The 144,179-nt window shown below is 38.9% G+C and overlaps 1 protein-coding gene across 1 annotated transcript; it reads right to left on the bottom strand.

Annotated features, from left to right (window-relative positions):
• Positions 1–38,019: 38,019 nt before the first annotated feature.
• LOC140226827 (ral GTPase-activating protein subunit alpha-1-like) lies at positions 38,020–140,695 on the bottom strand. The gene is given in 43 exon segments (XM_072307258.1): positions 38,020–39,333; positions 39,969–40,169; positions 48,642–48,770; positions 51,266–51,384; positions 61,242–61,369; positions 72,460–72,618; positions 74,150–74,299; positions 75,180–75,303; positions 78,298–78,369; positions 79,069–79,176; positions 80,074–80,255; positions 81,074–81,243; positions 81,904–82,042; positions 82,531–82,734; positions 83,256–83,311; positions 83,909–84,119; positions 84,556–84,681; positions 85,792–85,860; positions 86,649–86,759; positions 88,108–88,275; positions 89,301–89,435; positions 93,602–93,730; positions 96,181–96,435; positions 96,864–97,060; positions 97,664–98,248; positions 98,809–98,889; positions 99,789–99,962; positions 101,543–101,852; positions 102,442–102,564; positions 103,228–103,336; positions 103,658–103,824; positions 104,691–104,852; positions 105,902–106,123; positions 107,075–107,146; positions 112,282–112,543; positions 113,284–113,416; positions 114,461–114,599; positions 117,148–117,263; positions 119,517–119,700; positions 123,569–123,612; positions 126,850–126,907; positions 138,269–138,429; positions 140,509–140,695. Coding segments are annotated over 43 exon segments (6,777 nt in total). The 5' UTR covers positions 140,615–140,695; the 3' UTR covers positions 38,020–39,106.
• Positions 140,696–144,179: the final 3,484 nt, after the last annotated feature.

Raw genomic sequence — 144,179 nt, 5'->3', positions numbered from 1 at the left:
CATAAAGCTCACTAACGTTTATTGCATGATGTTGTTGCATTAGCATTACCGTTAATTGTATAGCTAATGCCAATTATACTTAGCATTTCATTAACAAACTAAAAACATATATTTTGTGTGTCGATATTGTTGAAACTGAAAAAGGAAATAATTTAGTGTTACTTAACAGCACACCTTATAAAAGAATGTACATATATATATATATATATATATATATATATATATATATTATATATATATGTATGTATATATATATATGTATATATATATATATATATATATATATATATATATATATATATATATATATATTATAGACTGCGAGAAGGGGTTTCGACCATTTACAGCACCAGTGTAGCTCCTTCATTATTTATATTCAGTGCGAAAAGAAGAGCAATATATATATATATATATATATATATATATATATATATACATACATACATACATGAATTGATATAATTTTCAAGATTCAAGATTCAACTTTATTTTCACTTCCATCAAATAAACAAAGAAATTATATACATTGTATATGTACAGGATATTTGTAATACTTGCAGAACGTAATTTGACAATGTACATGTGAAAATGAGAAGTAGATGCAATTACATCTCTGTTAATATATACATAATAAATATATGACTGCATCGAGGACTGACATGAGGGAATGAAAACAAAAAACAAAAAACAAAACAAACGAACAAACAAACCAAGCCTTATCTCTGGAGCTCCTCGGTCCCCTCCCCCGCAAAGACAAACAAACAAATCACAAAACAAAACAAAACAAAATATTTCCAAAGGCGTATAGTTTCCCCCAAATTGATGAATATATGAATATGCATGCATGCATACTCATGACGACGCCTCTTTTTCCTATATTTGGTGTTGAGAAACCAAACAAGTTCTTCGATTCCACCTTGAAGTCAAAATTAATAAATTCCTGACCCTTAGCATTGCAATGCTATCCCGCTCCTCTATATACCCCATCAGCCCACCGTATTTGCGAATCACTTGAACCGTCTTGAGCTGTCCCTCCCCTGACTACGCCCGGGGACGCGATCAAACAACCTTCGAACCATCCCCTCTGTGCCTAGGTATCTATGACTGCCCTGTAGCAAAATGTTTCGTAGTGGAGAGAGAGAAAAAAATACACACACAGAAAGAAGAAAAAAAAAAGAAGAAGAAAGAATATCAGAGCCTACATTGGGCCAAAGCTGTGCAGAAACAGCTCGCATATTGATTAGATCAAGATGCATCGAGTGCGCTTTTGGTGGGGAAAATTGATATGATATTTATCTAACTTGATATGGTGATACGGGTAGGCAGGGAGGCCGAACGGCGCGCTACCAATAAATCAGTGCAGAGATCATCCCTTATACAACCAACATCGTGCCCTGATGGAAGTACCCTACTAGAATTACCGCGGAGAGGTCGAAATATGACTCGCCTTTCGCCGATTATGCCAGCACGTTTTCTTTTTTTTCCCCTTTTTTTTCAAATCATTTTGAGACAGTTGCAGGAAAAATGTGGGTATGAATCTGAACAGCACAGTGTGTGGTGTGTGTTTTTTTTTCTTGCGCTGTTGTTTGATGAAACTATCACGTCTTGGACAAATGTTTAAACCTTACTTTTGAATCTTTGCCCTTTTTCTTTTTCATCTCTCAATCAATCAATCGAGACGAAGCTCTTCGTGCAATGATCATTACATATGGAGATAATGCACGGTAGTTTAAGCCATCTATTATCCAGTCTGCAATGAACACCATCTTCCGTCCTTCAGAAGTTCTTTCATCACCTTGACGCATCTCCATTTAACTGCAGCGTGTCATCATATCATTTAATATTGGTGCGATAAGAATAATAACTTTGGTTAAAAACAACGACAAAGCTAATTGCGGGATTAAACGTTAAACCTATAAACCCGAGTCGGTAGACAACCTTCCACTATATACTGAACAGACGACCAACCTTCAAACCTCGAAATAGCGCGAAAATCTTCACTCTTCGGGCTGTGCCAGCAGAAAAACTGAAGAGGAAATCGGAGCAGTCTCTCGGGTAAATCTGCTCTTTGTTCACCTCGTTCCTGTAATGAGCTTTGACGTTTAAGTGGTCAGCAGGGCTGTTAACCCGCATCTTGAAATAAAAAGACAGCCTGTGTCAGGTATTGAGTGCCTAGTAATTTCTTAAAAGATCATCCGTCGTCATTTATAATTCATATGCCCACGTGTAACTATATGCCTGCGTGCTCTTCTTTCAACTGCTTTATCTCTTACTATGCTCTCATCCACGCGGTCCTTCTCAAATATCACACTCCCGGCAGATGGTGGTCCCGGCCCTCTGTTGAGAATTTGTGAATTCTTGAGATTTTTCGAATGAGCTAACTCTTATTTCATGCGCATGTAAGTGCGCACAAACCAAACCAAACACAACAAAACAAACCAACACGAAAAACACACTAAAACCACACCCACATACACAATGAAACAAGCACGTTCATATTTTCATAAGTAAAAACAAACAAACAAACATATTCTATGTACATGGCACAATAAAGTGAATGACAAGACAAGAAGACAATAAAGCACGACCACTTAAAGAACTCTGTGCCACTTTTTCTATGGCCGTATAACATTTTCTTTGCATTATCACATCAACAAGAAAAACTGTAGATGAATATACATATATATTTTGATGTAATCAAAATATTTGATTATTTGATAGTTTATGTGGGGGTACAATGTCGCATAGTGCTACTAGTGAATAAGACTCCTGACTTCGAATCCAGCCTAGTGCTTCCGTCTTTGGACAAGATGTTTTCACCAGGTATTGACCTCCCTGTTTTCACCCCAGCAGCATGTACCTCTCAACCCAGAGGTATAAATGAATACCTGGCATTGCTTGGACAATAATAATGGTAGTGTCCACTGGTTAGAACAGTGTCAACACTGAGGGGACTACCCTCGGTAAAAAAAGACCATACATATCATAATATCATTCTATATGGACTATAACCAAACAAAACTGTCAAATACATAACCATGATTGCGACACAAAAGAAATGGCATTAGTTACACACGTGTGAAACGATTGTATTGACGAATTTGCATGTAGCGTTTGCTATAAGATTGATATTTAAATCCCCTTTTGAAATGAAGATTAATTCTGATCACAATTAAACAGAAGCCACAGGAGATCATTCGTATAGGAAAAGAAAATAACCAAGACTACTGACAGTACATCTCTCATTCTTACTAATGCTGTCTTCATTACTACTTCAACCTAGAGGCTATTATGATGTATTTTCCATGTTTCTCTTCCATCATTTAGTCATTCAACATGGCCATTGATATCAGTATATCACTAACATCAACATATGGTTTCCTCGTCACGTCTTTGTCTCTGCTTCCCCCCCCCCCATTTTTTTTTCTGGTTAATTCATGTAAGCCTTGTTCGTTCATTTCTTCTTCAATGGTATCAAACTTCTATGAATTGGGTGATATTGAAGAATGGCGTATACGTTGTCATGGATACCCCCTCAAAGATTGATGACGATCATGAAGGGTCGCTGACGTTCTCCAAGAGGATATTCCTTCCGAACGTTTTGGTATTGATTTCCAACGCAATCTCGAGATGACACGCAAACTCAACAATAACGAAGTGAGAGATCGTCGGCCAATGACCCCCCTCTGTCCGTGCGTGCCCACCCCCCCCCCCCCCCCTCCCCCAGTCCCATCACTCAAGAGCTTCGGCGGCGGGAGCGGATCATGAGACGAGGGATCCACCCCCTTGTAGCCCGCTGACGGACCACCGATCAGTCTCAAGTGAGCCACGTCAGTGTCTATCGTTATTACAACGAGCAATGTCCGATGGAGACGGATCGATTGGGATGAACCCAATGACAAATGAACGGTGCGCCAAGTACCTCGTGACTGATGACCATTCTCAAATTAGTACCTCATTATAGCGGCAGTTTTCATGTTTCCTCGCTCTTCGTTCCACTTCTCGTTGAGCGCACGAAGGGAAGTTAATGGCCATAAATGCAGCACGAGAGACGAAGGGCTCAATGCCGTCGTACGCCTTTACAGATAGTATAATTCTCATCTGAAACCACCCCCCCCAAAAAAAAAAAAAAAAAATCCAGTGGAGAAGAGAGCAGCAAGCCATGCTTGTATATCATCTCATTTGCAACTATACTACACCCGCAGAGGATCTATTTTGTTCAAGTCATAGATTTGAGTTCATTACTGATTTGTACACCCACAGTTTATCAATGATTCTGTTTGTCCATGTGTTTTAAACCACAACGCATACGAAAGTTGATCACTGAGTGCTATGTACCCAGAGTTTTATCGAGCCATGTTGATGTCCCTTACCATGGCCATAGAAATAGCCAGTTAGTCTTTTTCCAAGTAAAAAAAAAACCCAGAGAAAAGCTAAGGCAGCTTTCATAAAAACAATCGATATGAAACACTTTACTGTTGTCGAAATAAGGTTCATGGTCGTCGTTCCTTCGCAATTGGCGATGAAGATTAGAAAGTAAATTTTGTAGATATCCTAATACAGAAGTCTTCTAGGACTTTCTTCCCATCTCTGTTATAATCGAGCCTATCTAACTGCTTGTTTGACTGACCTCCAAACAACCTTGGTAAGTATAATATATTCTCATGAAAGAAGGTATGATACTGTTTGTTTGTTTTTTCTAATCGAAATAAATTATCTCATCAAACGCAGTCCTGTTATAGAAGCATATTTGTTATAATCTCCTATTTCATATAATTCTTTCGTTTATCCTTTTCTTCTTCGATGAGTTTTCTGAAGTTTCTGTCATTCTTTTTGGTCTCCATTCCCTGATTTATGATTCATGTCGACGTCGTTGAACACTCTGTAGGAAGACTCAGCTCATCCAGAACGGTCTCGCTCATCGACATCCCCTCACCACCACCGTAACGATCCTTCCCCCTCCTCCCTCAACTTCTACCAGACATATTTATATTCACCATCTCCGTACTCCTTATAAGCACCACCACCACCAATACCACTACAACCAAAATCATCATCATTACCATTAACGGGCAAATCTTCGCGCTCTCCTTGTTATTAAGGTAATGTCTTCCCCCTCAGCTCATTGGCTCCACCATATCCATTACGATCGCTGTCCTTGCCGGCCCGGGACGGTGTCCCGAGCCACGCCGCTTCGCTGCTCCGATTCCGCACCTAAATCAATCATGCTAACATTCCCCTCCAACATGATGGAATATGCCCTCGTTAATAGTGTATACCGATACTCAATGTCCTATAAAAACCTATCCCGCGTGGCGTATGGGGTCGTCCATGTCGCCGGAGGGGTGAGACTTTGGAGCGTGGTTGGTAGGGATATCTTACATGGACAGAATATTTCGTTTTTCAGAGAAACGGACTTGCGATGCATCTTCCCCCTCTCTCTCTATCTATCTCTCCCTCTCTTTCTCTGTCTCCCGTTTTCAGGTAACTCATTCTTTCGTTATTCGAATTCTACAAATTTAAACGAAGCACGATAAATGTCCAGTTTTGACGCAAATATTTCTTTCTTCAGTCGAATTACAATCGATATTGTCGCCCAACCTTAGCCCCTCCGGTTACAAAATGTCACATCGAAAAACACACAGGGAAAGTGAGGTAAACAAACACCATCTACTAAGAATACGAATCAACTGGGTTGTACAGCGTTTACTTTTTGACTTATTGTTTGACGTTTTTATGGACCGCCGTAACTCTGTAGTTACCAAATATCGACCCAAATCATGTATTCTATGATAATTATGTCATTGTTTAAACTAGCGACAGAATGTTGAGGCGAATGTACAACATATTGTGTGTGTGTGTATGTATCTTTGCGACTAGTATTAGTCATTAATTTATTGTAAACATATATCATGACATTTTATGTGACATTTGATTATGCCCAGTTGAATGAAACTTATTCTATAATGTTTGTATAACTGTGGTGTAGTGTCCTTGTTGAAATCAAAACCAAAGACATTAGAATGGAGTGTCTTTCCTTTCGAATCACCAAGGAGAAATCAGCCATTAGCCCTTGAAAGTTGCCGAACATCATACAGGCTTATGAAGCAACTGATAGGGCTCTCCAAGGCCCTTAGCAGCAGTCATCGTCAAGGTTACATCGTTTAGTGACAAAGCTGCAGACGATATCTAATACATCATTTTGGATACATTGCAAAGTGGAAGGCTAACCTCTCCCTCCTTAGAACCCCCACTACCATCTTTGACACTTTTTTATGTTGTTGAACTACCCTTGAAAATATATACAAATTCGTATATGATAGCGTAGTTATGTCATTTATACTGGCACTGCTATACGAGGTTTCTCTAAGTATTGTTCCTGAGACAACTCTTCCTGCACCCCATAAAATGATAACGAATATAAGGGTAGGACCTATACATCTTCATGCATCGGCATGTTTTATAATAGTATCAAAGAATATTGGGAATATAATCACATCACAGTGAGTAACATTATGGTACAATAATGTTTCATGGCCCAGACGCAGGCATTTCCATTTCATGGAAATAAAAAAGGGCTCGTAATCTCAAAGCATTGTTTTTGTAGTGGTATTCTACTATACTATCATAATAGTGTATATCAACGAAACGGCATTGTAGCTCCGAATACTACTTTTCTCAACATAGGTGCCAAACAAAGTCTGTCTAAAATCAAACTTTGTTTGGCGTTCGTTGTCTTTTTTCCCATTTTTCCTCCTCACTTCTCCCTCTGCCGCGGAGTCTCTCTTCATCACTGAGTGAGCTATCGTGCTATTGTCACGTGGGCGCTAAATGTGCCTCCGCGTAACATGATACGCCGCGTCGTCTGCTTGGGCTGCGCTCCTCCGCTACGAGTTATTAGCGGGACAAGGCGGGCCTCATGGAGGCATGGTTTTATAATCCCCGAGAAATTAATAGTATCAACTCGCCATACTCTCGTTATATCTATTTATTTCTTGGGGATTTCAGCGTCGTAAAATGTCATTAAAGTATTGGTGACTCACCCTATTTTGTGTTGTTTTTACGATCGCTATGAAAATCATTCTCTAATGAAGACACTCTTATCTTATCTGTTTTTCTTCTCTCTGATGTTTATGGCAAAAGATCGGTGTCTTCTCTTTGTGCAAAATGCATGGCGCCAAATATGCCAGTTCCCATGCCATGCCATTTGTCCCGCACGTCAATTGATGTAATAAATGTACCATACATCTTTGCATTGTTCATTTTGTCGTTGAATTCCACGGATCGGTGAAAGTGCTTCGAGTTATTGATGTACCACTTTTGCTTATTTCGGGCTGTGTGTTCGCTACTTCTTGGAAAAAAAATCTGACGCTGATTTTGTGTCTCTTTAAGCAAATTTGCTCGATTAATGACAAATCGTCATTGTGACCAAGCCCAGTTTATTCATCTCCAAACACTGCAAGCAGTTCTGATCTGTAAAAGTAATCATCTGCTATGCCTCGTCTCTGGCACTTTGTTTTAAATGCTATCCTGAGTAAAGAAGTAAGATTATTTTATTGTAACCATGCATCATAAGCTTTACAACAAACACTTTCCAGAAGCTCTGAGAAACACGTCGTAAACTAAAGTGTGCTTTGATTTTTTTTTCTCACCATAATTTTGACAACCTGTCATAAAAATATGCGCTGGTTGCTAGGCTGCCGTTCGGGTTTGAATTTGGCGTGGTTGAGCTTTTTTTTCCCCCGTAATCAGCCTCCATACGTTGTCTTTGTTTGCATAGCTGAGCTATAATTCACACTGAGTGTCGCGGATCGACATTCCAGAGGAATGCGTTCATCTCCCATTTTTTGCCCCCAGGACTGGTCGTATTTTGTCGACAAGATAATGTCATTAACACGTGGTTAATATTCAATCCGAATGGCATGATATCACTATCCAAGCTCCAGTCATAATCCTCGTCATTCAGTCCTCCTCGCGTGAGGGAGTAACACTCAAACGTCATCTTCAATTTTCGCGCGCATGTATCTCAATCCCCATTCATGGCGTTTGTTGCCATCTTGATCAGGCTTGCCTTCATTCTCCGTAGAGTTGGACGTGGCTTACATAGTCCAATCAAATAATGGTGACATTGTTTGTTGTTTGACCCTTTTGATACAAGGTATAGGTATCAGCCTTCAAGTCAATAACCATGCCAGACATCTGCCAAAAGGCCTGACTGCTAAAACAGAAATAAGGCACGAACACTCTTCTTTGATTTTTAATTGTCTTTTCTGTTGTGTATCATATCAGGGATAAAGGACGTCCAGTCACTGCAATTCAAAATCCCATTCAGTTATTTTCATGGTCATGATCATGTCAGCCATGAAAAACCAAACAAAACCCGCATTCGTTTGTCATGAAACTAATGAGGCCGAATGGAATTAAAACCTCTCTAAGAGACTTCACGTGCCGAGAAATTCATTCGACTTACGGTCATCATTATGACTTTCGGCTTTAACATGCGAAGCTACTTCTATATATTTGAACTTTCATGAACTGAGTAAAATCAAACAAACATGAAAGCAGATGCTGTGAGATCGAAAATATCATGACGGAGATTTGGACGTTCATTGTAGACAAATACGTTTTTACTAAACTACCGGTGGTCAAAACGTATGAAAATTGAATTGGGTGATGCTGCCAATGTCTCGAGAATTCCATGTCTGTTGGTGAAAAGAAAAACATTTTAACAACATGGCTTTGACTAATAGTTTAGCAACTTCAACCTCCTTCACAATGCGCAGCATAAACGATTTTCACCAATGAAGGAATCACCAAAACAAACAAACGAACAAACAAACAAGCAATCAAGCAAGCAAGCAAGCAAGCAAACAAGCAAACAAACAAACAAACACAAGGAGAGCATTTTAATCAATGTTCAACAGAAAGACGTTCGTAGTAAGTATAACAATGTCAAACAAAACAATGAATAAGGCAGGGTCATAGTGGTTAACTCCGGTATTGCTAACGAAGAAACCCCCCCCCCCCCCCCCCCACAAAACTGGTATAAAGTTATTCTAAATCAAATGGTCTTAAGTTTCGTGGTGTACAGTCACTTTTTTAAAGTTCATTGACCCTGCTGAGGACGTTGTGATGACGTCATAATAACATTTCATCCATTCATTCACAGGCCTGTCGTGGCGCACATTACTGCGGCCTCCCTCGCTGAAGAACCAAATTGGCAACGCCGCGGAGTTTCTATCCTTTCTTATCACTTTCATTTTCATCTTTCACGTACCCACCTGACAAATTAGTTCAAACGGAAAGACATGCATGTTGAGAAGGGATGTCTTCTGGGTCTCGATGGTCGTAATTGGGGGTCATAAATCGCGGCAGCTTTCGAAAGTGCACCCGGAGTCAATTGCTATGGGACCCCAACTCACTTGGGTGAACGCACTATGCCGCCAGACACCGATCGTGGCGCTGATATCGAAATCAGGCCCAAAATGATGCCATTATTCCCGGTCTCTCTGTGAATATTTTAATACTTGAATACACACACACACACACACACACACACACACGCACACACACTTTCTGTATTTAATATACATGGACATTGTAATAACATCCTAATGGTATAAAATGGTAAAGGTATTTGTGACTTGCTTAATGCTTGTTGTTGTTGTTGAAGAACTTGCTTCAGAAGCTTTCGATCGTAAACTTCTGGTACAGAAACTTCTAGTGTATTCATTCTCCTTTACACACAGTACATACTTACAATCATATAATATATATATATATATATATATATATATATATATATATATATATATATAAATATATATATATATATGTGTGTGTGTGTGTGTGTGTGTATGCATATATATGTAGTTCGAGGATTAGCATAAAGCGATGGTGCAGCTTACCAACACCTTCCAACCCCTCTCTTCGCTCAAAGGATGTCGGTCGCTTTTCGCAGGAAAAGAGAGGTTAATAAAATGTTGAAAATGCTATTAAGCATGTATGTATTTACTTAGTTGCAATCTGCTATCTGCTCTCAACCCCTACCCTTGGTGAGCGACACTTGTATGTTAAAGAGCTTTAAGCCTGGGGGTATAACATCATCTCTCCATGCTAACAGTTCATCTTATATCCTTTTCTCTCATTTAGACACAGAAAGCGAAAAAAGCTACCTCTATTAGTTTAAAGTGAAAAAAAAGCGCTCATGCGCGTAATCTTCTGTTTGTGCCATCGAAGTAAATCTGGTTGAGACTTTCAAGATTCAATGCTGTTTGTGTCCGCATGCTAGTGCATTTTGAGACCAAACTTTGTCTCGTAATAGTGGTGTCAGGAAGTAGATATTGTGTTAAAGGAGATTGTATTGTTTGGAGCCCGAAAGGAACACCCTTTTTGTGGATTTATGGTCGTTCTCCCATAGGCTCAAAATTTTCTAACCTTGTTCTTCCTCTGCTTGTAAATTGACACGTTTATGTGTTATCTTCTATACTTTGAGTCTCTTAACATTCAAAGTTCAAAGTAACATTTATTTCCTTCAATACCAAAACATTGCAATCGAAATGTATATACAACGACAATCTATGTACATTGAAGAAGTCATGGCACCAAAAAGTACAGCTTGTATCAGGCACAATGCGCTATGTAGTGATATGGCAACATATTTACAGATAACATCATCAACAACAGCAACAACAACAACAAAACAGATGCAGAACTATGTTGTTTATTTCCTCTTGCACAGAGCTTGTACCAATAAAAGAAAATGTTGTTGGTATTTTACGCCTAAAAGCGTGAATGTCGATTAAATGGATTATATGCATGCGTGCAGACAGTTCACATCTTACGTAGATATCTAAGCCTGATCAGATCGTACAGTGAAAGTAAAAGTCTACTCCACATTCGAATAACTGTAAAAGTTTTACAGAGAAAATAATAAACATGCTTCCAAATGTACTCTTAAGCTTCATTTCCTTGTAATATAGCAATATCATGGATCATGTCAAATTTGATTTGTTGATAATGTTGACGGCCCTCACGTGTTTCCACAGACCTGAGCAACTAGACCCTTGCTGCGTTTCTCTTTTCCTTTTCCTTGCGAATTCAGGAAAAGTGTATGATTCGCTTTTGATTACTGAAGTGTTAAAATTGATATATAGCGGTGATCATCTTTTACAGTGATGATACTGATGTTGGAATGTTGACGCAAATTTAATTTGCATTGCATTTTCACGTACATACCAATGCCAGAATCATTTTAAGGAGACCCAGACGGAGGAATTTAATTTCTCCAAACAAACTACATGAAAATTATTCGTCGATATTCGTATGTATGGGTCACGGACGATTTCAGCGCAAACATGCTGACATTATGGCACATCCTTTGATAAATGATGTCACATTACCGACATAATTATAAAAAAAAAAAAAAAAATATCACTTGATTAACAAAATTCGATTCATGCTGAATTTGTCGTTCCTCAGTTGCCTTGATTCTACCTGAATCGATATTGTAAAAAATGAAATAACGGTTTGGTTTACCAGAAATTAGGCATCACATGAATTTAAAACAATGATTCCATAAGAGGAGGAAGTTTGTTTTCATACATCGTCACGGACGATTTCAGCGCAAACATGCTGACATTATGGCACATCCTTTGATAAATGATGTCACATTACCGACATAATTATAAAATATAAAAAAATATCACTTGATTAACAAAATTCGATTCATGCTGAATTTGTCGTTCCTCAGTTGCCTTGATTCTACCTGAATCGATATTGTAAAAAATGAAATAACGGTTTGGTTTACCAGAAATTAGACATCACATGAATTTAAAACAATGATTCCATAAGAGGAGGAAGTTTGTTTTCATACGTTATGAGAGATTATTATACATACAAGCCACTCTTTCGATACAATAAAACAATGTATCAATTTTCCTGCAAGGGGTTTGCCTAATGACATGCAATCATTGTTAGCATAATACCTGTCCTATGCATTTTACATTACCCGTATCAATGGAGAAAAAGAGTACAATATTGTTTCCAATATTGCACTCTGCTGTCAATATCGCACTCAAATGTTTCTTTATACGCATGCGCAGTATCGCTTAAACATTCTGAAAGATAAAGACGCGTTGAACACACGAAAGGCAACAAAAAGTGCTCTAGATCTAGATGTTTTTAGAGCATATTTGACAGAGAAGGAATTGCCGTGGACGTTTTAATCACTTTCAATTCATGTCGAATCATATCACTATCAGGCAGTAACGTTAGTCTAGTATTAGTAATATTAATAGTATTGGATAATGGTCAGTGAAACCCTTATCATTTTTTTTTTTTTTGGGGGGGGGGAATTGAATGTTGTGTTGTCGTGGAAAGTGGTTTGTATGTATAATAATAATGATATTGGATTTCTTTCGTGGTATATCAGATATATTGCATTCATCAACATGAATATATCTGATATACCACTCAAGTGCATCCAATATTATATAATGATCCTTGGGTTCATGTCAAGTTGAAAGGACAAACAAAGAGAGGTTTGGGGTGGAGAAATATAAAGGTGAGGAAGAACAACAGACAAGTTCCAAACAAAAAGAGGGAAAAAAAGAGAGAACTCGGCAAGTATGTCGAAACATCCAATAATCTACCTAAATGGCAATTTCTATTCGCCGATTATTGCCCATTCGGCTTTCCTCTGTCTCCCGTACGATCTTGTAAGGATAAAAAAAAAAAAAAAAAAAAAAAAAAAAAAAAAAAAAACTCTCTCGCTTTCTCTCTATCCCTCTCTCTCGTCGGATCAAGCCACTCTCAACTTCCTTTCAAGGAGAGCTCGTATTTTGTCTTCTTTGGGAAAGACTTGTTTGTGTCCCGTTTTTTCCATTGCTCGTGTGATTATCACGCCGACCCGACCAATGAATGCGAGCTGCGATACGCCGGACAGCGTGTGATACATACATACATACAGTACACGTTCCGTGGACTGAAATTATGTTGGCTTTAACACACCATTAACTTTATTACCGTTAATGGAGGCACAGGCGGCCGCGCGCCTAATTGCTTGTCGGTCGTTTTTTTTCCCCTTTCTCGTTTTCTTTTCAGCCATTTTTGCCCATCCGGAATCAATGCAAACAAGAAGCCTTCGAACCAACACTTACCGACCATATGGTGCACATTCCTAGACTAATATCACAATATATGCATGAAGAGAATGATTCTTCGGTGAATTATTCATGGCTGTTTTCTAATTCCTTCACTCACAACAGTCTCGCGCTGCATTATGAATTAAACATTAACCTTTTAGAGTTTGAAGGAGACAAGTTGAGTTCGTAACAAAAGCATTAAAGAAATGCACAAAAATTTAGCGCGCACTCCTGTCTATACAGTTTCACCTTGAAAAAAAAAATGTACCTATGCTAACTTTGCTAATATGCCCTTGTTAATTTCAATATCTATTGCATGGATCATGTACTATAGATTCCTTTTCAAAATTAACTCTTGTCATTACTCTTTACAACCCCGGATCACAGTATTATAAGTCCAGGAATTTTGAAACGCCCTTATCAAAGTTGTAAAGCTAAATCATTGCAAGACATTGAACGCTACTAGTATAGAATTGGACACCGTAACGACCATGATTGGCTTGTTTCTGTTCCTGGCACGATCTTGCTCCCTCTATCGTCAGCAAGTTCAATTGCAGAGTGGTGACCAAACTTTTAGCTTAACTACAGCTCATCAAACATCACGAACACGTAATGATCTCCTGGGCATATATTCATTAACGAGTACTTGAAGGCGCTTCGTCAGCTCGGATTGAAATCTGATGACTTTCGGCTCGGAATTGGAATGTGTCGTGCTGCGGAAATTTAGGACTTGGAGCAACCAGGCACTAAAATGAAACACCAAGGGATAAAAAAAAAGCAGCTAGACTCGTACAAAAAGACCAGAGAGAGAGAGAGAGAGAGAGAGGGGGGGGGGGGGGGGAGGAAGGGAGGAACTTCTATCAAATATGACGGTAGAATCCAGCCAGCGCCAGAGATTCCGTTTAATAATTAACACTTGGCATTTGTTGGTTATGAACAACGGCAAACACAGAGCATGCCATGTACATGATGTACGGCAAGGCTCATCTCTTCAGGGGGGTTTAATACCTTTCTCAATTAATAAAACCTGATACCGGGAAAGAGATGGGGGCGAAATCATGATAGAAAACGCCGGTGGAGCTTTAGTCATATGAATGACAGTTTTGACAGGGTTTCAATATTAAATACCAACGTCTGTTTCGCTGTTTGACGACACCGTATCAGAATTTGTACAGCGAGTTAGCGAGGATTTGGCGCCCATTCTACCGCTATCCTCGAGCCACCGTGTGTAATCAGTGTTCGAACTATATTGCAAAAAAACTTTGGACAAGTAACAAAAGATTGCAGAGATAATGAACCCGATTTATTCGAGAGAAGGAGATTGAGCAAGCCAGGAGGGAGTGAGGATGGAAATTTAAGATACACGGCAAATAAAATGATGAGTCTATTTGCATGGCTTCCCCGCAACTGATACCAAGGCGATACGGGTCCGCCGTATGGCAAGTTATTTTTCCCTTCTTTCCTATAAACGGGGGGAAAATTATACGAAGTGTGCAAATGTTTGCTCCTTCTCAGTGAGAGCAGCGTGAGGATTTAAAGAATGCTGCAAAATGACTGATGTCAAATTAAACGAGAATGCGAACAAATTATGGTCAATATGAGCAATGATGTTGTTGATCAGAAACATGCAGAGTTGGGGGAAAATGATAGACTGTTTTTGAGGGCGGCGAATCAGTTTGGTAGCCAGTGAAGGGGGTAGGGGAGATGCGACGAGGAAGGAATGAAACGGATTTAAAAACAAAGTTCAGATGTTACTACACCTTGTATGACACAGCTTCGGATGGGGTATATAGGGAAGTGAAGCAAGAGAACAAGTAGAGAGAAAGAGAGATGAGCTGTGGCACTGGAGAAATGGGAAGTAAGCTAGATTTCATTAAGAATGATCAAGAGGAGTTAAAAACAGAGTGCCTAAAAGAGAGATCGCAAAAGAAAGGGCTGGCCAATAATGGCCTCCGGTAACTAACCCTTTCGTGATACCAATATCATTTTCTTCCGTTCTAACCTCGATGCTTAACACATCATGCACGCGCGCCAATGCTCGATATACTACTGTATAGCGTGTTGACGGTATTTTTCCCGCCATGATCCTAATTTCTTATTTTTCTGCCACACTATTCACTGCCCTCGCTATAATATCTGAGAAATGAAACATTTGATTTTACCTATCATTCGCTTATTTCTAGTCCATTTATGACTGGTATCTCCCCATTCATGCTCTGGCATAAAAAAACTTCTACAGCCCATGCTTTTAGACTGACATTCAGGAAGGTAATTCCATTGAAAAAAAAAAAACACAACCAAACAACCTTTTAGTCCTCTGAAAGTACGAGGTGGATGACCTATATTTTGATCTCTTTTGCTAGCAGCTAACAACACTAAATAAGGATTTGTTTTTACTTAATGTATATAGCATTATGCACGTCCGTTTGATATAGCATGATTTGTAATTTCAACACTTTTAATACATTTTACAATTAGATATAAATATTAGTGTATAAATGTATAAATTCGCTTATTTCTACGGTTCTGCAGGAATCTTCACTCAAGAAAATGTCAAGCATGAAGCCTTCATTCAATTACTTAGTTGACGACTCTAAAATGCCCTTTTATATCCAGTATTAATGCATTGATGAAATAAAAGGAATGTAAAACTTATATATAAATGCGAGGTTTAAAACTATTTTGAGGCACAAACACTTTCACCCTGCATGAATGGAAATGGTTTATAGAATAAAGTTGCATTGTTTCCATAGGTGATGTTCTATTTGCTTTGTCATTGAAGATTTTCATTGGACAACAAATTGTGAATAAATCAAAATATAGAAATCTATATAAGCTATGGCACACTCGTACAAGACTGAATCGTTGACATATTACTTAAGCGACCTCTGGCCAAGGGTCGGTTGATAAATTAATCTGGCCTTGAGTTGAGCACAGCGTCACATTTCCCTTCATCTTTTCTCCACCCTCTCAAAAAAACAAAAACTGCCAGTATTTCTGTCTTCTGTCAGTCCATGTATCACCCTCTACTCAGCCAGTCGTTTCCCTGAGGAGGTTCATGCCGATGATCAAAGTGAGAAGTTCGGGGACTTTGGCACTGACTTCAGGTAGACCAAGGAGGTACTAGGCTCGCCTAGTACCTCCTTGGGTAGACATGAAAGATGCGGAAGCTGGTACAATCGCAAAGACTACTCAGACCAAGGAGGTACTAGTACCTCCTTGCTCAGACCTATAATTATAGTTCAAAGTTCAGAGTTTCATAAGTGGCGTAACACGCTCTTTGTTCACCACACGACAGCAGGAGGGGGTTTACATTTATGTATAAGTACAGATCCAATATGAGCGTCAATATTATGATTTTTATCGTTTTATGACTGAGAATTAAATGACCATACATCTATAGTAGATTTGAGACAATCTCATCAATTTGAGATTAATCGTAATTATAATCATTAAGTTGAAAACGATATTTTTGATGAACTATCGGACCTTTGCCACCACACCCCATCATTCAGGCTCACCCTTGAGTTTGAATCTGTTTCCAAACCGTTTTTTAAAGTGCAAGTTCACACCATGCTCGTGTTAACTTTCATTAAAGGGACATTCCAGACGATTTTCAAAATTTCACATCATGTAGTACATAAATCAACAACTCCATGTATTGATTTGTTGAATTTATTGTGGTTCTTGATCAGAGAAACAATGCTTTGAAAAACCTTAACCAAATTACACTGAACAAGAATGATGACGTAGGAGGTTCACATATTTCAGAAATGCAGCAGTGTAATTCCATTACAATGCTGCTTGCTTGCGAGTTCACCTGTGGGTAATCTATGCATGCCTTCTTCTTTTGTTCTGCTTCCTTGAGCCCCAACTTATGCATACTTATGGTGACTCTGCCATGTCATCATCCTTGTTCATTGCAATTTGTTCTAAATTTTGAAAATATTCTTATTCTTAATCCCAGTGATCATAAGTTCTGAAACTCTCTTCACAGTATAACTAATTTATAGTTGTTCAAATGCAAACATCTAAAAATCATCCGGAGGTCTCCTTCAATACGTCAAAATTAGACGAGAAAAAAATAATAGAAATTGCATTATATAGAATCCGGAAAATGCAATAAGTAAGTCGTGGAATGCTGAATAAGAGTTTACACTAAATCGAATAATGATATTGATCGCAACTTATAAGATACATTTTAGCTGAGGCAAATCGGTTATCAACTCACAACTTTCCAGGTTCTATGTGTTCGAAATATTTATCATAAAAACAAAGTTCCTGTTGACAATTTTTAGTCGACTGTATAGCTGGAACGTCCTAACTACCTCAAGAGAGCACTGAACCCAAAATGATATTTCATGAGCTTCATCTATTTCTAAGAACAGTCTTTATTTTTATTAGTTCGAATTTCTGCAAAAAAGGGAGTGTGTTACAGGTTTGCTATGAGACTTATTAGGGAGCTTTAGATTTTAGACGCGCGGACGTTCAAAGAGAAAAAAACATGATCTGAGTGTGCGCAGTAACTTGATCCGCGCTACTGCGCACGCTCAGATCATGTTTTTTTTTTTCTCTTTGAACGTCCGCGCGTCTAAAATCTAAAGCTCCCTATCGTCTGAGAACATGACATCATCCAATAATAATATGCATCTGTGCCTGCTGTAGCTGCTATACTTGATGAAACCTCTACCATTCTGTGTGATTGTTTGTTACTACTCGGTTCATCAAACCCATTGTGAACACGGTGTGGAATTGCACTTGAAACGGAGAAGCATGTTCTCTGCTCCGATTCCCTCGTCGTCCTCCTCCTCGTCGGTTATCTTTCCCTCCCTGTACCCTTCCTTCTCCTCATCCCCTCGTCATCGTCGACTACTTCGTTGTCCCATTCATCCAAAATTGTTTGACTAGGTTTGCCACGAAGAGTTTTTGATTGAACGAATAAGACGCCAAGAGAAGAAATAGTCTAATAAACCACCAAGAGGAAGTCGTGAGCTTCACTGTCCTCGCCTGACCAAAGCAATCTTTAACCCCATGGGTGCCATATTGATTTCCTGACCATAAGTATATGTGTAAATTAGTGCGCATTTGACCCCTTATAGCACAAAAAGAGTTAAAGAAGATTTTCCTCAAGAAACCAATTAATGCAAGGCCCGACTAATCAGCAGGTTATCAATCACTGTAGTTCCCGTACCGACAAAATAAAAGGGAAACAGAAAAATCGTTACATCAGATATTTTGGTTTTTTGGTTGCCTGATTTTTGCCACGCTATACTTACCAGCAACTTTCTTTACCCGCAGTTGCTTTGTTGTTTATACAAAGTGATCAAGGTCCAAATGTTCCCCTATTTTACGAATGTGAAAAAGGAATATATTCATATGGTTCATTATATAAGCATCCTGTTACTTTCATATCAGTTTGGTTAGTCTGGGTTTATAAGAGCCAGAATGTATCTATATCTACTGCTGAAGTAGAGTCACCCCTGATAACACTGTGTATAACTCTACGTTACTCATAATGTTGCTAACGATACCATAATTATGGTCATCGTTAAATCTATTAATGTCATCAATAGTAGTTGGATAACAAAACGTATTTTAAGCCGGTCGAAAAGTCCCATCTGCTCTCCTGCCAATTCCATTTGACTGTTCTGCTGCTTGAAAAGCTTGAAACCCAGCAGCATTGCAACACTGCTGGAGTCCACGAATACAGGCGATGTAACAGACTATCATCTGGGTATGCCGAAAGGATTCTAGGCAGCGCAAAGAAGCGCATGCACTTCACCCTCAGTGACTAAAAAGAACAAAACCAAAAAAAAAAAAGAGGAGAGGAGATTTTACTGTCAGCATTTTTTTTCTCTCTTTTTGCTAGCCGCACTTATGCATTCACTCGAGCTTTCACACCCTAAGACCCTAATGAGTTTATTATCATTTGAGTGCTAGCTAGCGAGTGAGATGTCTCAAAGATCGTGTCGCGATTAATCACATGATTGAAGACAAGGCTTTGAGGGGACGAAATGTGCCATACAGTCTCCTCAACCGCACGGCTATACCCGCCTAAATCTAGGTTTACTCAGGTTTGAACTAGATCAAGAAATTTGAGCGCATCGGCTGGCGTGCGAAATGGTCGTCTGCTATCAGTCAGAACATGCGATCATAAACCGTTACACCTTCGGAGAAAACTGGAACTGAAACCAACAAGACATTAGATAAAAGAACAAGCAAACAAAACCTAAAAAAGATCAGGGAGAATGCAGAATAGCGAAGCACCGAGCTTGAATCTAGAGGGATCGTCTCGCCTCCGTCGAATATTTTATTTTTTCGTACAGCTGATGATCACTTCAGCTGAGTGTAATTCGATTAAAACGGCAATGACATAGAATAACAAAGCGTGGATGAATTGTGAGATACCCGAGACGGGAGCGCATTGAGATACAGACGAAGGAATGGTTGAAAAATATGATGTAATTTATATCACCAGAATGAGGAGAAACGGGGGATGGCGTGAATGATGGTTTCTGGCTCTCAACAGATCAACCAATACCTCCCCCTCCCCCACCCCTCCCCCGGTCATTTATGAGTATCACAGGTGTCTGAGATGGCTTGAGAAGCCGTTAAGATGGCCCTCAAACGCAGACAGGAAAAAAAATACAAAGTGATGTCAGAATGAATGATCATGTCCACGCCTGAATGACATATCTGAAGGAAAAGGGGATAAAAAGTGGCGGGCTTGTAACACAAAGAGGTGAGATGGGCCCGGTAAATTAGCGCACATGTCATCGCTCTTTTTTAATCGAAGAAAGGGAGAAATAATGTAACGGCGACGAGTTTCAGCCTGGGAGCTATCCTTTCGCCCTTAGTCCTAATCCGAGCGGTGTCGGGTGTCCGTCTTGCCGGTAAAACCCAGACAAGTGTTTATACAATCTTGCTTTATTCCCTCCACAACATGGAAACAATGAACCGTAGACAGCGCCTCGACACACAATCGAGAAAATGCATCAATTAATACTGTAAAAAAGCCGCGACCAGGCCAAGAAGAAGGGGGGGGGGGGGTGAACCTTCCGCCGCTTGCCAATTTAAGGGTTTTTTTTCCCCTCCCTTATCTTTTCTGGCAACGTGCATAATAGCTCACGCTTGTGGAGTTGAATTCCCCAAGTTCCATTTACTAATTTAGTGGGAAATTTATATGGTGGTGTTTGGTGATTTGATGAAGATTTAGCGTGACAGATGGTTAAGCGACATCGCTGGTTCGCATGAGCGCAGTCGGGAGATCGCTTTCTCGCCCGCTGACTCATGCGAGCGAGGCCATTTAATGGCGAGACCGCTGCTCCGAATGTATTGGCGCGCGACTCGGCCGCTTGTACCGTTTACATTATGCTTACGTGCTGTGTGTGCGTTTGTGTGTTCATCGGAATCACTGTAATGAGAAACGGGATTTTCATACCCACTCGTTTTCTCGCCCCCTCACCTGAGGTAGATCCTGTATCCTTGATCATCACCTTTATATCGAAGACACTTATCATCTGCAAGACAGCGGACAGCGCATTTGGTCTTACCGAATGCGGAAAAGATGAAGCAGAAACAGTATAGGCCTACATAAAACTTGCGAAACTATCTTCTACATTCCACTTCATAAACTCTTCGTCACCTACATAGTCCACTCCATCAGTATTTTCAAACGTAATGTAACTGAAGATGATTTCTTAAACTGAAAGAGCAAAAGATGCGACATCTGAAATTGATTACAACGATGTGCAGACATATCTCGCGTACACAGTTCCGATATAATGCCGACGGCGTTACGGACTCTGTGCAGCGACGGAGCAGCCCAAGCGAGGGATGTTACCAACGTTGTAAGTGATTGTTCAGTAATCTAGCGTAGATTACAACACACCGACCCGCTGCCAGGCGCTCTCAATATCATTACTCCCTCTTCAGTCTGCAATGCGCGGAAGCTTTGTTTGTTAAAAGAATCGACTTAACCGAGTAAATCATTTGCACTCTACGCTTCTCGGGCTAAAGAATATATTATGTCCGTAGGGGCCTGCTATTAAATCAAATGAAATAATTTTCATGAAAATATGTATATGGCTTGTTATTTCACGTCAAGTTCAAATCGGTTAATTTGTGTTTTGCGTGCGGAAACTCGACCGTAGCAAAGCCTAAAGGCAATCTACTTCACGAGAAATCTCTATCCTACGCACGTCCTTGTCTGTCCTGTCCTGTTTTACGTTTTCAGCTACATAAAAAACAACAAACAGCATCAACAACAACCAAAAAAAAAAAAAAAAAATCACAACAACACGTCATGCACATAATGTATGTTATTTCTGTTTTTTTGTGCCTGGAAAGAGAGAAAAAAGAAAGAAAGAAAGATGAAATATCAAGTGCTGTTGAAACATATCGACATAGTATATACGCGCACACGAATCACTAATGTTCACCTGATCAAGAAAGATGTTATCTATTTTATGTATAAACATACTTCATACTTTTATGTAAATGTATATGTACAATTAATATCGCGTAAGATGTTAATTCTGATGATTACTCTTCTTACCATGGCATAATTAATATCATGTTGCTTTCAATAATGTATTCTAACTTTTGTCACAAGCACTGATTGTTTTACTTGTCACCAGGAGTAAAGAGATCCATGGGATGAAACTCTGGACTTTTAAACAGATGATCCTTGAAAGAAAGAGACAAGATTGGTAAAGAAACTGACAGAAAGATGCCCCAAAGTTAGCAATATCAAATGCTGATTTATCCTTTTCCAAGGTTTCTATCTAGCTTAGCGTGTAGCACAATCATCCTTTGTCGTAACATGATCTAATTCCCTACTAGATCATCTAACGTAAAAGAAACAATGAATCTTCTTTTTGGATGGTTATTATTGTCTTGTTTATGTCTTTTTCTAAATGTCGTCACGCAGGACGGATCACGGTCTCATCATTATTCGGTGGCTGTCGTGATCTATAGAGGAGCAAGATAAATCTCTTCATGCCAAACGCGTCGTTACAATGTTGTCACTATCCCCCCCCCCCACCCCAAGTATACAAAATGACAAGGGATTCATCTTTTATGCTCATTTCCCTTCTTGTTTTCACAATCGTCGCGAGCATTAGATCAGCAAATTATTATAAAAGATTAAAAAAAAAAACTGTTACCCAAGCAACAATATCAGTTTTTATCTTCCTGTGCGTCAGCTGACAAAGGCGACCCCTCCCACTTACGGCCTGATACCACTCGAACTTCCATTTCTTGGCGGCTCATTTGCGCGCGCGTTTCATACCATGATAGGCAGAGACGGCACTTATACCGACTATCGTCATAATGAACAGATTATTCGATTTCTTCACGAGAGTGTCAAAATGACTTCACAAACAGGTTCTTTTCAAATCTTTTAAAATCAACAGTTGTCATACGCCAATCAAGATAGAAACTTATAGGATGGAAATGGATTAAATGGTGCAGTTGATACATAGTTACGTCATCGCAACAATAATAAAAAAAACCCTCATCATCTTGAGTATCTACCGTAAATAGACGTCAAATGATTACAGATGATTTTGTCTTTTCCTAACAGTCTTTTTATCTATCATTCTCTACTTGAACGCAAAGAGCTCTCATAGTTTGCGTCATATATTATCCACAGACTATAAAGGTGCGTAGGTGGTAGTTGACAGATTTAGTCAATGAATATTGTTAAACTCTAGATACTTGCATATTTTCTTCATCGAACCATAAAGGAATTACCGATGAGAAATTAATTAGCTGTACAAACGGAGTGGAAAAAAAGATGTAATTTTCTCGAGGAGGCTTGCAACAAGATAAAGAAAAACGCAGCATCATAAGAAATGAATGAAATCAGACGTCGCACCACAGAAAACGAAGGGTAATTTTGTTCTGACATGTGAGCGAAATGACTTTATATTAACCCTTTTTGTGCCAGGGACTTTAGACATTGTGTACATAATTTTTTTGTTGTTGCTCCAATTGTAACTCAAATGACGCAGAGGGTTGACGGACGAGATGGAGATTATGGAGGACGGATATCACGTCAAAGGTGATGTTGGAGACTAGCACACCCAAATATCAACGACGACGTTTTTTTTTAGGGGTGATGAAGGATAGTAAAAATCACTTTGCCTAGTGTTTGTATACGTGCTGTGGATTTGTGTTTGTTTGAAAACCATTTCCCGTTAAGAGTGTGGTTATGAGGAGTCAATTTTCAACAATTTGCGCAGATGATTATAATGAGACAGTTCGGTCTCATTACATCTGATCTTTTTCCTCACAGAATTAATCGTGGTAGTACAAAGTATAATGATTTAGTGACACTGTATGCACTTCTTTATGGGTTAAAAGTTTCTATCTATAGAGTGTTTCTATCAGAAGCAGCTTTGACAATATAAATGACTGCAAACAATCTTCAAGAATCTAATGAAGAGTGCGGATTAAATCGGGTTTGTGCACTAATTTTCAAAGCGCGACGATAATGACCGTAATTTAGCCATGCTGCTTTTATCAAGCGGGGTATACAGCTCCGGCGTGAAAGCAGGTCGGCGGAAGCTATAGCGCGCCGCACTGAGAATTTATAGCACACGACACTCGCTAAACATCTTTCTATTCAAATCGCGCAAGAGCGGAGGAAAAACACAGCCGCCACGAACCATTCAAATAGGCACGCTTAATAGGTTTAATGAGGTCAATATTGTTTTTGAGTGGAGGGATTGTAAAACACTGTTTCCATCCATGACAAGTTGGTTTGTTAGACCTATCCCTAAAGGATTGACTAAATTGTGCACTCTAGGTGACACCAATCGTCATTTTCTACAGAAGAGGAACGAACAAGAGGGTTTGTTCACCTTTGTACCCGAGTCGCTCGACTGTCTCCAAACATGAGAAGGTCTATTACAAGGTCGGATTAAAAGCGTATATACCATGTCTAAATGGCTCATATGAATGTGCATAAAAAGAGTAATCTTGAATGAAGCAAAAACACCCAGTTCATTTGAAAAAAAAATAATCGAATGAAATCGGCAATATGAGACATTACAGCCATATGAATGTCAGTCTTTTATCAGTAACGTGAATGTGTCATCGCTAGTGCAATATTACAGCTGTTTGTTTTACATAAAGTACTATCTTATACTTCATAATTTATTATGTACTTGTTCTTTCCTTTTTAAGAAAGAATCTGAGTCACGGACCAGTATCGATGCCACATTTTTTCACACACATTTTTATTTCAAAAAACAGGGAGTGATTTTTTTCCAGTGTCAAGTTGAGGAAATAAAATCTTTCGTATAATTTCATCAAAAGCAATGAGATTAAAAAAAGTTATATCACTTTTTACAAGGAGACAGCGAGGATATGACGGGTAATATTTAGAGAATCAGTCTAGAACATTATCTTATCTTCTATTCACTTTCGCTCAGATTTATCAGATTCCCTGCGCTTCCATGACGGATTCCAAGCGAAACAACTTTCTCCCTTTGGTAAACTCGCCTTTATAACTTAACTGAGAACGTTTCCTCGGACGCTGATCCGTGCTAGGTTGCACCCAAAATCAATATTTGATGATGACACACAATACTTTTGAAGCCAGGTTTGTGTGTGCACAGAAATATCTATTTTGTTTTCCGATCAGTGCTGCCCCGAGAATGCAACCATGCATCCATCACGCCAGTAAAATACTCGCCCCAACACCATTATTCTCGCCACACGAGCTGCAGTTTGTCTTCCGTGGCCAACAATACACCCTCATTCCGCTTTGCTACAACTCCGAAATTGTAGCTAAGATTAAAAAAAAAAACCAAAAAAAAAAACCAGCCGATTCGTGTGGAGAAATTTCAAGGTCCCTTCGCTGAGGCAGAGAAGGTCGTAAATGTTGAGTGGATACATAGATTTCACCAGGGAGGTGAGACCCACCTCCCTGATTTCACCTATACGAAACCAAAATGGAATTCGATAGAAAGCGAGCACCAAAGAGCTTTTAATCACAATCGAATAAGTCGTGATGCTGGGTCGTGCACACAGCACCCATATGTCTGTACTTCCCACTCAGTTCATACTTCCTATATTTTTTTTATTAAGAGAGAGAGATAGAAAGAGAGAAAGACAGACAGAGACATGAGGAGGGAGGAAGAGTAATTGTATTGTCAGTGGCTTGCTTTCTCGGGTAAGCAGAGGCCGGTTTTTTGTTTTTGTTTTTTTCGACAAGACTCAAGGTCACGGTTGTGGCATAACTAACCATCTTCATTCCTCTGCAAGCTATTCATCCCTGCATCGGAGAAGAGTTAAGTTAAAGGACAAGTTCACCTTTATATACATGTGAATTGAGAGAATGCAGCAATATTAATGGAACACATCAGTGAAAGCTTGAGGAAAATCGGACAATATTTTTTGAAAAGATATGAAGTTTTGAAGTTTCATTTCCACCGTCGCTGGATGAGAAGACTACTGCAGCTTGTGATGTCACATGTGTAGAACCATACAAAGTAAATATAAAGAAAACCCGACATATTTTCACTTTCCTCGCATGATAAAGTACTGCTGGTTATCGATGTATTTTGATAAGGGAGGACACGCTATTTACAACGTTGGAAGATGGTGATATCCGCCAACTCACATGAAAGCGAAGAAAGTGATGAAGATTTCAAGTTAAATGGATCATTGACGCAAAACTGGACAAAGTTAAAAACAAAAGAAGCAAAGGCAATTTGCTTCTGCATGATAAAATACAATGTAATCTAAAATGGCGGTTGTTATTATTTGATGGGAAGAAGTCTTTCAAAATGGGCGCCAGATGAGACGTCTACATGCTTAATCTCACCAGTTTGAGGTTCTGATAAATGCTCAGCACAGTATTGCAGCTAACCAAGAAGAAGAAGGAAATGGAGACAGTGTGGGTATTTTCTTTCTCTTCATCTGTTGCCTGTCTCCATGAAGAAATTAAATCATAACAGATATTTAGCTTTTTACCAGTGTCTCCCTTATTTTTCGGCAAACAGAACACAGACTGAAAAACAAAAACACTAAATTGTTGCCCCCTCTCCCGTATAGAATGACACAGGTATATTAATTTACACAGACTTTCTGGGGGAATTTTATTAATGCAAGCGAGCGCAGGATCGATTTTTCTTTGCCTTGCTTGATCAGCCTCCAGCAATCGCGATGGTATCACGCTGCAACGTCAGACATATTTTCATCCATTCTTTCGGTCACTGTGAAATTATTCAGATCGAATTTCACCACTAAAATGTCGACTCCCTATACCTCTTCTCTTTTTCTTCAGTAAAGTGTCCTGGGGCCAAAAAAAAAAAGTTACATTTTTACTCCGCGAGTTCTGCGTATCGCTTTCCCACGGTGATAAATAGCGCGCGTGGTTACATCGCCCTACAGCCTAATATTTCCTGACTTCCGTTCCGGCAGGAGATGAAGAAAATGTTAGTTCAGGTCTTGGCGTCCCTGTGATGTTATCACCCAAAAGTCACCGGGAGCGTGATGAGATGTTAGTTTTATTCTATTTGTTCGCAAATGTATTCTCCACTTTACCAGTTATCCGCGCTGGAGAAGGCCAAAACGAGGCGAGCACTCAATTAGACTGCGACGGGCGTCCATGGGGCTGGCGCTCGGTGCGTGCTCGCTGTGACAATTCCCGAATTAGGCGCGCCACTCTCCAGTTTGTTCAATTGATAAGAACTTGTCATATACGGCCATTACAGAGGGATATTCGATGCATAATGTTGCGGTGGTAACATCCCCGTGAGGGATGATGTTTACATATTGAGCATGTCACCCCACCTTTCCATCCCTTTAGGTGCCCTGTGCCGAGCGGAGACACAGGCCGAGGCAGGGTAAATTGGCAGTACCACCACTTCGTCACGTCGCTATAAATCGCAGCAATTTGGAGCCGACTTTTAATGGAAAAGGCGGATAATTTGAAGTTACTATACTTCACGCTGTGCGAGTAAAGTAATTCACATTCATCAACTTTGGGGACTTGGTTACTGACACTGGAAGTATGTAGAAAATGTTTGGATTTCAGGAATCTAGGAGAATCTTTAAGACTAGGGAAAAAAAAACAGTTTTTCTTTAAACACGAATTTTCAACAGAGACACTATGATATATTTGATGTCAGTAGCTTGCGTAAATATATTTTTCTACTTTATAAACTTTTTCAGATCTTGAATCATGCCGCATGTACACCCGACAGGATTTTGTAACGGTATTCGTGACACTTGTGTCTACAGTAATACTTACTACACTCACCCAAATGTACATACATGACATATGAATCGTCACAAGTATTGCTTGATAGTTCGTTACATAAAAAAGAGAAGAGTTTTCATGATTATTGTCACCAGTAATAGATCGAGGAAGTAGTAAAATACAACTGATAAAGGAATGCGAAACAACGCCCGCATACATTGTTGGCTCCTCTACAGACACGCGGCATATACTTGGTCCAGTGCTTTACGAACCGGGTTGGTTTCTTCGAAATTAACTGCATTCATATCATAAGGAACACTTAGTTTAAAGGTCCCGGATGGTATAAAAATGCGGGCTAGCTGGAGAAGCAGCGGCAAAGTTCTTAACCACCAACTGTAATGGTATTCTCGCCATCGTTGGCTTTTGCGATAACCCGAACCACGCCCAATAGGCCTATATAGTAAGTGGTGACACAGTTTAGTTATCATCTATTGGCAAAATACTGGGAATCAACTAGGCCTATGAAAATTGAGGGGTCTACATAACAGGCATCCACTTCCTTACATCAGTCTTTATGATATTGTATCTCAAGAAAAAAAAAAAACAAAACCCACAAAAAACATTACTCTGTCAAGAGTCGGCCTTGCACCCACAAGTCAAAGAAAAATTCTTTATTTGAACATGAACATGGTGAAATTGTGATTAACATGTTGTGTAAGTCGATGGTTTTCTTTTGAATTCGACTTAAGGGAGGTTGACTTTGTTCAAGAATGTAAGGGCAAGGTGGAGACCCTGAGTGTAAACCTGATTATGATGCTCACCACCTCTGGAATACAAGGTTCCCCCTCCCCCTCTTCCCACCCCCGCATAGGATCGCAGGACCCATTTGAGCTCCGAGGATCCGGGGTCATGCTGTAAAGGTCCGATGGTCTTCCGAGCTACCTTTAGCCACTGGAGGATGAACGCGTCTTCACTCCCTTGCAACCCGATAATCAACTCGGTCACATGGGTACACAGCTCCCGGACACAGCTTGGAAGCCTTGAATTGTTTCGTCAGGAATCAAATAACATTCAATTCAAGGTATAAACTCCATGAACTTTTTGATCATCTCAACTACCCTGGATGCGAGGCACTATACGGAATGATATCTCGAAATGGCGGCTCTCGAGAGCTGCCATCAAACTTTTCTGCCCCTCATACACTGAAGACTTCCACTGAAAAGTTGTACAACTTTACAACCTATGACGGTCAGATGGTGGGGGCCCTGTGGCGCATATCGGGGGGCATTTCATCAAGCGTTTAATCAGATATTAATCTGTTCTGACACTGTTATAAGTTACTGACTTCCTTGCATCTGACTGGCTGAGAGCAGATAGATTGAACAGTAAAATATCCGACAAATTAAAACTCCTGATGAAATGTCCCCCAGGACATTACAACTGTAATACATAAAAAAAAAGAAAAAAAGAAGAGCATATCATTATCTTCTACTGTCTTGGAACCAGGGTTTCACGGCATTGTGGGCTAAGAATGTTTTAATGCGTGCCCCCCCCCCCGTTTTGTTTTGTTTTGTTTTGTTTTGTTTTGTTTTGTTTTGTTTTGTTTTGTTTTGTTTTGTTTTGTTTGTTTGTTTGTTTGGTTTTTTTTTTTGGGGGGGGGGAAGGGTTCGGAGGGCATGTTCCCTAAATCTTCGATAAAGTGGCACTTTTCGCGCGACGAAATCCGGCCCGAGAATGAGGAAAAAGGGTAATTTGAACTTTCACCCGGAGATTTCTTTTCAAAAAGGATTTTTTGTTTTTTTGGTTCTTCTCTCTCTTTCTCTTTGGACTCCCGAGAAATTTACGAAATACCTTGAAAATTATGCAAAAAATCGATCAGATTTGTCACGAGATTTTCTTTTTTTTCTTCTTTTTTTTTTACTGAGATCCCGTTTTGAACACACACACATACACACACACATACACACACACACACACACACCAACACACACATACACAAATCTTTCCCAAGGTACTGTTCTGACAGCTTACTTGAGATGAGGGGCGGGGTGCGTTCCGGTTTTGTTTTGTTTTTTTGTTTTGTTTTGTTTTGTTTTTCATTTTATTTTGTTTTGGGTGTTTTTGTTTGTTTGTTTGTTTGTTTGTTTGTTTGTTTGTTTTTTTTTTTTTTGGGGGGGGGGGGGGTGTTCCAAGGCAGGAAAGTCGGCGAAAACTCGGCGAAAGGGAGGTTTCAGAAATTTGGGCAGTCCTGAGATAGGGGTTTCTCTCAAGGGAGGGAACGAGCACATGCGTGTCCTAAACACAACGGACGGGGTTGGGCGTCGCCTATAATACCTTGCCATTGGAACTATTGGGACTATTCAATAACTCCATTGACATGCTACATTTTTGTCTTGATTGTCAGACTTTAATAGACTTCATTTAAAACTCCAGCTTAATCTTAAAGTCCCTCAGTTCATGTGTTTGTGCACAACGTAGCATTTAACAACACTAGATATGCTCGAAGGGTATGTATAACCAACCAAGAATTACACCCAGGAGAAAAGTCGCGTTCAACCTGCGAGTTAATATTTGATTTCCTTCTACAGACGAGTTCAGTCCAGCAATGCTGAAGGTGATCAACGTCGTCCACGATCGCAGACACCACTCGGAAGTACCCAGCCCAATGGAGATTGATCGTTCCTACGTTTACGGAAATGCAATCCTTGTCGTAAACTGTTAGCAGTTACTTTTTTGCCCCTTTATCCTCACATACTTCCAGTCTTTCAATATATTTAAGCCTCTCGCTGTCAGACATGGTGGAATCGGCAAGATGAAATTAATTCTTGATCGCTGTTCTGATTGTGTCTGCTATTGAAAGTCTTATAACGACCGCAATGAGTAGACTACATAGGGTTCGCGGAACCACAGGAGACTTATCGTTTATGGTTATATGAAGTTTAACATGGGAAGTTTTAGAATGGAGGGAATGAAAATATTTGTGACATCTTATATCCTAATTAAATGTAATGATTGGCTGAGAGCTATCACGTGACCAGAAGTATTGGTGCCGAAGTCGGATTTTGGCCCGATTTTTTCCCCCTTTTTTTTAATGGTCTTACCCTATTCAGAGGGTGCAGAATCCGAATCTGAATGATGCAACTCTTGCGACCTTGATGGTTTTGAGGTATCCATGATGACCATCGAAATGGCGTCAAAATCTGATATTATTTTGATTTGATTTGATTTGATTTGATTTGATATTTATATCTGCAATTTCATGACAAACGTAATATACAAATACATTTTTCTTTTGTACAAATAATAGGATTTTTTTTTGAAGAACCGATAAATTTGATGAATACAAAATACTGACAATTGTTTAATACAAATTATTTCCTTATATATATACATGTATATGGTGAAAACTGTACTCTGACTTCGGGATTGAACCCGTTGTGTAGCTAAGTAATTGGTATTTCTATTTACATTTGAGTAGAGCAAACTTGTGAAATTAGCCTAAACGGTATCCAAAATGGCCGCCATATTGCTAATCTATACTGTTTGTAGAAGATATCGCAACATATCTCATAGGATGTCTTCATGCGTCCTGAAAAGATTGACATTGACATCCTTTCTAAGAGAAGACAGCTTGACACCTAGAAATACAAAGATATGGTTAATGATTTTATGCCAAAGACATAGAAATGGCTTTCAAAATGGGCGCCCAGATTGCTCCCGATGTGTGGAGTTACACTACTTTTGCAATAGTGTTTATTGTTTAACATAGTAGAAGAAAAGGAGACCAAAATACATGTATTTTTTTTTGTTTGTTTGATAATCAGTACTGACTGGGAAACAGATCTTTGTTCTGAAAAGCCTTCTTACATTATGATTATGTCATCAAAGACGAGTGCCAATATGACCACCATGATTTAGATGTGGAATATTCCAAGGTGTGGAAATTTGCATGAGTTTCTGGGCTCGGTGGAACTACATTGTATCTCGAAAATGAAATGACGTTTCTGCATGCATCAATACAATGTATGTTGTAAAAATATATATACCATCATCTCGAAGGTGTTAAACAGGCGAATTTCACTGAAATTGGTGCACCGCAAAAAAAAAAAAAAAAAAAAAAAAAAAAAAAAAAAAAAAAAAAAATTATTGCGTGAAAATCTTTATTCCAAGCGTACTTTGTGTATAATGTAGGAGCATTGTGCAGAACTATCATAACATTGAAAAGTACGAGAATATTAAGCGACACGTTCACTACCATCCTTTATGCGACTTGCATGGATCGAGGCTTTCTTTCAATTGCTTCTTGATCGTTACTGTTTGGATGATTTGAATAAACAATATACACGTGTAACTGGTCTCAAAAGATGTTTAGTGAAAACAGTTGAAGACCTTTCCTCTTCTACATAACAACATTCAGTGATACTCTCTGATATCTGTAATGAATGAGCAGAATTTACTTAGTTATGAAACTCTTAGGTTCTCATTTCGGCGTTCAGACGTTGCCAGACGACCATGTTTGATTCGGAAGGGAAATATCAGGCAGTCATTTCTGACGGAAGTCGGTCAACTGCCAATGTTCATCAATATACATTATTTCATACGCGACATGTGACTCACGTGTTATGTGAGTCACATAATATCAATGACATTATAATAATATTATTTTATCAAAGTGCCGAATCAAAAAAAAAAAATGTGAATTGATAATCAACTTAAATATGTAATATGACTGAAACATTGATATCGAGCAAGAGAGAGAGAGAGAGAGAGATTATAACTAAGATATGAGACGCAAGTTTGATGCCAAACGTGGCATTTTTTTCGCTCAACAATCGGACTATTCTGGTGGTTAAGTTCTTCTTATTACACTACAAATAACAATGTACATCTGAAATAATGACAACAAAAGCAACTTAGTCTTGTATATTTCTTCAAATATTTATTACTTTTTTTTTCTAGTATTTGATTTCTCATTAGTCACATTAATCATTGACATCATTACATTATACAAGAAGGAGCAAGATAACGCGGTAACTTCGTACAGAACGCCAGAGAGTTCTCAAACAACTTGTGAACGCTCCGTTGTTGCGAGAAAGGTCCGCAACTCCCTCGTTTCTATAGCAACGTTTTACTCTCTTCTACGGACTGATAATAAAATAATACTATACAATATTCGTCACAAATCTGCTCTCCGAGAGAGTTGACTGCAGTGCACTGCGCTCCGTTACATTTATTTCTATCATCCCCAGTCCAAACAACCACTTCGTGTTTGCAAAATTCATCAGGTCTGGGGTTCCAGCGCAGGCTTCGCTTACAGCCAAAGACTCCACTGACAAACTGTCAGTTTGACCCACTATCGGATCGGAGTGTTGTCCTCCTTTATGTGGGCACCATTACAACACCACGCAAAACACTGCCCGGGAACATCGAGTCTACGTCAGAGTCCACACAATATGAGATTCTATCACTGACATATTTTCTTCTTTTTTTTCATTCAAAATAGAAATTGTATACATCTAGCTTTCAAAAATGAAAAGCAAGACAGGAGAACCTCAAAGCATGAGATCGATATTTTCTTTTTTTCAAGCGAGATATACGGATAAATGACGAATACAACAGTTGTATTGAAACATTTTTGTTTAACATCACACTTCCCCCTCCGGGACTAGAGAATACATTGAGAGAACGAATATTACGAAGCTTTCCATCCTCTACTACTATCGCAACTCAATTTTTTGTCTATAATCATTGGTAACAAAACAATACTTGACAGAAACGTGGTGGGTGCAACAGAGATTGACCATCATAATGATACAGAGTCAATACTTGAGATCAATATGCAAATAAATATATATTTCGAGAAAAAAAAAACAACAAACAAACAAATATACGAGTAGATAGTGCGGAGAAATGCTGACACGGACTGCTAGAGCAGGATCTAAAAAGTAAATAGCATCATTTCTGCGTCCCAGAACCTAAGCGAATGCCACCTGTTTTTTTCCCTTCCCTAGGCAATCTCAATGCATCCTAACACCATCGAGTCCAAGGACAGAATATGGAAATTCTAAAGGGAGAATTCGAAATTCCTTCGCGGATAACTGACTTGAGATGTTGATGGGTAAGAAAATAGAAGGAAGAGGAAAGAGGCAGAGAGGCGAGAGAGGGAGAGGGGGAGTTCCTCGGGAGGCTGAGTGACAAAAGGGACGGGTCTGATGGGAGGAAGCAGTGCAGAAAGAACCGGGTCAGCACCCATTGGAGCTTGGAAGAAAAGATTTCCGGTAGCAGCGAGCCAGTCACAGCTGCTCGCATCGCGGAGGTGTCGGCTGCCGAGGCTCTCTCCCACTGCCTCCGTACAGTCCTCTTACTCTACCCCATTCTCAAATCTGTGACGGCCTTTAACACCTTCCCCTATTCAACGCGCCCTACTTCTTGGCAAGTCACAATCAACACCGCAAAAGTCGACCTCGCACAAGTGGAAGAAAAGTCATAGCCCGGAATGGATAAAACTTTGTGTTCATTGTATTTTATATTTTGAAATTCTCCTTAACTTGAAGAGTTTTCTCTAGTGCCTTTAAGTGGATTCCACTTAATAACAAGGTCGACTTTAGTAACGAACCAAAAATATGCACGCCTTCGATACCAATTAAACCTTATGACACAAAGACACATGAAACACACTTCTAGATGAAATATTGGCAGCAATTGAAATGTAATCTACACATACAAACCCCTAGAAAAAAAAAAAGATACTCGAAGAGGGGAAAAAAATCAAGAAAGAATGAGCTATAACGTCTTGATACAAAATGAAGTAAATGTAGTATTCTACCAGTGCACATTGCACAGAGTGTGGGCACTTGTTTCTGTCAGTGGTAGGCAGTGCATCTACCATGTTCCAATGTGGATATGTGCAGTGCCAGTTTTGGCAAGGTTTTACTATAGAAATTCTGCCAATTCAAATGTATCACTGACTCATAAAAAAAGTAATTTTGGTACAAGGATGCATCTTAGAATAGATATGTTTGTTTTTCAGGACACTTAAATGGACAAACATTCCTGGACTAATAACTGGGAATAGGATGATCAAACTACTGAAATAAGCTATCAAAAATAAACTTGAATAGCAATTCTACTATCAAAGTCTGGTCAGAAGTAATGAAATAAACTGTTTAAAATATAATGTTTAATGTCTCAATGGTACTTACTAGAAATAATCTATGACAGATGGTTATGTGAAAAGAACAGCAACAACAGTAATATTGTTATCAATATTTTATCTTTTCATTCATCAAGTTTGTCACAATATACTCTAATCTCCGCTGATCCCTAAATGTAAACAAAGCAACAACTAGAAAACTGCTTGTACAGTAAAAATTAATACATGTATTATTCCTTTACTTATTCATTTATTTTCTGTTGGGGGGGGGGGGGATTAGCTCTCCAATTGATTGCGCTTTTCTCAAGGTAGTCTGAAAAAAGATAAGAGTTCAAATTTCATTGTTTGTCCCCTCAAGGTGCAGAAGTGTTGCACACACTGGATACATCTGAGTCTGGTGCTTACAGAATTACTGTGTTGCTTCAATAGCCTGAATAGAGATCTTCTCTATTGAAATCTCACGACAGGAATTTGAATTTGTTGCTAGATTACGGTCAGAATTGTGTGGCAGCATGCTATGCTCTCCTACTCTTTCCAGGTGGCAAGGGAAGGGGCACCAAGATTTAGACTAATGAACATGAAGTTATTCACTCAAAGTATAAAATAATCATTCATACCTACATATTTTCAATCCATTTCAATTTTTCAATTCACATTTTTACCAGAAAAGGATGTCCATTTTTCTTTTTATGATTTCAAGTGTGTGTTTTTCTAACGTTTAAGACTTCATTTTTCTCTATACAGCTTTCATTTGGTCACTCACAAATGATTTCACTCCATAGCGAGCAAGGATATGAGCTGGCGTGGGTGTGTGGTAAGGAAAGATGACAGCCATAAGCCACAGGAAGTCTAGAAACCTCAGCGTCGGGTTCAAAACCACAGAGCAGACCCCAACAAGACCTGGGAAGAGACACTTTGCGGTGGACATCAAAGTACCTGGTCTCCTTTTAAGTGGAGTAGAGACGAGGCAGCTTAATGAAGGGATGTGCAGGAAGATGAAACAGCCAAACCCAATGGAGTGGGGACAGAGGATATTGGATGATGATGGTGATGAGGGTGGCGGTAATGATGATAGTGGTGATGGTGATGAGGGTGGCGGTAGTGATAGTGGTGATGATGATAATGACAAGTGAGAAGGCTCGAGAACAAATTCATACCATCAATCTTATTTCTGCTTATCCTATCTCTGTTTGGAGAGCTGCCACACACTGTAAAGTTATTCTCATTATGCCAATTCTACTCAGACTCAGATAAATTGGTTACATACTCGCTCTCCCATGCAAATGCGATGCATAGGCTGTGATTTGTTTCTCTTCCCCCCCCCCCCCCCCAAAAAAAAAAAAAAAGTCACTCGGTTCAAATGTGATACTTGGAGGTAGTTACTTTTGGATGAAGGCAACTCCTCCTTTACCCTCTCCAGAAGTTCCATCTTCTGAATCTGTGTCAATCAAAAGATGGAATCATGCACAAGGAAAAAATAAGAGAGTGCAAGAGCTAACACAGTCCTTTAAAGTTTGCAGTAAAATCAGGATTTCATAAGCCACAATAAAGTATGCAATGTACACAGAAGCAAATAATGGGGAACAGAAAGAGAATCTCTATGAGAGCAATCATCATTTTTCATGTAAACAGTGGGCAATTATTGTGAACACTGTAATGAGCTCCATCACTGTTGAGATATACACTAAGAATAAAGGACCTTGACTTCACATAAATTGGACATCCATCAACACATCTGCATGACAACAGTGAGCACAGCTTATTAAAGTCACTGGTATTACAGTTTGGCTTCAAAAATGTGTGAAATTCACCAGAGCACTTTCTGTTTTTTACACTCACTGGGAGGAAATAAATCCTGTAAGATAAATCCAGTGTGTTTGAGGGAGATGCACACAGACATTAGCACACGGTGAAAAAAAACCTCCAACTAATAACAAAACAGAACAAACAGAGACACATGATGTGAAAGAGTGATGAGCTGGATACAAAGGAACTTACATACACACATTTCACACAGTATTGCACTTTCTCGAGAGTGGACTCTGCACATTCAAAAATAGGCATGAAGGAATAAATCAGTCCAAAGTGTAAAACGTAACTAAATGTATACATTCAGGTAGGAGGACTGCCTTGTATCATCCCTATAAAAAGGTAACCCGTGTCACTGTGAGACATGCTGTCACCTTGAATAGATATCGGCTCTTTGTTGCTCCAGGTGTTAATCGGAGTTCATCTCGTTCATGTTGACAATGCTGACGCTACTGGTTAATCTGAGTTCATCAGAGCCGTGGTGACAATTTGGGAAATGACTTGCATGGAATAGTGCATATTTGTGTTTCAATTCAGCAAAAACTTGCTTTCCACAGACCATACATTATTGAAATGATCGTTGCCTCTAACATTTAATACTTTGGGTGCTTCACTGCTTATCTCTACAGTTGCAAATCATAATCACAAAACACGTAGGTGCATTTGATATTAATATAGAAAAATGACAAATAAAGAGTGTCCTAATTAGAGTTCTGATATGTAAACATGGCTTATCATTCAACAATATGTTACAATAATTCTGCCCCAAAAGACTATCATGTGCTTTCCTACGAAGAATCTCCCTTACACTATTGATGCAATAAGACAATTGGCGAAATAGGTATCACATCAAAATCTTCCATATGAAATTGTGTAAGTTATGCACGTGAGGACAGGAACATCAGTATTTGCCTAGAATCTTTCACAAAAAAAAAAAGAAGTAATTAGCGTTCATGTATTTAATTTCTCTATCTTTACAAATATCCTTCATGCAATAAATTACTTATACAAGGTGGCAGTGATACAAAGTAGTGAATTGCTCTAAAATCTATTGAGGTAACCTGTGAATAGTGCAAATGTTATGCTTAGCTCCCCTTTCTCTAAATCAATGCCAGACACATAAGTTTGCAGTCTGTGCAAACTTTTCCGCAGGAATCTGTCAAATTGTAGCTCTGGATGCACGTTCAAATGATGTATCGCAGAGAACCGTGGTGACACGGATGAATCACCGAATCGTTAGCAATTTTATGGAGATAATACTTTGGTACATCTCAAACTGGAGCAGACTTGAGTTGCATCCATGTTCAGTTTCATCCAGTGCACAGGATTGGGAAGGGGGGGGGGGGGGGGGGAGAAGGAGGAGAACACAAAGAGTGCAGTTCAGATAAACCAAACCCAAATTTCTTGCAACGTCAAGTGTTGTCTCTTCGTTGTGTGGCGAAGAAGAGCAAGAAGCTGTGGCATGATGCAAAGCTGGCACAGACAGACAGATGATCTGGTTACTGGTAGATTCACAGCATTGTAGAGGGCATGGGCAGGGAGGCGGGGTACTGGGAAGGGAGGCAGGACTGAGGGCACGGGAGGGGAGGGAAAGACGGGGGAGGAGGTGAGCTCTCTGCCTCCAGTCAATTCAGATACAAGATGGTTGCTTTGACTGTATGATTAAAAGAAAAACAAAAAGGCCTGCTGCTGCTGGTGGTCTAAAAACAATATACTGAATGTGAGAGAGTGGTTTAAAGCAAACCATGCTAGATATTACTCTTAAGACATAGTCTGGCAGAGAGGATGTTGAGGTTTTGTCCCTCTCTTGCCAAGAGAAGCAAAAAAAGTGTATGACTGCATTGTATAATAGGTCAAAATGTATTCTCATCTTTGCACGTTGATTTGGATAATTTGCTCTTAGCTTGTTTGATAGAGGCATCGTGAAATTTCGATGCAAGCCAATCATAATCTCGAGCAACAAACGTTAAAACTTTTATCATGGACTTCTCTGGAACCGGCCATGGAATATCATGATAGCTCAGTGACAAAGAAATAATGAGACACACAATCAATCAATGCAGCAGTCTTTTAACTGAGTTTGTGAGTGTAATGTAGTCTATCTGTGGTACATGGGGTAATTTGTGATCGTTACAGCTCCCTGCCAGCCATGCACTGAGCTGTGAATCTGATGAATTTTCCAAACTACCAGCACTTGCTGCTGATGTGGTCATCGCAGTCTTTGCCGACATTATAAGAAAGATAGACGCAAGAACTTGAAGGTCACTGCCCCTCGGTAATGAGTCTCTGCAAGATCTCCACATCTCCTGGAGCCTGAGACTTCAGATGACGTGTTTCAGGTTCCTTGTCCCCCTTCTTCTTTCAGGATGGTGTTGTGTCAGCTGATCTAGCATGGCATCGTGTCTTCAGGGAGTTTCCTTCCATCCTCGGTGGTACAGTTCCTGATGTTTCAGAACAGCCATGCTGCTTGGTACCAGTCTTGTGGTGCATGCCACCGTTTTACAACTTTCAAACCATGACCGTTTTCACCAGGGAACTTCCGCCACCACGTCTCCACGAGAGCGTTGCCCAAGACCTGAGACTGCACACAGGAGATGCCGGGCCCAATCAGTCCTCCACTTGGGAGTCCTACATTTCACTCTTGTAGTGGAGCAAGAGGATGAGAGGACTCTGCTTAACAGCAGCTATCACAGGTGACATTGTGTTGGTCTCAGCCAGAGTCGGGCATGCACTCCTGTAATGCTTATTTTGTTAGTCCCTTACGACCCTGGCGTCTGCGCGTTATTTCTTTCGTGTCACTGGGCTTTCTGGAGGAGTCGTCTCGGAGGTCCCCGAGCCAGACGAGGACTGTCTCTTCGTGCGACTGTGAGGCCTGTTGGGGTTGATACCGGGGACTGCAGTAGAAGTGGAAGAAGCTGTAGTTGCCATGGTGATAGAGCTGGATGATGCGGATAGATCCGTCTGGGTGCTCTTCTCAGGAATCTCTCCAGATGGTGTCCTCTCCTCCCCTAGAGAGTGAGAGAGAGATGGGGGAAAATGAATCAGGCCACTTTGTCTTATCTCTACATGAACATGGCATACTGGTGGGAATGCTCTGAAGACATGCTGAACGATGCTTTAAAAGGAAGCTACAGTGAGCTACATCGGGTCACAATGAGTTACTTCATCATTTGTCCTCTATGTTTGAGGAAGATGGCAAAACATTACATGTACATGATTACAACAACATGTGACCAATGTGGGCATCATGATGATTTTCCTGGACATCTCTCTTTCCTTTTTTTTTTTTTTTGGGGGGGGGGGTGGGGCAAATTTGTAATACCTAACACTGAGTGACTTGACATACACTATATATGCATCAACTTTGTCAACCACAAGTTCTAGACTCTGTCTGCAATACACAACACTCCTCTTTTTGGATATCTTTGCCTTTTCCTTGATTAACAGGAGGAAAGATTTTGTATGCACTCCTTGTTTCATTTCACACCCTTTGGGATCCTATCTCATAAGCACTACAATCAACGACCCCTCCACCCTGCCGATGGGGGAGGGAATTTCTTGAGGGAATTTCTTGAGTCGAGGCACTATGCCTCGACTCGTCGAAGGACACCGAGAGTCGTGAATCTCGGCAAATTGGACCCACCCCGGGTTTCCTTGTGGCTGCCGAGACGAGGTGAGTGCCTGTCCAGAGTTCCCTGGCTCCCAGCCACCTTCATCGCGGTTGACGGGGACGCCGATCCCGACTGGCCCTGGATGGCGCTGGAGAGGATCAGTCTCTCGGGCTGGGAGAAACTCTTGGGCCTCGTCACACTCCCCGATGGTGAGGACTGATGGGGCTTTTCTGCTGAAGTTCATTGGTATGGGAGAGTGGGAGAGAGAAAGAGGGAAAGAGCACACGAGAGAGAGAGAGAGATAGATAGAGAGAAAACATGTTTATGCGGAAAATGAGGCACAAGACAAATACAAAGACAACGGAGAGGCAGGGCAGTGGAAGAATGGAAGAAATGCGCAATTTTAACACACAAAATTAGAAAAGGAAAAGATATAGGATACAGGCAAATGATTGCAATTCAGGATAATTTAGAAAAGATATGATAAAAATACATTACAGAAAAAAACAAGACATAAACAGATGATAAACAGGCACACAAAGAGCACATACGGGGAGAAATTAGGATACAGTTTTACAAGGTAAATGAAACACAGATGTTTCGAAAGTGGGGACAGGAGTTAACATAAACAGGAGTGGTATTGGAGGGGGATATAGAATTGAACACAAATTAACAAGAGATGGAAGTAAACATCAAATTGAAGATAGAGATGTAATATAAGATAAGAACCAGCAGACATGTCCAAACAAGTTTAATAACAATGCATTGTTAGATGGAACACAGGTGGAGGGACAGATGTAGCAGAACAAGATATTGGAGGGCACAGGCAAATGATTGATGTTTAGATGAGCGTTATTTGAAAAAAATACAACGGTAATTAGTCAGGCACGTATAGATGGGCACACAGAGAGAATCACATGGTAGGAAAAAAGAGACAAAGTTGAAGGGGGAGGGGCGAGTTAGAAAAGGAAAGAGAATATAACAAATAATGACTATTTTAATATGATCAATGAAGAACAGAATAAATACTGCTCTCAACCAAATTATCAGGACTCTGACATACTCATCAAGGAAAGAAACCAGACCTCGATCAGAGCACTCTACTCGTTGTAAAACTCTGATCTCTATTTAGGGTTTGGGGAGAGATGGACAGCACTATACTTACCTTTTCCATCATGTTTGCATGGTATAAAAAATACTGGAAAGTCAATACAGAATTCACAATGCATGACAGTGGCCTTATTTCATCGCGTTATTATGGCAATTGGCAACTGTGTATATGAAATCAAAGATCACGCTACATCGCACAATGTGAAAAGCAGGGAAAACATTCTGTGAGTACCGAGAACGATACTGACTCCTGTTTAGTCGGGCATTATCCCGCCGCCTCCCGTGAAACAATGATACACTAGTCATGCAAGTGTCATGGAGCAGCCATGGATGAAATGTTGTGGCAGCTGTTTAACAGGTCATCCCTCATCTAGTCACTTTATTGTATTTCTCTGCAAGACTACTCATGTTACGAAATCAAGGGCTCACAGAACAAGAGTAAAGACAAATAATCAATTGCATCTTTATCATTGTGCAAAACAACCTTAAGAAAAAAATTGACATTTGTTTTGCTTGAGTGTATCACCGCAACAAGTTCAGACAAAGGGGAATTAGACTGAATCTTATATAGAAATTCCCCAAACATCTCTACTGCAAATTATGTAAATCTGCACATTAGGGGTAAATTTTCAGACACAAAATGAACAAGGATAGTATAATGCTATGTTGTTTCGATGTAGTATGTTAAATCTAAGTTAAATGAAGGTTTTACGATTGTTTTCGTATTAGGATATTGTAAAGGATATCGTAACAGGTATACAGCGTTGGGTAGGGTGTTACCGTAGACACACACACGCGCACAGAAGCCCATAGGCAGGCGCATACACACACAGACAGTCTGCTCATTCTGTCAATATCATAATTATGAGTTTGCACCAGTGCTAGCTGATCCAGATGATAACTCAGCTGCTTGGGGACTGACACCAGTGAGGAAAGAGACCATAACTAGTGCAGATCTGCACAGCCTACCTGGGTGTTACAGAACCTTACTCTGGTTAAAGTCTGGCACAGGTACAGCAGGCAATGTACCCCCTATGTCTCACACTAAAGAACCATTGCTCCGTTAAAAATGTACCGCACTCAACAACGACTGCACAGGAGCTCTACGTTTTGCGTATGCTTCTTTCCAAACCCCGATTTGAAATTCTCAAGTTGTTAATATTTTCTAGGTCAACCCTTTCTGAACAAAGTTACGTTCAAAGGAATTAGCATTATTTGAAAACGAAGGACAAAAACCTGCCATGACTTCACATCAGTGAATTGTCCACACATAATTTTCTAACTTTATGCTTGCTGAAGTTTGCTCAAAGTATTGTCTGAACAAAACAGAACAAAATCTTTAAAAAAAAAGAGACAAAAAATTGGCACATGGATGGCAAAGAAGATATCTTCAAGATGAATGGTTTACCTCACAACAAAACACCTCTCATACTATGTCAAAAAAGATGTGCAGCTAGGTCAGTTCAAATTAAATCTCAATCACTATAAAAGAAGTTATTGTATAAATATGATCTAATAGGATCTGCATTTGACACCAAAATCATACACAAAACTATTCTGAGCATTAATGGATGTAGACTTAGTGATGTTTGCCAGCATGCTAAATATTTCATTGCATGTGATGTCAGTGTTGGTTTGGTTGCCACTGGAGTTATGATTACCCGGTGCAATAAAAATGGTAAAAAAGAAATCAATACTTTTGACAAAAAATCTTTTAGGCAATCTATACAGTTGCATATCAAAATGTGTGGCAGAATTATGAGTTTTTTGTTATAAAAAAGGTTGTTGATACATAGCTGATACCACTATCTGCACAGTTATATGGCATATATATATTTTTTTTTTCTCTTCAGCCAAAGGAGGATGAATGTCAGGGTGTGCGTTGTAGCAGACACAAATCAGAGCAACATGCTCATATTCAATATTTCCATCGCGTTAGTAGGAATACAAACAGCTAGGGATAGTTAGACACGAATTAAACTGTCAAATGAGATTTTCTGCCTTGTACTACGCGGGGCGATATGAATGACCAGCATGTCATGACACTTCTCATTTATCACGACCCGACGCTCATTTCCAGTTATTACGGAAAATGAGCTCCAAAATTGTACAGCCAGATATTATCTTGTCAATCCAAAGCCATTGGCAAATAGCAATATCATTCTTAATTAGTAACCATTCCACCAACAAATTAGTCCAGTGTTGAGTGTCTCCATTTTTTTTTTTTTTTTTTAAAGAGTCAGTGTGTCCCCCCTTCCATCTTGTGCATTCATGTCGATTGGGGCAAGTTTAGAAGCATCTTGGTGATATAAAATGACAGGTACTTGATTTATGATGCCACTGGGTATGGCTGAGATAAGCGTTAATTTGAATTCTTGGCACCTGAACGGTTTTCCATCATGCACAAACTAATCAAGAAAATAGAATCGCAGTCCTAGGCAAACACGAGCATACTCTGTTGCTTCTCCCCTCCAGTGCATACAGATACAAGCAAAAGGAAAATTTTCCAACGGCTGCATGTCAGTATTTGCACACATTTTTTTTTTTCCTCTTTTTCATTTAATACCAAAGTTACTGGTACGATCCTGCTCATCGAGTGGCTTTCATATTAGCTGAAAGGTAATATCACAAGTGGTTCGTGAGGGAGGGCGAGGTAGTTTGTCGCCACTGCAGAGAGCAAGACAAATTCCAACATGGTTTGATAAATGCATTTCTACATCCTGGCAGCTTCCTCCTTTTTTCTCGCCTCAATTCTGATTCTATCACAGCAAACATCTTCCCCTGCCATGTCGTACACTCAGAGGCAGGACACATTGGTGCCGTTACTATAACTCTGTCTCTCTACCTGCCAAGGTAAACGCATATTTATGCGGCTTTGAGCAAATCTCAGGATATGAACAGACTTGCTTCAGAAGACGAGGAGGCGACATCACTTTGAATAAACTTTGCGAACAGTGAGAAAATGAACAGAACCCCAATCTAGACCCATTTGGCAAGTAAAACTCTCCTGAAAGATGTATACCAAAAAGCAGTAGATCACAAATGGTGACAGACACCCTGAAATAAAATGCTAAATGTTGGCACGAGGGTGTTAAACCTAAACCAAGTTGTCAGCTGAAAGTATATAAAAAGCACTGGACTCTCATTTTACTCCTAATACACAACAACTCCAGCAAAATCAAATGCCCATCGTTAGGTGGTGGTGATGTTAGGAAAGAGTGATGCTAAAAAGGGATGTGGTTAACTCTAAATTGCTCCTCCACTGGGTGGCATCAATGAGTACATGCATTGATAGAGGTGGGGACATGTAGACAAGGAGGCGATTACACGTACCGTCAGCTCTGTTCAAAAGGGAACGTACATTTGTTTCTGGCCGACGAGTAATACACCACGTCTTGTTTTAAGAACAATGAAAGACAGGAAGAAAACTGTCAGTGTGCATTTATTCAAGATGGCATCACGGCTTTAGCTCTAACACTTTATCTACTTTTAAGTATCCCTTTGGGGGAGAAAAAGGGACATTGATAAAAGGATGCAAGCAATCATGGACTCTCATTGCCAATTATCAAATTGATTTTCACTTGTCATGCAAATATTTTCCACAGCCCCATCTCAACCACACCCGATAACAAACAAACAAAACCAAAGATGTGAGAAAACATCCACACAGTATTATAGAAACGCTAATGGCATTGCTCTCTTCCAACAATGTGGATTAGTTAAGCCACAAAAAAGCCTATGCTATCTAATAAAACATAACAAAATGAAATAAAACAAAACAAAGCAAAGCACACATACACAATTGAAACTAAAAAAACACCAAATTTTCACCCACTCCTCAAATTTGGCACGATGCCTCTTAAAACGGGAAAAAATTTGTTCAAATGTTTGACTGCACAATGACATTATATGGTTTGTGGTTGATGATTGAATTATAGAACTGCATTAAATCTAATGAACATTTGAAACTTCAAATCCAGCCAGTACATGTCAGAGCAGTGAGAGTAATCATACAGTTGTTTGAGAGTATGAAGAAAATATGACAAATTCAAGACATTTCATGCTGACTAATAAATCACACCACACAGCAAGCGGGAGAAAGGGATTACATGGAACATTACAATGACGACAGACAATAGTTACGTTCAGACGGCTATCCTTAACCTCGAGGACTAAGCTAAGTTTGAGGATAAGCTCGTAGTTAAGTATGGGGTGCCAAATGTCGCATGGTCCCTTTCGTCACGAAATGACAATTTTGTGACAAAATCGTTTTTTCGTTGACAAGAGATAATGTAAACTCTGTCAACGAGATGACAATTTCATGACGAAATTGTTATTTCATCAATGAAACTATTATTTTGTCCATGAAATTAATATCACTTGTCCAAAAAAAAGATGTCATCATAAAATTGTCATTTTGTGTTAAGAGAGACTATGCAACACTTGGTGCCTCATACTTAATGACAAGCTTGTCCTTGAAGTTAGCTTATCCTCGAAGTTAAGAGTCAACATCAGAACATCATTTATATTATAGTTCTGACAGCTTTCAGACAGGGAGCTTATCCCCCCCCCCCCCCAAAAAAAAAAACACAACAACAACAACAAACAAAACAAAACAAAACAAATAAAAACAAAAAGCCCCATGGATATCATATATGAAACAGGAAAACAACAACAAATCAGAACGTCAGAATGAAAATTATGTGATACATCATTAAATCTTTATCTACTTTATGCACCAGTGAACTACTTCAAATGGTTACCTATGGATACTTGCGTGATCTTAACATCGCTTACAATATATCCAATATAAGGCATGAATATGTTGTATCAATGTCCGTGAGAATTTTTGTTTTGGAATATCTACCGGTATGTAAACGGATACACTGTTGAGTCCTTAGCAGAGTTATACAGAAAGCTTTTTATTCTTCCCTCTCCCTGAAAAAAAGAGATATTAATGACATTTTTTAAGTAAAAAAAAAAAATGCTGGGTAGTAAGATGACAATCATGAAATATCAGAATATCATTTTAGCACAAAACATTCACAAATTTCTTGACACTTCAATTTTTTCTTATATCCTACATGCTTCTTTTACTTCCATTCAGCTGTCATTTTGTTTCCTGAGTTATAGTCACTTTTCAAAGCCAACAAAAACCAACCCGCAATGGACACATGAAAGTTAATATACGAAATTAAAAATGTGACTAAATGTATAGTGAAAGTACTGGAATGTGGTGTGCATAAACAGGAATGCCTAGCTGCATAACCAAATTATCTTGCACAGTGATGCTATGTAAATCCTCTCACATGCAAGGCAGTGATTTCTGCTTCTAATTCTCACAAAAACCACCCTCCTAGCTAGTTTAGCACCATTCTTTCTGCTGGCAGCTTTTCGAGGACTCTGATTCTGATACATGATACACCAAAGCGCCACATCAACAAAAATCCAGTGGAAATTGAGCCAAGTGTTGTACTCACTAGACATGTTCATGCATGTGTAAGGGCACCACCCACACAAATCTGGAGAGACCTAAAGTTCATTGAGTGCAATATGATAAGCTTAGAAGCCACCAAACTCCAGGCACCTCCCAATAAGTACAGGATCACAGCACATAACTGCATGCATAAAGGGGGACTTCACAAATCTATGAATGTTCCTTTTTAAAATCTACTACTACTACTGCTACTACCAAAAAACAAACAAACAAACAAACAAACAAAAACCACACACACACACACACACACACACACCCCCCCCCCCCCCCCCCCCATAATTTGGTTTGTATTATTATGAACATATACAATGATAATGTTATCATATTAATCAGGGTTATTTTAGTACAGGAAATAAAATGTGACCACACAGAAAAAAATCATTACCATGGCACACACATAAAGGGAAGGTAAACCCAAAGAGCAATGTGGATTGAGTGAAAGCAGCAACATTAGTAGAACACATCAGTGAAAGTTTGAGAAAAATCGGACAATCGATGCAAAAGTTATGAATTTTTAAAGTTTTGGTGTTGGAACCGCTGGATGAGGAGACTACTAGAGGATATGACGTATGAGTGGACAACAATACAAACAAAATATAAAGGATATTCAACAAAAATTCTCTTTTCTAGAATTATGAAAGAGCAGTGGACCAACCGCTTTCAGAAAGCAGGGGGAATAATTGCTACCCTTAACATATGTCAATATCAAGTTGATGGAATTTGTAATTTTCATGAAAAATGGATTTTTGTAGTATTTTCTTTATATTTTCTTGATATTGTAGTCCACTCATACGTCATAACCTCTAGTAGTCTCCTCATCCAGCGGTTCCAACACCAAAACTTTAAAAATTCATAACTTTTGCATCGATTGTCCGATTTTCTTCAAACTTTCACTGATGTGTTCTACTAATGTTGCTGCTTTCACTCAATCCACATTGTTCTTGGGGTTTATCTTCCCTTTAAACCTTCAATCCTGTAACTTCAATCTCCCATTAGTCATGTGCAACTGGTGTATGGATAACTATATTTTCACGTACACCTCCTATCTAAGAACAGTGTAGACTTCAAAGCAGTAAACTAGACAAATACACACAACACGCTCAAGAGTGCTGCAAACTGAAAGGTTTCTGGCAAGAAATTTAATGAGGTATATAAATGCAACTGTCAATTCTGAGAAGCGGATAAGCAATCAAATTTTGAAATTATGACAAACACTTTTGTGAAGATTGAAGAGAGTGACTTTTTCAAAATCTTATGTGCATTACATCTTCAGACAGACTCTGAACTCTTGGATGGTTTTAAATAAACCCAAGCAAACAGAAAAAACTATGCAAAGACCCATATAACCTGATTTGCCTTTCACAAATATCGCCATGACAATAAGAGATGATTAAGAAAGTCATCATTCATCTTGATCATATAGAAAGATATCTGTGTTAAAAATTACCTCCATAATGACTGTAGTTTTATCATGGGTTAACTCCCTCAATGCATCTTCTAACATTCTGTACATTCAAATTCTATTTTGCACTCCAAAACTATAGACAGACACACATCATATCACAGCAAACTCAACTCATGAAATAAATGCAATGTTAGCAATCAGGAAATGTATAGTTTTGTGAACAGTATGTGGATATGTGTGTAAATGACAGCAAAAAAAAAAAAAATGCACTAATACACATTAATATTATCAACAACAAAAAAGAAAAAACAAAAAGCAAGCCATGCAATGTTTATAACTATACCCCCTGATAACATACACAAATATAGAGGAACAGTTAGCCCGGGAGATACAAAGGGAATAACGTACACTGCAAACAAAAAGAAACAAAAGAAAGAAACCCACTCAAACACCAGAGTTAGAGAGTTCAAGTTTCAAGATAACGCTCAGTGACAAATGAGGATAAAGTAGAATATAGAATGTAAGCGCTGATTAAAGTTGAAGTTAGACTGATTAGGACTGACCACAAGCAGCACAACAAGGACACCATCAATAAACACGGACTAGTGTCCTCTGTAGCTGGACAAAGCGGTGTGTTCCCCTGACCGTTATGGTGGGGGGGGGGGGGGAGATCAGAGAGGGGTTTATTATTACCAGCGGATTTGGCGTTGAGCTGAAGCTTTGTTGGCAGGAAGGAAGAGCTCTTGGAATCAACAGAGGTCAGACCATGGCCATGGGCCGGGGCACTGCCCGATGACTCGGGGCTCGTGAAATACCTGGTGTCTGATGCGTGCAAGGGAAGGCGGGGGTATAAAGTTAATGGAGAGACTGCAGAACAGCTCCAATTAGGTCAGAGAAGTGGCTAATGCAAGAATAAAGAGATACATCCATCACTTGGTGGGCACGTATGTACATCTCCATTACTAGCTGCTTATAGCACACAGCTCTGGAGACACCACTTTGTTTTAAGGCCATTTCGCATCTTTTGCACAGCTTAGATTATGCCAGCTTGCAGCAGTTTCCTTTCTATAAATGTATTGTTTTTTTCTCTCCCTTTCTCCTTTCTTTTTCCTGATGCGTACGGCCTCTACGTTCTTCCAAGCCAAAATGAGTTCCATCATGTTTTTTTCTAACATGTCCTTTTATGTCCTTTCCTTTTCTGTTTGTTGGTAGGAAAATAAAAATAAAGCTTCATTTTTCCAGGACATTTCTTGACATAATGGTGTAGCTTAGAGCAGCTGTTAGTATAATAGTCCTCTTCAAGCTGGTTACTAGTATAAGACACTGCAACATTCAGGGCAACAAGATGATGGCATCTCACTCTATCCACCATTATATTTTGGATCAAAAATCTATCCTCTAGTGATTGGTTGAATGAGCTTCACTTGATTATAGGCATTTTCAGCTACATGAGAAAGTTGGCATGCTTGACACTCCATAAAGTACCATGTGCAAAATGAAGTCACTTCTATGATGACACCTTGCAAATAGTATTACTATTTGCAATATGATGTCACAAAGCAATTCTGAAATTGAGCACAGCTTTGTACCCCTCAATCTGTGATATGTAACTTTTTTTTGTAAAAACAAACAATTGTTACATCACAAAGCAATTCTGACATCATGCACTGCATGGTACTGTCACTCTGTGAAATTTTATGATTTCTAAAAAAATCAACTGTGACACCATAAAGCAATTTTGACATTCAATGCGCGCTGCTCATATCATACCGTCACTCTGTGAAATGTTTCAATTTCCAACAAAACAACTGTGACATCATAAAAAGCAATTCTGACATTGTGCATTGCTTTGTACTGTTGTTCTGTGAAATGTAACATTTTTGAACATCCATCATAAAGCAGTTCTGACATCATGTGCTGCTTCTTATGATGGTCAATGTAGGATCCCTTCATCGCATCCATCACACGACTTCTCACTTTACACTTCCCCCTCCTCATTTCCCCTTCTTTCGTTGAAATTTTTGATCCAACATATAAAACAAAACAAAACCTTTGCTTAATTTCGAGTTTCTGGTTAAAACTACAGGCCTTGGTGCCTCCAAAAGAACCATTCACTTCGGGGCTGTGCCCCTCACTGAATAGTTCTTTTGGAGTTACCCCTGCCCATAGTTTTGACCAGAATCTCTCAAGGAAAAAATATACATCAGATGTGTGTACCAGGTAGCACTTTTATCTCACAAGACAATATGTCATCTGGATCAACCGCATTATCCAATGGCACTGTGGCTCTGGTCAAAGTTTGACAATCTTTTCTATATTTTTCCTAATTGATGTCATTACAAAAAAAAAAAAAAATGGCTTTTCAATTGACAGCTATTGTGATTCCAACCTGTGCAGCATGCACATTTTAAAATCATCACAGACTCGCCTGCTTAAAACATATCACTCGCTCAGCCAGTTGGGTTTCCTGGAATCCCATGATTATTGCAACACCCATACATTTCATATTCCTACCCAAAATATTTTTGTGCACATACATGCAAGAAACTCCAATTACCTAATGGAATGCAAGAGGTGATGAGGGTCCAGACATACGACCTTCAATTATGCATCTTCACTAATATTGATTCACACGCGATTTTTATAGTTCATGATCACATTATCAAAGGAATAAGCATTTTTTTTTCCTCCCTCTGTGTGCAAGTGTAAAACAACACAGAATGCAAAAAAAAAAAAAAAAAAAAAAATGAACCCGAGAATGATTTGTTGCATAAACAATGTATGCGCTGGTAACCTTCACAAACCAAGCTATAATGCTTGATCTGCTGTAAAGAGAGAAACATATCACACTTTTCTCTTTTTTTTTTTTTCGCTGTACAACAAATTGTCATATCAAAAACAAAAAGAAAACAGTCCTTGATACATTTGATCATAATAATGCCTCCACAGCTAAAAAAAACAAACAAACATACTTTCAATTTTCACACAGGTATGATTTCTCAGAAATTATCCTTGACATGAATCTGTTCTTTTTCTTGACTTTCTAAGACTCGTGGAGAGCAAATGCAATCATCAAATTGAGCAAGCATAGCATCATCAACAGTACTCTGTAAAATTATTCAATCAGTTTATAGTTCTGTAACATTATCTCTTCGAGAAGAAACTGACAAAAACCATAAAAATACTACCTTGTTGCCTGGCAACATAAAAAGAGGGTATTTTCTGGATGGATTGTGGCTTAACATCATTCCAAAGGGAAAACTGTACTGAAAAACTATTCAGATTGAAATTGATAATTCAGAGAGAAATGAACTTACTCTGGATCTTCTGCCTGGCCAGTGCTGGCTCGAAGACGTGAGCTGAGAAGTCCTCAAAAGTGGAAGAGTCCTTGTGGTTTTTCACGATGGTGTCAAGGTACTTGGCACGTTCCTCATAGCTGAGATTTTAGGATTAAGGAACACATGCATGGAAGCATCTGTACATAATGAAATATATTGTCTTCTTACAACAGTCTTAGACAGAATTATATTTTAGATCAACAATTTATCCTCTAGTGATTGGTTAAAAGAGCTTCATGTGATCATAAGTACTTTCAACCATTTTAGAATGTTGGCATGTTTGATACTCCATGGTATACTATTGGGAAAATGTAACTTTTCATGACAAATTTCCAATTAGTACACTGTTTGTGAAATACAGCAACTGTGATGTCGCACGCTGTTTCATATGGTCACTTTGTGAAATGTCACTAAGCAATTGCACCCTCCTTCGTACAATCACTGAACCATGATTAGTTCTCTCGCGACTCCACGGAGACCAGGCTAGTCTCCAGGAGACGTCACAAAGACTCAAGTTGCCGCAAGGTCACAGCCTAGTCTTTAAGCCATAGGCTGGGAGACAAAGGAAACACTGTAGGATTATCTGTGGTGTCATTTCTTTCATAAACTCGCACTCTCAAAGTGACTTGATGGCTGACAGTGACTTTAACTCCCTGTTCAGACACAAGCCAGTTGATACCAAAACTCGATAAAGAAATGACGTATAAAGAATCGTCGTATAGCCGACAGACCGTTCAGACGCTAATCGCGACTGTTCTGGAAAACGTAGAAAAACATTTTTGAAAAATAAATGTGTAGTTTCCCACTGCGCATGCTGTTATGGTCATGAGTGACAGCTATGGGGTCACCTTTGGTGCCCGCTCCCATTAAGCCCCGCTCAGTTATACCGTTCTATGGTCGTCATATTGTACGTTCAGACATACAGTGGACACAATGGAATGCTGGTTCGTTATCGAGTTCTAGTTTGAAATGATGCTCTGACCATTGTTCTTTATACGTCCTTTCATTAGTCAGCACTCAGACGTAGAAATTCATAGTATAGCTATATCTTTTTTGGTATAGCTATACCATTCCTAGTATGATTTTTTTTTTTTTTTTTTTGGCATCTGAACACCCTGTTACTTGGTACTGTGCTATTTCACCTTAGCATCAGATAACTTCATGGCCTTGCAAATCATGGTACTGATTACTAATTCAAAGACTAATTTAGATGAATGCAAAGTGCTTTAATTTTTAATTGGAATACAATCTTTGTCATTAAATGCCAATTGACAAGTACCATGATAAAAGATTTACATGATATATTCTTTGTATATGTAAAAAAAAAAAAAAAATCAAGTACATCTGTAAAATGACCTAGCAAAATTTCTAGTCTTGTGTGCAATCCTAAGAGACCAGTTTACTAACACACTTAAATCTCTTCATCGCAAAGACTTTTCCTTACTTCCAGAAAGCTTGACTGAGACATGCTTGACATAGCAACTTATGAATGCAAAATGCATTCTGAAGCCCTATTTTAACAGACCTTACGACAACATCACGACAATACCTGGAGAGCAAAAGTCCTTTCCGGTTGGCAATAAGACCACGGGAGAGAGCGAGGGGTACCATTTTAAAGGGATCGTAGAGTTTCAGTTGAGACCTAATTTCAGGTTTCTAACATTTTTTGGTGAGATAATGAGAAACATCTTATGAAATATGAAAGAGCATGTGAGCAACGTTTATCTGATGAAAATTGGTTTTGAAATGGCTGAGATATCCAAAAAAGAGTGATTCTAATAAAGTGCGGGACCCACACTTTATTACAATCGCTTTGTTTTACTTTGTTTCTAGATGTTTCTGTCATTCCAAACCCGATTTTCATCAAATAAATTTTGAATTCCTCTTAAAATGGTATGCTATGTACTATATCATAAGTGTTTTCTTGGTATCTCGCAAGAAGTTAAAAGCCCAATTCTCATCTCTACCAATACTGTACCATCCCTTTAACAGACACATTGGAAACCTTCTCTAGGTAGGTTTCCACGAAGAGGGTGTGTCCACTGATGCGATCACCCTGCCCACTGGCCAGCACCACCTATTGCTAGATTGTGCACATCTAGGCAGGTAATCGTGTTAGTGAACAAAACGTGGTTACAATCACTGATCTCACCTACATAGAGATCAATGATTATAATCCATGCACATGATCAGCACGCAGTGTGCCAGTCATTCTCTGCCTGCAATGTTGCACATATATATGCATGTTGAGCGTCAAAGGAATGTTACCATGGTTGCGTCCTGACAAAAGGGTTACACAGGTAATGTCAGGGCAATGTCACTGTGATTACCATAGCCTGGCTGGGGTAGAATTTGGCAAAAGTTACCATGACAATGTCCAAGAAATATTTAGTGGGAACCGTTTTGACAGGCAGGGTAAAAAGTAACCCGGACACTACCTGGACGTTGTCACAGTATCGAAGCTCTGTTAAAAAGGGGCTTGAGTTTGTACAGGGAGATAGAATAACACACTAGGTCCTGGAGAAAATTATCAAACCCACAAATTTAAGGACACGAGCAGGCTGGCCTCTACACTTCTCATACATTTCACTATTCTTCTCTCCTAGCTTTATCTTTGCAATTCGTATCTTACGCAAAAACCATGATCAGCAACAGACCGTTTCTGTAATGTATCACATTTTATTAACGTTTCTTTTCCAATAGCCTAGCAACTCAGCATTTCATTCACCCGAGCATTCCCTCCCATTAAGTTCCATAGGCAAGAATTCACTTGGTTGTTGCTAGATGGGGCAAGTCTCCGGGCAAGCTTTGTGGTTTGTGAAGGGCAGCTTTTGTGAACAAAGCATGCATAAAATCTGAATACATTACAGAACTGGCCTATACAGTAGCAGTGTTTGCACGAACAGCTGGTTATATATACATGTATGTAGATGAAGTGAGTGTATAGCCATTGTGTACATTAGTGTTTGATTGTTTGGCAGGTGACCACTGAGGGAGGAAAAAGAAGAGAAGTGGGAGCTTAAAAACGGGGAAACAACGCAAGGTGGGGGGGGGGGGGGAGAGGAGATGGTGAGAGATGGAGAGGGGACGAGAGGCGAGAGGGAGAGCGAACTTTAGACTGCTTTCCATCAAATTCCACCGGCCCATTCAGGAGGGATAGGAGGGAAGGGGGCAGAACAATGCCTGCCCCCTCACTATTTAAACCAGGGGCAGGCTCCTAACACCAGCTGCTCCAGACGGCCGCCGCCCCGATGCTGCTGCAAGCGGGACCTGAAATGCGCTGGGGGCAGTTGAATGCAGGTCTTAAAGGACCATTTCCACTCAGGAAACAAAAGGGGAAAAAATCAACTGTGCCCCCCGCCCCCCAAAAAACAAGCTCACAAAACATAACACAACAAAACAAAAACAATTATATATTCAAGTTTCCCAATGGAATTATCGAAAACTAGAATTGTTTAACTTGTCATTCAAAGCCACAATTCCCTATTATCAAAGGCACAAAATCAGGAATGCAATAATATGAGTGAAAACACAGGAAAATTTCCTTTTCTATTTACATTGACTATCTGAAGATAAATCAGCAATGCAACATCTTATGTAAAAATATTTACTGGGTAAAACAAATTCACTTCTATTTCTTGAAAAAAAGGAGTACATCTTAAAAGGAAATCTGAAAGGCATAGTCCCCAAGATTCTGGACAAACAGTTTACCAGTACACTCTGATGTACTGTACCTCAAAGCAATTTGCAGAGTGGGTAAACTACATTCTTTGTCTCACTGACTTATTAGGAGAATGAAAGTTTCTTGGTCATAACTAATTTGTCGTTACCGTGGCCAAAAAATTTTGCATACAGAGTACAACCTTTTTACTGTTTATGCTGCGTGGATAATCTCTCATGCCCTTTGAGCATTCACACAGAGTCGTAAGGGGCATTGCAAATATCCTGTATTATTATCCATTATTAACAGAGGTTTATTTATCAGTCACTTTTTCTTTTCTATTGAATGCCTTCTCTCAAACACGTCATGAAATGCAAGAGTGATAACATCCAATTGTCATTGCATTAGCACATTAGATCACTCTTTGAGCTACATTGAAGACGCAATTAGAAATACAGCACACTTTCGGATCCAGCACAATATTTGCAAAGAAAAAAACAAACAAGCTCCAAGCATGAATGCGGGATAAAACTAGAAAAGCACTCTGAGAGCGCAGACCTCCGCCAAGCAGATACATTCCACCGATGATCTTGCTCTTCCCAAGGAGTTTCTCCTCTCCACCACTGGGGAAAAGCTCTTTGGGCTCTTCCATAGAGATCAGAGATTTCCATCCACAGGTATACATGCTGAAAAATCACCCGATTTCCCAATATAGAAGCCTTTGTTACGTCATAAACTCTCAGCTGCGCGGCGCACCTTGCCCTAGCAGAACTAGAGCATGCACTTTAGTGTGTGTTTGAAAACCTCAAAAATGCGCAGCTTGAACTCCAAAGTTCATTGACCCTACCTGTCAAAATATCAAAAATCAAAAAAAAAAAAAAATTCCAGAAAAGTTCTCGGATCACTAAAAAAAATTCAATCATTTGTTACTTGTGTCATTCTCAACCTTTCCTGTAAGTTTCATCCAAATCAGTTCACTACTTTTTGAGTTATTTTGCACATGGACAAACAAACAAACAAATAAACAAACCAATAAACCAACGGTAACAAAACATAACCTCCTCCCTTGGCGGAGGTAAAAATCCTTTCGCACAGAACATACCCTGTGCATTTGTTTTGACACATCAAGAGACTCACTTCTTCCCCATGTCATACAGACTCTGGGTTGCATTCGTGGAGTTAAGTCTTAAAACAAGAAAGGAAGGGATAAAAAAAAGCCTTCTGCAAAACTACAGGTATCAAGTTTGATCAAATTCTATTTCTATTTTGCTGCAAAACTACAATAATCAAGTTTGATCAAATTCCATAAATTTCTATTTTGTTGCTAATCTTGAGACGGCCAGACAGAAAAAAGAACAGACAGTCAGACAGACAAGCATTCGTTTTTAAAACACTTCCTGGTACTGCTCTTAGTATCTGGCTAGTCTGGAGCACAAGTGTAGTAACCATGGCAACAACAGAATAACAGTGCCAGAAGCCTTCTGAGAAAAAAAAAATAAAATCAGGAGCCATAAAAATTGTTTCCATTGCACTCACTGGGCCCATTTACATGCAAGAATTATAAATCCTCCCACCCCCCCCCCCCAATCGCAATGCAAAAGTTGATCATATTCATGACACATCGGCTAAACTCACTGGGCTGCAAGCGAAGAACTTTAAATCTCCAAGCTGTGCATGCCTAAACAATGAAATGACCGGATAATGACCTGGGTCACTCTCATCCGGGCTCTACAGAGCAAGGAGTTCTACAATGAGATGAAACAAAATCATATTTTTTATTTGCTAAAGGCAATTTATTGTGAGGGTTTAAAAAAAAAAACAAAAAAAAAACATCAAGATTCATCAATCTGAACGGCTGATTTTTGCATCACAATGTTGATCAGGGCAATTACCTTCAGTTGCTAGTTATTTTTGAGGGGTGTCCACACACAAGAATGATCAACCTCAGAGTGGCATTTAAAAAACTTATTTTTAGAAAATCACTTTGTTAAAATGTGTGTAAAAGGGTTTCATGTGATCATTTGATTCTTTGTCATCAGAGATTACTTGAATTAAAAAAAAAAAAGCCCTCACATTTGCTTATGTCCTTTTCAAATATGGACAATACTGCAGATATTGTAGATTTTCTTTTCCTTAAAGCCTTAAAAAGAAAACAAATGAAAAAAAGACATTCTTTTGCTTGTTTAAAAGATACCCAAAATTCCACGGATACTTGAATTTTTGTAAATGGGCCCTAAATATTTGCAGGAAAATACTGTAATCAAGTGTGGAAAAAAGCATAGACTGTATTAAAACTCACTTCTCAAAACCACTTGGTCGCTAGTAGTTTTCTTCTTTTTTCTTTGGGGGGGGGGGGGGGGTTGGGGTAGAACCCTGTCTCTACTTCAATTCCGGGGCATATCATGCACTAATAATTAACATCATTCCCCAGGTTAGGTTGTACGTCTACATCTATCCAAAACTGGAAATGGGAATGGAAATATGTCACACACAGGTGAATCAATTCTGGGTTTGGGAGACATAATTACAGGCTGTGCATAAATGTGCTAAATTCAATTTTCACTTGGAACACACGAGAAGGGGGCCCTTGTATCAAATGATCAATTTCTGCATTTGCTTGGTAATAGAGCACCCCTTCTCTCTCTCCGCGGGGCCCCTGATTTCTATCTTACATTGTCAATATGATGGCATGCAACATGCAGATATGGCTGCATGAAAATTCATGAGAAAAGTAGAGTATTGGAGAAGGGGGCGGCAACTATCCCCCCCTTCCTTTCCAAATGCATCGCTATGATTGTTTAAATAGGGTGTCGGATTTCTGTGCAGGGAGGAAACTCTACCTTCGATGATTGTTCCATTTTTCCACTGCTGCTGGTTGCACAAATATTGGGTTGCTCTTGTCGCTCAAGAACGGAGACACCCTAGATCCATTACGCCCTCCTCTTTGCTGCGCACTGCTTGCCAATTTTCGCCATTTGTTGCAGCCAATTGACTACCCACTCACATGTGACCGTACACTCCACAACGCTCTCACCTGTGCCTTTCAGGTACCTATCACGGGTATGTACCGAATGAGCACGGTTCTGCTTGACAGATATCTTTAGGAAAACTCATTTCCCTTTGGATTCATACTGACATGATGCAGCCAGATAAAGACTTCATGGCAAACATTTGCATCTCATACACAGAAGCCGTGGTCAATGCATATCTGTAGCTAATTACTCAAAATGGCGATGCAAAACTGCATGATGTAATCAGAGGCTTTATCAAGGGGAAAGAGAACACATATGTAATGTCGATGCATAAAAAATCACGACTACATCGGTACAAGCACCAAGCTCTGCATGGGAGTAGATACAACTTGTAAAAGAAGTAGAGATCACTACACAGTCTGTATGAGAATACCTGCAGTCAGTTAACAGGGTGTCTGGTGCAATCTTATGAAATATCATTACAGCAAAGCCACGACGCCTTCTAACAAGTATTCTTGGAGGTAATGCTACGTGCTTGACCACTTTGCATCTACTCTAATCAATTTTATTAGATGGGAAAGTCTTGTTGATCCATCATTCTAATTACCTCGTGCTAAAACTGACAATTTTGCTTCGCGCTTTATCCCGTCGTTCCTTCAAACTCAACAGAGGAGTAAATTTTGTCAGTATCAATTAGCTCTGCTCCACTAACCTACATAGCCTAATACCAGGACTTGTGCGGCAGCATCCCGTTTTGCATGCCGAGCGGCAATGTAGTTGCAGCTTCCAATCCTGTAGAATCAAGCAACTGATTAGGATGCTTTTAGCAACAGGTATGAGTGATGCCTTGCATGGCGTGATGGGTGCCCCTCTCTCTCTCTCCCTCTCTCCCCTTCATTCCACGACAGAGCTTGACAAGTGTTGTGCCTGCCAGGTACCAAACTCTCTTAACCAAAAAGCAAAGAAAAAAAAAAAAAGAGCAAGACGAAGAAGAAAAAGAAAGAAAGAAATGCTGCCTAAATAGAGTCAGCTAGAGGATGGATGGATGGATGACACCAAATCCCACTCAAAAATTCTTTGGAGATCAGCAGTTGTTGATTGTAAACTTCAATATTATTCTCCTATCGAGGTGTCACTTTGCATTAAGCTGCATAAATTGCCCCAGAACTAGCCCCGGTAAAAGGGTAATGTATGATTGATACTGAAGCCGAGGAGTTATACAGCCACAAGAAATATGCCAGCTTCCTGTCCTGCAAGACCAAAGATGTCAGAATGAGTTGTGTGAGGGTTTCCAGTCTGTCCGATAGATAACAACTGTGAGAAGAGCGCCCAATGGCTGGATTGTAATGGAATAAAATCTAGTGCACGAGGCTGTTCTTTTTGTCGTGCAAGCAAGTATCTTCCCACGGATCGAGCCTGTCTGTTTTCTGTCATCTGACTTTCTGCCTGTCTTTACTCTGTGTTACATGTGGAAAGTCTACGATGGAGATTTCAAAATCTTGTAGGGAACAAAAACAAAAGCCCCTACCAAATATGAAAGTACCTACATGATGCAACTGAAATAATGATAAAAAACTGCTGCATCTGACAACTCCTCTAGGTAACTTTCAAGGCCAGTAAGACTGCAGAAGGGACTAAAAATGCAGGACTTTCACATCCTGACACCTATTCACTGTGCTCAATTAGAGCCATTTCTTGATTTAGAGTTCTCCTGAAGAACAGATTTACACACTTTGAGCTCAGAAAAGAAGAAGAAGTAGTTATCAAACTACCAACAGAATGATCAATACATCTTGAATGGCGAGTAAAGAAAACACAGCATTTAGTCAAGCTTTAAAGTGAAAGTATCTCGCATAATCAATTATCCTCCATATAGGACATTTTAGCGGTGCATTAAAAACGTGTATTCTAGTCCGCTCAATTTTCACTGCACAATACCAGAGGGTATTCAACGAAACGCATCTAAGCCAATGAATGAACTCCCCATAGGCCTTCGTGGTTAATGGCTATGCAATAATACACCGTATTTTGTCTCGTCTGTTGCGCGAGCACCTGCCGAGTGCACAAATCCTTGCTACTGTACGTGCGTGCACAAGTGCAAGTCACTCCTTCATAGCGTGGAGTGGACTTCAAAATCTAAAAGTACGGTACTTTTTTAATTATGCCTTCTCTAGATAATCATCATAGACTGGGGGGGGGGGGGGCTGATTGAGAAATTTTAAATATAAAAGAATATATAAGAAAAAATTTCGATACCGCCATTTTTTTTTTTATGTACATTCAATAAGAATCCTATAGAGAGTACCTAGACCAAAAATTAGCAGTTTTGGACCTTTACAGCTTTACAGCCATTTTTCTTATTTCATGCATATAATTAATCTATTACAAACAAATTTGAATGATTGCAGAATAATTACCTATTCAGTTTTGTAAATTACATTGTAGGTGACCCGCATGCCAATTTCCTTGTGATCACAAGGGCAATGGCCAACAAGATCTCCCCCCACCCCCAGTCTTGCTAGGCATCAAAATAACCCAATCTTTTTAGGGTTAAACCCAGTTGCTAATTCTGAAAACCACATACGTAATTCATCACTATACATTGGGAGATACATCGGGGGAATTCACTCACTAGCAGACTTTTGTATGTGACCTTTAACAACCATTTCTTAAGCTCTGTTTCAACAGAGCCTTTAAAACCAGAGTTACTGCGACAACATTCAGGCAATATTTTTTTTTTACCCTGCCTGTTGAAAAGGTCCCCGCTAAATATTGCTTGCACATTGTTGCGGTAACTTTTGCCAAATTCTACCCTAGCCAGCTAGGGTAATTACCCCAACATTACTCTTAACAACCTTCATGGTAAAACGCTCTCATGGTAACATTCCTTTGATATACATATGCACAATAGTCTTATACAAGAAACTGACATTTTGGTTGCACAATCATAACAGACACACACACACACACACACACACACACAAAGGAAAATGTCTTTTGAGGCATTATATTTGAGGTTAAGGGTGGGGGGGGGGGGGATTCCCATTTTTCTGGTAGCTTGTTACACCTGAAATGTCTATCTTGGTAGACCATCACCAATTTTTGTAGATTTATTCATTTAATTATTTTTTAGGGGAGTAATTTTCAGTTTTTATCAAATAAGACTGGTAGGTCCTTATTTTGATATGAGAACAATTCCTCCACACATTGCATTTGACAATTGTTCACACTGATATAAATTTCAAATTCTACAACACTATAACACACATACAGACACACAAACAGTAATCATTTCTGTCTCTGAGTTTTAGGGAAAGGATACTATTGCTTGTAGAACTCCAGTTGGGACCGTTTGATGCGGCTGGCATTGATGGCCGTTGCTCTCACCAGCCCCGGCAGCACGCGGTAGTCCACGATGGCTCCGTCAAAGAGTGGTCCGAAAAAAGGCACCTGTTTTGTCGGAGGCAGATAGGGCAAACAATGAAGACTTCATCACATTGATTTCTCTCATTGTTCATCATTAAACAATAAAGTCATTGAAGGCAGTAAGTTTGATTTACTGTTAGAATCAAACGTGAAAACACACTTATTGTAAATTTAGCACATGAGTAATCAAAAACTTCATTTTTGTTTCTTTCCTTCATTTCTTTTTCTCTCTTATGCTCCGTAAAGAATTTTTTGTGCCCTTTGAGCACTCAAACAGAATTTGGTATTTCCAATACCTAATAATACTACAACTGTAGAAATATTATTAGTATTATCATTATCAATATTCTTCTTCTTCTTCTTCTTCTTCTTCTTCTTCTTCTTCTTCTTCTTCTTCTTCTTCTTCTTCTTCTTCTTCTTCTTCTTCTTCTTCTTCTTCTTCTTCTTCTTCTTCTTCTTCTTCTTCTTCTTCTTCTTCTTCTTCTTCTTCTTCTTCTTCTTCTTCTTCTTCGTCTTCGTCTTCTTCTTATCATTATTATTCTCATCATCATCATCATTATTATTGAATCATCATCATCATCTAAAAATAGGACGAAAAAAGATATGCCTGGAAGCCCAGACATTAAATCTTTAGGCACTTCTGCTTGAACAGGACATTTGTCTGATATGACAGAACTTATTTCCTATTTATCACCATTCCCAATTCATCTATCACTAACATTCATTTTGTAATGTGCATGCAGAAAGTTTAATTCATCTCTTGAGTGAATGCTAATGCATTGATACATTATGGACTGAAATAAGAAAGTGGACTGACACTTCTGTGGGCTCACAATTACATTTATGAAAAAAAAATGGAATTACTGACCAGTATTTGTTTTTATTGGTATCACCAATACCACACTGAATTGTATTACTGCTTGAAAGAAAGGAAATCTATGACTGTAAACTAAGAAGAATGATACCCTGTTTTTATTTATGTGCAGATAGCTTTAGGGAATATCATAACAATGAAAAATTTATTGCAAGAAATAATCATAAGCTGCATGTGTTTCACAAGAAATAGTGTCTGCTTTGACATTTGTTTTCTTGATAAGTAATGTAATGATGTTATTATTCATGACAGTTCACTGCTTGTTTTTTTCAAGTGCTTCTGTTTCAAATCGAAGTATTGAGATGCATATTCGTTTCAATGAACATTGTAAGTATGCTATAAATATCCCAGTAAGGGGGAAAATTATGTACCTTCAAGCAACACATAATTATTAACCATTACATTCAAACAGATAGTTTATCAATTCTTTATACCTAACAACTGAGTGAACAAATTATGGATTAAAATTTTGGAAGTACTCACACATACAAATGATAACGAAGAGAAATGGAAATTGGAAAAAAACAAAAAAACAACAGAAGACACATTTAAGAAAGGCAAACTTACAATAATGGCATATAATGATAGTAGGAGTAATAGGGTACAAGTCAAGTGCCCAAGTAGCATCCCCCATACTGCAGACACACAGACACATACATGTAGATATGCATACACACCCACACCAGTTACAATCTTTCAGAATGTCGGTAAAAGAAACCAGCATTCAGATCCCAATGATACGGGATTAAGGCGCTGGACAGGAGGGCAGTATTTTTGCTTGAATGGATGAGATGTGAGAGATTTTCCATCGAAAAAGCACTGGGCACATTTCAAACTTTCAAGGTTATTTACTGTGAAAAAAAAATAAGAAAAACAAAAACAAAAACAAAAACAAAGCACTGGGCACATTTCAAACTTTCACGGTTATTTACTGTGAAAAAAAAAAAAAGAAAATGAAAAAAAAAAAAAAAACTTTCAATAAAGGATTGAAGGTGTATGTCATCCAGGGCCCTGATTTATAAAGAGTTATAATTGATTACATAGTTGATTTCTATCATAAGTGTATGGCAGCCTGCGTGGTAAGAAATTTAGAATTGATTGTATCTTTTGATAAAATGGGGCCCAGGAGGCTGGACAGGAGGGCAGTATTTTTGCTTGAATGGATGAGATGTGAGAGATTTTCCATCGAAAAAGCACTGGGCACATTTCAAACTTTCAAGGTTAATTACTGTGAAAAACAAAAACAAAAACAAAGCACTGGGAACATTTCAAACTTTCAAGGTTATTTACTGTGAAAAAAAAAGAAAATGAGAAAAAAAAAAACTTTCAATAAAGGATTGAAGGTGTATGTCATCCAGGGCCCTGATTTATAAAGAGTTATAATTGATTACATAGTTGATTTCTATCATAAGTGTATGGCAGCCTGCGTGGTAAGAAATTTAGAATTGATTGTATCTTTTGATAAAATGGGGCCCAGAGGGATAAAATTGAAGGTATCACAGTTAAAGATGAAGTCCAGGCGAGTTTCATAATTTCACATCATGCAGCACATAAATCGACAGCTCCATGTTTAGATTTGTGGAATTAAATTGAGGCCCATGAGCAGAGAAACCGATACTATGAACGTCCAAAACAAATTACGGTACACTGAACAAAGTAGCAGTTTCACCCTAAGAATGCATAAGTGGGGGGTCACCATATGAATGTACGAGTAGGAGGCTCACATATTTCAGAAATGTAGCAATGCAATCCATCACAATACCATGTGCCTAACAAGGTCACCTGGGCAGAATTTATGCATTGTTTCTTCTATTACTCTGCTTCCTTGAGCCCCTACTCAAGCATTCTTATGGTGAAATTGCTATGTTGTCATCCTTGTTCATTATACAAATGATGCACAGGTCTGAGTGCGTCAGTCAGAACTGTGTGCATCAGGTAACTATGGAATGCTTAACCCACGAGGCGAAGCCAAGTGGGTTTAGGCTAAATTCCATAGTTACCGCATGCACACTATTTTCCACCTGAAGCACGAAAAGACATGTGGGTCATCTGTGTTATAGAATGGGTAATTTTCTTGCCAAAAACCCATTTTTCTATCATGTTACCCGATGACAAATTTACAAGATGCATTTCCTTTTGGCTTGCCATAGACGAAAGCCCGAAAATCATGCATCAGTTTTTACTGGACGCATGGTTTTTCTTCAGAACCATGCATCCAGTAAAAACTGACGCATGATTTTTTTTTTTAGCCAATAGGCGTCTTGTAGTGAGTGCGCGAACGCTTGCTTAGTGCGCGAGCCTTTGTTACAAGTGCGCGTACTCTTGCTAGAAGTGCGCAATAACATGTTTACCACTGTGACTCAGCGTGTGGCCAGCACAAAATCAACACATAGCTCTCGACCAATGAGATCGCAGGATTCTCGCTACCCATTCTTTAATGTGATTTGTTATGAAGTTATTACTTATCCCAATCACTATAAATTCTGAAACTCTGTACTCAGTACAACCAATTTATAGTTTTTCAAATGTAAAAGTCCTATGTTGCAAAAAAAAAAAAAAATTCATAACATCACATCAGGCAACACACGTTTTGGAGGAGAAGTTTTCTTGTGCATTCATTTTGTTTAAATGGGCGCAAGATATTCTACAAGTCATTTTTGTTTGTTAGTCTTATGTGGTAGTAATGTGGAACACTGTGGTAAGGTATAATACCCATCTCATGCAGCTGCACGTGGCAATGATTAAGTGAAATAAAGATAAAATGGATAGGTGAATTGAAATATTTCACAGAATCTACGCTATATAACCTAAACAGTGTACATAATCAAACAAGTACACACACACACACACACACACAAACTAAACACATGCTGAAATTACAGATTAAAAAAAAAATGTGCATCAGCAACAAAAAAAAAGTGGTCTCCTAGAAAAACAACTGATAAGAAAGTAAGGCTTTGATTTCCTTCATAGAAGGGAAAGGACGCAGAAGACACAGTATATCCAGGTTACCAAAAAATAAATGTGAGGAAAAAAAACACACGGTTTTCCAAGTTGACCACAGACTAAGCTACTGTAGCTGTAAACAAAACAAAACAAAAAAGTTGTTGTCAGTTTTCCAGAACCTGGTTACGAAACATCCTGCTTCAGTAGCACTTTTTCATTCTTTCTTTTTTTTGTTTTAGATTCCAGAAAAAAAAAAGAGATGAAGGAAATACACTTTTATATGTAAGAATATCAGGAAATCTGTTGCTATTTCAATAGCACCAGTGATGGATGGCGGGTAGGCCCTAACGACCGCCTGAGCATTGTTGTGGTGGTGGCTGGGGGGTGAATAACCGGGGAGACGGATGGAGAAGAATCTCCTAATTGCCTCCTCTCTTCCATTTTCCCTCCAATGAATATCTCATGGTGCATAAATGGCGTGATTATTGATACAGTGTTGGTATACACATGACAGCAGATTCCCCTAACAAGTATTAAAAAAAAAAAAATAATAATAATAACGACAAACAAAAAACAAGCACCTTCAAACCCATTTGCATAATTTTGTTACTTAATTCCCATCTTTGTTTCTTTTCTTCTTCTCTTTTTTTTTTTAAACCTCCGGAATGTTTTTACTTGGCTGGCCTACAAACGATAAGTTTGCATAGTTATAAAGTCAATGACCTGGCGGTACTGAAACATGCAAAGCCTCGGTATCCCCAGTCGGAGTTTTTTAGTGATTTTGCTCCGTGTCATTAAATTTAACAGTGAATACACTTACACAGAAATGGAATCCCTTAATGTGAGCTTTGGGCAATGTCTGTACCTTTACCACGCTCCAGACAAGCAAATGAGCGGAATTTTTACCCCTAACTCTACTTTACGCTAATCTGACAAGCATTTCCTGCACAATCTTCATGTCTTGTGCATGGGTGCATGCGTGTGTGTGTGTGTGTTGTGTGTGTGTTTGTCCATGTGTTGGTTGGTGGTTGGATGTGGATGTGTATTTGGCAACACTGATAACTCATGGGATGATTAGAAACAACCAGAACAAATTGGGATCATAATACATTATATCCAAAGCTACAGAGTATTTTTTTTCACGAAAAACAAAGAAACAAATATTCCTTATCATATAATATACACTTTGTGTGTACTTTACATAAATTTTCTATCAAATCAATGTCTCGCATATACAGATATATTAAATGGGTTGGTCAATTACCGGTTAGTGATTGGCTAAACACAGTCACGTGATTGAGGCACATTCGTTATGTTCGCCCATGGGCGAACATTTTTGTAATGTTCTCCCATGGGAAAACATTTTCATGTAACAAATGACAGAAGGCCTCAGACCGCGCGCTCACAGTGAATTTGGCTCTGCGCGAGCGAGTGATCGAATGCATTGTGCTGGTGGTTGACGTTGACGTATTTGACTAACCCATATAATATAAGAGATGATGACTTTTGTTGTCGGGAACATGTACCAAAAGTTCCACCCTCAGGGTTTGAAATACTATTTCGGGAGGCTTAAGTCCCTCAATAGCATTTCAAACCCTTCGGGTGGAACATTCAGTATGTTCCCTCCCCTACCAGTCATCATCTATATAATAATATCTTGAGTAGATACAACAGAGGATGATGTTGCTACTGCTGTATTTCAAGTCATTATTCTATTAGTTATCCCCTGCTTGTTCACGAAATACGGGCAAATATCTACGGTCTGGTGCCATATTCCATGAGGCCGGAGGCTGAATGGAATATGGCACCAGACCGTAGATATTTCCCGTATTTTGTAAGAACAAACAGGGGGTAACAATTTTACCTTTTTAAGTATAGATCTACAAGAATTCTGTAGTGTAATCTCATTGGTAAAGTTACACACGCAATCCGGGATTTCACTAACCTTCTCCTCGCTGATTTCCTCTCGTGAATGATGTTCAAATCGACGGCTGTCAGCCACGTTGACTTATGTCTCGCGAGCTGATTATGCGCGCATACGTACACGTGCAGCTAGTTGTGTAATATCATAACGTCATACCACAGAATACGGAAAATATTCAGTGGCGGATTTAGCTCATGCACACAATATGACCTTATTCACAAAATACGGGAAATATTCAGTGGTTGGTCTGAGTAACACAGGTAATACGGGATTTTATCAGTTACGTGATTGACCAATGAGATTACAGAATTCACAATCACTAAAAGATAATAGCTGATATCCATACTGCAAAATTTGCAGAAAATACACAGAGCTAGAATAAGGCTTGCCACAACAAAAATTCCCTCTCTTCAGAATATCAAAGGCAAAATGCTTGTGGTAAATCTTCATCTTTATGTGTCATGTGTGTCAACAACCTCTGCACCTTTTGAATATTATTTGGTAGTTGATGGCTTTTTACATGTCACATTGGGATAGAAACTGACCGAAGAGTGGTCTACCTAGCCCCAAAGCTGGCTACAGTGTGTGAAGCTACAAGATATTTATCATTGACCGACTCATCATCCTCTTCTGGGGTCTACACTCTCCAGAGTGGCCAGAAAATTTAAAGACAATAATAAAACCAATCTGCTACTATACAAATAATGAATGGTCACCAGTGCAAGGTGAAAGATAGAGGCGCTCTATTCGACTAGGTGAAGCCAAGTTGAATAGTGCGCCTCATGCTTCACAGAGTGTGAAATCTTGTTCCATTGCATGAGTAAAGACCATACACTATTTGTTTTATACAACACCTCGAACATCAACAGATGTGGTCCATACAGATTCTTGAATTTAGCTCAGAAATGGCAACCATTTTCAGTGAAAGACGAATGAGTAGCTGCACAGTCACATTCACCGTGTATATGTGCGTATGCGAAGCCGATCGGTTGAAGCTGTTTACAAAAATGAGTGACGGAAGTACATGATTTAGTGCGCTTGTAATTGTTGAGCACACACGGGAAATGTTTGTTTCTTGTGACATCAGAGCCATGCGATAGAACAAAAACTTCGAGTCAATCGTGACTTTAACACGGGAGTCAGCGGAAATGGGTGATGTCAGCCATTTTTGCTCAAACAAAATTGCACGGCTGACAGCCATAGCGTCCGATGGAACTTTTAACTAAATGTCACGTGATGGGCAATCGACCAATCGGATAGCTACATTCTTTTTAGGTATTGTATGAATCCTTAGTCTTGCATAAAAAGAGCATGGTTCTACATTGCATTGTGGCACAGCCCTCAATAAAAACGATCAGTTAAAGTAGTTGTTGACAGTAAAATGATTGACTAATTATTGTGTGCGCCAAAGGTACATAATAATGTGTGTTGTGATGTCATAGGTGTACAATGGTGCAAAAACTACTCGTTGAATATAAGCCTAAGACCCCGTTTACAGTGCAAGGCTCTGCCGCAGCCGAGCCCTCCTTCATTTCAGTGTAAACGCGCAAAAGGCCAAATGCAAGGCCGAAATTGGCCGCGCATTTGGCCACACTCTGGAGGTGGTCTCGGCCACGGCCGAGCCCGGCCTCTTCTTGGTGTAAACGCAAACTGGGCCAAATGCGCGGCCAATTTTAGTCTGGCTTCCAGACCCATTTTTTTTTCCAAAATATTATTACTATTTTCAAAGAGAGATAATTTGGAGGGGTTTATTTCATACATTACCACTCTTGACATTTACTTTATCATCAAAATCACTGACACTCACAAAATCTTCTTGTACAGAGCACTAAAAGTTACCTTCACCCATTTTTTTTTTGAAACCCAGGGTAAAGCTAAAAACAAACAAACAAACAAACAAAACAAAACTAGAACATCTGGATTATTGCTTATTTTCTTTAATACTTGCCACCCCAAATAAATGTTTTAAAGATGCATTCTGAACAACATTGCTTCAATATGAAAACAACAACAACTGGGGTTTCAATTTCAATTCAATTATGGAGCTCCTTTTAAAAGTGCCATCAGCTGTGTTTGGAATAATCCAATTCTACAGGCACTAAGAAAATATGTCATCCAATATGTCGAATTTGACAATCCTTTTGTTCCTGACCACATCAGATGCTTCATTCTCATTCAAAATAAGTTGACTTAACCCATTGAGGATGAGTCCCGAGTATACTATCGAGAGCAGAGTCGATGGGAAAAGCGTCCTGTAGCAAACTAGCCCGTCCTTGACGGGTTAATTCATAATGTCTGACTGCTACCGGTATTGTTTTCTTTTACATTTCATGTATTTTGCATTTCCCTTCACCAAAATCTGTAACTGCCCAAAAGTAAGCCTTCCATCTCAGTGGTGGCATGTGTGAAAAAAAGACAAGCACATGATAGCTACACAACTTTATGCCATGACCTCCTGGATGACATCTGAACTAGCTGCAGTCAACACATTTGGTTTCTAAGGAGATACCGAACTTGGTATCCCTAGGGCTAGACCAAAACAGTGTAAACTTGAAATGCCTTCTCACTCAGTCAATAACCGGAATGACAATCACTCTGAGTAAGTCTTACAAAGGAGCAGCACCCTTTTATTTCTGGCTGGAATACATATATTCGTGATAACACTACCACAACTTGCGCAGAGGGCGAAAACGTTCCTTTCTCGTTTGACACTAATGTGACTTGTCCCACTTGATGAACCCGAACAGATGACAAGTAAAGATTGTTTGTCTGTTTTTGAAAGGTATTCAGAAGGCACTTTCACTGCCAAAGAAATTCTTACTGCAATCCTTAACAAGAACAACCAGCATGGATTCAGGTGTGCACTTTAGAAGAGGCATTTTCCACCTGCTATGCAGATAGATTGGACATAACCTACATGTAAATCTAGCCCACAGGGGATAAATGCAATCATTTCTGACTTGATATGTCTTTTCTGGTTCAATGGGGGGGGGGGGGGGGGGGAAATGTGTACTAGTAGTTCAGAGATAAAAGGGTGAAACTAACAAGAAGTCTCATTAAACTTTGTTTCTCATGTGTGCTAATCAATTGTATCTTGAAGCAGGAATACTTTCATGCCGTGAAATACATTGAATTTTTCACTATTCATCCAGCTCAACAGTACACAAGTATCCTGGCAATTGTTAAGTGCAAGATTTCCCCTAACAACAATGTATATATTTCTCATTGTTTCTAAATTTTTGACCCTGATATTACAACTAGATATCAAATACCTGGGGGGGGGGGGGGGGAGGGGAGGGTACAGAGATTTATCATGCCTGCCCTACAAATATTGAATTGTGACAATGGGTGATTAATATCAACTAGAAAAGCACTAAGAGAGCACAGACCTCCGCCAAGCAGCTCATTTTCACCCATATACACTATCATACATTTATATGCTAATAATGGCCCTACATGTATATCTCAATAACAAAGAATTCTTTCGACTATCTAGTGTCTCTACCTTGGCTTCCTGCCGTGCATCAAGCATGTACTCTTCAAATATGCGCAGTTTCAATCCCTTTATTTGCTGGTCTAAAAGAATTGTTTAAGGAGAATTAAAAAAAAAAAAATCTTGGGTCCAGACGGATGCCCGTATCGCTTCAAAGATTCAATCATCTGTTCCTTGTATCATTCTCAAATTTTCCGAAAATTTCACGAAAATCTAATGGGGGGGCAAAAATTTGATACAAACTCAAAAATATTGCAGTGTTTCAACCATCCACAAAAGTGTCACAAAACGCTCACAGGAGAGGTACCAGCAAAATCTCATAAAGATCACAGGGTTGTCCACAGAATCATTTTTTGTTTTTTGTTTTGTTTTTTTCAATGAGCAGGGACACAATAAGCTAGGAGAACCAAATTTAACATAGACCTTTACATATTTGCAAGCTTTTTAGTCAAAGAGCACCTCCATGTTGAAGCTAACTTTGACAGACACAGTATTACCAAAAGCACAGAATAATCAGTTTCATTAAAGTTGACACGATATAAAGTCATGTTCTACAAAACTGTAACATATGCATATCAGATAAGGTGTTAATGCTAAATCTCATATTTTTTGGAGAATTTCTTCGTTTGATTTAATATGAAGAATGCATTACATCCATTGGATGATATGATTACATGGTTGTCTTGGCGCAGCCTTATGGACATAATTCAAGGGGATCGTATTTGATAAATCATCCACCCAAAAAAAGAAATGATATGCATGGTATTCTCATAAATAATCCAATACAACAGCTTCAGGCAATGTTTGTTGAATGTGCTTTCTCTTCTCTGGTATCAGATTCTGGTTAAGCTTGATCGATGCATTTCTTTACACAAAGGTGCATGCTGCACGTGGGGCACTGAAAAAGCAGTATGACCCGAGAACATGCTGTAATGCACAGAAATGACACTGTACTGCAGCGACTAACAAACACAATTTGGACACACAGTAGGTTCGCTCTTGCCACACCTACTCCACAATGTCAAGGTAGCACATCTATTCCACACTGTCAAGGTAGCACATATATTCCCCACTACTAAGGTATCACACCTATTCCAAACTGTTAAGGTAGCATTCCTATTCCATACTACTGGGGAAGCACACCTATTTCACACTGTTATGTAGCAAACCTATTCCACACTGTCAAGGTAGCATACAATTTGTGCCTACTTCAGACTGTCAGGAATGCAACCCCATTCCCACAGTCAGAGTAGCAAACATGGCCTCTCCATTACAGTTATAGGACAATTACTCCCTGGACAATTACCCTAGACCCTTCCCCCAGCCCATACCCTAATCCTAATCCTGAACCTTATCCTAACCCTAATCCAAACTTTAACCCTAAACCTAATCCATATCCTAATCTTTACTCTACCCCTATCACTAACCAGTATTTAGCCAGGGGGTAATTGTCCTCGGCAGGTAATTGTCCTGATATACTCCATTACATATTTTTTTGTGACTTTTATTTTGAGGACAAGCTGCCTCACCTAGTGGGGACATTTGAATATTCTGAGGCAAGGTGCAAATACCTGTATACACATGTGTATTTTGCCCCCAAATCAGTGTTCCCTCGCCTTTTAGCACTCAATTTAGTAATAATTTAAAGTAATGATTTTATTTTCAGCAAATATGGACATAACTGTTTAAATCTCTGAGGAAAATTTCACTATATGTAACCTTCTAAGATTAATCATTTATGCGATTCTTACAGTGAGCATAAGAACCGTTTCTTCAGACTCTATACTTATCAGGTGGGTTATATGTTTTGGCAGTGCCAGACAATGAAAGGAATAGTGATTTAGAAGATACGGAAAAGCTTGCTAGCATGAACTCACGTCTCCCTTGCGCTGAATCTGGATCCTGAATAATTGGTTCTTCAGCGGGTAAATGACGATGATGACATCCCCAAACTCTGTCGCTATGATACCCCTCCGGTAATCCCTGGAGTGCTCAGACCAGACGATGTGAACTTCATCGTTGCCAAGGTGACGCATCTGAATCACCAGAGAGCAGACAGAATCATTGCAATCAAATATTCCAGACCAGAAATGCAAGAGGAAAATTGTGGGCGACACATACAACCACTTTATCATGGGACTTTATCATTAGAGCATTGATATCTACTTCTGATAGAGACGTGGTCTCAGACCAGTCAGATTGTACTTCTAAAGGTGCTCTCGACAACTCTTTCTTGAGCTGTAGAAGATACAGCAGTCACATGGCCTTGGCAGCTCTCTTAACATTCAGCTGCCACTGAAAATTCCTTCCAGGAAAAAAAAAAAAAAATGGTGCATCAAATCCCTTGTGTAGTAGTAAGTACTCGCAGGGTTCACAAACTTCTGCAGATCAAAATAACATATTACATGCACAGTGTAAAAATACCCCACAATATTCTGAAGTAAAAGAAGTAAAAAATAATGTTATAAGAAGAGTTTTAAAATGGGAGCATCTCACATACCTAGCATGCTACATCAAATTTCAGGAAAACAAATTTTGACAAAAAACAAACAAACAAACAAACAAAACATACTAAGCATCTCAAAAAATATACACACTGGTAGCTCTGCACAGGTCCATCATGGTGAGCAGTAATTCACTATGAAATCTTGTATTCTTGGTTTTAACCCTAACTAGGCCGGGGCCTCCAAGGCCCCCCCCCCCCTCGACGTTTCGCGCGATGTATCGCTATCGCGAGAAGCTATCGCCGCGACGTTTCATGACTTTTTTCTTTCGAGTCTCCCGCATCTTTTGACACCAAATTTGCGATGCCCGGGTGTGCGGTTCCGAAGTTGCGCATAAATATGCATGTGCATGTCAGACCAAAAATTGCTCAAAAACATGAATTTGTGTACAATTTCAATGCAAACTGTGTTTCCAGGCAAATTTCATAAAAGCATGATTATTTTGGGGTTTTATTGATTAAAATCAATTAATAACACATTTTCTTGTTCGGAACAATGTCACGGACAAATTTCATCGAAAAAACAAGGAAATACATAAGAAATTCAAAAAACAATAAAATACTTAGGAAATTTTTTCTGATTGCGCAATTTTTTTCTCTTACATTTGCTAAGGACACTAAAAAGAATATTTACACAAAAAATGTGCCTGTTTTGAGCTTTATTTAGTGATTTATACCAAATTGTCTGATTTCATGCATCATTATGCATAAATTAGCATAATTTAGTGTAAATGATAATTTTTGAAAAAATTAACTTCATGGTACTTTAGATTACATCATAGGCAATGCGTGTGCCAATTTTCGTCGCGATCGCGCGGTCGACGGCCGAGATCCGGAGGGGGGGCCACCAGGCCCCCCCCCCGGCTCTATCATCTACCCGAATAGCCCGGCCTAGTTAGGGTTAAACCTGGCTTAGTTCTGTGTACACTGAAACACACACACACACACACACACACACATACACAAGGAATTCAAATCACCATAGCAACATCTATGAAGCAGGGATGGACTGATTGTCCTGAAACTTGGTAGGCTAGTGAGAAGCAGAGGAGGCACCGACTTACCTTCCTGTTGAGATCTGGCCCAGAGGGCATCCTAGTAGAAACATGGAAAACAACCTCCACAGTGGAGGTGGCATAGTACGGCGCCGTCAGCCCTGTGCTGCCGTTCTTTTGAAGGCCCCCAAGAAAACCTGGATGGGTGGTGAGATCAATCTACAAGCCAGGTTTCAGAAAAAGAGGAATGACAAAGAGAAAGAACAAAATTAGGCTCATAATAGCTTTACCACTGTTACAGCTCTTTTATAGAAATTCTCTTTATGCTTTTCCTCTACATTATGTCTATCACAAATATGAATTCCAGCATGTTTCAAGGTCATGCATGCCTCCAAAATAAAGCTTACTCAATGACTTATACTTGCTACAAGCCTTTCCATTTGTTATTACTACACTCAAACCATATTCATGACATAGCACAACACTACATTTCAGGAAGCATACCTTTACTAATCTATTTCATATGCTACAGTGTATTGTGTTTTAGATAACTCTTACCCATGCAGTATAACAAAATGCACTGCACAGCTACACACAAAATTTAGAATAAACTTACTCATTTCATGAAACATTATATAGCTTGCAATATAAAAGCAGTTTTCAGACAGCAGGGTTAAACAGGAGTACTCCTGTATCTTTGGGTCTTTTTGGTTTAAAATATACCCCCTTCACACTAAGTGTGGCGGGGGTATAAAAAAGTCTAAACGATTGGATTGACACCTGTAGAAACATCATTGAAACAAAAATGAAATGTTTGAGGAAAATTGTCCCTTCTCAAACCCAGGTTGACCCAAAAGGCATACAACCCTAAAAACCTCAATTTGAGAGAGCAATTTAGAGACATATACTTTGCCCTTGCATATGACATGTAGTTGACTATGCTAAGACACTCAACAGTCCAAACTTCACTCTAAATTGGTATTCATGGTGCATACGCTCATATTTTCTTCCGCCTAAACAGATCCAACTTCCACAGAGTAAACTGTATCTGGCCATCTAGGTTCAGACATTTAGATAATAAAGAAATGACTATTGTTACCTCCCAGCCAAGTCCAGCAATGAAGTTTTCGTAGGCCTGGCTTCCCCCACAGTTTGACAGCACCGACTGCTTGTCCTCCTGCCCTTCTGCTACATACAGTACTGCAATCTTGTGCGTTTCACGGCTGCAATCACACAAATTAATCAGAATTTTAATGTAAAAATTCCTAACTAAGTGGACCACTGACTACACAAAGAAAAAGTTTAGCTCAGCAATGTACTGTAAAACATGATATGTGACCTGCTACAACAAAAGGATCCGAAAGTCGGGGAGGACAATTTTCTGAAAATTGCATGACATTATTCCCTTACTCTTCTACTTTAATTTCATGTATAGCACAACTCATAAAAGTACTCGGTTACGGAGATATCGATGATTTTATTAGAGCACGTCAAGTGCTTGAGGAAATCAGAGTTACAAGAAAAATGCCTTCAAAGTTTCCTTCCAACGCTATCATGATCAAGGGGAGGCGAGACAGTTTTCACCCCTTGACAATAGAAGGCACACTCTTAGCGATCTCCGCAATGTTCATTCAAGCTTAGCGCCAACGGTCTCCGCACGACCAATCAGTAATCAGGATGCCACGCACTGACCAATAATATCACTCCCTCGTTGCTAGGGGCGGAGTCTAGCTGCGGCGCTAAATCCAAATCTTCAGACACGTTTTGGTTACGTTGAAAGTCGGAAAATCATGGCTCAGAAAAATGCTGATTTTTTGCCTTTCCTTTGATCATTTCGCTTTGAAATTTTGGCAGATGATAGACAAAACATTACACTACCAAATTATGCCGAAAACCGAAATCTGATTGTTTTGACCAATTTTGATGCTGTGACTTCAAACTCGATATTCTTGGCTAAGCCATCAGCGACTTTAGGATCCTTTTGTTGTAGCGGGTCACATATATTCACGGCATGAATTTTTCATGAATCGGAGCCAACAGCCTTTTTTGCGGCATGAAATTTTCGCGAAAAGCCACTGGCATTCAGTGCATATAGTGTAGACAAGAACTTTCGCGTACATTTTAATTTCGCAAATCTTGGCGCTTGCGAAATTCGCGAAATAAAAATGCACTCGAACATTCCTCGTTCTACAGTATTGTCAAAGACTGTGCGGGCCCTTACCACAAAATTTACAATGTGACTTTCGGCAGAAGAGGTGAACCAGAATGACAAAATAGTAATTTTGCATTAAACAATTATTCAAATTATCACCTACAACAGAAATGCACAGAAAAACAAAGTCAGCCACTGACTGCTTGAGAGAGAAAAAGAAAATATTTTCACAAATCCCGGGTCACACCTATGCACAGTCCTACAAAACACATAGCAGCACAAGGTTACATGTAGAATGCACTAAAGTGTACGGAATAATCATGAGATTTAGGGGTATTACTCATCATGATACCATTCCAAGAATACAACTAGAAATGTCGCTTTGGCGACTGGTATGCCTCCGCCATAATGCATGATTTTCCCAATAGGTCTAGATAGTACATGTGGACACTGTGTGATTACATTTTCACAAAATTGGCAAAATATTGGAATGACAAGTTTGTCACAAATGTGTTGAATGTTCACCTTCCTTGGCGTAGGTTTAATTGGATGAATAAGAGAGTATGTATCTAGGGATTTAAGGACTTTAACTTGACTTTGACCCATTCATACATTTAGGCATTGAGTAATTTTCAAGGTACAGGTGTGGAGAAAAAGTGCAATTTCTGAATTGAATAGTAAATTGTTACCATTTTCATCTGGTCCTTGACCCTAAAATTCATAAGATAATTACTTTCAGGTAGAACATGCATAATATGTTTCAAGGTAACTTGAGCCACTTCCGAGATATGGAGGAAAAAGTTAGTTCAGCACTTTCACTTGATCTTTGACCTTTTGACCTTTGAGGCAAAAAGAGAAAAAAAAAAAACTTTCCAGAGAATTTCTATTAGGTTACACACGCATACACCAAGTGTAAAAAATAACCCTGCTGGCATTGCATAAATACGAGGGTAATAGTAATATTTTGAAGTCTTGCACTTGACCTTTGACCCCTGACCTTTGACTCCATGAACCCTACATTCTCTAGATAATCACTTCCAGTCAGTACATGTATATACTATGTTCCATGAAGATACCTTGAACAATTTTCCAAGATGCGGAGAAAAAAAAGAAGTTTTAATATTTTACTTGACCTTTTGACCTTTGACCTTTGACCTCATGACCCAAACTTTCACCAGAGAATCTTAATTGGGTAATACATGTATACACTAAGTTTCAAGAAAATATCTTCAGGCATTCAATAGATATGGTGGAAATAGTGAAATTTTACGTATTTGACCCTGACCTTTTGACCTTTGACCTTTGACCTCATGACCCAAACTTTCACCAGAGAATCTTTATTGGGTAATACATGTATACACTAAGTTTCAAGAAAATATCTTTAGGCATTCAATAGATATGGTGGAAATAGTGAAATTTTATGTATTTGACCTTGACCTTTTGACCTTTGACCTTGAGCATGTGCACCCAAAAGTTGATAGGCACAACTTCACCCCCTAATACACATACATGCCAAGTTTCATTAGGATACCTCAACAGGTTTAGATAGTTACCTTGTCCACAAAATTCATTACGGACGGACGGAAGGACGGACGGACGGACGGACGGACGGACGGACGGACGGACGGACAACCCGAAAACATAATGCCTCCGGCACCACTTCGTGGCGGAGGCATAAAAACTGCAAGTACATTGCACTGTCTCCTTCATGATACTGTATATACATGAATTGTTACTTATACAGTTGGTATCATGGTATTTTGGCCTAGAATGCCACACAGGAGACATTTCAATCTAAAGAGCATATAAAGAACAGTTGGACAAATTATCTAGGTCATATGATTACAATAAAAATACATCAAGTCTAGAAAATGCAAAGGAGGGACAATGAAACACAAAATATGAACACATAAGCCTTGTAAGCATCTCTCAGTTACAGCTCTGTGATCTCAATGAAGGTAAAATTTGGGAAATGGAAATGGATAATCATGATAGTAGTCGACTTTGCCTCATTTAACCCAACCCAGAGAAATGGCTCAAAAATGAGGAGCATGACTGAACTCACCACTGTCTCGAGTCAAGATTCTTCAGTTCTCTCGCAAACTGCTCATTCTTCTTCACAATGTCGATTTCTCCCCTGAAAGAAACGGGGTGAAAAATGTCAATGTTAATCAAACGCAGCACACCAAAGCTCAAAAAATGGCAAACTGGTAGATGAGGAAACGAAATCCCGCAGAGGCTGACCAGCTATCGATCAGACTCGTGAAGAAAGGCACACTGGAAATAAATATCCAAGGACTATGAAATGAGTACATGAGTGAATAGTATCCCGCTAATTTTACAGCCCACCCCCAGAAATAAAAGCATAAAAAACAACAACAACAACATCAACAACAACAAAAAAACAAAAGCAAAACACGAACCCCTTAGTTGAACATAAGTAAGCCTGGGGTCAGCAGCATTTTGACTATTGCCGTGTTTTCACTGACTCTTTTCTTTTTTACTAAAGAGAAATAGTGAAAGGACAAATTACACTTTATGGCACTGTCAAAACAAACAAAACTTCACATTCTATTAGAAATTATCTATTAACATCAAGTATCCTTTGTAAGTTTAGTCAAAAGAAAAAGAAAAAGGTGAGGGTAACACCAATATGACAGCACAGCATAGACAAGACGAAAAGTATCTGTGATCTTCCACAGATACAAGGTCTTTCTTTGTTCACGGTCACTGTCCCAATTATCATGTGGGACTTAATTGTCTGCAAGTTGAAGGGGGATGGGGGAAGGGGGTGGGGTGGGGTTTGGGTGGAGGGGTGTAAAAAGTGTGTTCATACCTCTTGTCCCAATTCATCATGCCCAGCTGAGAGATGAGCTGTCTGCATAGGTAAAACTGGGACTGGGGATCCTGGTGAGCTGTCTGCCAGCACTCCTCAGCAACCATACTGAAAAGTGAGGGACATCGGGTCATAGAAATTAAGAAAAATATCAAAACAACCTTATTTAGTCCTGACGATCTTACATTCGACACTGAGGGACGACCCTTTTCAGTAATTCATTATCATTATTATCATTGTCATCATCATCATCATCATCATCATCATCCACACCATCATCATCATCATCATCATCATCGTCATCATCATCATCATCCACATCATCATCATCATCATCATCATCATCATCCACATCATCATCGTCATCAACATCATCATCATCATCATTACTATTTTTATTATTATTATTTTGCATTTCTCCTAAAAGATTATTTTCCCCTTTTTTTCATGGACTCCCATCTTTTGCTGATATTCGTCTTAAAGGCATAATTTACCATTTGCAGATGAAACAAAAACCTCAACATCAGCGCTTGAAAATAGTTCTAAAATGAGAATTAAGGATAGAAACAACCACTGTAAAAATCTGAATCGGTAAAATCGATGTTAAGTATTGTTAAATATACAAAATGTGAACAATAGTTATAATAAAAATGTTTCAAAACTGAACCGTCTGCAGTTACGGTTTATTGAGAAAAATACAGATATCTCCTTATACTTTAGGCTAAATTTTATATGATAGGATGTTTCGTGGTACAACAGACCTACACATATGCATTAAATGTCATATCTTGAAAATTTTTTTTAATCACTGTTCTCATAGATAAACAGGACCTTTAAACCATTGAGGACGAAGTGATTTGCTATAACACACATTTCACACATACATCCACCCAAATATACTCGGGACTATAGTCTTCAACAGGTTAAGATAAACGTAATACCATTATGGTATGAGGCCATGACAGCAATCTCAAAAACATGGAAATTTCCCTCGTAAGAGCTTACCTCTCCTCCTCTCCGTGTCTTTCCACGTACTCCACCTCCCTGTCACACTCCTTCAAGAGCGCCCCCATGGCATAGCGCTCCATGTCGGAGCACATGTCCGCCGGGGATGGGAAGGGGATGTTGAGGGGCACCCCCGGCCTCAACAGACACTCCGGACTGGTGAAGCCGATGTACTGCTGGAGCTACAGAGTACAGACAAAACAGCAGAATAGAACACAATGATATTCAAGGAGAAAGCACAAGCCTTTACTCTTGAACAAATTGCCTCATTTCAGAGACAATCAAAATCAAAACTGCCTATAAGCCAGTTTGGAGTAAGCTCATGTGCACATAGGTACAAATGACCTTTCTCTTTTCTCAGTTGGTTAAGCACTTCATTCGTTTTCAAAGTGACATGATGCATAAACTTGCCTGATGAAACAATGTATGGAATCCACAAATCCTGTTCAAACAAAGGATGAACTTGTGTAGACTAGGAGACCAGAATGGTCCAGTTAACACTTAGGAAAAATATGCATTTCATTATTTTGCATTTAATGTATTCAACAATCTTTTTCTATATGACACTGCTGAATACCACTTTTGTCGTTAAGGTGAAAATGCTGGCAAGCGCCATTCATAAGGATTACCTGAATAATTGCTACATTCTGGCTGCTTATCTCAGTGAATTTAAAAACCAACAAGCCCTGTTGGTACAAGTGACTATTTTCTGCTCAACATGCACAAACTGGCTTATTTGTCTCCGACAAAATATTGCCTACAAAGTCATGTGAGATGAGCATCTACATTTGGGGTGTCTTGTTGGGATCTATCGTCTGTATGGTAGAATAAACTGACGCAACTACAGAGACTGACTGGAATAATACCAGCTCAGCTCGAAGGCATGGGTAGTGGCGAGCAGTAACGAGAGTGCAGGTTTAGTACTTTGGTTGGTAACATAATGAGTGAAGTCGTTGGACAAAGTTACGCGAGGGTGAGACCGCGGAAGCGTTGAACGCACCTCATTGAGGACGTCCAGAGAGTCCCCCTCCTCCTGCCATGACGGCACAGTACTCCTCGTCCTCCGGTTGTTGGTGATGATGTCCACTGAGAGCTTCTTGGTCTTGGGGTGCAGCCAGAAGGCTGAGTCGTTGTCCTCCACTGGAGCTACCGGAGTCTTTCTTAGTGACACTGTAAAGGAATGGAGGGGGGGGGGGGGGGAAGAAATACATGGATTGACTATTTTCAGCAAAATGTGTCGGGGAGGATTGTTCACATAGGAGACTCAACATTTTCTGCAACCCTATGCTTACAACTCAAGTATACTTTGGGGGAAAGAAAATGCAATTCCACAGACTGGAAAAAATATGTTCCTAATAGTTGTCTACTCAAAATGTCCCTCATTTTTACGAATGTGTGGACTATAAATCACAACGACAATAAGCATTCTTCAGCCATTTCATATTATTCTTCATCACAGCCATTTCATTACATCACTCTAACTATGAGGATTATTACCAGTGATGCATCAAGAACACGTTCACACATAACAAGCGGAAATATTTTGAATTCGTTCAGTGAAACATAAAGCTACTTCATTATCTTGAACATAACTATCGCTTAGTATACTATATCAAACCTATCACAATGGGCTTGCAGACAGTAAATAACAACCAGACATGATTGCAGCTAAGTCAGTGCCTGTTGATATATTGAGATGAAATGAATATACATGTATCTTTCTTCCAGTTTTATCAACAACTCATAGATTTCCTTGGGGAAGGATATCTTGTCTACTTCTACCAACACACAGTCCCACAGCGAATGTGAGCAGCTGAATGGTGTACTGACCTAATCTTGTCCTCTGCGCCTTGCACTCGGCTGGGCCGTAGATGATCCTCCCATCCCAAGCAAACTTCCCCGTCACATTACGCACCACCACACGGAGGTCAGAGGTCGCCAGTGAAAGATTGGACTCAGAGCCATCATCCTGAACAAATAAAAAACAAAACAAAACAAAACAAAATGAAGTCCCACACTAATGTTGTTGCAGCATTCCACACACAAGGAATGAGGAAGCTAAGATACCACAGCCTAGCTCTAGATTTGAACAGAAGAAGAGCAGCCCCATATCACACTGCAATATCTTTTAGCAAGAATAAGACCTCTTCAGGGATCAGCTCAAGGCCGACTTTGTGTTAAATGTTAGTTCAAAGAGGTCTGAGGCTTAGCTGCCTCTGGTCTGATGACTCAAATCAAATCAAATCAAGTCAATGGTTTAATACATTTACCCCGTGGACAAAAGCAAGCACGAAATAGGCATACTGTGCACATATGCATGCCAATGTGCATTCAGTATTGAACGTCTATTGGAATATATGATATGTTATGACGATTTGCGCAATCACAGTTTGCATAATCTACAGACTACATTAAACTACTCTTGTGAATGTGGGTCGTGTGTCTGTGGGGACATACCAGGGGAGGTAGCTGCTCCACAGAGATCAGGGCTGCATCATTGTAGATGAAGAACTGGACGTTCTGGGACTCAAACAGCCGGGGAGTGATGTCCTCTGTCTCGAATCCTGGGAGATCGTCCACCTCGTTGACCAGTGATGTCACACACGCTGGCCCTCCCCCGAGGGGGAAATGTCCGAGTTTGTCCACCAGATGGGCAAGCACCTTGTGGTTGGAGAAGACAAAACTATGAAATATGAATCACAGAACCAGTGATTCACACAGGATCCAGACCAGCAAAATCCAACGTTACATACATATGTAAGAGCCCCCCTGCCCTGCCCTACCCAAAACTATGACAGGTATATGATTTACAGAAATCAAGCAGTTCTGTAGTCTTAGAATTCTGTAAAAATGCACAGAATACCAGAAATCAATGGAACTTCAAAGTATCATGCATGGTGATTTTGTTATGAAATAAAATCCCTCTGAAATGAGACATTTTCCCGATCATTATTACTATTGCAAGCATTTATGCACGTGTTTGTTGTTGCTCTGTATATAAGTAACATCTTCCAAGTGATCCTCTTTATTTCACTTTGTACAAGGGAAGTAATGCAAATTGTTGTTTAATACTAACATTATCATACTCTTGCACATGCTCAGCAACATCACTTTTATCATCATCATAATCATCATCACCATTATAATTAAACCAAGCTCAATGCCCAGTGAATCCAACTTACTGTTCGTGCTGTTAATCTTGTCAGCTCTGACGGGTAAGAAACTGAAACCGGTTCTGCTGATGAAGGAAAGCACAGTCACCATATTCAGTATCAAAAGATGAAAATATATCACCTCCAACCATCTATCCATATGACATACATCATGTTCTCACAGAAAATGTAGTGCTAGTGCTGAAAATATAGTACAATTTCTTCAACCACAGGGTCTCTTATGCACAGAATTCTATTAGCGGTACCTCTTCATGCAGATGAAAAACATGAAAATATAATGATATATATTCACAAAGAAACGAAATTTTGTGGAATTCTCTATACACTTTTTGTTGACCTACAGTGTTAGCATGTACTGTTGTAATCTTCTCATAAATCCAACAATGGCTGAGCTGAAACATAAAATCTTTTTACCTTTTGAAAGGGCTGTATGGTTTTCCTCAAATTTCACTGATGTATTTAACTAACATTTCTGCATTCACTTGATTAACACATATATTTGGGTTTCATTCCCCATCAGTTTTTGATGAAACTTCTACTGTTCTGTATCTCTGATTTCACTCTATCAAAGTCAAATTTATCATTATGCAAAATTGCATTAAAAAAAAAGCACACAAAAGTGGAAAGCATCATACAGGTGACCAACAAGCTTGCACAAATACAGTATGTGTGCATCAAAGCAGCTCACTCACCATCCTCGAAGGCGTACTCCGTGAAGTCGGGGGTGTTGTTCTTGAGGGCAGGGTGGAGGGTGTGTCCATCCTTGAGGGCATCCAGATTGATGTGGGGGTCATAGTCTGGTGATGCCAGCTCAGCAAAGTTCACCATGCCACGGGCGTCCTCCGGCATCTCCTCTGCCGCCGTCTGCAAGACCTGCAGACAGAAAAATTAGCATCGCCGCATCTATAAATTGATTACATGGCTCATGTATTGACAACGCATTAGAGCTCTGTTTTCATTAAGTATAAGGCCAATAATATCCTAATTTGATATCACACACACACAAACACACAAGTGCACATGTGGCTATTATCATAATGACATGGTAAATCAGGCAAAATTATCCTTGACTGGGTATGCAAGAGATTTACTCTGATTTTAAAATAACATCCCACAACATTACTTCTTGCACACTTTCTTGCTTTATGCAAGGCTTTTAAGATGAAAATCACCAACACATTTTGCAATTGATACAGAATAATATGTCTTTTCCTTTTCTTTGACTTTACTCACTACCACCATCCCCCCAACCCACTTTATCACTTATGAATAAATACTACCTGGCCACCCCCATCCTATATCAACTCACCTTAAATACTGTATGAATGAGAGGGCTATTTTCACGCTTGGACTTGTTCTCGGCACTCTCCTGCAGCATGCCCAGCGGGACGGCCATGCACCACTCGGACAGGCAGAACATAAGAGACACAATCAGCTGCAACAGAAAGCAGGCCATAGACAGCCGTGTGAAACCAGTTTAATCTCAATGTGGTAACAACTATGAGCACTCAATTTCACGATCTCATCCTTCAAACGCAGTCACTTGCATAATGTACGTCAGATTTATTAAAGTCATATGTGACCATGCATCACAAAACCAACAAAGAGTTGCACCCCTTGATTTTACGTGAGCACTCAAAAAAGGTGAAATGGGTCAACCGAGTCAATCTTGAGTTTTTCATATTTTCTGAAAGAGTTATCCCTCTTCTATATTATTCTTTAGTTTGGGATCGTAACATGAATGGGAAAGTGTGTTTCCAGCAGTTTTTCTACAACCCTTTTTGGGGGAAGAGTAGAATGATCAGGTATTTTTTAGAGGCCCCTTTTCATTTCTTGAAATCCTTTGCACACTCTTCACTTTCCAGTCTAATAACTTATGAAAGGATAATGCTACTGCTTTTAAAGTTGACATTAATCATGGTCATAATGTGTTAATAGAGCATGCTCAATTTCAGCTTAATCTCATAATCTCTTCATTGTTGTTGCTCTTGTGGTTTACATCCTGTGTTTGTCCCTTTCATCACACAGCTAGCATGGCTTTCAGTAAAGATTAAGTGCTTGAATAGACCCTGTACTTCAGAGCCTCTGTACTTCAGAACCTCTTTTCTCAATTCACACTTTTCCAGAGTGTGTGCTTTCTTTTCAGTGTTTAGATAGGTGAGGAGAGTCCATTTGAATTGAGTTCTATGTCATTTTAAAGCTTAAAGTCTGCTCTTTCGGAATCTGCCCTTAACTTAAAATCCATGTCTGGCGACTTTTTGTTGGTTTTCTGATGCAAGGTCACATATATAGTGAACAACTTGGGTTTTTGCTTTTGTTTTTTTTTTAGGTCAGACTGGTAATAAGAATCAATTTCTTTCCTCTCACGAGCGCAGTGTAAAACAGTCTCTGTTTCATATTTGAACTCTTACTAAAGAGATGCATGATTCATTCACCTGTCTGTGCTTTGATATCATTCTCATCTCTAGCATGACTTTCCATTGAAATTATGAGTATAAATATGGATGGATATCTGGCAAGAGCACGAGAGTTATTCTGAGCTCACCTTTCTGCCCTCTTCATGTTCTGTCATCTCTGTGCTTGGCAAGAGACTGGCTACCGTCATGGCTATCACCTGGGACAGGGAGAGAGACACAACTTAATTTTAAATTTCACATAATTTTCTTAGAAAAGTAGAAGGATCAATGTGACAAATTCCAAAAGCACACATATGGAGAGGCAAATCTCTATGTTTATGTCCTTGGATTCTCGACAATATTTAACTCTCAATTCACAAGGAACAATTGGGTTATGTGGACTGATTTGGCATGTGTGTGTTTTTATTAGTGGCAGTCTACCTAGAAAGCTCCCAAAGTGGTGGAGTCGGTGCAGCTAGATGTGGGTTTGATTCCAGTGATGATGGTAATAATATACCATAAAGTGCTACGGGAACCACATTGTGGTGGGGACAGTGATGTATGAAAAACAGCTGATGATTTTACTATTCTTTAATCATCTTCATCATCATCATTGTGTTGTTATGACTAACAAAGACAAGAAGCTTTAAACTTATACCAAGAGGTTGCAAGATTGTGCACGACAGAATATCAAGTTTGGGGGATCGCACAATAACTGAGCAGCATACTGTAAAAGTGGAAATTTTCGCGGTGTTGAAATTTTCGCGCATTTCGCGCAACCAGAAACTAGCGCGAAAATAAAAACACGCAAATATTTTTGCTTGCCATACGTTCCTGTGCATAATGTCTTGATTCCGCGGAATTAAAAACACGCAAAACTCTTCTGACCTGGTCTAGCGCGAAAAATTAGTCGCGCGAAAATATCCACTTTTACAGTAAATTGCAGTTCATGCCTACTTTGTCTGCACTATGGGATATTACTTTCAGAAGGCCGCATGTCACTCACTTCAATGATTTTCTTTGGGGCTTCTGGCATATGTCTCCTCAGTCTCTCAGCATGGTCACATATACACAACAGCATGTCACACGCCACCTGTCCAACCAGCTTGTTGTGGAACTAAGTGTGTTTTGAGAGAGAAACCATGAAATACAAACCAAAAAAATATATATATATTATGAAAAACAAAACCTAAACACTTCAAGATTATGAAATACAAAACCTAAAAATGCAAACATTTGAAATGGGTCAACAAATAAGGGATAAGCAGTTCTAGATATTTCCCAGTGAAGAAAACTCCCCTTTTATCTATCACATTTTAACCATACACCATACACACGATATATAATATCATACTCGTAAATGACAGACTATCATATCATTCTATACCTGTGACGGCTACAAGATTGTTAACAGTCTGTCATTCTGAACAAAGCACATTGTCTTAATGCACACACCAGTTCAGAGAATGCATTTCTATCTGGTTTTGGGAAGAATTGTGCTGATTATGATCAAATTAACAAAATAATACCTGAACATTAGTCTTACAGTCACTGAGAGCACTGAAGATACCACAGACATGAGGAATGACTTAAGAGAGTTTCTTTCACATAATTCAAGGCTAGGAGTTAAGAATATGGTAATGTAGCTGAAGATGTTATTTGCAATCTTCTTCCATGAAAACCTCTGATATCTCAATCTAAACATGGGTGCTTGCATCTCGATTTGCACCAGCAGTTAGAATAGAGGATACAGGAAAATTAGGAGGACAGGGTTCAATCTGACCATTTTAATGGATGCAATTTGTTGACATATCCTGGAACTGCCCTCTAGACATGATCAAAATATAAAATCTCGTGTATATGTGATCAATACTTTGACAATTGAAATGCATATATTGTCGCTGGGATGACAAGATCTTTATCTAAAACTTTCTTTGATTAACGGCAAGATAATCACTTCAGAGATGTCCTGTTCAAATTCTAGCAGTCTTAGCCACCACGGCATGTTAAAGGAAAGGCATTCCCATTTGATACAGTGCTTTGGCTGCCATGTTTTTTTTTTCTCTCCTAAACATTTGACATTTTGTAGATACAAGGTCTTACCGACCTAGCGACGATATATCTATTTGTTCTCCATAGCGATATCTGCGTTGAAATTTATGAGCACTTATTGCCTGTTACCTGTTTTGACCAGCAACATGATATAAAATGAATTTTGTATGATTGACTCTTTTCACAAGCAAATAGTTCAATGAAAAAATGAATGAATGACTGAATGAATGAAAGAATGGATACATTAACAAAAAAAAATTAATAAATATATAAAGAAATAAAGCCAAATATATCAATAACCGTTCACAAACGATTAACTTTTGTTGAAGAATACTTTAAAAACAGAGTCAAATAGAATTGTTATCTACCAGCTTCCAGAGTGTGAATGCACAAATTTCTTCTCTTCGACTGACCTTCAGGCTGGCTAAGAGGACGTTGATTGCTTCCTTTACTCTGGGGTGAAAGGTCGTGTGCACGAGCTCCTCATACACAAAGATGCCAAGTCCGCAGAGTGCAATGCAGCGGGCTTCACAGTTTGGTTCCTTCTTGCCGCACTTCAGCAAGATGGTGATCAAGTGATCCTGATGGCAAGATTGTAAAAATAAAACCACTCTCATTACCAGGTACTCTTGAAAACGACACTTCATTAATTGATGCAGAAGTGTAGGGTGTACTTTCAGTTCTTATCGTTCTAACGTTGTGTCTTTGCACTGCATCTGGGATCTTTTTCTTACGGTATAAACGTGCAGCACAGACAAGCTATATAAACAGCATATGATAATTCATGATATGCAGCAGAAAAAGAAAGGAAATCAATTTTTGTGTGATTAGAAAGGATATTAACTGACCTTCTGTAATAAATATGCACTAGACATTCTCTTGGCTATGACGTAACTTCAACTGCACTGCAGCATACACAGTTCCAATAATGTGTCAGCATTTAATTGCGACATGAATGACCTCCAGGCCTTTTGGCACTGTCTGTTCTAAAAGCTCACAGAGTTAATGGCATCATGGCTAATGGAGTTACAGCTTTCTAAAAATGCTTGCATTTGTTCAGAGTTTAAGGTCATTTTCAATGAAGCCAGGAATTGTCTACCACAACAATTTTATTTATGCCCTCACATTACTTTCCTCTGGCATTTGAACTGAAATACAAAAAATGCATAATTTCATTAATCAATAGACAGTACATTGTTATTTAGCTGTCACTGTCACTTATACAGATGACACTTTGTTACACTTTCTTTTGAAATTACATCATACTTTTGTCAACAAACAATGGGTTTCAGTTTTGCATTTACAAACCAAACGAGATAGATGGAAGCCATGATTGGCTGGAACAATTTTACCGCAACCAGGGGGGTATCTCATGAAGTGTTTTGTGCGACAAATCTATCGGACAAATTTGTTCCCAGCCACTCAGAAGTAAGGATATCAGTAGCTTATAACAGTTTGTCAGATATTTTCCCCAGGGGGCATTTCGTAAAATGTTGTGACAGATATTTTTTTCTGACAAACTGTTATAAGCTACTGAAATCTGACAAATTTGTTGGACAAAACGCGTCACGAAGCGCCCCCCTGAGCACACTTCCGCTCCACCCACCTTGACCGGCTTGATGTCACTGCAGACCATGGTACTGAGATCGTTGGAGGAGGGCTGGAACACCGTCAGGTTACAGAACATGTTGGGAAAGCACACCAGAGAGCCTAGGAGGGAGAGTGCTTCGACCCGCGGAGCCTGAGCATCGAGACGGAGAGGGGATAGAATCTGTCAGATTTCATAAGATGGCCAACATTCATTGCCAGAAGTATCCGAGGTTCATAAAATGGGTGTAACAGGCAACTTTTGTAACTCCAAACAAACAAACTAAAAAGACCCAGAGCAGATTGGTTCAGCAAAGAGCATATTTCTGTTCACAGCATTATTAAAAAAAAAAAAAAAAAGTCACCTTGACATTTTCATTAAACTCCAAACTTTCTGTCAGCCTCAGTCAGAGTGATTCCATGACACAAAGTGAAACCTGCTTGATTACTGGTTAACATGGTCTTATGACATTTTTTTTTTTTTCTAAAGACAAGTATTCTTTCAATTTATTATAAATCTCATCAAATGGTAATACTTTACTCACAGCTAAAAAAAAAGAAAAAAAGAATGCAAATCAAAATGTATTTGTATATTTTTACAATTTTGGAGAGATTTCTGCACAAAAGAAAAAATGTCATACTTTGTTTCAAATACGGATGTCATCTGAGGAAAAAAAAAGAAGACAAAATTGAGTCAAAACATCCATGAAATTGAAATTTGAGAAAACACTTAAAATTGAATAAAAACATCTCTGCTATGGAACATTATACAGCAAATATAGCCTATTTTAGGCATTAAAAGTGTGACTAGATGCACTTAAAGCATAAAGGAAGAAACCATGCATGCACTTATTTCAAATAAATCCATATCATTTTCAGTTTTGACTCGCTGCACATACATGTACTCCGCAGTAAATATCAAAAAAATCCTGATGAAATGTTGAAGAGTGCCTCAAATAGCTAGTCTCCCGTAAGTGTAACAAGAGTTTCTCTTGCTGTCCAACCTACTGCATTCTGCAGTAATGAACATTATACCATGGGGATTGGGGGAAAAAAAAGCCTTACAGATAAGATCGAGGATTGTAACTTCTCTGGTGTGAAGAACTCTATGCAGTATGACAACACACAAATGGTAGCCAAAATAACAGTAACTTAGCAATGCTGTTAGGCATTGAAATTAGGAAACATTTTGGTGTCCACAGTAATGAGCATTGCAGCTGATTTTGTTGTTGTTGTTTTTTTAATAGGGAATTCTATCTTCAATTACTCTAACTGCATTATCAATTTTGCATCTAAATCAACTCATGGAGGTTTATCCAGCAAAGATAAACATCAGAGTTTAAATCCTGGAGATGCTCCTGCAACTTTAAATTTGGTGTCCACCTCTTTCAAGGCATTACAGGTGTATGACAGACACCTGAAATTATCCTCAAAACAAAACGAAAGCAACATTTCATTAGAAGATAATCAATGCATGAAGACTAAATCTAACATCTAACCCCCCTCCCCACTCCCCCCCCCCCCCTCCCCACCCCCCCCCCCCAAAAAAAAAGAAAAGAAAAGAAAGAAAGACCTTTTGGCTTTAGAAATGAGGAAGTCTCTAAACCTTACAAAACAGCTGTTACAGTTGATACCAAGCATAAAATGATATGATTTCCACTGTAATGTGTGCAGAATTTGAGCAACTGTCTAAAACTTCATAGGCTATCTCTTCCCAGCATACAAAGCTTCAAACAAGTCTTATGAATATTTCAAATGTATTTTGATCATTTTCACAAGAAATTGATATTTCATACAAATTATGTCTCATATCCATTCACCAACACTGTAAAAGTACTCATATTTACACTCAAATTATCATTCATGAACATAAGATTCAAGACTGTTTCACAAAGAATACTGTTACACTACCAAAACTGCCCTCTGGGACTTTTGAGGGGGGGGGGGAAGATTCCTGAGATAAACATGACAAAACAAATGATGTATCGTAATGTTTTATTCAAATGCAATGCACTGGAAAAAAACAACACACTATAACTTCCTTCTCTATGTCCTATGGGCTCATGATCACATACAAAAAGAGGACCAGTAACATACTTCACAACAAACACTTCCCTACGACCACCACATGATAGACAGCGGCATATTCTCACACAAAAAGTTCAAAACAAAAGTAAAATTTGGTATTTGTTTTTGAAGGACTCACCACTAACAGCTACCACTATGCCTTTTGGGCAGTATAACAAAAGTCAGCTGATCTTTGAAGTTCAGACGAGTTCACATGAGCATACGTCATAATTCCAGTAGAAACGCACAAACAGGATGATATATACTATTACATACAGAGAACATGCACTATGCTTCTTTGCACAGCTCACAACAGCAAATACCATAAATACAACACTTACACGCACAGTGAGAGCAATTAATCTTGCAGTGGTGACAATTCAAGGGGCGCCTCTTGAGTTTGTCACATGGAAGTTACTGCCACTGGCACTGAACTACACGGCGACAGAACTCGGCGGCTTAACTGGCTCTGCAATACTAGCCATCTTGGACTTTGCCAAGTAGGTAGCTATTTGTATCTTTTCGTGGCAGCAATACGGCACATATAATAGATATCTCACAGCCATGAAATGACAGGAAATAACAACTGCCAAGTGGCATGGCTGAATCACGGCATGGAGATATTCAAGTCTGGCCTAAGCACAGCACTTTTTTTTTTTCCTCTTCTTTTTGATAGGACGTTGACAAGGATTATGGTATGCAAGTCAAATGTCAACATCGATGAGCTTTAAGTGTGTACATGCCAGTGGGGGGGGGGGGGGGAGGGGAGGGAGGGGAGGGGGAAAAGAACTAGGCCAATGCTTTTCCTTAATGATGACTCAATGCAGTAGGATTTAAGTGTTGATCTCCCTTCCAGTGACAGCATGATGATAAAACACTCACTCACGATGACTACGCCATATTTTGATGCAGTGTATGCACAAATGCGAGAATACATTGGGGAATCTTATATCTCCATATTTTGTTTTGTTTTTTTGTTTTGTTTTGTTGTTTTTGTGGGGGATCAACTCGGAGCATGCACTTCTAAGATGAAAACAGACATGGAATTTGTATCTCTTTTACTCTCATATTTATAAGTACAGGTAAATGTCAAACTTCTTCATTGTAAGTGGTATCCGCATACTTACGAAGATTAGAAGAAATGACACACACACACACACATAGACAAACACACACACACATACACGTACACACACTCACTCACTGACATAGATACATACAAAAAACGAGGTGTGCATGCTGGACAGATAGGCAGAGAAGCCAACAGAGAGATAACAGTACAGCCAACATGCTTCACATGAACACACCACACACTTACTTTCACAGGAGTTACGCGATCAAAAAAAAAAAAAAAAAAAAGAGAAAGAGCTGCAGGAACAGGTAGCAGGGCACACTGGTATATGATCATTCTGTAAAGCAAGATATTTTTGTGGCATGAACTTTTTGCGAATTGCCCATTGCATTCAAAATATATAGTCTAGACAAGAACTTTCGCATGAATTTTAATTTCGCAAATTTCGGGCTCTCGCAAAGTTAAAATGCATGTGAACATTTCTGGCTTTACAGTAGTTAGACATTATCAACTCTCTCTCCCCATCCCCCACACCCCATCAAATCAAAAACTAAAGAAACACTCTTGAGAGCGCAGACCTCCACCAAAGCAGCTATAATTTCCCCCAATGATCGTGTTCCTCACAGAGATCAGTGATTTCCACCATGTATGAATGCTGAAAATCGCCTGATTTCCCAATATAGGAGCCTTTTGTTACATCGTTAACCCTCAGCTGCACGGCACACTTTACCCTAGCAGAAACTAGAGCGCGCATACTAGTCTGCGTATGAAAACCTCAAAAATGCGCAGCTTGAACTCCCAAGTTCATTGACCCTACCCGCCAAAATATCGAAAATCCTTTATAAAATCTTTAAAAAAATTCTGGATCACTACCAAAATTTAATCATCTATTCCTTGTGTAATTCTCAACCTTTCCTGCAAATTTCATTTAAATCCGTTCACAACTTTTCGAATTATTTTGCACACGGATGAACAAACCAACAAAAAACCAACAAACCAACGGAAATAAAAACATAACCTCCTCCCCTGGCAGAGGTAAAAATAGAAATAATGACACATAAATTCACAAGAACACATGCATGCATACATAGTAAAAATAGCAGGCATCCATGCCCTGAGACTGAACACAACCACTACACAAGAAGAAAAGAGGAGAGGAGAATACAACATGTGGTACTTACTTCCAGGTCATTTGTGGATGCTATCATGTTGGCTGCCTGAATGAAGTCCAAGATGAGGAGGGTAGCACCGGGCAGATCACAGGCAAAGAAATCTGGGGCGCTGTATTGCACTATTGTGTTGATCACATCCTGCATGAGGAGATGTTGAACAAACAAGGGATGATTTCACACAATCTCCTCAGAGTGCTTGCCGTATTTGATGCTTGTCTTGAGAAGCAGGGGTGTGTGAATTTGGTTGTCGCTCCTTAAATCGTGACAACTCAGGAGTATGATCTTTGCCCAAAATGAACAACTTTCTCAGTTTAATGCTGTCAAAAAAGTGAGTCATCTGTGTTCTATACAAAGTTCATTAGATGGGCCTTCACATCACACTCACACACACCTGAATATCATTACCAAGATGAGACGGTGCATGAATCTGTACGCCTTCATAAAACACAACTTCTCACCACTTTGGCAGCAGATTTGTTGAAATAGACTTGTTTCTTTAAATTAACATGTTCAAATGTGAATAAAAGCACATTTTAACAAGGGGCTAGGCCAGACCCAGCATTTCAGTAGATGCAAGCGCAAGTGACAAATCTTTACCTATTGTTGAATATTCCTTCATACACATGGGTTGATAAGGATATTGCAATATCCATGCTATGTTTTTGTTGTAAATCTACTGAATTTTCCTCCTTCTTTAAGATGGATTGTGCATTTTCTTTTTTTTTTGTAAAAATAGATAAATGTTTCCCATTTTTCCCCATGAATGTTAACACAAAATTGTCCTATTACTGTGGCATTCCCTTTGATACAAGTTCCAATCAATCAATGGCAACTGCATTCAATTCACTTTTAACTGAAAAACAGAATAAGTACACCAAACTCATCATCACATCATAATAACTTTGCAAACAAGTTGGCCAAACAAAAATCCAAAATGTTGATCATACCCTAATATCTTCCGGTATTTTACTACCATCAAGATAAAAAAAAAATGAAAAATAGGGTACTTGCTATCAAAATTGCTTCCCTGGGATGGAAGCAACATGGCTTGTACAAACAGCATTGAAATATTGGTTGATAAATGTTTTGTTTGTTTGTTTGTCTGTTTTAATCAGTATTAATCCTCATAATGTAAGTTTGACATTATCATTTTGTGAAGCACTGTTATATATGTTTACTCATTGTAAGAGGGCTATATAAGAACCTATATTGTATTGTATCATATTGCAAGAGTTTGATTCGGAATAAGTTTTATCAAGAGAGTATCTGAGTATACAACAGCTCCATGCTCTTAAATGCTTAACCCAACATAACATGTTTTGACGTTAAACCCCACACACCAGCATTAAAAGTAGAATACTTAAAAGTGGAAATTTTCGCAGTGTTGACATTTTCACGCATTTTGTGAAACCAGAAATTAGCGCGAAAATGAAAGCATGCGAATATTTTCGCTTGCCATATGTTCCAAAAGTTGATGTCTTGATTCCACAGAATTAAAAACACATGAAACTCTCAAAACATGGCCGAACGTGAAAATAGGTCACATGAAAATATCCACTTTTACAGTAAAAGAACAGTATTAAATCTACTTTCATGTGACAGACACCCAATTTGCTATTTTGTTTAGTACTACATCCACCTCATTGATTTGTGCAGCTGCAATCCCATTCGTGGCTTTGTTAATTTCCTAGAATTGAATGAAACTGCACAACACATTAAAAAAAAACCCAACAACCTTCAGGACTACACTCCTCATATAACCTCATAGCCCTTATGATTGAAACAATAAGGAAAACTTGAGTTTCTTATAAAATATTCAACACATCATGGCAACATGCCCATAGCTGTGGCCTTCAAGGATTTCCTTTAGCGACATGGACACCACTCAACATTTAAAAAAATTCTTGATACAAAAAGATGTCTTGCATTATTACTAGTTGTAAAGAACATATCTCCCAAATTGCAACACAAATGCTCAAAATTGCGAGTAGTTTGATCCACAAATTTGGTATGATTTGCACTGAAAAATGCTTTTGCCATAGCAACACAGTTCTTGACACTCATGAAAAAGGTGTCTTGCATAATTATACATTACATTGATCATATGTATCAAATTTCAACTGAATTGCTTTTAAACTGAGAGAGTGGTTCAATTTATAATATCCTGGTATGATTTTATGAAAATGTGCCATTACCATGGCAACACATTACTTACTACTGACAAAATAGGTGTCTTGCACGTCTACCCCTTTCAATCTTACAGAAGTTTCTGTGCCAAATCTTAGATTAAATGCTCAAAAACTGAGGGAGTAGTTAAATCCACAAGATTTGCAAGGGACCAATGGACCCCTTGGCCATCGGGTCTCAAGAGTGATTCCTATATGCCCCCATACTCGGTATGTGTGGGCAGGGGTATCAAAAAACAGTATTGAACTACTGCAATATTTTTATTACACTGTAGTTGCAAACTCATTCAAAATTGGTGTTTTTATTTGATTTCCCCCTCCCAATCACGCGCAGCTGATCTCAGATGGAAATGAATCAAACAAATCTGACACAACAAGATGAGACTGTGCTGAAACACTCACCTGATCTGTGCCGATAAGCCCATAGTGGAGGATGCGGTAGAAATGTACAAGGTGGTCCTTTGGGAGGAAGTGGTCCTGCCGCCTGACTGTCATGGCACACAGCTGCTTGTAGGCAGACAGCCGCCCGTGCTGGTAGCCAACGGGGAGGTAGGTGGCCCGAAAGAGCCAGGGGGAGAAGAGGAGGAGGGGCGGAATGTTTTCTGGCGGGGGCGGAGTGGTCTGGTTGTCGGTACTGATGCCCTGGTTGTCACGGATCTTTAGGAGCAGCCAATTAAGAGTTGATGGTCAGAGTGGAGAAGGGGAGGGAAAAATTTGGAGACAATCCACACCAAAGCCATATCAAGATATACTTTTACGGTTTCTTTTCTCAATTCCTCTGAGTTAACATGCTCTGATCAGAATATGGTTCATTTAGCCATACTTCACTGTGACAGGTGGCTGCACACTAACATGAATAAAATGCCACTTTTCCAAAATGAATATTATTTTTGATAAAAACTCAACCTAATGTTCAGAAGTTTCGCAACATTTCAGTCCCACTTCTGTTGTTTTCATTTTCATGACAGCTACATTGACTCAACAACCCATCAGCTTCTTAGAAAATCTCTCTCTATTGCAACTAAGATCAACTGACTGGTGGATGACTTGTGGTGAGGAAAGGAGGAGAGTGTTGCTATGGTTACCTTTGCAAGCATCTGCCAGATGTCCCAGAGGCACTCTAGGACCACCCAGTGCAGCCGTGGGTCACTGATCTGGTTGATGTCTCCTAGAATACCCAGGAGTCTCCTCCACACCACCACCGCCACATCGGGGTGCCATCCGATCCTCGTACCCCCAGACATCACACTGGCATCCGGACTCTGGACAGGTCCTTGGTTACCTGCAAATAGGCGGTGGATGTTTACAATATCATGATATGTATACTGAATACGCCATACATTTAGCGAGTTTAAAGTTTTTGCGAATCAAGACTTCCCTTCGATTTCGCGGGTGGTTAAATTCGCGATCATGGAGTCCTGTACTGAACAGAGAAATGTATACGCATACATCACATTCATATCAGGATCAGAGCCAATATATTTGTGTGTCTTTAATTTTGCGAATAGCAGCTGACTCGCGAAATTCGCGAAAATAAAAAACCTCGCGAAATATTTGGCATGTACAGTACAAAAGGGAAGACATCATTTTTGCGTGATACTACTTTTAAATCATTGTCAAAATTTACAATGCAGATGCCAGCCTATAGCCAGGGCTCAACATTAGCTATGGCCCAGGGCCACTAAACATTGATGATGGGCCACCATATTTCCCAAACGGTTATCTTTTGTTGGGCCAATCCGGCAACTAAGCTTCAAAATGGATTGTTTTGTTTCCTCTTTGTAATGGATTGTTATGGTTCTTCTGACTTCCATTTCATTTATTTTCCGGGTCACCAGAAAAAAAGTTAGTGTCAAGCCCTGTAATAGCATTGGATTAGACATACCAGCATCCGCTTTTTCACCAGCCAGTTCCATCCTGTCGTCTATCTGGATCTGCTGATCATCATCATCCTCCAGCATGGGCGACTCTTTGGCCAAGTCCACCTCGACTCCATTGGTTTCAAGTAAACCCAGCAACGCCGTCTCCCTGCTACCCGCGACTGAATCGTGGTGGTTGTTACCTTCTCCCGGTGACGTCCCTCCCGATTGGAAAAACCCTGGCCCGCCAGGGGAGGTCCCGTCTGAGTTGTAGAGGGGTGTGCCCAGCACAGGTGTTCCCCCTCCACTCACGTCACTAGCACTGTATGGATGCTGCTCTGCCACCGGTGTTCCCGGGCTGCTCCCCTCTAGGGAGAAGTGCGAGGCTGTCATGGCTGGCGACAAGGCGATGACCTCCTGGTCGATCTCTTCGATGAGGCTGCTGGTCGGAGTCAGCCGACTGTTGTCGGTCGGCGTCGTGTGGTTGGTGGAGTCCGGAGACGGAGCGTCCAGGGAGCTGTCGTCAAGGCTGAGGTCATCACGGGGTCCAATGAGGGGCGTGAGGCTGTTGTTCCCAAGACTGAGCTCATCCACAGACTCCTTGTCATCACCTGCAACAGACCCATGCCATTATACTCAGGTATATGTCAACAAACACTCATTACATTCAAGCCAGCTCCAGTTGAGAAGACATACATGTACATATAGACTTTTTGACTATTTCTGAAATTTGGGCATATTCATATGATTTGAAAGTCATTTCATTGAAAGGAGAAATATTTTTACAACAATAACAAATGATACCGATGGCTTGGAGAAATTCACTTCATTGGATAAGAGTCAATCAAATGCACTGATGTACTGCTTCAAGCAAGAGAAGGTTTCTACAGAAAATTCTCACTCCATATTCAAGTTCATATTCCATTTGCAATCAAGAAATCTACCCTAACTATATCTTTGTACAGAAAAAACAAAACAAAACAAAAACACCACACCATTATTAACTAGTCAAACTTGTTCGAGCACTCTCTTCCTCACTCAATATAGGTCTTGCTAACACATGATCAAGAACACCCTTGAATTTGAATGGGTAACAGCTCGAATGAACTCTTTGGCTTTAAAGAACTCGGTGAACTGAACAACTGAGACAAGTACAGAAACTGATACGTACCATTAGCTGGCATCAGAGTGGTGTGCCTCATACCCAGGGGGAACGTTGTGGACTTCACCATGCCTTCTCGTTCCCCATCTCCTGAGCAGAAATGACAAATTAAAACAGATCCTGAAAGCACATACCCAGTAAAATAATCATGAACACATTCAGTTGTGAGAGAGCAAAAGTGCATCGAACACTCATAACAATTCCATTAACTCACAACAACAACCAAAATTAGAGCTTTGGAAATGGACAAATGTTATGAGCAAAAAGCATTTAATATTCATAAAACAAAACGATGAATATAGATGTAATGAGCACGCAGCTTCAAAGAACACTATGAAATCCACAACAGAGTAACTTAGTGCATATATTCAGCGAGAGAGTGCTAGTCTGAAGAGGAGAATTAAAACTGACTACAAGACAATTACAAGTCATTGTCAGGGTTATATTACAGGTCACTGATGACAAGTTTATTCCTTTCAGTGGTATGGAAATGGCCTATTGGGAGCCACTGCACCACCCTTTATTGTACATCTAATTTTGTACACCAAAAACAACCTTTTGATTTTCAGGAAGAGAGCGAAGAACAATGAAGTGTTATGTTCCCCTTTTAGCATTGACAAATGTTGAAGTAAAATGTTCCATCTCAGCACTGAGAAATGTCGCACTAATATGCCCCATCTTAGCATTATAAAAGGTTGAGGTCCCTCATTCTTTTCAAGCACAATGAGGTGGTGAGGTAAAATATTCTCTTTTGGCACAAGGAATTGTCAAGGTATAATGCTCTCTTGCAGCATAAAGAAACATTGAGGGCTGATATTCTTGTTAGGCAGATAGATAGATAGTCAGATATTCTTGATATTCTTGTAGATACTGATGTGTATTGTGTTTTTGTTGTTATTGTTATTTTTTTATATAATTCAGAACTGATGAAGTCTGCTGTACTCTCGTACCACCACAGCCCTACTAGAGTACTTGCAGTACTGCCTCACCTCGATGTCTCTGCAAGTTGAGCTCATCAAACAGCTTTCCAGCGCTGCTACTCCGAGGAATCTGGACCGAGGCAGGCGGAGACAGCTCCTCCCGCTCCGTACTCACTGGGTCCACGGTCAAGGACCGCTGGCGGGTCAGGTTGGGATGTGACGAGTGGAGTGATATTACATCACCTGAGAAGCAAAACCACATGATACTATTGCTAGAAATTCCTTCTGGGCCCTACTGTAAAAACACATGATCAACTGCCAGTCCAAACAGCATTCAAGCAAACTGACTAACCACCAAAATCACAAAATACAAAAAATTAACAAGAAAAGGAAAGATTTAATGAAATTCCATCAACAGCTCCTAAAAGTAATCATGCATTTAGAAAATTGTTGCAGTCACTACATACAATTCAGACTCTATGGCTCAACTACTTATTGGGGCTTTGTAGCAAAATAAGTCTGCACTGTGGTTAAAGTCTTCAGCTCTACATAAAGGTAATGTCAGGAAGGTTTATTTTATGATGTGGCACCTCCTTTCACACATTTCAGTGTCAAAGTGACATCGACTACTAGTATTTTGAAAAGTCTCAGTTGGGTTATCATGTCATTATCATGTGCCTCATATTGGCCAACGGAGAAAAAGTTTTTTTTTTTTTTTTTTTTATTTGGGGGGGGGGGGGTGGGGAAGTATAAGTCTGTAAAAGCTGGCAGAATTAGTGCCTTCCCTTGGTATTACTTCCAAACTTTGGATTCAGATAGATTAATGGATCACTCCTTCAGAGAATTCCAAAGACCAAATATAAAAATTGTCAACCCAAAGCATATATGTTGAGGCCAATTGAGGAACTGAACAATCCATGCAATCTTTTGTGGCTATGTGATGCATAGTCATAAACATTCACCAGCTCATCAAAGAGAGTTTTGGATGAAACGATGCTGCATAGTTACATGGTAGAGGATGTCTGACAATGCTCTACTCGGAGTGATCCCGGTCCTGTTACAACCACTACGGTCAAATCAATGTACAATGTCATAACAGTGCTTTATGAGAAGCCAAAACATTAACACTTTTCATAGAACACACAAAGCAGAACAACAAGTAAACAATAGTAGACACCTTTCAAATAATTAAATTCTTGCATCCGTTTGTTTTCTTTCTATATCAACTGATTGACAAATTGCCCTTCATCAACATCAAGGAAGGGCAATTTGTCAATCAGTTGCAATAACAAACACCTTGATCCTGACACCATGCAACTACACGGTCTTGATCCATTCATCCCCTTAACATTCAACCTCAACCTGCACCACCTGACCTCATACACAATCATTCATACGTTTTGTTTGAATCTCGAAAGCTTTCAGTTCAATATCAGGCACTATCATGGCATAAAGATACAAACAGCTGTACATGACCCATTGCACTTGCTCACTCAGCTCTGCGAGTCAAGGGTTGAAAAGATCATGTTTCTTTGATGTGCGTGGCTTAACATGCTTGCAAACAAATGCTATGAATACAAACAGTTTAGTTATACCACATTTGCTGAGACAGAATACAACACATTTGATCAAACTATCCATGTAGAAAAATTTGTTCGGTCATGTCAGAGGGACTTACACATTCTTATTTGTTCATAGCACTGCAGTGTATTATGATGACATAAACTATCAATTTACTCTCCAGTCACACACCTATTCATAAAAAAATAAGTTAAAGTGAAATAACAACCATAGAACATTTTATAGGTGCTTAATGAACTCACCGTCATCTTTGGCCTGCCGGATCTCCCGCAGCCGCGAGAGGTCGCTCTGGCTGCCCACCGTGTTGATCCGGTTACGCTTGCGTTCCAGCTCCTCGGTGCTGCAGGGCGAGGTGGAGTCGCACCGGCTCCAGCCGCGGGAGAAGGAGCGCTCGTGCATGCCGCGCCGCAGGTCCGTCTGGAGGGGCTGGGTGCGGCACGTGCCCCGCAGTCTCTTCTGCTTCTGCTCGCTGAGCTTGTCCAGCGGCAGGCTGCTGAGGTCCAGGTGGTAGACTCGACGGGCAAGGACCCTGGTCAGTGTCTCCATGGTCCGCTGCATTTCACATTGCAGATAAAAGGAAAACAACACACTCAGTGTAACAAAGGAATTAAATTTACAATTTGACATCCTTCATCTTCAGAACAGTACAATGCAGTAAGTCTGATGGAAATGGAAAAGTACAAATTCAATATCAAACACAAGAAATGCAACTAGTGATTCAGATTGTGTTGAAACAGTCCAATCTAAAGGAACAATGCAGTGAAAAGACAGATATAAATTATTATTATAATTATTATCATTATCATTATCATTACTTTCATTATCATATTTTATCATCATCATCACTATCATTACCAAGCACTTAGGTATGCTGTACACTTTGATTGTAGGTATTGTCTTCTGGGAGTTAAGACATTCTGGACTTTAATGGCTGGACCTGATATAGGTAGGAAGGGCTCTAGGCCCTTTATCATGTGATCATTTCGTGGCAGTGATTCAATGTTATCAACCATTTCACTATTTCCACAAACTCCGACCAAGAAGACAGAAAAAGGCAAGACCTCATCATGAGGTCATCCTATACAATATCTTTCAAATTCCCTGTCTGCTCACATGCAGAGGAGTTTGGGAAAGAACGTACCGACCACTCCTTGATGAGTTCCTCCCAATGTGTGAGGGAGGAGAGAACCCGAAGGAAGTCCTCCCACAGTCCAGTGGAGACCTGGATCTCAAGGTTGGCCTTGATCCACGTCACTATCAGTGTCTGTAGGCATGAGAGAAAATAATGTCATATTACACAGACTCTGCAGAGTGTACATCTCCCATTATTACAAAAATACTCAGACTTGACGGTTTCTGTATACTGCAGAGCAAATATGATATTCATGAGGAATCAAAATTTAGAGAAATAGAATATAAAGCAGAGTTAACAGAGATTCTAAGAAAATGTGCAAATCTAACTGACAGAACACGTGTAGAGTTCCTGGCATATGGGAGAGAACATACATACTTCTCCATTACCAACCAAAGGGTAGATGCATCTCAGTTTGGAAAGACGTGCTGTGAATACTGCTGAACTCTTATCCTCAACACAAATCAACAAAGCATGTAAACTTCATTGCTTTCATTCCTAGCCATTGAACAGTCGTCCGGAGCAAACACAAGCAATATATCAGTCTTGTTGCCCCATCTCTACACTCCTTTGTTAAAGTTGACATGGGTTTATTTTCGGTCACACACTTGACTGATAACATTAGAGTAAAGCTTAATGGAATACAGTATCTAATAATACAGTGTATAAATGACATTAGCAAAATGCAGCTGCTACTCCAAGCAAGAAAATCCACAAGACCACAAATTCTTCAACTTCTCATTACATTTTGACAGGTCACAAGTAAAGGGGATTTTTCTCCAAACAATGGTTTACCTGGAACAGGATGTGAGCCAGTTGCTGGCCAAGAGCTAGGCGTGGCTTGCTGGGAGTGCCTCCCAGGATACTCTCTGTTACCCTTAGCAACACCATCAGCAGCTGCTCCCTGAGGTAGGACAGTTGTGATAATGATGAGCATTGCAGACAGGTCATATTTGTCTGACTGACGATCCTGCCACTAATTGTGACACAAGGTACAATCAGAAATCGTAAAACATGTGGCACACATCACATATTCATGACTAGATGGTGTGCTATAAGGCTGTAACTTTTCAGAATTATTTATTAGGCAAAAAAAAAAAACATCTATAGACCAATAGTAAACAAACACGTAACCATAATGTAGTATGATCCCAACAGTTGTCTAGTTTTGTGCATTAATGATGACACTGCTTTCAAGCATGGTATGAACTCGTTGCGACCTTACCACGTCGTTTTCTCCAGCTTGACGTTCATGACGATGTGACGATAGCTGCCCAACACCCTGCGGCATATATCCGCCTGTTCTCGGATCGGACGGGCGGGGTCTGGAGCACCTGACGCGCCCCCTCCTGGCTCCTGGAGGAACACGTTGGAGGAATTCGTGATGAAAACCTGAAGAAAAGAAAAGAAAAAATAATAATAATAAAACAAAAAAAGAGCAGTGACATCATCACAATTGCCACAATGATGCCCTCTCCAATCAGCTTTACAACATCTTGTTCCAGAGCATAGAAAGATAACAGAATTAGAGGCGATGATCTTCTCAGAGCACAGTAAATCGAAGTAATTGCCAAAGTCAAGCAAAGCAATCCAAGCAATATATAAAAACAATATCAAAGTAACGTTGCAGTACATTCTCATGCCTTCATTCATGTCACAGAAGTGGGACAATTGTTCCACCTTGTACGCATATGCAAATATCTCGGCCATAAAAAGATTACATGTGCCATCACCACAGCTCACAGTATACCAACGTGTTGACAGAGCAAATTGGTATGCAGCCATGCATGGCAGCATAGCTCCTTATCACTTTCTCATGATATGTATCCATTTACAGGTACTTGTCTAGTTGCTGTTATCATATGTATGTAACCTTTGATGATTTCCGGCAGCTATCGTAACTTCAGTTTATTTCCAATCATTCTGTCATTGCTGTAGCTTTGAGCATGATAAAAAAAACAAAAACAAAAAATGCACCCTGAAAATGCATGAATTAGAAATTGGGTACATACTCTCATACAATGTACACTGTAAAATTTACGAAAAAGTCAAGACTATTTAAACAGAAAGCAACATTTCCATTAAATCTCCAGAAGTCAACACTAAAGAGGTGATTATGCACACTTTAACAATTTTTTTTTTTCAGCTTCATCCCTTTTCAATACAAGCCTAGATGATGATGGTGACGTGGATGATGGGTGTAAGTGTGCAAAATGGTGTCATCCCCATCACGCTAGGAGGCATTTCACGACCATTACCTGGACTACTTTCTGGCGTCCTGCCCCAACATTGCACTTGCCCATATCGTCACATATGGCTTGGTTTATTGCACCAATGTACGAGTTGCTACGCCTGGCCTTAGTCCCGTCTGACGACACTGACGCACTCTTGACCAAGGGTGGCACCCTAGTCTCGCCCATCTGCCGGAACAGAGGGAAAAAATGGGCTACTTCGAGGCAATTTACATATGGTATAAATATTCACGAGATATGAGTAGTCACATTATAAGAGACTGGCAGTTCCAGAATTATTTTGTGAATCCTACTGCATTAGTCTCATGAACAAAGTCATACCTGCAAGCTTGAAAACACAAGCAAATTAAATGTTGTACTTCGGAAAGAACCTGGCGATGTGCACTCTGAGAAATATTGTAGATCCTGAAATATTTGTGGGGGGTTTGTTTTTTCCCAAGAAACAAAAATCCCCATATTTACCCACCCGGCGAAATATTGCTCCCGCCGATTACGTGAGTACTAAGTATGAGAGCGATTTACGCATATGCAACATGGACAGGCAGCAGTTGCACACAGACGCCTTGCCTAGTTTATGCACATGCACGCCTACATGCTGAGCACATGCAAGCTTTTTTGCGCTCCCAATCAAGAATTCCATCACACCCAAAACTGTCTTACAACTACCAATTCATAAAATCTTATGCCTGCTGAATATTTGGCATCTACAGTAAAGTCTCAAAGACAAGGATGACATATCATCAAACAGCTCTGTATTCCACAACTAAAATCATGGCAAGTAAGAAAAATTACATATTTCAAAATGTGAATTGTTGATTTGGACTAAAATGGTCTGAATACCAAGCAATGCATTCAATATTGAATGGCTAATAATTCACAAGGAAAAAACACAGGAAAAACAAATCAAGATATAAATCATAAATTATGCATATGCATGGGGGTAATTCCCTTCCCCCAAGAAACTCTTAATAAAATTTAACAAAAATATACGTGCATAAAGAAAAGGAAAACAGAAATATCAAAAACAGACACTTCAAATTTTAACTTAAATCACACACACACACACACACACAAACAAACAAACAAGAATCAGACAGTGATTCCTGTGAAAACAAAAATAGAACAAGGTATAGCACCAAAAAACAGAAACTCTCAGTAAACATAACATAATAGACAGGCATTAGTCCATACGCTATTCCAGAACCCATAAGACTTACATCGACATCAGGCCTATAATTGGCGAATGTCTTGTCCACTGTTCCCTGGGGAGGGCTGTCGACTTCGGAGACCCCGCCCTCATGGGATGCCTCCAGGATGGATGTGATCTGGCAGGCTAGGGACGAGGGAGGGTCAATCTTCTTCAGGCCGGCGTTCTCCTCGTTGGCACCTTCCTCCTCCACCTCGGGCTCCTCCATGAACACTGGCTTCACGGAGGTATTCTAAGGGATGGGTTGGCATGGAAACAGAAATCGACACAGTGGCTCTCACAGAATAGCAGGGAGGTTATATACTGTGGCAACCAACAATGTGCGCAGACAGACAGCAATGCAATTTCAGCTGCAAGTAGCACACAACCTTTACCAGTACATTGTCAAAAAAAGGTTTGAGACCCTAGTGCTGTAGATCACTTTGTCATCTCTTCATTTCTATAGACAACATCTTTAGGGTTATCACTGAGCAGTTACTAGTTATCACTGCTTTTCTGTTTCTTTCTGTTAGACCAGAAACACTGTTGAAGTGCAAAGAAAGACCTGAAAGGCTTTAATAACAACCATGACCTAAATGTAAACTTCAAAACATTTCAATGGCGTATGTAGGCTGTAAATATCATTCAATAAGGGTAAGATTTGTTGCTACATGTGGTGATCTAAATTCCCCTTTAACGACTGTAACACGCTTTTGTAAGCACTCAGTCTGTCGGGATTGCATTCGATGTGAGAGGTATGAAAAGGGCAGGGAAGCCACTGCAGAGGCAGTAGACACATTGAGCATGAAAGGGCAAAGTGCAGGCCTGGAAACTCTTCCTGAATTGTCACTGGAGATGGAAACAGTCAATTTAACACAGCACACAAGTCTGGCAAGTGAATACGTTTAAATACAACATGGACACACCGTGTGGCATCCGATGGATAGATGCTTGTAAACCTTGGCAGTTACCCCTCTCTTGCATTTATAAAGCCAATAGAATAATCCAACACTTTTGTTCAAAAACTTGAAAACAAGTTCGATACATCTACACACACACACACACACACACATGCACACACACATCAAACTTTATGAACCTGTAGACCCCAAATTAGAGGATTAAAAGACAGAAGCACTAAGAGACATACTGCATCTGTACTTGACACACAGTCATAACATGGACATCAGAAGTGAGGTCTTACCTGGATCCACTCATTGTAGACCTTCAGCGATAGCTTCACAGCCCTGGACTCGCTCATCGGCAGCAGAAAACCCTGTATGATTATCACACGGAGACAGAAAAGACAACACACTCTTTGTAAAGAAGGACATCAGGAGGGGTGAAAGGTCTTCAGTTACATAGAGATAATCACATCAATTGGAGCCAGGTAGATTCTCACATGATTGATCACAATATCTATCTCACCCGTGTAGGTAAAAGTTAGACATCTTAGACAACCTTTCTCATTTTAGTCCAAGAGCATTAGGTCAAAAAAGGCTTAAACCTGGACATTTTTGGTAACAAGCTGATTTTTTCAGGATAGATCCAGAAAAATGTCTAGAATAACATACTAAAAGTCCTCATGAATCCTCTTTGAGCGTTTTCCGCAATCCAAGATGGCGTCCAAAATGGCCGCCATTTTCAGAAATTCTTATAACTTTTCAACCAGAGAACCAAAATACAAAATTTAAATGTCTAAATATATGTTTTGAAGCATGAAGAACTCAATAAAACACATACCAAGAGATTTTGATGCACGCAAGTACGGTAATCCAAAATGGCGTCCAAAATGGCCGCCATGTTTTGAAATTCTTATAACTTTCCAGCCAGGTAACCTTAATACAAAATTTAAATGTGTAAATATATGTTTTGAAGGATGAAGAACTCAATAAAATACATATTAAGAGATGTTGACGGACATAAGTACTGTAATCCAAGATGGCATCCAAAATGGCCGCCATATTTTGAAATTCTGATAACTTTCCAGCCAGGTAACCCAATTACAAAATTTAAATGTCTAAATATATGTTTTGAAGGATGAAGAACTCAATAAGATATATATTAAGAGATGTTGACGGACATAAGTACCGTAATCCAAGATGGCATCCAAAATTGCCGCCATTTTCTGAAATATTTCAAATAGGCAACCAAATACAGAATTTAAGTGTTTATGTTTCGAAACATTTATAAAGAACTCAATGAAATACATATTAAGAGATGTTGACGCACGCATGTCCAGATTAAACCGCTCGAGCTCTTCCTAAAATGCAAAATGGTGTGCAAAATGGCTGGCAGTCACAATTTTATCTCACAATAACATGAATAAATGTCAGTATAGTATATAAGAAGCTTTTTATTTACAAATAGTTCTTTTGAGTAAAGTATACAAATAAAACATTTGGATGTTAAACTCAAGGAGTATGTCCTTGTTTCGATAGAAACATTCACCATCAGATATGTTGCTAAGCAGAGAGCCTACTAGATCTTTTTACCACATGCTCTATTTTCGTCACCTCAAGCACATGAAATGAAAATTTAGTGCTAGCCCTTTTTTATTACTAACGCATTTGGTGTTTACCATGAGGTGAGTTACATTTGAAACTGTCAGTTATCACTCAAGAAGTAAAAACAACTCTTTCTGATGTCTGTGCTACATAACTGTTGAAAATTAGTGTCTTCATGTGCGACAAAATAATGTGTAATTCATCAAATGACAGTGAATCTCTTTGCTGCAGTGTATTGCTCCACCTTGAAACAAAGTGTCTAAATTGTCTTAGGGTGGCCTATTCATTTCGTGTAGATTAGGTAAAATTATATTACAGATAGAAATCAGAGAATGTGGCACTCATAGTTATTGGTACATGGAGGAGGAATACTCCTCTCCCACACGAGGGATCTTCTTTTTTTTTTTACTCGAAAGTGAAACATATAGTGCAAACGTTTGGTAAGATATTGAATTGTTTCCATCAAAGAGTAGGAAATATATAAAGAAGTTTTCAGGGAAATGGGCAATATATGGGAGGGGGTGGAAGGGGATCCCCTCCCCCCAACATGAGGGAGATTTTGCATTTTCAGACTTGATATTCAGACATTGATGCACCATATTGGTGAAATATTAATTTTTTGTTTCCATAAAAAGGAACAAAAAGTTATGTAATCATGGAATTGCGCAGTCATAGGGATGCCCGCTTCCACACGAGGGCATAATTTCGTATTTTCAGATTTGAAATTTACAGATCTGTTGCACCTATTTGATGAAATATTTGATATTTGTTTTCTATTTAAAGCTGGAAAAACGAATTCAGGAAAGTGTCGGGGAGGGGGAAGTGTGTGGGGAGAATACTCCTTCCCATACGATGGAGATTTTGGCATTTTCCCATTTGAAATTCAGAGATTTAGCACACTCTTTTGGTGAAATATCTGAGATTTGTTTTTGTCCTAAAAGTAAGAAAATATATATTACTAATGGAAATATGCAGGGGAGGTGTATGGGGTGATGCACCCTCCCACAAAATGGAGTTTTTTTGTTGTTTTTTTTTCTTTCAAGATATATGGGTTTTATGATGCACAATGTTGATGATATACCAGATTGTTGTTTCTATTAAAAAATGTAAGTATAGAATAAAGAATAAAGACTAGTGTATCCAAGGCAATGAACTAGTAGAGGATGGGGGGGGGGGGGATCCCTTTCGACTGGAGGGAGTTTGGCATTTCTATGATCATTAACCGGCCTAGTGCACCTTTGGTGTTATATTGATTGTCCATCCTTAAAGAGTAGATAATTCATTGCCTCAGTATCCCCATCCCCTCCAACTCCAGGGAGCTATTACACTTGAATTGAAATGAAAATAATTATATCAGTTACATACATTCGATGCAATATTTGGGAATTGTTAATCAAAGGGGTATTTAATTTATATTGGGGAAGTGAGCGGTGGAAGGATTTTGTAGGAAGGGCAAATTACCCTTACTTTTGCATTTTGTAAGTGAAAGATCTAGTGCACACTTTTCGATGACAAATTCGGAAATTTGTTAATCTCAAAAGTGTACAAAGTCTATGGAAAGGGGCCGAGCGAGGGACGTTTTGCATTTTTATGATTGCAATTCAATGACTTCAGGATGAATATTTGGAAAATAATGATTGTACAGGTCACACCTTTCCCCAAGGGGGGAGGGGGGATGCATCCAAGCGAACCTTTACCACCAGACCATCTGAGTTGTTGGATCTCGAACATTATGTTGAATATCTTTGTCTTGTGATAAACAAACGGCGGCCATTTTGGGCAACATTTGGTTTTCGCGAAGAACTCACGTGGTTTTATTTGTACTTACGTGCTTCACGATCACTGAATAAGTACTTTGTTGGGTTCCTTATGTCTCAATAAGTGCGCATCGCGGTTACGTAGTTGCAGGGTTATGAGAAAAACAGGAAATGGCAGCCATTTTGGACACCATTTTGGATTTCTGAAGTGCTTAAATGCTTTATTTGTGTTTCAAAATCTCCGAATAAGTATTATATTTGGTTCTCTGTGACTCAAAACGTATATTTCGACATTACAAGTGTGTACAGTTGAAATCTACTTGCAAAATTATGAGAAAAAAAAAATCAGGAAATGGCGATCATTTTGGATGCCATCTTGGATTACGGTACTTATGTCCGTCAACATCTCTTAATATGTATTTTATTGAGTTCTTCATCCTTCAAAACATATATTTAGACATTTAAATTTTGTATTTGGGTTACCTGGTTGAAAAGTTATAAGAATTTCAAAATATGGCGGCCATTTTGGACGCCACCTTGGATTACGGTTCTTGCGTGCATCAACATCTCTTAATATGTGTTTTATTGAGTTCTTCATGCTTCAAAACATATATTTAGGCATTTAGATTTTGTATTTGGGTTCTCTGGTTGAAAAGTTATAAGAATTTCTGGATATGGCTGCCATTTTGGACGCCATCTTGGATTGCGGAAAACGCTCAAAGAGGATTTATGAGGACTTTTAGTATGTTATTCTAGACATTTTTCTGGACCTATCCTGAAAAAATCAGCTTGTTACCAAAAATGTCCAGGTTAAAACTAATGCTCTTGGACTATTTCTGCTGAATGCTATCTGAAGATGTTACTTGGAAAAAAAAAAGCCTGTCTCAAATGATAGAACTCTTGCATGGAGCAAAGAGGAATCAAAGGCTGTTGCTGAATTTCCTTTGGGTGACTGGAGCAAAAGTTACTTCAAGGAATAAGTTATGGGAAGTTAAACAAAATCTGTGGCAGTCACAGTGACATCATTTCTGCTAAAATCTAAATTTGTATTGAGCACACTGAGACCAATAAATGAATTTTCTTTGCGTGGCTGAAAGAGAATCAATTTTATCAGATGCTCTGCAAGGAGGAAACACCTTTATACCATAGACATCCTGAGCAGTGAAGGAATTTTTTCATGTGTGCGGAGGAGAGAAGGAATTTCAGGTGACTTTTCATGAGCAAAACACACTGGGAGTGTTCTCCAAATGATCATCATAGGCACATGATTGAGGTGATCATTTTCAAGTGCTCATTTAAGCACATACCAAACTACTGAATGACATTCATAGCATCATAAATTTCTTCATTGTCTTAACTTTTTTCAATCATATCTACATAACATTGCTTTTGCTTCACTTCATTACTGCAAGGTGACATGTCAACTACGGAAGGTTTTCCTCTCTGAGACATCATTTGATAGCACAGCAAAACACAAGTTCAAGTTACAGTGTAGTAAGTAAATGATGTATCACCATATGAACTCTGCCATTCTTATAGGTAACCTGGTTTTATACAATGGTGCTGGCATTGACAGATGATGCCTCTAAGAGGGTTAAGTTACCTGTTATAGAAACAATACACTTTTGATTCCTGTTTCCTCAAACCCACCACGATGCCTCTAAGCGGGTTAAGTTACCAGTTATAGAAACAATACACTTTTGATTCCTGTTTCCTTAAAACCCACCATGTATGTGTATTGCAATTATTCTAACAACATTTTTTTTTTTTTTTGCAGTTAACTTATCATAAAAAATAAAACGACAAGTAACTGAAAGAAAGATCTACTCGATTACAATAATTGAGTTCATAAAAATATTTAAGTCTTATATCTGGGAAATAAAAGAAGTGATAAATCTTTGAGTTTTAATGCTTTTTTAGGTACTTAACACAACAAAACATGCACCTTTAAATTACATCAGAACACACACAAAAAGTCAAGAAATACTTTTTTAACAAGTACGGGAAACCACGGGAAAGCTTTTACAAACAAAACAAAAAAAGCAAGATAGACCTTTAAAAAAAGTAATGAGAAACTTTAAAAACATAATGAAAACCTTTAAAAAGAAAAAGAAAAAAACCTTTAGCTACAAAAAAAAGGAACTCACCTGTCTCAGCACCTCCTGGACGAAGTTAATATTCTCCCTAGTGGAGTAGAGCACACGCTGCACCAGCTCTTTCCCAGAGGTCTCCAGGTCATCCTGCAGGGGGACCGTCAGTGAGATGGTGCTAGTGCTGAGGGACAGGGTGGAGTTGGGGCTGATGGTCGCTGTGGATGAGCCAGAGTCATTCTCCTTCAGGAGGATGGTGTCCAGCTTCCGCTCCAGCGAATCCCTGGTCCCCACCTCCGGCCTCTCCGAATGAGGGTGGCTGTAATGACGGATGAGAGAAATATGACGAGGACTGACCTACCCTTAAATGATGGATATACCTTGACAGTGAATTTCATTACAAGGTGGATCAGAAGGACTTATACTTGTTGCTTGTTTGTTTTCTTTTTAAAAAGGAGTTTCAGCTTTTTAATGAATTTAGAAGATCTGGTTAATATTGATTTGAAGTTAATACTTAAATCTTTCTTGGTAGGGAGATGGATTTCCATGTCGGATGAATAAGTCACACTACCATAGATGTAACAACGAATGCAGTTCAGTGGAGTCCTCACTTCAAATAACCTAGCAGTAGTTCAGAGAAAGAGCAAGGGTGGGTTAAGTAAGCAGCTTTTCTGGTGTTAGGTTGTTGTTGTTTTTTTCTGTTTCCTCCTCATTTCAAATGATTTTTATCTTGTTACCTAATCCCTACTTCCACATGATATCCTGTCACAAAAGCTTGACTGAAAGTGTATGTACACTAGTACACTGGTTTCCCCTTTGTTAACCTTTATGTTCCTCCTTAAACTATGCAAATGCTGGAAAATAATCTATACTCAGTGTGGACATCTCCCACTAATGTAATACCACAGAGTCTTCTCACTTGCACAAACAACCTGGATTACAAACATCATGCCACATCAGGTACTCAAAGAGGTACTGACTTCCGACATTTAAAACCAGTACAATGTATTGCAGACAGTGTCAAATCATTCAGCTCTCCTGCCCAGACAGAAAGTTTACCTCGATTTTGATGAGCCTTTGCGTGTAGTGATGAACCCAACCACCCAGTTGACGACACTGACTCTGCACGCAGCAAGGTTGTTGGTGAAGCTGGAACTGCTGTTGCTACAAGTACTTCTGGCCTGAGGGATATCTGGAAGTTGATGTTTAAATTGGGAGGAAATAGGGTTCTCAGAGTAAAGGAAATCTACATGGTCATGTGCATTCTTTCGAGGCCCTGGAGCAGGAATTCCACTCGGCTGAATTTTCTCCAGTCAATGCCTCTTTGCTGTCTATTCACTGTTTATTAAGCCTGCCGCACACTATAACACTCACGACTATGCAACTGACAGACTTTGGATCCGACATAAACCACAATAGCCTCAGAATAAGCACGCTTGTTTATTTCAGATCCAAAGTCTGTCAGTCATATAGTTGTGAGTCGTATAGTGTGCGGCGGGCTTTACAAACACCACTTGGTCACAATACTTTTTAGTTGTATCACTGAATGAATACTTTGTATGTATCTGCATAAATACCGGTAATCATGTGGCATACATGATTCCAATATGGTCATATAAAAAACTTTGACCCTGTACAAGACCACATGGAATGTATGCTCACTTAAACATAATGCTTTCATTGATTAAAAAAAAAAAGTGCACCACACAGTTAAAAATTGTTTTCCATCCATTCTCGTGCAAGCTGCCCATCAAAATGTGGATAAGATACAGTCTACCTGTGTTCTACAATCATTAATTCAATTTCTCTGATTGCTTGAGTGCTCCTCAACAATTTGTAATTGAGGCATTGCTCCATGCCCCATGGAGAAAAGTGTTCCCAACAGACTTTTGATTGTCCATCCCCTAAAGGCGATTCCTGATGGTTTGATTGAAATTCTGAACAGCCAACTTTTGGTGGTACTGTGATTCGTTGTTATATACTTCACTTTCTTTTAACTTGTGATATCCAGTTGAGGATCATACAACACATATCAATAAATCATGGTGCGTCTACATCTAATTTCCCCTTGCTTCCCTGCAAATACCTAGTAAACAAACAAAAATCAAAGAAAGTCATTCTTTTTGTTATTGTTATTCACTTGTGTGTGTGTGTGTGGGGGGGGGGGGTAGCAATTATCAAACAGTGCCCTTGGCAGCCTTGGTGTTCAGGCAAAAGCAAAATGAATGCAACATACCTAGTATAGGCGAATACAAGCTGGTGCTATGAAGAAACTCTGGAAATATATGCGGCAGATAGAATCTCTTGAAGTTCTCCAAAAGAAATATAAAGGAGTCATCCTTCTTGCTCGGGTCATTCCACTCTATTCTTGGTACCTGTAGTTTTTAAATGAATAAAAAAAAAAGAGAAAAAGATGGAAAAAAGGAAGGAAATATGTTTCTTACGCAAATTCAGCCAAAACACACACAGTGGATTCATTGGGTGGCACAACAGTTTCCATTATATACTCTTTCTCTCTTCCTTTCTGTCTCTCTAGCTTTTTCCCTCTTTCACACATTATATTACTTTATCTGATGATTTGGATGTTGTTTCCATCTGGTTGATAATGCCCACAGGTTTTATTTTTTCTATTTCATGCTTAAAGGACAAGTTCACCATCATAAACATAAGGATTGAGAGAATGCAGCAATATTAGTAGAACACATCAGTGAAAGTTTGAGGAAAATTGGACAATCGATGAAAAAGTTATGAATTTTTAAAATTTTTGTGTTGGAACCGCTGGATGAGGAGACTACTAAGGCTCATGATGTCATATGAGTACAATAGTATAAAGAAAATGTAAATAAAATTCAACATATTTTCACTTTTTTCGCATAATAAAAGAGCTCCTGACTTACCTCTTTCTAAAGGCAATGGGAATAATATTACCCATAACATATGTCAGTAACGAGTCAAGGGAATGTGTACTTTTTTCAAAAGATGAAATTTTGTGAAATTCTCTTTATATTTTCCTTATATTGTTGTACGCATGTGACATCATACACTGCAGTAGTCTTCTCATCCAGCGGTGACTGCACAAAAACTTCAAAAATTCATAACTTTTGAACGGACTGTCCGATTTTCCTCAAACTTTCAATGATGTGTTCTACTAATATTTCTACATTCTCTCAATCCTTATGTTAATGAAGGTGAACTTGTCCTTTAATAAGTAGACAGAGCTGTGAGCACATCAAGCTCATTCTTCACTGCACCTCCTCCCCTTATTTCTCTGAACTGTAATGTACCATCACTAAAATAATTCTCAAACAAGGTCATGCTGTCCATAAATTGCCAAACCAGCCGAAATGGGGGTGTCTCTCAGTTTCGTGGAAAAAAAAAAAAAAGAATTAATAGATATATCACATGTTTGAAATGCAAGACTGTGTAAGCCGCATATGGTTTTCTCTATCAAAGTGGCCCACAGAGTCGCTATCCCTAGGCACTGTGGGCTTGGGCAAAGATGGTTAAAGTCAAAGCATAGTTCTCAGAAGGGGTCAAAGTTCATTTTCCATCACTTGGAATTTACTTCCAACACATCGACAGGGTCTATCAAGAAACTTTCCTCGCTGACGCGATTCACCAGAATGGAGTTTTTGGTGGGAGTGTTTTGAGATCAAAAGCATAGAATAATTTCAATTGTAGCATATGATTTATATTCCAGAATAGCCTTTACCATTAACCCTGCATTCAGCATTGTACGAAGGTAGAACCTAACGTGATGATCTATCGTGTGCTGGCAATCATATTTTCCAACAAGCTGCATGCGATTCATTCTAGTATGAAAGATTGATGGATATCACTGTGGTCTGATTTGTGAACTACCAACAATCGATATGTAACATAAGTAGCAACCACGATGGGGTAAGCTCTGAGATTATGGACTTCTGGCAAACCTTTTCGGCTAATTTTTTTTTTAAAGTTTCACTACCCAACTGAAATTGTTTTATTACAGCATTATTTTATACATTTCTTGTGCAGACATGTACATCTTAGAGCAATAATCCACAGCTCTGCTGGCATACTCGTACAAGAAATATGTTTTTGCTTTAATTTAATAGTGCCGCATTTCTTTCTTCTTCTTCTTTTTTCAAAAGATATTTGTCCTTCTGTAGTTTTTCTTTTTTGTTTGATTGTCTTTCAGAAACTAACATCACTTTCAGGATTCTTCCTTTTGTAGGAGACACACCTACCATTCAATGGGATCCTCTGTGGGCATCATTTAATCCTAATGGCAAAAAGGCATGAAGACATCTGTGTGCCGACGGCAGGAGCACTCCCAGCAATTCATAAATACACATGAAATTGCAAACCCATATGAATATGTACGCATATTTCACAGGAATATCACAAATTAAAAGGCTGAACCACTGAAGTCAAACAAAAGCAGTTTATCAATTTCATAAATGTTTTCATATAACACCTAAAAGCACTGTCTATCATAGGTAAATTTGATCCTGCATGACATTTGACAGTTTAAATTGAGATAAAGGTACATACACTTACGCTGCATACTTAGAATATATATATTGTGGTAGCAAGAGTGTTTTTAGTAGTATTTCAATACTACACACCCTCAGCTGTTTCTACCAGTATAATTAAACTGATCATTAGATATTTCAGTAGTCCCACATACTGAACACTTTGAGAGAAACAATGTCACGACAAGAACAGGATGATGAGCTCTACCGATGTACGTCTACCATCACTATTGTATTCATTGTGAAACCTGGAACTTCATTGGATGGATTATATGCATTATATTTTCACAACCGGTGTTTGTATAATATTGTCATATATAGCCCCGATGAGCTCCGGTATCTTAATGTAACATGCTAATTGACATTAGCACAGTTTAATCAATACTTCCTCTACAATGCGACATACCTGTGTGACTGTGTACTCCAGTAGTCTCTCTAGCAGGAGTTTTGTGAGATTCTCTGAAGATTTCTCCCCCGGTTGGGCTGGTACAATGGGATTTATTTCAACCTCAAGTACAGGACCTTGTGCGCAAGCAGACAAAAAGGAATGCAAAGACAAAATGACTCATGAACCATTTGGGGTTAAAGAAGATTGTGCTCCTACTGTAGATGCTTAATACCAATCATCCTCCTGTACTGGAAATTCTAACATTGGTAATGCTTTGCCATTAAAACCCACATACACACACACACACACACACACACACAAACATGCAAAAAAAAAATAAATAAATAAAGGCATTGTTTACCAATTGCAGATGACACAAAAAACCAGCTTCAGTGCTTCAAAATAGTTCAATAATGTGAGTTAGGAATAGAAACAACCAATGTAACCAATATAATCACTGTTAGATATTGTTACATAATACAAAATGTGAACAACAGTTATAATATACATATTTGTAGACTAAATTGTCTACAGTTATGGTTCAGTGGGAGAAATAGTGATATCTTCATATATTTTGGTCTTTATTACCACATGTTTGTTTGTTGTTGTTGTTGTTGTTTATTTATTTCTTTTGGGGGTGGTTTTTTTTTTGTGATACAACTGACCTACACATATGCATCAAATGTGATTTCTCAAACATTTTTTAAATCACTGCTCCCAATGGTAAACAGTACCTTTAAGACAATGATTTTTAGACTGTCTAAGTGTGCTTTCTTTCAGGCAACAGTGTCTGAAGTGACAACTTCATGGTTGGTTTTGTGCTCAATAGGCAACTCCATCCTGCTAATATGTTGCTTTGTTGGAAAACACAAAAATCAAAGAAGTTTGCCAGTGAAAAATCAGACATATAAAAAAAGTTATGAAATGATAAACGTTGAGAGTTTAAGACAAACTGGCAGGGCTGTATGATGTAGGTGTTAAGCAGCTCTCCATTTATTTCCACACAAAACTTCACTAATTTTCATTTTCTCAAATACTTTGGCACAAACAGAACTTATCAACCAAGGGGGACATGTAACTACATCTTACTCTTGTTATTATACCAAGAACAATCTGAAGAAAATTTTCCTTGTGATAAAAAAAATGAAAATTTGTGACCTCAATTAAAAAGTAAATTGAAATTATGAAAACTAGCTGAAGACCAAATGTTCTACAAATCACCAGCATGAAAACTGAATAATGAATACTGCGAGTCTGGCATGACCTATCTCCTTTATCACCAAGAATAATGTCAGCATGGTTATTTATCCGTTAATATTTCACTTCAAAACATAAATAAATATGCATTTTCATCCTGACCTATTTGCTGAAATTTCTGTAATGGTTGCCATGGAGACATGAAATTCTGGTGTATGAATAAGTATTAGACCCACAGGGAAGGAGGTGGGAGGTCATTATGCATCCACGCATCCCTCACAGGCAGTGTTAAGGTGCGGATTACCTTTATGTAGTCTGCTTGTTTTAAGCCAATTGTGACATAACCGGGAAATTTAGCAATAGCAAGTGTCCCAAACACTATACATAGGTTTCCAATTCGTTTGATTTACCAGCTGGCTAAATTATATTTAATGAATGCAACAAATCCATATTTGGTATTTGGTAGGTAAAACAATTGCTTTACAGAGTTCATGTCACAGCTGCCTCTTCACACCCCCCCCCCCTCCTAAAAAAAAAAAAATGTATGCTTTAAAAAGATATGAACTGATAATAATGGTGGCAACTTATATTGCATTTAACTAATAAGCACACATACTCTACTGCACTCATAACATAAAACTCAAGTATTAGAGCATGCTTTCAAACAATACTGTACACATGTGATATTTTGCAACTATTGAAAGTTGACAGATATTTGTGACATATAAGCCCGAAAAATATTGCCTCCTATAACACTTCATGATATACATTGTATATTGCCTCCAATGAGGGAAATGGCCACTGTTTTCTATAGACAATTGAATGTGGTTCTTGATCAAGGACTCAACCACTGGCACAATTATTTGACTAAGTCCTAATTGGCAGAACATAATTAAGGCGTATACAGCATTGAAGAGCAATTACTCTGACATACGGAAATGGTACTTCTCTTCAAACGAAGCCTCTCATGATTAACAAAGCATGCAATTTCATTATTACACTACAAACTGAGTTTGTTTGTGGCACGGTGTACAAGTCCAGAAGCCATTCATCCCATAATCTCAAGAAAAGAGTCACGGATAGCACACTGTATATATGCAATTTCCTTCCAGTGGTAATGAATATTTCCTGGGCTACAAAACAATGTGGCTTTCCTGGGACCACACATACGAAGATTTCACCTCACTTACTGTCATAGTTTGGCGAGGTTCTAGAAGCGTGTGTCATGATGGGCTCCAGACTGGTTCCGTAGACCCCAGTGGGGACTGGGAACCCCGGTACTAGGGTGGCGTACAGAAGATAACATTCCTCAGAGGCGTTCTCCTGGAGGATCTGGAACCACAGCAGGAAGAGACGCATGCCATCCATTCGGTGCTGGGAAGAGTAGGAGGAGGCAATAACCAAGCAATAATTTCATCACATTTGCTTTTGGTGTCACTACCACCATTTTATCAACATCATTATCATCACCCTCATCATCATCTTTATCATCACCATAATTATCAGCTAAGCAATATCATTATCATTATCACAATCATGCCCATGGTTGATTCCTGCTCAGTCTACAGTCACTAAGAGCACCAGTAATATTCACTTAATAATGGGTTATATGTAATTACTTTGGTTTATCATATTGCATTGTAATGAGAAAGGCATGAAGTATCTTGGCCTATTCTTGCCCAAGCACTATTTAGAATGATAATAAGATCAGCTATATCGCTACTATGGCAATGCCATCATCTGATACTTTGCCACGGCCTATTGTAAACAAGATATTTTCGCGGCATGAAATATTTCACAAATTGGACCCGACAGCCTTTTTCGCAGCATGAAATTTTCGGGAATTGCCACTGGCATTCAATGCATGTAGTGTAGACGAGAACTTTTGCGTGCATTTTAATTTTGGCCCTTGAAATTATAGCAAAATTGAAATGCACAAGGACATTCCTGGGTTTTTCAGTACCTTAAAACCCTTTTTTTTTTAATATAGCGTTCAGCCATTGTACATACTCATAAAAAGGCAAATAAGGATGCCCCTATGGCAATGTAGAATATTCAGGAAAAAAAAAAGAAAGTGTGGTACACATATATATTATCAATCTCTGCTAAGCTTTCCGGAAAAATTACAGACAATGGAAGACAGTACAACTCTGGCTTGTATTTTGTCTTTCCATCATGCGTTCAGCTACAAAAAGAGAAAGGATGCAAGAACAAAGACAGCATTTTCTCAGAACCAATAAAAATGTTCTTAAGCCCCTGCCATTTAATGGACAGGAACATAAAGCTTGATATATTAGGGGATGAGAATTAATACTGGACAAACTGCAGCTTTCTGACATATATTGCTTCTGGAAGTGATTACCACAGTGCTTAGAGGAGAATTTTACAATCATGTATAATTTTATAATTATCTTTAGAGTATCATGTTGACACGACTTTTTCCAGGGGCATGGCTGTAAACTTCTCAACAGATTTATGAGTAGGATCATGTCTTGCAGGCCAATGCCCCCAACAATAGGCGTGTCTTCATCAGCCCGAAGTTCAAACTAGCGGGACATTTTGCGGTCTTAGAAAATAGCCCGATACAGCGAATGTGCGTCTTCATCAGCTCGAACAGCCTGCTTCGGGAAATTAGTCCGAAAATTGACGCATGCGCACTTTGCAATATTACTCTGCCTGGCTCGCGGTTCGAAAGTGGATTTCCCCGCTCAAAATCTCCTATATCACCGTATGTACGATTCTACAACCAGGGAGGTGAGCAGTACAGCAAATTCTCCCCAAAGGGATATTAATAACGCTACTCTTTCTTCTGTCCAGTGAGGCATCTTATATGAAATTAACGAATTGCAATGTTTAAACAAATCCAAAATGCACACAATCTGCAAGAATCTTCAGCTAAGGTATGAATAGAGTGGACCAGAAGAAGAAGTTTACCAAAAAACAAACAAACAAACAAACAAACAAAAAACCAGCTAGCATGCAAGGCACTGAGTTTTAATAGGGAGGTGAGAGAAATAACCTCCCTGGTTTTAAAGATGACAACAACAGTAGGCCTATAGTACACACTTGTGATCCTTGAATACACCGTGCGTGTAATGTACTATACACTAGCTGCTTGTACATGCGCTTTCCATTGCCAGCTGGCGAACCAGAAGCGTGGAGGGATCGAGAAAATTTCGGGCTGATGGAGACGCACCCAAGATAGCGCGCTATTTCACGAATTAGCGCTCTAGTTGACGAACTAGACCAAGATTTTGGGGGAAATTTTCCCGATCAAATAGCGCGCTATCTGCGTCTTCACTACGCAGATAGCGCGCTATTTTGACATCGGACTAGTTTGGTAACCGCAAGATAGCGCGCTATCTTGAAACTTCGGGCTGATGAAGACACGCCTAATGTGAAATTTTGTTGATGTTTTTCTCATTGTGAACAAATGATGCAGTATTCAATACCCTGGGGTACCAACTGAAGAGTTTCCATGTTGATTTTTTATTTCTCTTTTCCTTTTTATGCACTGTACCCTGGATTTCCTAAAAATGGGTGAAAGCAATTTTAGTGCCATACGCATGCAAGAAGATTCTGTTGCATTAAGATCTTAATACCACAGTGTAAATGGATACTAAATATCAAACAATCCGAAAGATTTAATACACTTTTTTTATTTCACTATAAATATCTCTCATTACAATACCAAACAGTGTAATGCTGATGCCCTGTCACTATAATGGTGGCATAGGCAGTTCTTGCATGTGCCAAATTCTCAACAGCATCACCAGTACCACTGCACTAGCATTACTAATCCACAGCAAAACAAAAAAAAACAAAAAAACAAAAACAAAAAAAAATACAGTCAAGGGCAGGCATAAAAAAAAATAATGACAATTATCTCTTTCTTGCTATATTTTTGTTGGACTTTTGCTGTAAGAACATACCCCTCCCAAAAGCAGTATTCCATATTGCTGCTTTAATAACACAAACAATACAAAGAAACCCTATATTCCATAAAACACATACTGACAGACAGACAGACAGACACACAGACACACACACCTGTAGACACTTACATTGTATATCATTACTGGGGCGACAAGACTTCATATCTCAAAAATGTCAAATGTTCAGGAGAGCAAGAAAACATGACAGCCAAAGCACTATATCAAATGGGATAACCTTCCCTTTGACATGCCGTGGTGGCTTCAACTTTGGGGGTAAGACAACTAGGATTTGGGCATGACATCACTTAACTGATTATCTGACCATTAATCCAAAAGTCATTTTCACCAAAATTTGAGATACAAGGTCTCGTCACACTAGCAACGATATATGTTTACTCTTATCCAGCATTGCAATGCAAGAAATATCTTCTTCGTGTATTACACATCTATATATTCTACATATACGTGTACATCTCTCACACACAGCATCTCTGTGCCAGCAAAGAACCAAACCATCACCGATATTTGCACCAGCTGATAGGAGCAATAGGCATTCTCATCATGCTGTGTAGCACATATGTGTGATATTTGTGTGCAGCTTGAGAAGACACCAGTACTTCCTTAAGGTGCTCCCACTAATAGTGATTGTCCTAACCATATGGAACCAGAGAACAGCACAGGGTAATGCACAGCATTGGTATCAAGGCCTCCAGATCACTGCGCACTTGAATGGATGCCATGTTTCCCAGAACCATCATGCATAAGAACAACTTCCCGTTCATTTCTTTAAAACCGGTGAAATTGATGGTGAATTCAAAGTCAGCCATAATTGTGATTTATGCCCATAACCTTACTTACAATAATGGTATTTGAACATTATAACAGAGAGAAAAAAAATATATACAAAGATGGTTCATAGAGATACGATGGGCCACAGCCAAGTCCTAAAAGTGGAGACTCTTTTCTACGAAAAAAAACCAAACATAACAAGAGCTGACAAAGGCATGGCCACTACTGATTCAGACGAACAAGAAGATCCCAAATTTATGTCTGACTGTGAGTGATCATGAAAATGAATTATTGCTGTGGAGCATATCTTCATGACAAGAATCCATTCTACAAAAGTGAGTCAAAACCTTGTTTTTCTGTCACTTGAGTTTTACTTGAACACATGGTGAAGTGTTTCTCACTGCCAGCTACACACAATATTAACTTCCATCATGTACCACACAACTCTTCGCAGACAGAGTATACTAGAATTCAAAATGAAATTGCACATCTTATGCCTATCATAAAACAGTAAGTACCTTGAGTCCATTGCCAACATGCAGAAGTTTCTTCATGATTCGACCTGGAAATAGAGCAGTCAGAGAATAAAAGGATGTCATTGATGACAATTAGCAACATGATTGACATCAGTACAAATTTCACGATACCACACTTGCTTGTCTTTATGCAACATATGAAATAAAAACAATAGAGTTTACTTGCACTTCACATGGCTTTTGAGGGCATTGTCACTTACCCTTAATCTCTCACAGAACCTTTTGATAGACCAGCTTCCCTGTCCCTATTTTTGGTAACATCTGCTTATTGTGATTGCAAGTTAACTCTATTCCCACGTGAAATTCCTTCAGTTCTAGGTCAAATGATATCGTCCAGTATAAAATTCTTTTTCACTCATCATAGCCAATTCACAATGTAACATCGCAGACAACATGATCATCACTGTGGACAGCATCAACATGCAAAATGGCCTCTTTAAAGGTGATTTCTAGAAGTAAGCAGACTACGATTGTAAATTATTGTCAAATTATAATGATTCAAAATCAATTTACTGTTTTAGATATCAATTGATTATACTGTCCGCTAGCATTGCTTTTTGGAAATTTAGAAACACTGACAGTTTTTAACACACTATAACCCCGTTTACAGTGCCGGGCTGGGCCGAGCCGTGGCCGAGCCAAGCCTCAATTGCGATTTGTCCGTTTACACTGCCAGGCTCGGCCGCGCTTTTAATTCAAACCTTTCAATATTTTGTCGTAGTGGCGCTCTGCTTGTAAACAAATGCAATTTGGTATAGTCTGGTTTTCAGACCCTTTGCCAACTGGATTCTGTGGCGACGAAGTCACCGTTAGGGCAAACTCCTTTGCCGAAGGAAAAATCCTTTGCAGGGCAAAACCACCTTAAACTATAACTAGTTTTCGACGTTGAGGGGGTTAATATCCTGAATGGCGAAATAGTACGGGCAGATGGTCTGGAAGCCAGACATTTGGCCGCGCATTTGGCCCAGTTTGCGTTTACACTGAGAAAAGGCCGGGCTTGGCCGCGGCTCGGCCACGGCCAAGACCACCTCCAAAGCATGGCCATTTGCGCGGCCAACTTTGGCCCCGCACCCAGCCCCGCACTGTAAACGGGGTCTTAGATACCAGACTTTCACAAGACAGTTATTGACATGTATCTAGATGTGATTTAGGCATTTTTTATTTAAGTATTTATAAGAATTTATACAATAAGGATGACTTCAAAAAGATGTAATGACGGGGTGTACACAATATTTACTTTTGTACTTTAATTTGATAGTAAGTTGTTAGACTTACTTTCTTCAGTATATGTCTAGACATAGAAATATTAAGCCTGTTATTTTGGGCTGAAATGGTGCAAGAAATCCATAGGCAAAGATATTAAAAGAATGTATGATCCCTCGGCCATCTCCTGGAATAACTAACCCAGGAAGGTTGGCAAAATCATAATCACTCTATGGGACAGAGACTGCCTTCCAAAACAGATCTATGTTGAGGAAGAAATGCATAACCATCCCAAACTTCAGTATATGCCTACAGGAGAGAAAAGATATGTGTACAATGTACGTACAGCGGTTGTACGCCTGTATGTATACATACAGTATACATATAAAATGTAGATACAAAGTCGTATTCTTGAATTTCAAGGTGACAACACATTCTTATACATACCGTATGTAGCTTTTGAATGGTTTCACACTAGATACGTGATGCAACTAGCTAAGTGACAAACTATTGAGATTGTGTAAGTAGCTATATTCTATTAAACCAATTTGCATAATTATACGATATAGATGACTGGAAATTTTGTGTATCGTCAAGTAACTTGCTAAATAAGAAGCACAGAAACCTGTAGGGCATCTTCACTTATTCTGAACAAGCAAAAGGAGAACATGTATTGTAAAAAATGATGTATCACTCATTGCCTACTGTTTTCATCTTACAATGTATGTCTGGGATATGATGTGGTTTAATGGTCACTGTCATGGCTGGCGGAACTGTGGGGGCCGTGGAAGCTCGGGCCCCCACACTTTTTGTGCACCAGACAAAGGAATACATAAGGTGTCATCACTTTGGGCCCCCACACTTTTTTTTAACCCGGAAGTACGTAAGTGGCACTAAAAAGAAATAGATAGAGATTTTGAAGTATGACCGATAAAGTTATGTTTTTTTCCGCTGAAGACCCCCCCCCCCCCCCTTTTTTTTTTTCTTTGCTTGTCAGCTGAAGAAACCCGGAAGTGGAAAACGCTCCGCCGGCCCTGATTGTACTACATCAGTGAGAAAGGAAGAGAATCTTAGGGTGTGTTTATGCTCAATTTGCGAAGGCAGAATCAGCGTTTTAAATCGCTGATTCAAAACGCTGTTCACGGGAGCACTGTTTATGCTCACTTTCTTTGAGTCTTGGAAAGAGCGTTTGCGATTGCTTTGCTGACCTCAGCAGAGGCAGGTTAAATTGGGGCGCGCGCTGCGATCGGTGGCCTGGCCTGGGAGAGCAGCTGGGAAAGACATGCGTATACATGCACAGTACATGGGAAAACTGCACAGGTAAGGGTAGCTGGCTGGCCGGGTGTTTAGAAACGCTGTTGTGTTATGCTTCCCCATCAAACGTGATTAGTCAGAAATGCCGATCGTAAACGCACCTTTTTGTGCGTTTTGGATCGGCGTTTTGAATTGGCGTTTCTATCGAAGTGAGCATGAACGCAACAGCGTTTTGCACTAATCACGTTTCAAAATGCTGATTCTGGCCCGAAAAGGGGAAGCATAAACACGGCCCAAATCAAAGAACTGCCTAAATGTCACATGTTTAAGTACAGAAAGAAGATGATATCATCTAGAATTGTGCTAATAAAGGAAAATTATTTTGTAATCTCAAATGCATTAATTGCATTTATTATCAGGGTTTTTATTAGAATGGATTTTTTTTTTTGGTTAGAAAACACAGAGCAGAAAAAATATATATCAAGAAAATTTAATGGGAAAATACACATACACTGTACAATGGCACATGACCATTGCCATGTTAACTGAATATAATCTAAAAGGCAGCAAGCATGAGGGTATTCTACAAATGTGATAACACATCTCCACTTCTCAAATCTTCAGAGCAAACTCAATGGAAATATGTTGTGCCCCTGAGGTAAAAATTCCTGACTTTATGAAAAGAAATACCGAGAGAAGAAAGCAGCATGCCAACAACAAATGACATCCACACCTCATGGTAAATGCACGCACATGCAGTCATCAATATATACTAGATATCGTATACTTGTCAAAATGTAACTTACCTATACTGTGGAATTGCCATCTAGCATGTATCAACTCGGGCACGAAGAGGAAGATTTTCTGGAAAACAGAATGAAAAATAACATTTTATCAGATTTTATTTCTAATATCCAGAAGATTTATACAATTACACTTCTACAATGAAAAAATTGCAAAATTTGAATTTGCGCCACACATTTTGGATTTGTAGCCTTAGTTTTAGAAGCCACAACAGAAATAACCTCTGCAAACATGAAACAGCTCCATGAAATGGTTCAGAGTAAAATTGTATCTTCCCTAGCCATTGTGGCTCTGCTGTTATAAAGTATGCATACTCAGTACACTCTGAATAGTTTAGAAGTTGATGACCTGTATATCTGATTCACTGCCCTCTCCCTTGTCAAGATATGTCATAACCTTCCACACCTATTTTACCTGTGATAAAATTCTCCTGCCTTTCATGTATACCGCATATATATATATATCTGCTCTTATCTTCAGTGTACAGACCACTATATGAATCATTGATGATTTGGTGCACCTTTTGGAACGCTGGTAATCATGGAATTAGTCTGTACCGCGGCCATGGTTTGCATGTCTCTGAACAGTGCATATTACTAGTATTCATTCCACAATGGGGTGATAAAGCCAGGTGCCATGATTGGAAATTATCTAGCCGCAGTCATTCCAATTTCCCTGCTCAGTATGAGGCAGAAAGTGTAACAATCTGTCACAGTATCCCAGACAGTGTACCCTGAGTATCAAACAGCATGCCCCTGATCACTGTATATCAAGCCTCTGGTACCCTGAGGCTGCTTGCAGTGTCAAACCTCCACCGGCAAGTATCAGTACATCTCACACTTTTGAATGCCAGGTTAAAAAACAAACAAACAAACAAACAAACAAACAAACAACTGATTATGTAATAATGGAAGTTAACTCACAGAGTTGGGTGATACAGGGATGGTATGAATCAGGACACTAAACCACAAAAATTGTCACACATCAACACACCACACAAGCACACACAGTTTGTATGATGGTAATTGGCATGTACAAACCTATGCCACACACACCAGTGATCGATATGAAAGGGACAGCTTCGAGAAGTTCAGGGACTTATTAAAGGGTTAAATTCTTTCAGAAAGGGCTAAAATTTTCCAATACTATGAAACATGATATATTCGCAGCATGAAATTTTCGTGAATTGGAGCCAACGGCCTTTTTTGTGGCATGAAATTTTCGCGAATTGCCACTGGCGTTCAATGTATATAGTGTAGACAAGAAATTTCCCAAGCATTTTAATTTCACGAATCTTGGCACTCGCAAAATTCGCGAAATTAAAGTGCATGCTAACATTCCTCATTTTACAGTACACAAATAATGAATGTTTATGAGTGCAATGGATAAAATATTTCATGAGGTGAAAGATGAAATGATCCATTCATAGAGGCGCAGCCCAGTTAAATGGATCAAATATTTCATCTTTCACCGAATGAGATATTCTGTCCATTGCATGAATGAAAAACATTTATTATTTGTTATATATAACGCCTAAAATAGATAATTGTAATTAAATTGATGTTTTATTAAATTAAAAATAAGAGAATCTGAGATCGTGAGAGTGCTTACTGAGTGCTTTACGCTAGCGCGCTATCGCATACATACACTACAAACACAAGCACGTACATGTATAACACGCGCAGTGTGCCGGGCTCTCAGCGAGCGTGCAATGGAGCAAATCGTATGGATCCAAAATTGCACAATAAATGGAGCCACAATTGCACGGATGATGACGTCATAGTGAAATGGGCTGAATGATAAATGTCAAACAACCAATCAAATGACAAGGATCTCTTCAGGTGTTATATAATACCGTCCAATGAGGAGTGAGATATGCATAGAGCAAGAAAACATACAATCAATGTTTAATACCTAGATGAAGAAAAGTGCTTTGCCTTTATGAATAAATTCAAACAAACAATACAGGTCTTAATTATCAAGACCATGAAAACTAGTTTAGAATACTCCTTTGAGCAACAACAACAACAAAAAAAAAAGTGCTTGAATATCTAACAGAATGGTGAAAGCAAACCTGTTCTAATATCCATTGTCAGTGTGTAAGAACATGATACTGTACAAAGTCCTACATACAGCTGTATGCTACTATGTGTGAAATGCCTACTTCAACACTTGGTACACAATGTGTACAGTACAGTCCAGACTGTTCAGATACATTCAATCAGTCCAAAGTTTCCTTAAATGTCTTCATTAGGTGATATTGAGTGTAACTTCAAGAGCATATTTTCTTGCTCAATGGAGTTGTATCTTTTCTTTTGCCAAACACTGTCGAATTAGCTTGTACAGCACCAAAATTTTCATCTTCAGAGAATAGCCTTATATAAATGATACCTTTCATTATTAAATAGCATATCAAAACAACTAACCAGACATGAGTATTTTAACTGCCCCATTAACAGTGCCAATCAACAATGAGTAAAAAGATAATTTTGACACTCATTTCTTTCTGAGATATAAGTACAATGTAAGTACATGTCAAAAGTTCTCCTGCACACAATTATGTACAAATTGTAAGTATACCTGACATTGAGTTGTGATATGTGATACCAAAAGTCAAATAGGCGGCCAACCTGTCATCTATGTGCAGTGTTGACCATGGTCACTGAGTACAGAATTGACAATGAAGTATTAAACAAATATAGTAAATTCTACCAATCACATTCTCTGCATACTTTGCAGTTTCTGTGAATGTGGAAATTTTGTGTAGGTAATTTTTCCTACTCAGCCAGGTAAGATGAATTTCGTGGATGGTCAAAACAATTCAGTGAGCACTTCAAACAGCTCAATGCTGTCATATTCAGTTTTCTACATGACTTTGGCAGCGCGAACATGCTTATACAATTGCATAATATATGTGCACTTGTTTAATGTTGCACAAAATGTGCGAAAATATCCATATGGCAAAAATTTCCACCTTTACAGTATTTGTACATGTAGTTGTACCTGGAGGGAAAAATACAGAAACAAAACCAAACCAAATGCTGGTGACCTGCTCAAGGGAAGTCACTTTTCTGTTTCTATTGGGTGATCCCTATACACGTACAAATTGTACATCTACATGTATAACATACTGAACTTGATTCCAAGTTTAATCCTGAAATTTGCAACATTCATGTTCCAGAGGAAAGTTAAGTCTACATTCAGAAATTCAAAGAATTGTTATTCTCTTGTGCATGTATGACTTATTTAGCAAACTGCTTCATGTTTAATAGGTTACACGTGGAATAGCTAAGATTGAAAATAAGCATACATGTGTACATGTAACAGAGCTTCGGCAGTGGTCTCTGCCAGTGACACACTTCTAAAGAATTTAGTAGGCAGTTGAGAGTTCTGTTACATTTATAGCTAGATAATCAAGCACTTCCATTATAGGCCTACACAATCTGTATTAAGGTTGTTTTACAGCTCTTCAATATGCTAACATTCTGGACTGATAAATAAGGTTTTATTGCAAATGTTGCTGTCCTATTCAGGGTTCGAAATTGGCGATGGTCCGCTGGCCATTGGCCACCCAAAATCACGTCGGACTAGCTAAAAATCGTAAAATTCTGAAGTTACTAGTCCATCTGGCTAGCCAAAATATTGCTTCAGTGTCAAAATTGACTCTAAGTAGTCCGCCTGGCTAGTTTAAAAAAAAAGTTAAGTGCGACCCCTGCTATTATTAGAAAATTTCTGTGTTGCCAAGCAGACTGACTTCAAGACACAATGTGTGTATGTGCACAGGTTATGTGTGTTAATACATACAGTGTATACAAGATACATTTGTACATTGTAGCTATGATTGTACAGTACTACAGTACAGGCTGACTTTTATGAAATTAAAGACTGATTACATAACACTTGCACAGTGGAAATACCAATAGGTTGGTGGAGGTAGGTACATTTGTAGATCAAATGGCTAGACCTGTATTACTATGTACAGTATTATTGGTGGGTAGCAATTAAAGGTAAAGTAGTTGGAAAGAAATGTGGAATGAAAGGGGGGGGGGGGGGACTGCATTTGTATTAAACATTGACAATATCTCTCTCACTACATGGGTGCATACAGATTTGTATGGGCTTACAATGTAATTCTAGCTGTCGTTTTGCACACTACACCTGTAAGTGTCTATTGTGAACATACAATGTACCACGGTATACAGTACATGCAAATTCATGAACAGCAAGCACTCGCTGCTGATGGATATTCGATGGAAAATATGAATAATTCACCTGAAAAAAAAAAAAATACCGCCTTTCTGCCAACGCTGCGCTTTCCATAGGAGATTTACACTGTGCTTGAGCATCAAACCTGCCTGCTTAAAAGGCACCATTATATACATTGTAGATGATGACCGGCGGGGAAGGAAACATAGTCCTGTACCGAATGTTCCACCCGAAGGGTTTGAAATGCTATTGAGGGAGCTAGGTTATAAGTCCCGAGACGAAGTCGAGGGACTTACAGCCTCCAGAAATAGCATTTCAAACCCTGAGGGTAAAACGTTTGGTATGTTCCCGACAACAAAAGTTATCATCTGTTATAATATGGGTTAGTCAAATACCATTAATATCAATTGATTTCACGCTCTGAAAGTGGCGCATCAAACCGTACACCGGATACCTTATTGATATCATGGTACGCTTAGCGTAAAGGTCCAGCATGCGCACAGAGCCAAATTCACTGTGCGCACAGGTATTTGTTACGTGAAAATGTTTTCCCATGGGAGAACATAACAAGAATGTTCGCCCATGGGTGAACATAACGAATGTACCTCCATCACGTGACTGTGTTTAGCCAATCACTAACCGGTATTTGACTAACCCATTTAATATTTAAGAATGTTCCCTCTCCAATAAGTGTGAGCTGCATGATCTTACACCAGCAACCTGTATCTCTGTACCAAAATTAAGCTCCGTAAAAATTGAAGTTGAAAATAATCATTAAAGGTGACACAACAAAACCCAATATGAAAATTTGCATGTGATCAGATTTACCAATACCACTCTCAATATTTCTCATACGCAGCAGAGTAAAATAAACCATTTCAGAAACAAGTCTACCCTCACTGTAATATTTGTTATTTCTTGACAGCGATGAAATAATGTATTTCAATTTTTTTTTTCTAAACACCCAAGTGTTATTTCATCTACAGTATTTCAACATCATTATACATGTATGTTACACGTATCTGTCTGCAGATTTAACACACGCTAAACTTGTGTTTTTTAAGGTTTGGTAGTACCATGGACCTACATGGTAGTACATATTTGTTACCACAGTTTTTTTCTTCAACTGCATATATCTGCACATACAATGTAAAATCAATCTCCTACTGGCACCTGTCTGCATGAATTATGTTGTCAAGGACACATTCTATAGTCCCATATACAGTGTACTCATTTGTTGATGAGAATCCTAAATGTGTACAATTAGACGTACTGTAACACTAAAACAAGAAATTACCATTCCTTTCCAATATCTTTCATACCAGTGATAACTGGAATCTGTTCAATAGCATTTCACTTTATATTCCTCATAATAGCTTACAATATAGCAGAGTGAAGAATTCAAAATATTTTATCAAATGGGTAATAACCCAATATTCAGATAAAGACTCTACTTGTATTGCACTTTTAAAGGTATGCGATCAAACATCTTAAAAATCACAACAGACCCACATACAAAAAAATGAAAGCTGACAAAAACTGATCGAAACCAAGCCAGAGGTTTGTTTTGTATCCTCTGAGTGGTTAAAGGGAAGGTAAACCCAAAGAGCAATGTGGATTGAGTGAAAGCAGCAACGTTAGTAGAACACATCAGTGAAAGTTTGAGAAAAATCGGACAATCAATGCAAAAGTTATGAATTTTTAAAGAAAATATAAAGGATATTCAACAAAAATTCACTTTTCTAGAATTAAGAAAGAGCAGTGGACCAACCGCTTTCAGAAAGCAGGGGGAATAATTGCAACCCTTAACATATGTCAATATCAAGTTGATGGAATTTGTAATTTTCATGAAAAATGGATTTTTGTAGTATTTTCTTTATATTTTCTTGATATTGTAGTCCACTCATACGTCATAACCTCTAGTAGTCTCCTCATCCAGCGGTTCCAACACCAAAACTTTAAAAATTCATAACTTTTGCATCGATTGTCCGATTTTCTTCAAACTTTCACTGATGTGTTCTACTAATGTTGCTGCTTTCACTCAATCCACATTGTTCTTGGGGTTTATCTTCCCTTTAAAGCTGTGTACACTATGAATCACAATATCACAAAGTAGGGTTTGATGAGGATCTTTCTTTTTTTCTCTTTCTGATTTTGCCAGAGCAGTGGGAAGCCAGCATTCCCACCATAGCCCTCAGCAGGAGGGGCCATCATAATTTCCTACACTCCCTTGCAGTCATGTCCTCCCCACAACCTCTCCCCTTCACTGCCCTCACTGCCAGCCTCCTCATTCGACCAGCCAAGTGCGGAGCACTGCTGAGAAGGGCCTTCTTGGAGAAACAGTTCTCTCCTCCCCTTCTTTCTCTCTCTTTCTCTTCCCCATCAAGCATTGCAATAGCCATCAGTATGATCTACACTCTGCATGAAGTGTTTACAGTTGATATACTCCGCAAAATACTCTACTTACTTACATTGTGTGTACATGTACTGTACATCCACGGACTGTCATCATCTTAAATTTGTTGAAAACGTTAATCCCACAGTACCACTAGATAATTGTATCTCTCTGATATTGGTCTGCTTTTAACTACTGTAAAATGAGGAATATTCAAGCATATTTTCAAGATTCGTGAAATCAAAATGCACATGAAAGTTGTGCACTACATCTAACATGTATATGCATTGAATGCCATAGGCAATTTGTGAAAGTTTCATGCCGTGAAAAAGGCTATTGGCTCCAATTTGTAAAAATTTCATGCTGTAAAAGGTATCTTGCATTACAGTGTCATTTTTATTCCAAAAAACAACAACAACAACAACAACAACAAAAAACACTGCCACCAGCCAAGAATGTGGAGATTGAACAGGGCCAAAGGTTATCACGGTATCCAGGCACAAGACAACCTACACTGTACATAACATGGCTTGCTCTGGATGAGGCAGCATCCATGAACAGCATATTGAGATCAACCATTTACAGACATCTGCCAAATATCAGCTAGGCAGACTGGGGTGTTGTAAGATATTTAGCACCAACATGTATGTGTGTGTTCTAAAGTAAAATTTCTAATCAAATGTCAGAAGTCTAAAGTTCAAATTTCTGTCAAAGGTCTAATCACCAGGTGTCACGTCTTGACTTTCTACAACAGACAGCATGTTATGTACATAATTATAGCAATTGTCACATGATCACGATAGATCCGCTCACCAAAAACAAAGAATCAATTATTCATACTTAACGTAAAATAAAAGTAATTTTGATTTCACAATGAGCACTGAAAGTAGCAAATTCATGACATATTTCTTGTGAAATGCATGAAGGTTTTATACAAGAAGAGAGTTACACTGTATCTGTAATGAATACCCTATCCTACCATCTACAAAAGTCTAAAATAAAGCTGACTCTGAACTATGGAACATCAAATTGATGATTTGTTGTTTGAAGTTGCTCTCATAGTCCATGATTCTAAATTTGCTTCTTGGACAATGGAGTCAAGCATCTCTATACAGCCAACTGTTATCTTCCCACACTCAAATTACTGTGAACCAAAGAATGATTTTTCACTGAAGATATAATTGCATAACAACAGGCCTGTATAGCACTCACTCTAACTAATTTAAATGCATCTTTAATGAAATGCACAACTACGTACATATGTAATCTACTGTATCTAGTTCAGAGGTACATGTTTTGTTTATAAATCTGGCATGATAATTACAGTGTGCATGTCATCTTCATGGTAAGGTTAGGTACAATGTGCTGCTTTTATTTGCTTGTCATGAAGCTTTCACCACTGCAGCATTCATATGCCAACACCACTGTGGTCTGTTTATACCTGATTTATGTTGGTTACATTCTGAACTCTGCCATAAAAATACTTGTGAAGTCGTCTCACAGACGTGTCTGTGATTAATTTTGCCTAGAATAAGTCCTACATGTATGAACTTCTGGCAGGGCATGCAAGGTACTGTATACGCCAAATACTTTGTGAGGTTTTTATTTTCGTGAATTTCGAGAGTCGGGTGTTATTCGTGAAATTAAAGACACATGAAAATATTGACTCTGATCCCGATAAGAATGTGACATACACATGCACATATCTCTGTTCAATACAGTACTCCACAATCACGAATTTAATCACTCGTGAAATCCAGAAGTCCCGATTCGTGAAAATTTAAACTTTCTAAATGTACATATGGTGTATACAGTACCATGGGATATCTGCTTGATAGGATAAAGTTATTGTCAGTCATCTTTTAACTACAAAACATAATCAAATTGCAGGGTTTTGTTTTTGTTTTGTTTTTTGCAACAAGGGAACAAAAGCAAACAAGACAGTGGACCAGTGTACTTCATAAAACTCTGCAAACTGAATTAATTATTGCGATTCTTGACAGTGTATCTTGTCTTTTCTGCTCAAACACAACTAGAGGAAACCATAGGACTATTGTAAAATTGCATTTCATTTCACAACTTTTCTAATCAAGTAGTGATAAAAACATATTGCATTATAAAGTTTAGACAGGAAAATCACTTGGAGACCAAAATTTGACAATGACAATCATACTTCTCACAAGATGTCACACAAAATACTGGCTGTTGTAGCCAAGTCATATCCATCTATCAAAGTGTGCAGTTTCTAGCATACCTGATCTTCAACTACAATGAAGACTGTGTGATTTTAAATCTTAAAAGAATTTGATATCCTATTTGCATGAACACACGGGCTTGATAAATTGACATCATGTACATTTGTACACTGTTTATGACATGAGGAGTAAAATACATACATGTACAGCTGTACATTGCCCATCTGCGTAGGAAGGAGTTAAGCGTAATGTTTGGTGACCGTGTTGGTGCCTGAATTAATCCTGAAGTATCTTCAGACGTAAAATTGTTTTCATGATACAGGTACATTTTCATTAAATACAGAAAAACAAACTCTATTACTCCGGTACACACATACATGTAAATTGGTTGACTTATTTACATATCATTTCAATCTGCCACTAGATATCACAAATTACACAAATTGATGTACAGTAACACAACAAACAATAAATACAGAGTATAGTCTCATAATGGACAATGATGGAATGTTTGGACCTGATGTACAGTAGTAGTGTATGCTTGAGATATGTCATGTATGACTGAGTATTTAGTATTTTGTTCATGATTTACATTAATTTGTGTGCATACCCTACTTAAAAGAGAGCAACTGAAAGTGACCCCAAGGTGATATTACCATGATCTTTCAATGCACATGCAGCATACACTTTTACTGGTAAGTTTTATGTACATGTAAACATGTACATGCAACATATCACGCTGTGTTCACTATTAAAGTACATTGTGCTTATTTTGAGAGTCAACTGCTATGTAATTTACGAGATTAACAATACACCAAAGTGTCACCTCATTGTATACCTGTACATGTAATTGCACCATTATTTACAAAGCACACACAAAACAGAGGTCAATAAAAACTTGTAAACATTTATTATGCTGGCTGACAGCATGCTCCCGAGGCATGTAGCAGGCAAGACTACACAGGGCTCTAGTATATTGTAATACTAATGAAGTCCTGAACAGTTCCATTTAAACACAATGGGAGAGAAAATACATAACAGAAGGAAGCATTTAAGAGACATGATTTACTGTGTGAATTCCAATTGTTATCACAGTTAGAATCCCTCCCAACACTTTGTCTATTAAAAGAAGTTTGTCCTAAAAAACAAAACGGGAATCAACATTGGCATGGATAATAGTAACCTCAGAGCACAGCATGTAGAACATACAGTATTCTAAGCATGCAGATTAGAAACAACTGTATGGTGCAATTGTACATTAACGTAGGTATTTCATTGGCCTGGACAGCAGGTGGCGACCTGGTGGCGACTCAAGTCTCCTCTGGTTGTGGAGATGTCTCTGTGATGTCTGCTGGAGACCAGCCGGGTCTTAAGGGAGTGGCAGCAAAAATTAAACATGTTAATTTTGTTGTTGTTGTTGTTGTTGTTGAGACATTTTCCAGTCTCCAGATCGTCTCCTAGATGTGAACTCTGAAACCTTGTGGAGACAAATGGTGACGTACTGGTGACGATGAGGAGACGTCACACAGACGTTTCCACAACTGGATCTTGAAGAAGTCCTGTGACTGCCGCAGATGTTGTAGTAATATTTCCACGACTTCTGGGCATATACATGTAGGTTGTCACCTTGTTTGAAGGTGTCTCTGACGTCACCTTCTTGGTGTGAGCACAAGCCATTTTTTTGTCTTTTGAGTCACAAGAGTGAACAGGACTTATCATCAGTCGCAGCAGTCGCAGTGATGACTGTCTCCTCCAGTGAGATAGGACCTCAACTTTGCTATTGCACATGCTTTTTTTTTTTTGGGGGGGGGTATTCATGTCAAATGTTGGGATAAAATAGCATGGCCTTTCACCAACCACTCCTTCCTTTACATGATCATGGAATCATTTCACAAATGCAGTGCAAAAGCAAAAGTAGATGAATCTATCTTTTCTATGGCAGGACATCACTTAAAGGGGATGGCTAGTAACTGATCAGTGGGAATGCTGGGGATGATTGTTCCAACCCTTGTGGGATTCATTTAAGAGTACATTATATATCTATTGTTGTGTGAAAATTATTTGCTTCAGAACAGTCTCATATTCAAGTAACGTGCAGTTTAATGCCCGTCACTGTACATGTACAGGCACGCTAACCTGGAAACATTGGTTTGGAAGCATTGGTTGTGATCATGCCTCTAGCACCACTAGCAGATGTAATAAAAAGATATTCAGATTCTCCATTAAGTGCAAAGACAGAGTGATTTAAAGTTTCACTCATATTATCATAATCCTATCAATTTTTCACACACAAAATTTTGAGGACATCGAGTGGGCTCGAAAGGAAGGAGGGTTACAAGTACATGTACAATTACTTGCCACTTCCCATGCCAAAAAGAGAGGTATCTATAGCAATTGAGCAGAAGCATACACTGTATATCCAATATGTCTTCTAAGTTTTAAAAAAAGAAAGAAAGAAAAGAAAAACAAATCAGAAACCCTGTCAAAATTGCATTTCTATCTGTGGGATCATTGACCACTGTGCACTGTTTTGTTTTTGTTTTTTCATTATTATCATTATATGTACAGGAATCCATCACTACTTCTGTTAGCCTCTTGTGTTGCTATTTCAAATACTGCTTTTACCTCAAACACCACCAGGATGGCCTCAAGATCCTCTCGCTGAGCCTTGTGCACCCTCTGCTTGGGGCTGGAGTCCAACAAGACGAAGTTCTCATAGAACACATGGTAAATGTGGGAGAAGTACTGCTCGAAGTAGGACCGCAATTCAGATGTCTCGGCATTTTCTGCAAATTCACAGGGATAACTGCACATTAGACTATCATGCTGACAAATGACTACTGTTATGTTATCAGTGCTGCCACAATACAGGGATAATTAGAACTTTGACAGAGAAATGCCTTCCTCATGAGATAGAGGTTTAAATCATATATTGAGGTCTAATTATATTAACTTTGTCTGTTTTTATCATCTAAATATGACCCTACGCAATTGTACTTACTCAACAATAAAAAAAAAATATATGTAATTATCACTGGATAATCTAATGAATGACACTTCACTGAGAATGATCCATGAAAGGTGTTAAATGGTTATGCAAATGTACGGGTATCATACTTTCACATCTTTGGCTCAGCTGGCATAACAACACTTCTCATTTGAAACATTTTCGTCATGATGACTTTTAATCTATGCATGACATTGATGGGGGGGGGGGATAGTAACTGAGGTTAGCTGTGTAATCTTACACAAATGGGGAATCAACACAGGAGCTATAAATCAAAATCAATGTGCAATGATTGTGGCAAGCTGAAAGAAGTCGGATAGTGAGATGTGTGTGTGTGTGTGTGTGTGTGTGTATGTCTGTCTGTTTCCCTGTCTTTCTGTGGTCTTGTGAAATCTATGAACTGCATTTCTCACCCAACTTTATGCAACTTCCCATATGCTAAATCCTTCATTGACTTTCTTGCTCTTGGATACTAAGGAAAGATTTGTTGCATAATGTCAGATGGCTAACTTCAGTTACAGATTTGTGCAGGCAGCATACACCCTGACCATTCGCAAAGAGCGATCTGCTATGAGCAACAACATGAAAGTCAACGTCCATATCAACGTTCCAGATGTCAATGACAGATTTGGTTCAAATTTATGAAAATGATTGGAAATAAGTAACATTGATGTATCCTGTGACTGAGTTTGGTGCAATTTGGTTTACTGGAATTTGATTGAGATACTAAGCCATGTGGATACGAAAGTACATAGAGATGTACCATACTTGTTAAGTGCCAGGAGTAGTAGGGCCAAGATCTACTGTATACTTATAGTAGATCTAGAGACTGTAGTGTAACCGTTAATTGTATCACCACTACACACCGCACTACTACTTTAGTATGATTGACGGTACCACCTATCGGCACCCTAGGGATCTGCAACTCGTTAATTCAAAAAGTAAAAAAACGAATTCGCCTATCTATGCCATAAATGCTGCAGTTTCGAATCCCGTGAGCGTTCTGTTGATTCTGAATCTCCGTTGTAAAATAACACCATTTTCCATGATTTTAGTGCATGCGATGCATTTTCTTTGCGTGGCCTTAAGGGTACTTTGCGATCGGCACCCCTTCCCTCCATAGGCAATACACGTGAATTTCACAGTCATGCGTCGTTACAGAGCGGATATGTTATTCAACCATGTTTAGTTTTGTTTGTTAGTTTGTTTGTTTTTTTGTCTCTTCGTTTTTATCATTGTCATAGCTAATGATACTTCATCCCACGCGTACCTTTTCGTGCTAGGTGTTCTAGAAATATCTATACGCAAACAGCCATGATACGCAGGGTGCTGATGTCAATGTACCCTGCCGATACGTGGTACCGGTCGTACCCTTACCATACTTCCGTGATAGATTTTTCATTTTTTACACACGACATTTACATGTATTAGATCAATGTAGATAGGACATGTGACAACACACTCTTCCACTTCTTCCAGCCATGCAGTTATTGCGTTATAGTCTATACAGTTACAGTGCCTCAATCTAACTTAAATTACTTAGGCCCTTCAAAAGTGGGTAAAGCTGTGTATTGTGATTGGGGCTAGGCCCCGGCCCCTCTCCCAAGTTTGACACATAAATTTATGACGGCAGCAGAGCTAGAAACAGGACATGATACTTTACTCATGTTAGTGTTCAACTTCACTTAACATTAGACCTATTTCACGAGTATGCCACATTAGATCTCCAGCCTACCAGCAGTAGGGCCTTCTTACTACAGTATACTAGTACGGCAATGAAGTGAAATGAAAGTATAATGCCAAAACACTAAGCACAAGATTAGTAAACACAACTCACAAGTCATAAATAATGACTTACCAATCACAATTCGCAGGTGTCTCAGACGGGCAACCACATCTTTCTTCAAATCGAGAACCTTCTGACCAGATTTCTTAAAGTCGCCGTGAGATTTTTTACTGAACATGACTTATCCTTCGTCACTTTTGCCTTGATTGCTTTGAAATGAATGAAATTCGCAATTAAATCCCATTCTTGGCCTGACAGTCACATCACTTCACACGGGCTAGGGTTCTCCTCGGCTCGTACGTACATTGACTGTGTATTCATGTTGATAGCGCATGCGCTCAGTCAGTCTACCGACAATCTTCAGCAAATTGGCATGTTTGACACCACGGCATCAGTCTAGATTTTAAATCTTTTACCTAGTTGATAGATACTAATTCACAATTAAATAATTAAAACTAAATATAATTCAAAACTATTATTCAATAAAATTGAATATAATAATAAACACATGATACTAAAATACGCTTATAATACATTACTCGGACGAAAAGAGGGTAGTGGTTTAATGTCATGTGATATGAGTCACCTTGACTGAACGGAGAGGAGTCACCTGTGTGTAATGCTGAAGGAAGAGAACATTTCAGCAGTCGGACGCTCGGTACTGCTTAGGTTTCCAAAATTTACATTATTAATGTACTACTTGTACGGTATGTGTTGGATTGGGGATGGGCACAAGGTCGCTGATATTGAAAACGACATTTATATTCCGCAGCTATTAGCATACTAGTAATTGTAGTAACTACTGCGCGTTACAAAATACTAATATTAGTCAAAACATACATAATTCTAACTTAAAGGGAAGATAAACCCCAAGAGCAATGTGGATTGAGTGAAAGCAGCAACATTAGTAGAACACATAGTGAAAGTTTGAAGAAAATTGGACAATCGATGCAAAAGTTATGAATTTTTAAAGTTTTGGTGTTGGAACCGCTGGACGAGGAGACTACTAGAGGTTATGACGTATGAGTGGACAACAATACCAAGAAAATATAAAGAAAATTCTACAAAAATCCATTTTTCATGAAAATTACAAATTCCATCAATTTGATATTGACATATGTTAGGGGTAGCAATTATTCCCCCTGCTTTCTGAAAGAGGTTGGTCCATTGCTCTTTCATAATTCTAGAAAAGTGAATTTTTGTTGAATTTCCTTTATATTTTCTTTGTATTGTTGTCCACTCATACGTCATATCCTCTAGTAGTCTCCTCATCCAGCGGTTTCAACACCAAAACTTTAAAAATTCATAACTTTTGCATCGATTGTCCGATTTTCCTCAAACTTTCACTGATGTGTTCTACTAATGTTGCTGCTTTCACTCAATCCACATTGCTTTTTGGGTTTACCTTCCCTTTAAGTAACATTCTATGTAAGTTCAGTGTGAGACAAAATAATCATTTTGTTATTCAACTCGCCAAACTATATAAGTCATCACTTAAAGTTATCATATCGGAAACATTATACTGCAATTTGCAGGGTAATAATAATGTATTTTCCATCGCATAGTTCTTGTTGAATTTTCAGTTATATCAATAATTTTTTTTCTCATAGTTTCCCATGGTCCTTCTTTTTTTTCTGTCTTTTTTATGCTTTCGTTTAAAATCGTCCATTTTGTTCTCCATTTTCTCAGCATCCTCAGTCCCATATGTTTAGAGAGTATCTCTTACTTGTCTGTATAGAGTACTGTCGCTTTCCCTTTTTTCGAGGCTAAAACTGAGTCCACAGGTATCCATGTTGCTGGGCAAACCCATGATTTAGATATAGATATGATATAGATATAGATATAGATATAAATATAGATATATAGATATAGATGTAGATTTATAGATATAGATAGATATAGATATAGATATAGATAGATACAGATATGGATCAGTATAGATATACAGGGCCTACGTAAATACAGATATAAATATACATGCAATAATTTTGTCGTAAAATGCAGTCGTGATTTTGGCATTTTGTTTTTCGGGAAATCTACACTCATCAAGCTCCGCTTTTCAATAATCTCTCTTTCCCATCGATTTATTTGCTTTTTGTTGCCACTGCAAACTATATGCAGTGTTTATATTCATTTGTTCATCATAATATTCATCATAATATGCACTTGTATACAAACGTTTTGATCTGCATTGCTTATAAATAGTTAACAATATCATTAATGCATACTTTTGTTTTTGCATTTTTTTGGCATCACAATACATTTGAATTTTTTTCTTTTTTTTTTAAATGGAAATGCGCAAACATAATTCCACCAGAGTCGTATATTAAATATTTTACAAATCTGACTTTAGGGTATGTATGCCAGTAAATCCCTTCGTCCGCTTTACAGATTGAAAATTCAGTCGCGGAGGTTAAAGGAATATCATAATTAGTTGTCAGCGTCAGAGGGTATTATGTTTTAGTTGTATAGGAAAGCCAAAATATCATCTTATTGTATTTGTTTACTTTGAAATGCCACACCACGATCGTGTTGATTTAGACAAATAATTTTGATGATAAATTCAAACAAGACGGGAGGACGTTTCATAAAAACCAGCACAATTTCTTTTTAAGATTAATTAATTTTCTAACAGTCGCATTATGCAAAATGACAGAAGTAATGGCAACATCGTTTCATAAGTCTTCCAGTGAGATGTGCACAAATCGTCGATATTTTATTTACTTGTTCAGTATTGTTCAGTCATGATTACTGAGTATACACAAAGCAATATTAAAGTTGACAGTTGCTGGCATCGATCATCACAATACTTCTGCATGATAATGAGTTGGGACATATTTTCGCCTTTTGAAGGCATGTAAAACTTTGAAATTTCCACAAATTTCTTTGTTTAATAGTTGGTTCTTTTTATTAACTCCATGCAATGAAGTCACGTTCAGTTGACAACGGCTTGCATCTTCACCGTAGCTGATCTGTTTCAATGATATGTGTACCAGGTATGATAAAAGATAACAGTACAATAATGTATAGAGCAATACATAAGTCATAATTATTGTGAATTAAGAAAGGACAATGTCGCATAATGGTGTTTATCCTATTGAGTCCATCTTCAATGAGTCTATTATTTGTTTCATTTCTACGCCTCTCTCTCTCTCTCTCTCTCTGTAATGTAAGGAACTGCATCAAAAATGTTTTGCTTGTATTGTATTTATTACTAATCTAACTGTCTAATGATGAAATGTGTTAAAATTCGATTCGTTACAATCTTTTGTAGCAAATAATTACGCTCAGTTATAATTGTATCACCTGCGAACAAATAATTTTCAAAGCTCGGGCAAAAGAAAAGCGAATTTCAGTCTGAATCACAAACAATAATCTGATAATGTTCATTAGTCATGATTTTAATCATTACTTTCAACATCATCTGCATTTTTATTATTATTATTCATGTTCCATATTCCACATTTCATACAAGTTTTATATTCCATTTGATTTCGGGAAAAACAAAATTGCACAAATGTATAAAGACAAATAAGTGATGTAGGTTCCAAAGATATAATATAGGCTTTTATTACAATATCACTAGTATAGAGATATATAAAGTTCAAATTTCAAGTTCAAATTCATTTTCATTTTCATCAAATAAACAGAGAAAATTATATACAATGTATAAGCACATTAAAAACCAAGTATATACAATATATAAGTTGTATTAGGATTATTTTCGATTCTCATTCATTCTG

The sequence above is a fragment of the Diadema setosum genome, chromosome 1 (assembly GCF_964275005.1).
Source record: "Diadema setosum chromosome 1, eeDiaSeto1, whole genome shotgun sequence".
Classification (NCBI taxonomy): Eukaryota; Metazoa; Echinodermata; class Echinoidea; order Diadematoida; family Diadematidae; genus Diadema; species Diadema setosum.
Note: the sequence above shows the minus strand (reverse complement) of the source record. Positions and strands in the feature narration are given on the sequence as shown.